At 46.0% G+C, this 121,896-nt stretch overlaps 2 protein-coding genes across 9 annotated transcripts; one reads left to right on the forward strand and one right to left on the reverse strand.

Moving 5' to 3' along the window:
* Positions 1–12,394: 12,394 nt before the first annotated feature.
* LOC309881901 (2-epi-5-epi-valiolone synthase-like) lies at positions 12,395–18,361 on the forward strand (the record flags this gene model as incomplete). Its single annotated transcript, XM_082768453.1, has 5 exons — positions 12,395–12,564; positions 14,682–15,315; positions 16,489–16,722; positions 17,364–17,616; positions 18,261–18,361. 5 exons carry the CDS (start codon positions 12,395–12,397, stop codon positions 18,359–18,361), a joined length of 1,392 nt encoding a protein of 463 aa, XP_082624579.1.
* A 4,910-nt stretch (positions 18,362–23,271) lies between these two features.
* Positions 23,272–119,568, reverse strand: MITF (melanocyte inducing transcription factor). Of its 8 annotated transcripts, none has more exons than XM_082768019.1 (10): positions 119,350–119,568; positions 64,480–64,726; positions 42,229–42,456; positions 41,039–41,122; positions 39,486–39,581; positions 35,338–35,455; positions 32,856–32,912; positions 31,690–31,765; positions 29,937–30,084; positions 23,272–27,208 (listed from the first exon to the last, which is right to left on the reverse strand). In XM_082768019.1, exons 1-10 carry the CDS (start codon positions 119,451–119,453, stop codon positions 26,807–26,809), a joined length of 1,560 nt encoding a protein of 519 aa, XP_082624145.1. In that variant the 5' UTR covers positions 119,454–119,568; the 3' UTR covers positions 23,272–26,806. The 8 variants fall into 8 exon arrangements, with proteins under 8 accessions (XP_082624145.1, XP_082624144.1, XP_082624148.1 ...); XM_082768018.1 differs by having other exon boundaries at positions 32,856–32,930; XM_082768022.1 differs by lacking the exon at positions 119,350–119,568 and adding an exon at positions 102,343–102,414 and having other exon boundaries at positions 32,856–32,930.
* Positions 119,569–121,896: the final 2,328 nt, after the last annotated feature.

The following is a 121,896-nucleotide window of genomic DNA, read 5'->3' on the forward strand; positions in this document are numbered from 1 at the left end:
CTAAACGCTATTCTATTGAGTACAGTTTATATTCACCGGCAAAGCTAAATCTCTAGGGAAGCTAGAGAGGGAATGCAATTTCTAGTAATAACAGCTCACAACAGTGAATACTATCCACTTATCCCCACAATTTCCAGCTATTTTGGACTCCTTTCTGAATTAACCTTTCATATCAAAAGGAGCAATTCTGCACACTAGAGACTCCGACACAATTTCATGCATAATTTATTCACTCAGTTCAACATTAAACGCAGAGTCCTTGACTTTGTCAAGGTGGATTCTGTTGGCAGACTTCACAAGCAGCAAAACAGGAGAAATGAGATCTGCAGCTCAACCTCTTCACCTATTCTGTCTGGTAAAAGGAGGGAAAAAAGAAAAAAGAAACCCCCAGCATGCTTACACAATGACCTGCAATCAGCAGAATCCGCTGCAAACACAGTGTTATTTTTTGCGTTGTGTTTTTGATTTTAAAATGGAAGGATCGAAATCACGGATGGGAATAATTTCCTGGTAGTTTACATTCCCTGTGGTCTCAGGCCTGCATGCATTGTTCAAAGTCCTCTGGGAATTAGAGCAAGCACTTGGTGCAGGATCAGGCCTGTTGCTAACAGCTGGTGCAGGGCAAGGCATGTTACTCAGGCACGGCACAACAGACTTCAGATTTAAGGAGTTGGTTTGGAAAGGATTTTAAATGCTGTGGCCCAGCACACATTCAAAAGGTAGCTAATGCCCACGGAAAGCACCTGCATCAGAGTCTGAACCCAAGGCTCCCCTCAACTCTGTATTTCAAAAGATGATGTCAAGATTACTGAAGTCTTTGGGCACAGAGACATATGCCATGGAGCACATGAGCTACAGCCTTTGGCAGGGGCCTCTCTTAGCTTCCGCAGTGCCTCCCCTCCCACTCAGGAAAGGTGTTTTTTCCATCATGTCCTCAGGTACCAAAAAAACCCCACTCTGTATCTGAGCTCTGCAGCTCCTCCCTGGTATTTGGCTTCCTTTGGCAGCCCAAAATCCCAGATGTTTTGCAGCTGGCTCTGATCCGGGACAAGAGACAGGGAAATTGGCCAGCCCTGCACATTAATGCAGAGGAGCTGTGAGAGGCTTCAGAAACCCTGGTCCAGGTGCACCTGTGGCCTGCTTGCACTGCTCTTCCCTAACTCACCGCCCTGAAGATCCACAGTGCTGGGTGGAGGAGCCAGAGCCACACGGGTGCCACAATGACCCCACTGCCTGAAGCACAATTTTGTGCCTTAAAATCACCAGTGTGACAAGGCAAATACTCTGCTCCCACGAGCTTGTGCTGTTGCAAGAATTTGAGGAGAAGCAGATAATCCCACTGTGCTCTTCAGCAACTCTTACCCATCTCTGCTCTAGACCAGGCTCCTTGCAGACAATGAGTGACAGAAATGTGGTTATTTTCCACCTCCTTCATGTAGTTGAGCTGCAAGAGCTCAGCTGTGCTAGCCCAGCCCATCTCCCACCTGACAGACTCATCCCCCTGCATTTCAGCATGCCCACTTGGAAACGGAGGAAGCCTACTGGGTCTCCAACCTGAGCTGGTCTGCTCGAGGAGGGAAAAGGCAGTGCACTTGTTCACAGCCTGAACTTCTTCCATGTGCTCCCATATGGCTGTCCCTGCTCCAGCTGGGCAAACCCCAGTGACCCCAGTGTGCCAGGGCACCAAATGTGTCTCTTCCTCATTTACAGTCATTGTGACCAGAGAGCCAGAGGCCCAGTAAGACAGTCCTGAGTGTCCTGATACCAGTTACAAAATATCAGTCAGGTTGAGCAACACAGATCAGAGGCCAGTGCAGAAATCCTGCCATAGAGACTCGCCCCTAGCACAGGCATCTCACCCACCAGACATGAACACCCCCATTCCCTTCAGCTCCAAGAGCTATTCCAAGCCCTGAGTACCTGCAGAACTGGGGTCAGGATGTGCCTTCACTTTGCAATCCGAGGATATAAAATCAATTGCAACATTCTGTGTTAAGGATTTAATTTTCACGTCTTTGCTCCCTTCTTTAATCTCTACACAGCATGTACTCTGTCTGCCTCTAGATATTTTAATTCAGTCACAGTAAGTCAGTTGCACAGAATGGGCACTAGAGAGCAACAGCAATTCAATTAATTTCACACTCACTGCAGGGAGCTGGGATTTTAAATGCTGCACATTGCAGGTGATCTGTAACGTTTCGTTTATTCATATACTTGGCACAGCTCTTTGTTTCTTTCTTACCAAACTTGGAGGTCATGGAAGCCAGAGTTTAGAAAGCTCCTGGCCATTTCATTTTAGAAACAAATATGGTACCTGTTAATGCAAACAAAATTACTATCAAGCTCACACTGACACTTCCAGATTGAAGATGGAATTGGATCAAATTGGTATGCATTAATAATAGAAAGATTATGCATTTAATGAACCTGGTGTGGGCACCTCCTCTTAGCATGCTGGACCTGCAGCAGTATCATGGAGATCCAGAAACCAGAATTAAACGTGAAACTCCTCTAGCTGCTGGCAACCATAAGCTTCTCTTGTTCTTGGGACAAAATCTCCGGTCAGAATGAAACAAATTTAGCTGACATGTTTGCACATCTGAAGCTGATCCCATTGCTCTGGAAGTCAAAAGCCTAGGGTCTAATTTCCTGCAATATTGCCAATGGGGCAAAACAGTGCCAGGCTGTGGGTGAACTGCAGACTTCTGCAGAGCTTTTCCAATTCTTATGAACCTTGGGAGCAATCTGTCCTTCCCAGGGCAGGCCCTGCATGGCACAGATACACCCAGCCAGCTCGTTATGTTTGGAATTAGAGACCCTAATCCAAAAACTCCCCAAGCCAAGTAAAACTCTGCCTTTGACGCATACCAACCTAAATTTAGAGCTCATGATTCCTCTGATAAAAAAGCTTCAGTATTTTAGTTAAGAAGGAAAATAGCTGTTTTGTGTGACAGAGCTGTCCCATCACACATTATCATGAACAAGAAATGACTACTGTACAAGAGTGTGTTCACATATTTGCGAGCAGACTAGGGTCACCATCCAGCATTTTGTGGGCAGGAAATATGACAGACTCTGTCTGCCCAAAACTCTTTAATCTGCTCTGCACAAGAGCTCCCAGACTCCCCTTCCAAGTGACTTTACCTCCAAAGTGTCTGCTATTGGTCCCACTCGCATGCTTATCTTTTTGCCATCTGAAGAATAATCAAATGCTTCTTGGCTGTTCACTCCGAGATACGGCACTTCTGCACATGCAAAGATTTTGCCATCATCTGGCAATTCTTCTGCGATAGCAAGGATACTGTAACCTTTAAGCTTGCCAATTAATAAAATCTTCCTGGCTCTGATCATATGAATAAACATCTTAAAAATTTGGCCTGTTAAAAGACAAGAATGAAAATTTAAAAATAAAACTGTAAGAAAGGCTGTACTTTGTTCACAATGAAAATTAGATGTACCTTTTAAGTGATCATTAAAAAAAAAAAAATCACACCTTAAAACACTTTCTTATAAGGGTTTAACAACAGAATCTGACAAAATTTCATCTAAAATCCAGCTAAAAGACAACAGAATAGAGGGACTGGTTTGAAATGTAGAACCTTTATCATCAATGCTGCTATTGTTCAAGTGCTTGTTAAATAGTGCTTGAAATATTGCATATTTTAACATTCCCCCCATATGAAAATGGCTTTAAGATGTCTCCATATTCTTTCTGGAACCTGGTTTAAAAAAATCACTACATTACCTTGCATTTGCTCTTAGAGTCATTATCCCTAGACAGCACCATCATTTAAGAAATTTATCATCAGTGGTGTCCTTCGAACAATGTATTAGTGTAATACATTATAAGAGTACTTCACTGCGATGATATATTACTCAAAAGATGGGAACATCTGGGAAGAATGAATCTAGGAATAGATTTAGTATAATAAGCTTTATATTGGAATCCAGGGCTAAGTATTGCTACTCAAAAAGATACAGTGCTCGGCCACAGACCACCTCCATTGCTAAAGCAAGTAACCCCTACCAGGCAGCACCAAACCAAAACCAACACAGTTTCCTCCTTCCTGCAGTGAAGACAAGGATTTTGTTACTGCTCTGTAAGGGATGGGGCCAGTACCATAAATTAGAGAGACAAAGAGCACAAAGCACACACAGCCATGTGTGGCATGGGCACAAAGGCATGGGAGGGGAAGTACAAAAATTCATGCAAAATGAGAATACATGCAAGAAGATCTCATCCCACTTTTAAAAATAATTTTCCACATCTTCTGAGTATTTCCATAGCATCCATCCTATCCCCACTAAGATGGACCAGCATATGATGGACTTCATTTAGAACAATCAGATGCAATTTTATCATTTTGTTTGAGCAACTTGCCATTCAAACAGCTAGAAGTGTGCTCTTGCTGCAGCCCAGCTCCAGTTTTGGCTCCTCTAGCATCTCCTGAGTCATGGCCAGGTGCCATTTTTCTGGAAAAAGGAAGAAATTTCAACATTAGAGTAACAACCAAAATCTGAATATCTCACAGAAAAAAGAGCAACAAAGAGAAAACTCCTGGAAAAAGTATCCCCATGCATGAGCATGAAAAATCAGCCCAGAGGCATCACAAATATCACTGAATTACAATCCCAGGAGCCCCTGGATTTATAATAAGCAAAAGTAGCCTGGCCATGGCCCCCAGATCCTGAGTCCCATTTCGATACTGGCAAATGCAGCAGCCATAAGGGCTTGTCAAGAAGAGGCTGTGGGGCCAAGGATGAGTGTTCCCCACTGTTCACACACAAATCTTTCCCATTTCCAGTTGGTCCAAAGCAGGAGTCCATTTGCTGTTTCAGAGTAAACAGCTCCAGCTTCCCTGGCTGTTTTTTGTTTGGTTTTGTGTTTTTTTTTTTTTTTTTTTTTTTTTTTCCAACAACAACAACAAAAAAAGTGTTCATTGCAGAATGGGGCTAGAGATGAAAAATCTTGAATTTTCTGTAAGACAAAAATAAAAAACCTCTTTTCCTCCCAAACTGCCAAGAAAAGCATGGTACCTCCAGATGCTATTTCACAGCACCCAAGCCTGAGACAAGTCTGGCTGAAGTGAGATACTGCTTATTACAGGGGGAAATAAATAGATGACTGGAAGAAGTCCATAGCCTCCAGACAGATTAGATCACCGTATCCGAGGAAAGTAACCACCAGAAATGGCTGGTGATAGTTCTGCAGGCCAGAATTTAGAGTCATTTGAGCTTTTTTTTTCCTCTCCCTCTTCTCCCCCCACCACTCACCAGTAAAATGAGAAAGAATTCATAACCCGTGTCAGCCACACTCAGATAATCCAAGACTTAAAGAGTAGAACATTTCATATAACCTCTTTTCTGCCCCTCACAAATGCTTTAACAACTTTAATAAGATAATGTATAGCTATTATCATACAGCAAGCGTAAGTCAAACAACTATCAGCTATTATTTCAGCAACAGAACGAACGCTCAGCCTCCCCGTACTCCGCAGCCTGGAACAGTTTACACATTGTCAATTTGAGGCAGAACTGGCTTTTTCCACATATCAAAATGTACACTGATAAATGGGAATTGTTTAGCAGACCCCACATGGCTGGGTAATATACTGTAGCAAAAAAAAAAAAAAAAAAAAAAAAGAATAATGAGGGTATCAGTTGGACTTCTGAATTAATGATACCTTAAATTAGTTTAATTAATTAGTTTAGTTACCAGAGTAATTTAGTTAGCAGATTAATTAATGTTTGTTGAGCACTTGGAGATAAAAGCTGCATTTAAAGACCGTTATTATAGGGCGGATCCAGAGCTCCTGATGCAGGTTTCCTTCATCCTTTATTTATCCCAGTACCGGTTCGACCCAGGGGTTCAATCCCTGAGATTTCCAGCCAGCCCCGTATGGAGGCTGGCTTGCTCATTTTCCCAAGAATTCGGTGCAACACAGACGTTGCCACAGTTAGCACTCGTCTGGTAAAACACCTCTCAAAATGTAGAGCTAGACTGTTTGTTCACACCTCCTCTCCTCCAGGCCTTGGGTGCCCTCAGACACACACGTCCATGTGTGCACCAGTAATACATATATATATTTACACGTGTATATATATATATATATATTTAGGTGCCAGCAGCTCTCACTCCTCTGCCTTCCTCTGTCCCCCACGATGTGGCACATCCTGAGCAGGCAGGCTAGGAATGTGTCTGTGCGATCACAGGAGCAAAGCACGAGGTTACAGATGGGATCCGTACCTCTTTGAAGCTGCCATCGCATCCAGGTAAGCATCTAGCCCAACAGCAACATCAAGAGCTTTCTGTAAGTAATTCTTGAGCTGTGCGGGAACACGAGAGTCATTGAGGGCTATTTCTTGGGCTTTGAGGAGGTTCTCAGCAATGAGTCCAGCTGGCGTTTCTGAAATGGGAAAAAAAAAAAAAAAAAAAGGCAATGATTTCATAACTGTTCAAATCAGCAGAAAGTTAGACATCCCCCAAAAAATGCTTTTTTTCATGTAAAGTACGGGTTTTTCAAGGAATATGAAAACAATCATGGGATTTTTTTCAAACTGAGAAAACATAAATACTTCTAATTCATTTCTCTCTTCTGCATTCTCCCTTTTGTACCCACTGCCGATCCTTTTCTGAGAGGGAAAAAAAATATTTCAAAAACACGAGTTTTTCATTTCTGAGGCACTGAGGCAAACGTCGAACATGGAACAGCTGCACGTGAAACCGACTCCTCCAGGTTATGTTTTTCTTGGAGAACTCGTGGCACTTCTCAGACCGCCCTTGCTGAAGCACCAGCTCCTGCCAGGCCAGGGCAGCTCCAGCTTGGCAGGGAGGAGGGAGCGCCCCTGCCGCGTGCCAAGGGGGTGCCCGTGCCTGCTGTGGAACAACCTGCGGTGCTCGTGCCCAGAATAAAACTACACCTGTCCTAAGGCAGACGAACTGAAAAATATACAAATAAAAGTTTCTAGTGCCCTATCCATGATGGCGTGAAATCAAGATACTCTACAATAAATTATTTTATGTAGGTGATGTAGGAAACACCCTGGCAGGGAAGCAACCTCTTAGCCCTCTTGCCTTCAACCTTCCACAGCAGCTTGTGGCGGGCACACCACACCCTGAGCCCTGGTTTCTCAAGGCACAGACAGCTAACGATGCTTGAACCCAGCAGCATCTTTTCACACCCTAAAAGCTGATTATTCAGATAGAGAGAAACAATGATGCACAGCACAACAACAGATCAGCATTTCAAAGGCTGGGGAAACATCTCCAGGATCAAGACCAGCCTGATGTAGGGACAAAAACAATGCTGTCCATGGCTCTGAGACACCAGAAAACCAACAGCAGCATGTGGCAGCAAGGCAGCGATGGGTCCTGATGAAGTGTAGCCATACAGAGCAAGATGTGGGTCAGAAAACCTCTCTCACTCCTCAACTGCAAGAGCACATGTTCGTTATGAAAGCTGCAGCTAGGGCAGATTGGGGACACAAGGCTAGCAGGCAGTGAGTACACCGGGGTGGAGCAGGCTGCCCCAGGCAGGATTTTACTCCCCATGATTAAAAAAAAAACGCTGAAAACCAAGTGCTGAAGAGTCACAACCAAGGACATGCTTCTTCTGGAGGACTGGCCCGGGCTAGCCCAGCAGCTGTGGAGCAAAGCTCTGACCGTGTGGGGCTGCTGCTGCAGGCACCGTGTCCCTAACCCAGGATGGGTTTTGGTGGGACATGGCACAAGGCACACAGCCACCCCACAGCCTCCTGGCAGAGCCTCAGTGTGAAGCCACAGGGGACATCAGAGCATCCCCTCACGTCTGTAACCCCCACAGCCCACTGCTGTTTTAAAATGCTGCACGAAGGCAAATGCAACAGCAGATTTTAGGAACTGCTTTCAATCAGATCGTTAAAGGATCAGACTCCAAAATGGAGATAGATGCATGCCTCTGACTTCTCTCTTTTCCGTTTCTTTCCTATCTGCTCAAAATGCCACTCATCAACAGACCCCTCAGCCCAGCTACGTGTCGTGCGACAGCGCTGTGCCTTTTGGTAACGTTTCCACCACCTCCCCAACCTCTGGGGCTCACCCCGCGTGCCTGCAGGGTGCCAGATGCCAGGAGCTGCCTCTTCCATCATCCGCCCTGCCAAGCACTGGGGCTTTTTGCTAATGTAGTGGGGGAAAGAAAAAAAAAAAAAAAAAAAAGAAACATGCTTATAATCCATGTCGGATTTTAGTAATAAACACGTTGTACTCCTGGATGAGTAACAGACAAGGATGCCCTGCCACTCAGCGAGGGGGGAAGAGATACCTCCAGCTGTTTTGTAACCTGTTATAACACCCCTGCGAGCGCCAGGACTGCTACCAGAGAGAGGCAACACGCAGGGCGCGTGCCAAAATCAACTCCACGCTGGGGTTATACAATCAAGAAGCGATGTCTGTGGTTGGGTTTTTTGCCTTTTTTTTCTTTTTTTTTTTTTTTTTTACAGCCCAGATGATGTTTTGGGCCAACGGCAGAGGTCAGAATTGCCTTCCTTTATACAAGGGTCCGACAAGTCAGAGCAGAGCCCGGGGCTGCCTGCCAGTTTCGGCCAGGCGGCACTCAGGGCTCTGAGCACTAAGCTGAAGGAAAATTTATGCAACTACTTTTTTTTGTTTGTTTGTTTGTTTTTCCCCTGTTTATCTCTGGGAAAAGCCTCTCATCTTCATGGTTTTGCACAACCCTAGGAAAGCAGCTGAACCGCCCTAAGCACTAAATTATGTTGCCTGGTTGCCTCCCCATGGCTCTGTCTATGAACAGACGTGGCTTTCCCCTTCCCATCTAATTGAGCATCATCTTTTTCATGCATATAGGAAAGAAGAAAAAAATCCTGCTACTTCACATTTGGGGCCATCCTCACGTCACCTTCCAGTCTCTAGATCAATTCTGGAGCCCCAGCTTTGGCTTCCAAAGCTGCGCTCCAGGGCAGAGCACTGAAGCTGCTCCACCGACCACCTCGGGAGCCGAGCACTTTGGCAGGAGTTGCTTAGCACTAAACACCAGGAAATCTCATGAAACCTTTGGAATCAGAAGTCTAATCAAATCTTCCCAACCAGCTCCAGCTGTCCTATTTACCAAGGCCCCTCAGGCAGCCGTAACAGCTTAGCACGATGCTCACCGCTTTGTCTCAGCGTGTGAACACACCTCAGAGGTGGTGGCTTTGGGATGGAGCAGGAGGATGAGGAGGAGGGAGAGGAAGCAGCTGGTGCAGGGAGGCTGCAGGAGCAGGAGCCAAGGTGCTGAACTCTGCCTGAGCTCCAGGGGACAGCAAGGAAACCCACAGCAGCTACACATTTTCTGTAAAAAAGAGGTGGACAAGCTGAGCACCCGCAGCAGGGAGCCTCTGCAGTCACCAGCAGGGGACATGCAAGGAATTCCTTTATTTGCATGTACAACGCAGGGTGCTGTGTGGGCAGGGGTACACGCTGACAGTTGGATCCAAAGCCCGAGGCACTGAGGGGAGCCTTCTGACAGCTTCGATGGGTTTCAGATCCGGCTGCGAGAGAACAAAGTCTCCGCATTCAGAGCAGCCCAGATTCCCACGCGCAGTTGTTGATTTTAGAAAACAGCCAAAAGGGGCAGCAAGCATCTCGCTGTGTGCGCCACGCCAGGCATACGCAGCTCTCACAGCAAGCTCAGAGGCTAAGGCTGCAGAAAAAAACTCGTGTAAAACAAGCATCCCGAATTACTCACAGCCAGATACCTTCCTGGCACTGCAACGTCCTCTGTTCAGCCCATTCCTTTCTCCCAGGAGCGTTCTCCTCCCTCCACGCTGGGTTCCTGCAGACCCACCTCGTCTGCTCAGCCCCAAGCCCCTCTCCCCCCACATCCCCCCTCTGCTCCTTCCTGCCAAGCTCCCCAGCTGGACCCTGAGCCTTTTTGCTCTCTCAGGACACCCACACCCTTTGGCACACCCAGACCCAGTGCCACCCTGGCCACCACACGGTGTTGCCCATCAGCTGAAAGCCTCTCCCCAATCCCTGCTGGGGTCATCAGAGGGCAGCCGTGGTCTGCAGCCCTGCACCCAGCAGCTCTTGCCTGCAGCTTGGATTTAACCTTTCTAAGCAGCAAAAGCTTAAAAAACCATTTGCAGAGCATGGCTTCAAGCCCGGAGCGGGGAGGTTACCTGCAGGATAACGCATGTTGCCTCTTGTCCCCAACCCAGAGGATGCTGCTGCGGGGTTGCTGGCCATAGCACGGCGGTGCTCGGGTGTCTGGCGAGGGGTCCTGCTTCCCAGCACGATGCACTGTGGCACACGAGGACCGGGCAGAGCCCCAGCCCCGGGAGAGGCTGCACAGGGAGGGTGGCCCCGGGCTGGGGCTGTGCCCGTGCCAGCTGCTGCTGCTGGCCCCCACCCAGGGCGCGGGCAGCGGTGAGATCAAACAGTGTCTGATGTGAGAAATGGGGGGGAAAAAATCAAAAACGATTTTCAGTGCCTGCACTTTATGTAAGAGCAATATTCACATCCGGACCTTGGGAAGCTGCTGGCTCTCTGAGCTAATCAGCCCTTTCATAACCTCCTGCTTACATAGCATAGAAGACACGTCCCGGCTGAGCCACCAGGTGTGGAGCCCCAGGACTTTGAAGCCCAGCTTATTTAAAAGTGGTCCACGGACACGAGGTTGCCCCACACAGCACTGTGGGGTCAGGAATGCTTTCCAGGAGAGCACCAAGTGAGGGCAGCACAGCCCACGGCTGCGGCCGTGCATGTCCTGCCTGGAGAACCACAACCCGTGCCCAAGTCCATCCTGCTGGCAGGCTGCTGCTCGAGGGGTGGCAGTCTTTGGCCGGGACAAACAGATGGAGATTGGAAAGTCAGTTTGTCATCCTCTGAAATGCATTACAAGATATTCTGCTGCCCCCAAAATAGAATGGAAAGTATAAACGGAAAATAAGCAAATGTCAGCACAAAAGAGTAAAAGAAAAGCAAACAAAGTAAGTCCCAACACTCAGTAGATTGCTATTAATCAAAACAAACAAGATGAGGACCGAACTCACTGCATACCTAAGATTATTCCAGTTTGTAAGTTAGTAAACAACCAGCTGTACATGTATTAGACCTGCGGCCCCCGTGGAAAACAATGCAAATTGTGTTTGGATTGGGAGTTAAAATTTCAGATGAGTATTTGGTGAGCAGGCTAAGAGCTTTAATATGCCACCTAATCCTCCCTCCACTAGCTTTGGAGGTGACTTTGGGCAAGTTGCTCCTCTTTTGGTGACTCTGTCTCCTCCTCTGTAAGATGGGGATAACAGTCTGTCCTCCAGAAAGTGCTTTGCCATCTGGAGATGGAGCAGCAAGAGCTGGATGTTAGGCATTACTGCCATCCCAGGACAGCCTTGCGTGGCTTTAGAGGCGTTTATTCCTGTAGCTTTTTCCCAAAATGAACTCTTAGATAAATCTAGGTTCCTAGATGGGTTTGGCTGCAACTAAGCCTTGAATGCTAGCACTTGTCTCTTGTGGAACAACATTTCCCAACCTCTGCTTTTATGCCTGTTTTCAGTTATCTTGATCTTTGTTCCTGAACAAGGGCAGCTTTCAGAGAAATGGCAAAGGAGAAGGCAAGGACAGGGTAGTACCTTCAGGCCCTGCTGGCGAAACCAAAGACCTTCCCCTGTGCTTGGCGCAGAGAGCTGCGTCAAGGGAGCATTTGGTGTGGTGGGCTGAGCCCATCTGTGAGATCATAAGGAAGAGAACAGATCCTGGTACCTAGTCCACATTGCTGACTTTCAAATGGCTCCTTTGTAGGGAAACTTTGGCATTTACAGACCCATGGGAAGCTGGGCAAACTAATCAAAACTCATCTCACACCCCAGCCAAACGGCCTTTCAAGGGACAAACTCTCGCTGATTATTTTTTAAGACCTACAATAAAATCTGGAAGCAACAAAAAGAATCATTCTGTCTCTCGATGCAATGCTGGGAATGTGAGCCCAGAGCAGCCAGTGCTGAACATGTCCCCGTACTCCTGCTCCTGTTGCACTGCCATAAAGGCATCTCAGAGTCCCAGCCCAATCTCTGTGCAGCAAAGGAGGTTCCTGAGGAGCACTGAGAATCACAGAAATTGTTTTCATAACTTTAAATTTGCTGTAGGGCATCATGTTGGGTGTTAATTCATGCACTCCTATTGTACTTCCTAGGCATTATAAAACTGGCTGATTATACAAGCCCAGCCTGATGCCCGCACATGTCTCCAAACGCTCCTACCACCCCTCGCCCGCGTCCCCATTAGATAACCTCAGTTTTGTAACTGGTCTCCTCGCCACCTCCCCTTCCAACACCTGGTCACCTGGAGACTTTAAAAAGCACCTGAGCGGCAGCCAGCTCCATGAGCTCTCTTCACGAGGAGATTTTCCTTTCTGGAAACATGCCAGTGTCAGAAGAGGGCTTTGCTCCAGTGCCCCCGGCCACTATGCCCGAGGAGCCCCAACACACAGACTTCCAGCTGGTGCGAGTCAAGAGCACGTGGTGCAGGATCAAGAAAGGAGAAGCCCTTTCTGACTGTGAGGACAAGATAACTCTCTCTGAAGCCAAAATGTAAGTATAGGAGCCCCTGTTGCTTGTTTGGTGCCAGCCAAAGAGCGCGGTCACCCTGGTGGGATGTGTTTCAGACAAACCCTCTGTGAGCCACTGCAGCTGAAATCCATCACTAAGCTTACACCAGTATGGAAAGGGCTTCAAAACAAATGCCATTCTTGGCATGAATTGGCTCAGTTACTGAGGCCATTTTATCCGCCGCCGAATTTCTGTAGATGGAAAGGTTCTTTAAAGTACTGAACAACTTACGTGGGTACTCCTGAAGGCTGCGATTGTCTTCCCACTCCAATTTGTACATGAAATCTTTGTGTGCAAAAGCTCATATGGAGGCTTGCGAGAAGGCAGCTGTAGGTAACTGGGATGGGAAAAATAAACACGTCAGTGAAAGTCAGGGACAGGAGCAAAACCAAAATGCATCTCTGAAACTGTAGAAGTCACCTAAGGCTGAGGTCAGAGACTGCTTTTCCCCCAGAAATATATGCAGCTCTTTGCTGGTATTAAATCACTCCAGTCAGAGATCCTTTACTTACAGGAGGCTCCTTTCCTAGAGCATGCAGCCCCATTTGTGTTGCAGGTCTTCCTTAGTATGGCTGTATTTTACAGGTCACAATTTTTCTTGTATTTGCAAAGTTCAGATTTTAATTTCTTCAAGCCTAACCCTTTTCCCAGGCAGGTCAGAGAAGAAGGATGAGCAGCTGTGTGTGAGCATTTACCAGACAGAGCTGCAGGAGGTAGAACAGGGCTTCAGTAGACCCAAGGCAGTCTGCTGCATCTCAGTCTACAGCAGGATGAACGATGGGCCAGAGCACACCCATAAAACTCCCTGGCTGAGATATTCTTCAACAAGGGGATGCTCAGCTGCAAATTCTCTGCTATTTTCATAGAGCAGAGGGGCTGAAACGGGTGCTAGTTTTGCCACTCAAAGCCAATTCCCCCAAGTAATACTCAAAATGGTCCTGTCTCTTAAGGGTCATGTGCTAGAGATGGATGCAAATATTGTGAAGTTACAGCATTGAGGTATATGTGTGATGCATTAAAATGTACATGATGATGTTTTTAGTAATACTCTAGAAGAAACTTTTTGGAAGGTCTAAATCTACAAATCTTCACCATTTTTCTTCAACACCTAAAGTTAGGGCCAGATTTAGAGGCAATTTGGTGTCAAAGAAAGCAGAGACACGCCTATTAGACCTCTAAGGGGAAGGTCAGGCATGTGGAAAGAAATTGGGCATGTAGAGAAACCTGGTTATCCAACGAGCCATCAACTCATTCAAAAAACAAACCAAATATTCACAGAAACTTTTGATTTTTATCCAACTGCAGCTTAAGATGAGGTCTCATAAAATATACTTTGTGGTTTCATTCTTTCCTTTTTTATTCCTCCTTTTCCTTTCCATGTCCATTCCTGATTCACAACAAACTAAAACTTTTTTACTTAACTTTTCCCCGTGCTCCCTCTTCCCAGCAGCAGAAGTAATATCTAGGTTTCAGGGCGATGTTCTTCACTGTTACCAATAGATACTGCATGTTAATTTCATAGGATTTTTATCCATCCACCCGCTGGTATGGAAATCTTACTCAACTCCCAAGGCCCTTTCTGTCCCTACCTGGGTGTATTTCCTATTCCTATCATATTTATTTTGAGATAAGTTGATCCACTCTTATAGACATACAGGAGATGCTATTTTGTTTGGAGTTCTGCATATATGTGGGGGTGGGGGTAGGTAGACAGGAATAAATCAACTCTTATCACCAAATCTACAAGGGAGAGGATGATTCCTTCACGAACTCTTTGAAAAATTTGAGAATCACCTCCCCACTACCTTCTAGGAAACCAAAATTATTGGTTTGGGGTTTTCTGCTGCTTTGACAAATGGGTAAACTGGAAGGGAAATGATTTATTTCTCCAGCCCTTCTAGTTCTGTATTATCATTGCCATGCAGAAGTTCAGCCTGTTGGCTTTTCACCAAGAAGTTGGCAGCCCTGCACCTTTGCAGCACACAGGCACAGACCCCACACGTTTAAGGAGGTGGCCGGGGGTGGGGAACAAGTCCAGATGTGCAGAGTACAAAAGAGGAGGATAATGATTACAAATCGTGTTTTCTGATCCCTCCCAGAGGTGAATGCGTCTCCAAGAGTGGGATTTCCTGGACAATCGAAGCTCCCATCTATTTTTGCTACAAAGTGGTAGAAACATTCGATATTCTGGATCCCTCTAACACCACTCTCCTCTGGGGTCACATCACTGACCCCCAGCAGCTCGAGGTAGCCACTAGCGGCAAAAAGAGGCTGAGGCGCTTCATCGTCATAGACGAAGTTGTTGATGAACTTTACGGCTCCAAAGTCAGGCAGTACTTTGAAGAGAATGACGTTCAGCACAAAATCCTCGCTCTGCCGACCACTGAAGAAACGAAATCCATGGACCTGGTCTTGAACATCCTGCAAGAAGTGCAGAACTTCAGCATCGACAGGCGAACGGAGCCCATCATCGCCATCGGAGGTGGCGTCTGCCTGGACATCGTGGGACTGGCTGCGTCCCTCTACAGGAGACGCACGCCTTACATTCGCGTCCCAACCACCCTCCTCTCCTACGTTGATGCCAGCGTGGGAGCAAAGACCGGGGTGAATTTCCTCCAGTGCAAGAACAAGCTCGGGGGCTACACTCCCCCAGTAGCTAGCTTCCTGGACAGGTCCTTCATTCAGAGCATCCCTCGGCGACACATCTCCAACGGCCTCGGCGAAATTTTAAAGGTAGGAGATTTTGCTTCTGCAGTTTTTAAACGTTAAGTATTGGTAAGGTGTCCATCAGCACCCACAGCATTATGGACACGAGGGTGGGTCAGTAAGGCTGCATGAGGACTTTTAACTCTCACTGAGCCTACACATAAGTTTTTACAGCTGCCAAATTTGTCAGAATATCCCTTACACACACAGTGCCTACTGCTGACTCTGCAGAGTAAACACCACAACTCAAGGCCAGACACAGATGCACAACCATGGAAGGAAGAGAAAGATCCATAGCACACTTACATGAGCTGCTGGCAGACAATTCCAGGCTCATTATACTGGGGATTAATAATCTGCAAGATCATTTGCACCTACCTCGGGGGGTATGTCAAGTGTGGTCAATCAATCTCCTGCGAGACAAATTCTACTTCTAAAATTACCTGGGAAGTGCACGGTAAATGGTTCTGTGCTTGAAGAGCTTTTAAAACTTTTGATAAAGTAGATTTCAAGCCATTCAAGTGTATTAAATACAAGTTTATCAGTAGTTTTTTCAGTACTTGCACAGTGGGAAGTCCCCAGGATATCTGAAAGTTTCTGGCAGGCACCGGGAAACCTGCTGGCCACCGCTCCCCACTGCAGGAGGGTCTAATGCCAGAGTCAGGGGGTGAAAGATCACATACTTGTAATCATTAAACCCTTTCTGAACCCCCGTATTCTGTGTATTGCAGAACTTTCACAATTTCTCTTCCCCAAAGAGCAATTGCAAGAATTAGATGAGAGTTGACCTGGAATGGCCTGGAGGTTGTGCAGGAGCAAGGGAACTTGCCCAGCAGTGCTCCCACACAACTCTGACATTTTACCATTTCCACACCCTTTTTGCAAACATCTCCACTTACCATAGCCCAAAACGCACATGACAGCACCGTGACACATTCATAGAGAGCTGCTGAATATTCACCAAACCAGCATATCCTCCCTGTTCCCACAGTCCCGTATGCATGCTGGCAAGAACTGTGGCTACAGAAATACTAGTTCAGGTTGTACAGGTAGAACTTGCACTTGTACCAAGCACGCAGGTACTCCTGCTAGCACGCAACGCAGCACTATAGTCCACTCTATCAAAACGTTCAATTTTCAGCAGCAAATACAGGAATCACATAGTTATCTTTAATTACCTCTTCTGTTTTTTCATCCTAGATGGCACTCATGAAACACAAAGGCCTCTTTGACCTGCTCAAGAGCCACGGGAAATACCTGCTGGACACCAAGTTCCAGTCTTGCAGTGGCTCTGCTGCCCACGGCGATGCTGCACTGCAGACCACCAGGATTGCCATCGAAACCATGCTGGAAGAGCTGGCTCCCAACCTCTGGGAGGACGACCTGGACAGACTGGTGGATTTTGGTCACCTTATAAGCCCAGAACTAGAAATGGTGAGTGACAGACTTTATACTGCAATACTCTTTTTCAATAAAGAAAGAAAGAAAGAAAGAAAAGAGGTGCTCATATAGCAACATGATAACTTTGTGCACCCAATGCACCCAATCTGGTCCTGGTGGCTAAGACGCCTTCCCCTGCCCCATTTCCCCCCATCTGTGTTCCCTATTCAGGAAATTGTTGCAGCTTCGTGCTAGGCAATTACCAAAGCACAAAGGTGACCAGATTTCAGTGCAGAAAATCACCAGCTGGAAATCACCAGCTCAAACTGTAACAGTGAAAAGGCAAGGAGAGCACAGCCTGTATCACTGGGGGAAAATTGCCGCTGAGGACTGAGGGGGGAGGACCAGATCTTATGCAAAATTCAGAGCTCTCCTCTCCATCCTATTGTGCTCTTCATCAGTGATTTGAAAGGGAGGAGAATTAGATTCTAGATCCCTATGGGAGATTTTGCATGCCATTAATCATTTGTAAAAGAGACCATCCTCTGCCACCCATAAATCACAAAATGCTAAGATATGTGTACTGCTACCACTGAGCTGAATGTTAATTGTCACAAGTACTTCTAGAAAAATAATGACTAGTTTCCTATTTGGCAACCCAAACCTTTTCCCCACCCACCCTTGCTCTGTTTCAGAGGGTTTTGCCGTCGTTGATGCACGGCGAAGCCGTGAACATAGACATGGCCTTCATGACGTACGTGGCCCATGCACGGGGGCTCCTCAGCGCCGGCGAGAAGGAGCAGATCATCCAGTGCATGCGGGGCCTGGAGCTGCCCGTCTGGCACGGCGGCTGCAGCTGGGCCCTCATCAAGACGGCCCTGAGGGAGCGCCTGAAGCACAGCGGGGGGCAGCCCCGCATGCCACTGCCCACCGGCCTCGGCGTGGCAGGTATGGCAGCGAGGAGCACTGGGGACACCCCAGGGTGGGGACACATGGGTCAGCAGGCATTCTGACACAGTGACATGCTGGAGAGTGTGTCCTGAAGCTCTGGTGCTCATTACATCTCTCTTAATTTCTCAACAAACCTGCAGGGATGCAGCTTGGTTAAGGACCGAGACCCCATGCATTGCGTGACTGCCTGGTGCACATAGCAGATGTGTTCACAAACCAACAGTCTAAATGCAGTGCTGGGGCAGACAAAGCAACAGTAAAAATAAGAAAAAAATAATAATTCATTCGTTATATTTGGGAACAGTTCTTAAATAGTCCTTGGCAAAAGGGATTAGTGTGCCTAGAATGCCTAGAACTGATACTGAAAAACTACATAACTGTCCACTGTCTTGGGTGAAATATTCTTACCTATAAGACAGTAAAAACAACAAAATAATAAAACCACTAAAGCAGAAGCAATGCATGGGACCAGGTTGCCCTCTTACATCAGTATCCAGACTGTTTCCATCAAACCTCAGTCTCTACACACTCACAAGAAGTCAGGCTCTTGCAAACTGTTTGTAGGAGCTACTCTCCCCCTAGTGAATCAGCTGTGAAAAGCTTCCCTGGATGCCCAGCTAACTATGGGTCTTATTTTACAGACATTTTCAATGACACCAGCGAGGAGACCCTGGAAAGAGCATACAAGCTGTGGGTCAGGGACTGCAAGACGGCGCTGGAGGAAGGGCCGGCTGCCCTCTGAGAGCCGTGAGACCTGGCCAAGGTCCTGCCCGTGCGTGGAGCTGCTCGATATCCTAAGTGAGCGGGCAGGACTGAATTTAAACAGGATAAACACAGCAGCACCTGCGAACCCATGAAAACTCCAGAGCTGCAGGGAGCAAGCACACTGGTGTCTGACCCGGTTTACCTCTTTTGGTTGCCCTAGCTGGAAGGGAATTTGTTACAGCAGCACTGTGCTCACACAGGGACCACTCTGCAGCGAAACCATCTGCTGTACGTGTCAGTGAGCTCACGTCTCCTTAGGTGGGAGGTGAGCAGTGTTTGTTCACTCACCTGGTCCATCCATCTCCACGGTCCTGCACAGGGTTTTCCCATCGCTGCTTGTTGGACCCCTCAGGTCGACAGGCGTACGGCCGACAGACCCCAGGGAAGAAGCATCTTGGTATCACCTCATAAAATCTCCACGCTATGTAAAATATTTCAGAGGGGTATCTCCCTCGTTGGTTTTGGCATTCTGAGTACTTCTCGTTTCCTCAGTTCGTTCAAATTAGCAAGAAATAGAAACAGCTATCAGCCTTTGCTCTCAGCACATGGCGGCTGCAGGCCGCCTCAGGCCGCCCCAAGACCAGCAGATGGCCCTGCTGTGACACAGGACAGGCTCTGGCCCTTGGCAGCCCTTACAACCAATGTGCTGTCAGGCCTCATGGTACCACTGAAATCTGCAGGAGTGGTTTTACTGCACACCCCCTACAAGCTGCTGGTGTGACAAAAACGGTACAATTTGCACCAAGCGTTGCCTATGAACCAGGGTGAGCTTCAGGCTGGAGCAGCAGAAAGCCCCTGGGCTCTTCCTCAGGGTGGGCTTCCAGCAGCCTCCCCACCTCAGGGCTTCCAGGTCAGTGAGGCATCACCTCCAGCAGCCTCCGTGACACCTCTCAGGCTCCTGGCAGGCACAGGACAAGTTAGATATCAGGTGGTGACTGAAAAATGTAAAGTCAATGTTGTCCTTCTCCCTGGAGGCTGAATCAAAGGAATCACAGTCAACAAACTGCCTTTGAATTATTTACAGCATTATTTTTTGTTTTGTTGTATCATGCCGGTTGTGCTGACATGCTGGGTTCTGTTTTGCTGAAGTAATAAAAGCTATTAAAACTGGGAAACTTTAATTATTCCATTGCTAACCACAGCACGCGTGTGTGTGTACGTACATGTGCTCGAGACACTGGAGTAAAGAATAGAGACACACGACGAATCTCTTTTCCTCTTGAGCCTGGAGAACATGGGCCTAGCAGTTTGTGGAAGGCCTTCCCACCCTCCCCTAAGGCTCCCAGTGATGTTGTGTCTGTACTGCAGACTGATGGTGCAACAGAAGACAAGCAATTTTAGGAATATGGAATAGCCCCAGGTCTGCAGAGCCTAGGGACAATGCAATGTGACACCCCCGAAGGGAGGCCCCCATACCTAGGCCCCACCTAGTGCCAGTCACCCCTCGGAGCTGACCTGGGACCACAGACCAGTAGCTCTGGTGATCCTCTCCAGGCTTATGGTGACCACCGGAGTACTCTCATGAGTAGCTTTCCCCCTTTTCGGGAGCTGGAAAGGCCACTTCTCACATCAGATAACCCAGAAATGAACATGGGCTGTCCAATGGTGTCCTTCAGTGCAGGAGTCCTACCCCATCCACCTGCCTGGAGGAGGCACAAGACAAACATCTGCTTTAGTTACTTTGAACATTTTGTGAGAGATCCTTAGGGGCCCAAAGGCATTTAGCTCTCCAGTCCCATGGTAAGCCACGAGCTTAGTACAGTTCACCAGAAATGAACCCAGAAGAGTCCCAAAAGCTCACGTACTCAGAAGGAGCCCAACACCCAAGACCCTTTGATACTGGTGACCACAACCTGGCTGGCGGCCCTCTCTCAGCTGTCCCCAAAGGCAGGTCTTGTCTCCATCCTCAGGAGCTGCTGTGTGTAACAACACATCAGAGAAGCCAGAGCACAATTAAGGCTGAAAAGTGAACACATGATTATTGCTTTCTACCCTTCCTTCTGCCGTGGGTGACAGAACACAATCAACCCCTGACATGCTTGGTTGCTTAGTAGCAGCCAGCCACATTTTTAATTACAAACTAAAGTGTGCTAAAGAACATAAAACGGCTGTGTGACTGATACGTGTGTGTGGAGAAGGGCATGTGACAGCAACTAAATTGCTTCAGCGTCTGATAAAGAGAGCCTCTGCCAGGCTTGTCATTGAAACATCGAGGAAAGGAGGTAGGAAGCATTATTAATACAACACTGACTTCAAAATACACCTCATTGTTTGCAGTGCATTTTTTTTTTTTTTTTAAGTGTCTGGAATTGATTTAGTTTTCATTTATCCAGCTTTAATTCCTGCTTTTCAAATGGAACTGTTACCATTAGACCTAACATCTCTGCTTATTTTCCTATTACTTCAATGACACATCACTCCAAAGAAGGAGGCAGAAAGCCGTGTGGGACCCATCTGCATTCTCCGCAATGCAAGATCTTCACGGAGTTGTTTGGACAACATTGCTTGAGCGATGAACGAGCGAGGAATCATTTTGTTATTGGCATGTTCTGAAGCTGCTCCTGTTGAAACCGTCTGCTCTGGAAACCGCTTCTCGGCTGCGTCCAGGGCTCTGATATTTCTTAATGGCAGAGTAACCAAGCAGTTATTATTCACATCCAGTCAATAGCAGCGTTCAACGTACCCTGCGCAATGTGACAGGGACAGAGGTCGTAAGCAGACGCTGAAAGATCCTGGCTGACTGTATTTAAAGCAGCTCAGCAAACACCACCGAGCCCACCAGCAACTGCCCCATTCTTCCCCTCGCAGGAACCATCACCTCGAGCACTGCCATACAAATTGCACCCTGCATCCCGGCACAGCCACCTGCAGGCCACAGCGTTAGTTCAGATGGGGGTTTGCTGGTGCTGGGGGAGAGCTGCGGGGCTGGCAGTATAGCACAGCTTGCTGCAGGGACACCGTGACCCCCTTCAGCTGCCCTAATGGCCTGCATGCTTCCACAGCTGCAGGAAGGCATCCACTGCACGCCCCCATTACACCCCAGCCATGGTGGTTTTTATAAATATATGTAGAGACGTCAGTACTTTGATGCTTTGCATGCCGTGATTTGTCCTGCAGACCATAGTAGTCTTCTTGTTGCCTCTCACAATGCTTGGGCAGCATTTAATGCCATGGCCAGTGCTCGGCAGAAGCCTTCCTGCTGCTCTATGACCCAGGTGAGGAGGCTGTAAAAAAGGTAGATTTCCATTAAAGCTGCACCTTGAGGCCTCAGTGGAGCCCTGAGACTCAATACATGCCTGTTAAGAGTTTCCCTCAAAAAATCACTTTAAAACAGAGCTATTTTAAGTAAGGTTGTGTTTTGGACCAGAGGCAAAGACAGGGCAGTGGTATTGTGCAGCACGCATCTAACCCACAAGCCGGGATCCAGATCTGTGCATTGATTTCAATAAACCAGGGCCATTTTCCAAGCCATTCCCCTGCAATTTTAAGCAAATATATTTCAAAAGAGCTTGAGACACAGTGAGTATAATCAGCTTTCAGTGCTGAGACCACCCCGACTGAACAGCACCAGCAGGGCAGCCCCTGCAGCCACCCAGGCAGCGCAGCGAGGCTCTACCCAGCATCGGGAGCACCGAGTGGGAAGCACGATGCAGGGAGGTGGTGGCAGGGACCTGCTGCACCAAAGTACTGCTCAGCCAGCCCTGCAGCACAGCATCCCGCACCCCCACTGTTGGACTTTCCAGCAAACCAGACCCCACACAGCATTGGCAACCCCACCCATTCTTTCTCGTAGCCCACACAGGGTTTTTCAGGCTTGTCCAAAGGAGATAAAAGGCTCCCAATAAGCATCGCCACCACCTCCTTGCTGCCACAGATTGAGCAGCTTCTTACAGCTATGACCCTCTGCCAGGTTTTCTTCTTGCTCCTCTCGAGGTCCTGCAATCCAGCCACAAGGACAACGGCTGCTCCCGCGGACAGCAAGAAACGTGCTCCCAAAACGCAGCAATGAGAGCTGGCCACGGAAAGGAAAACCAAAATGCACCTGAAAAACTCAACCAGTTCAGAAACAACATCCTGGCTGCTGACAAACAGACTTGCTGCTGCAAACTAAACCATCACATCCTAACACCGTGCTGAACTGCTGCAGAAATAGCATTACAGTCTGCTGGAAACACTCACGAGCTTTAACTCAAACACCTACAAAGGGGGTGCAGGGCTTTTCTGCTTATCCCTAGCAAAGTCAGGAAGCTGCACCCGGCATTATTTCTTGTGTTGTTTTCCAATTAACATTTTAAATTGAGTTCACTTGAACTAACAAGCATTTTCTATTCCTCAATGGGTAAAAGATTTTCAAAAGAGCCAATTTCAAGACTTGTATAATTATTTTTACAGTTAACGCACTCGGGACTGCAAAGCCATGAGACAACGCACGGTCACCACCACCACCACCGCAGCGATGTTCACAGAGATGGTGAGAACTCCACGCCAGGAGCACAGCTGTCAAAGAACAGGACCCAAATAGATGCAAACAACAGCAAGACAGGAAAATACCGAGATGGGAAGACAGAACAAACCCCATCACCTCCTCGCCAGCACTGGCACAGCTCCAGGCAAGACCCAGGAGTGGCTGCAGGAACATTTGGCCCACAGAGGCTGTGGGTGACCAGGGGCTGGGCACTGGGCCTGGCTGCAGGAGGCGATGGCAGCAGGGGCAGCTCTGCTTTAGCCCCAAGTGCTGACTGCCACCAGCTCAGGAGCACGGAGACATCCACCGCCAAGCCACAGACAGGGCAGCATGGCTGGGACTTGGGATGCACACACACAAAAATAAAAACACAGTGACAAGATTCACTTACTTCGACAGAAAACGAGTGGCTGACACAGACGTATGTGAAAAACCAAATGCTTTAATCCATCTATCAAGAACAACAGTTCAAATTATTTCATCGGATACATTAATATTGATCCATAATTTACAGTGCTATGGACCATACACAAATTATTGCTGCAGTCAACAGCAGATGAATATCAACATTACAGTACCAAGCATCATAGCAAGAGGCAGTAATTAATGTCACTTTTTCAAGAAATATAGGTATTTATACTATTATCAACATCAGCTTCCCCCCCAGTGCATTTTATGTCAAACAACATAAACATAAGTGCATTATTTTGTGCTTTGTGCTTTCCTCGCGTACCTTCTTTTTGCTTTTACAGGTTGTAAGAGTTAAATATTGCTTCCTAGGCCAAAAGCAGAAAGGAAGAGCTTCGTGGTACTCTGCACGCCCCTGTCGGATGCACGGCTTTGGCAAAGTGAGAACTGGAAGGTGTCCCATAGCCACCTGGTTGGGAGGCCCCCACCAGCCCAGTGACACTGCCGTCACGGAGACAGACTGGGAAACAACAACTGCCCACCTCTCCCCACCTCATTAACCTGCCTCTAATTGCTGTCTCTGCCCCCTAAGGGATCCCCTGTAAAGCATCACAGCCACACGTTCAGTGATGCACAGAAGGGGGGAGACACCTCCTGGCACCTGAGCGGTTTGTGTCTCGCAGAGGTGCCCCTGCTGCAGCAGGGACGTTTCCACTCCAGGGGTGAGCAAACGGGGGCTGAGCTGTACGATCCCCCAGAGCAGCCCCACAGACAGAGAACACACAACCTGGCTGCTGCAGACTTTCATCAAGAAATCCAGCTCTTGATACAACAGATACAGCTCGCTTTGAGTCCCAGCTCGCTTCCCTGCAGCACGGAGCCACAACTCGGAAGTCACGGCTGCCAGCGAGTACCAGTGGTTTCACGCAAGTCTGAAAAATATTGATATAGCACAGTCTAGACTTCGATTTCTGAATGACCAGCATGGGCATCAAACCAAAAGCCTCATTTAATATATTCAGTGGTTTTCAGTTGCTACACTCACGTGTGCACACCCTGATTTTGTTGTACAATGCTCCAGAGCTGCCCCATTTACCAGGAAGGGTAACACACCCCGGCCTTACAGCTACAAGCATTTTACAGCCCTGATTTGCTTTACCTGCCACCACTAACAAACAGCACCAGCAGAAGCCCATACCTGCACGCTCGGCTTGGGGTTCACCACGGCACAGCTGCCCTGCAGAGGACGCAGCATCCCCTTGCCCCGAGCACAGCGCATCCTGCGACGGGCCAGAGCTTCACCTACCCTAGGAAAGACACGTTCCCAAAAGCTGTCCTGGGTGAGGGGGGGGAGGCATCACTATCATCTAACTCCAACTCCTCCTTGCAAAAAAAAAAAAAAAAAAAAACAAAAAAAAAAGCCACAACCCACCGGTTGCATCTGTGCCAACACAGCTCGATGCTCAAGCAAAAACGGGGGCAGAGCAACACGCGCAGACCCCAAAGGGCCTGCACAGAAAGCACGGCCCCACCAAGCCCCGTGTCTGCCAGCGTCAGGAGGACACTTCAAGGATCCTTTGGTGAGGAAACACCGGTGTGAAAGCTCAGAGTGAGCTGCAGCAAGAGCTGCAGGAACTCCCAGCACCATCCTCGGCTGCCCCATCCCTACCAATTCACATTTAATTCCTGAACACTGTAACCACCATGGCCTGCCAAACTGGCACTTCAGTCACCGTTTTGTTTGTTGCTTTTTTAAAAAAAAAAAAAAAAAATGTTATTTATTCTACATCATTTCCAGTGTAGCACAAAGGAGAATGGGAAGCTCTTGTTTTCTAGACGTAGGCACCATGCTACACTTAACATCCCACAGAACATCACCCTGCCGCTCTCCTATGTCACACTTCAGTCAGTGCTAGTCGGGGAAGACTACAGCTAGAGTTTAAGGCACTTCATTCTGAAAGAGATATGCTTGCCTGCCACTTGCAAGTCAATTGTAGGCTGCTACTGAGAAATCCATTCAATCAGTCTAGCTCCTTACACCGTATGTCACCTCCGTAAAACATCTAGGCTTGATATAATACAAGTATAACTACCGTTATTGCATAGGACTACACTTGAGTAGATAATGCACCAAACTACTTTTACAACATTGTTGCGTGTTAAAAATTAATAACATTGTTATCAAGTAACAGTTATTTGCAGATACAGTAATTTACTTTTTTTTTTGTTGTTTTTATATCAGCCTCAGTGCTGAAATAAAACACAAATTACTATGACGGGTATATTAACTACATAGTTATGTTTCCAAGCATATTACTACTTCTTTTTTTGTATCACTAAAAATAAATATGTAAGTTCAGTTTTTCTACAAGTTGTTTTATTACCTAATCTACATCTGTACTCTACCTTAAACGTGTTTAAAAACATTTTCAAAGTGAGACTGTAATATACAAAATATTCTCAAAATCTCTCTTAAAACACAGAACCCTGCATAAAAGCTTCCTTTCAAGTGTTTACAAAGAACGCAGAAAACTTCCAATGAGTTTTAAAAATGTCAAAAAAAATGTTGCAATATTAAGAGGCAAAAATCTTACAAATGAAATACAAATATATTTAAAACAAAAAGTTGAGAATAACTAAGGAATCCATGCAAATCAGAATAAACTGTACATTGCAATTTAAAAAAAATAAAGCCAATTAGATATGTACAACACGATGTGCCCAGCTGATAAAACATATCAACTTTTTTTGTCCAAAGAGTGTATACCAACCTATAGTGCTCCTTCTTGGTTTATTGTTGGCGAGCCATCATTGCATGTTACAAAACAAAACTAAAGTCTAAAAGAAAGTTGTACCATGATCAAAAGGAAAACCCAAATCAGCTCAGAGTAAAATTAAAGAGCACTCTGAGAAAGAGACTCACTTCTCCCTGCAATTTCTATTTCATTTTCAGCAACAGCATTTTATACCACAATCAACACAATCAGGATGTCTTAACACTTTTTTTTTTTTGTATTCTGAATGGAATAGAGTGGCTTGTTGTTTTTTCCCTAAACACTTGTCTATAAAGACTAAAGTTTGATGGACACTGTATCTTTAAGGCAGCACTATTAAATCAATACAATTACAAATTGGACTTGTTTTTTGGTATCTTTACATTCTTTAAATTTACATTTTGTCTCCAAGTGAATAGGTTGCATTTACAGTTCTATGACTCCCACCCCCCAGTAGAAAGACTCTTCATTTGTAATTCTATTGCTTTGAGTAGATTTGACCAGTTCAAAGTTCTTGGCGAATCCAGTTCACAGATACTGTACATATGCTGCACAATATATTTGGAGGCATTGGTAGTTTTAAAATAGAATATACAAGTTTCTTCACAAAAAAATCTTAAAAAAATCCTATATATATAATATATACACACACGCACACACACTGGGCTACTGATGAAGCACAAGAAAAAAAATCAAAAAAAATCTACAAAAGGCAAATTATTTCATCTACTGATCAAGAAACAAAGCAGTTTATGAAAGGTGTGCCAAGTATTTGCTAACAAGCATGGTCGGTGTCCTCCATGCTCACACTGCTCCGCCTGCTACTCGTTTTCGATGCTCCGGGAGACACGGAGGAAAGTAGCGGGTCAGTTACTCCTACGGGAGAGAGGGTATCGTCCATCAAGATATCTTCCAGTTTGGATCCCATTTTTGTAGGAACACTGTAAGTGCCGGTCGGTTCAGTCATGTTTCCGAGGTTGTCACTGAAGGTGATGGTACCGTCAGTGAGATCAAGGGTGGTCGTGCAAGACAGGTCTGTGTGGTGCGGCATGATGTCTTGGTTGCAGTTGTCCAGCGCGGGTTCTTGTTTGATGACCCTGTTGACCATATCAGGGGAGCAAAGGCCGGTGGATGGCACAAGGGACAGTCCATGTGCCCGAGCTTGCATCTCAAGTTCCTGTGAAGGAGGATAAAGGAGAAATTAAAAATAATAAAAAAATGAAAGCAACATTTGTCATCTTACAAGCTTGTGTATTATGACTTATAGTTCTCTTCTGTTAGATATGAAATGTTTCCTCCCTTTCCAATGGTGACAAATGTTTGCACCCTGTACATTTCTGCACTGCAGATTTTCAACCAAATAACATTCTCTTGAAGAGGTGGATGAATGCTACCAAACACAGGTCCTTCACAGTTCTCAGAACCTACCCAGACACGAAACCCAGTGCCCTGCAGAACAGACACGTTGCCCCTCAGACTCCTTTCTCAAACCAGTGCCAGGGTAGGGAAGCTTGGCGTCATGTTGGGGAAGGAAAGCATTTCAAAAACTGAAAAAAGTGAAACAGCAGAAGTGAAGACTTAGTGCTTTTCAGAAGTTATGTATGAAAGCACAGTGTGTCCATACAAGGTAGCTACTTCTTTCCGAGACACTGCAAGGGACATCGCACACCCTACAGCTCTGGTTAGGAGGAAAGTGAAGATGTCAGCCCAATCTGAGCAACACTACTCCTGCAATAAAAACATACAGGAAGGTCACAGGAAGGCTTTGGACTTCACATGCAACTAGGATTCTTTGAATCTTTAGGAAAGGCTTAAATCCCACCTTCGCGTTTAATCGCAGGCACATTTGACTGAAGGAAGATAATAAAAGAATGCACTTAAATGTCCTGTTTCAAATACAGCTGCAAGAAAGGTTTTTTGCTTCTACTTATGCATTATATTAAGCAATCACAATCACTGTTGTGATTGCACTGTTCCTGGATATTCTTATCACAGAGGTTGATTAACAGCCTCTTCCATTTCCAGGCTAAGACAACAAGCTTGCAGTGGCACATTGCGAGAGCCACAGAGAAGGTGGAAAAGAAGCACTTCCAGCAGCTAATGTGCCAAAATCAGAATACAGAGGAATTCCTTCATCAGAACCAACATAAAAAGGGAAAATATGGAGATCAGGTTATTTACTGGCAGATGTATTACCCATTATTCCAGGGTTGTTTGTTTGTGTTTTTTTCCCTCATTGAAAAGGGAACCAGAGCAGATGGGTAATGCAAAGGAAGATGAAAGATGCTTAAAAAGCAATCTGACTTCACTTTGAAATACCACTGCTTGATGTTGCTCTGCAGAAGGGCCATGCTTCTTTATCTTCTCACTCGAGCAAGCAGATTGCTCAGCGAGGTACAAAAGCTACGCTGAAGCTCATGCCAGCCTGTTCTATTTTAAATCTGTTTGCTGCCAGACTTGACTCTCAGGTATTTCAAGCTTCGTTATCTGCTCTGTGGATTAACTGGTTCAGGGCTCTCCTGTAGCCAGCCCTGCGCACAGCAACCTGCAGAAGGGCTCAGCTGATTGAGCTGCAAGTGAGCACTAACACGAGAGTATCTGTGGCTCACAGTCCAGCAGCATCGCTGTCTTTGTGTTATGTGTTCTTACACCCAGTTCTACACGTTTCTTGAATTAACCTTTTTTGGAGAGGGGTGGATATCCAGCTATCCTGGAAAACAGGGTTGATAACAAAAGCTGTACAGGCTTCTAGGATAAGGTTACCTATCCAGTTTGAGGTGGAGCCAAGGGATTTTATGAGAGAAATGAAGTTCCCACCCCAAAACTGCTGTGTAATACAGTCTATTGGGAATTTGGGTGAAGCTAAGAATGCAACAGCCCATGATGAAGACAGAAGAAGGAGGGGAAGATATATTCATGCCCCCCACTGCTCCCTCCAGTGTTGAGGAGGAAAGCTGTTCTAATCCTACAGTCTTTAAGGAACAGAGAAGAACAAATTACAGCTCCTTGGACAGAAAGCATCAACAACTACAAAAATAGCCCTACATCCATAGCTCCTGGTTGTCCTGCTTCAAAAAACTCTTGGGGCTCTCACATTCAGGCTGCAACTCTTCTCAGACTCAAAGCAGACTCAGCTTTTAACACAGCTGCCAGGAACCCAATGCTGCAGTGACAACCATACTTCCCGCTGCCCACTTTGACCTGTGAGCAATGTTTACCCCGCAAACAGAAAGCAGATGACAGACTCCTGCAGAATGACTCCTGCTGTCAGAGGAAGGCTCAGATGTGGAAGACTCCAGACTGCGTTGCCTCTCTGACAGGCAGGGCCTACATTGTCCTGACAGAATTAAGGAAACCCACAAGCAAAACAGATGTTGTTCATTGCTACTTTCAGAAACAGCTTCAGAAGAGGACACACCACTACAGCTCCAAGTCCACAAAACTCCGCAGGCACAACTAAAGCACAACAGACAGCTGAACTGAACTTGATTACTATCAACAAATAGATCATACATGAAGTCCTGGTTCTGGTCTGTCACTCAGAAAAAAAAATATTACCACATAGATCTTTTTTATAGTATGGTTTGCAACTTATGTTAGCTATCCTAGAACACAACCAGACCAGCCACAAGTGCTTTAACCGAATATTGAGGAGTTTAGGGGCCAGGGAGGAGTGGGCAGAGGAGGATTATTTTATCTGGTTATTTTTTGGTGTGATTTTATTTACTTTAACTAATGGATCCTGATAATTCTGGAAAAATTCTGCAGGCATCTCAGTACGGGTCACTATTAATTAAAACAGTGGTTCCACCTAACCCAAATCCTTATGAAGGACCTTCAGTTGCATCTGTTTGCAGCCACACACTACAACATCAAGAGCATTTGCAGGTTAAGTATCCACAAACCTGTATTCTGAGCAGCAGATGCCTGTTGGCATGTTCCAATTTCTTCTGCCTGTTCTCAAGTTCCTTTGTGCGTTGCTGTTCTCTTTGAAGCTTACGAATGTAGTCCACTGATGCTTTCAGAATAGTTCCCTTATTCCAGCGCATATCCCTTCGAAATCAACACAAAAGGAGAGGTTAAGGCTCCCGTGGGGACTTCATGCTGCAGCCAGTACCTTCAGAGCAGCAGCTGTGATTCCACCCCACGTTATCTAACAGCCAGCTAATACAATATTCCTTCCAAGCTGATGAATGCTGGAGGCTTTTGAAATGCACTAGAGGGGGCCAGAGCACTGCTATTGCAAGGCAGTGAGCATCGTCCCAGCTGAAGGAGAGAGCCCAGGCGCTGCTCAGTAGTGGTTTGGGACTCCCCACAGCCCTCTGGGCCAGAGGGATGAGCCCCAGCCTTCTGCAAGCACTGCAGAGACTGAAGACCAAGGTCTCCTTTCATTGCCTTCTGCGAGGCTGCACAAAAACCCGACAGGACACCACTCAAACCATATTACTTGCTGTCTGGGCGATGCCTGATTTCAGGCAGGTAATTAAAAGACTGCAGGGGAACTCGAATTCATAAAGGACCTTATAGGAATTGGTGTTTCTGTGGGAGGAAGACCCGAGGCCGTGCAGCTCCCAAGCAGCAACAAGCAACAGTCCTCATGGTGGCACTGTGCCACAGCGGGGTCCCAGCAGGAAGAGCAGAGCCCAGCACAGTGTGTTTGGATGCTTTACGCTTAACTCTTGCTAAAAATATAAATGCTGTGTTGCAACCGAGGTGTGACCTTCAGTGAGGGGGGTACAGGGCTCCCATATTGCCCCTCCCACATTATTCCTACAACGCACAAAAGGGTGCCTGAGTTGTCTTCTCCCCTGTGCTTTTTTTTTTTTTTTAATAAGGAGAAAGTTTAGCACAGTGTACAGACCAAAGATCCACCTGTTCCGTCGGTTGAAAATGTGCAACATTACCTTGCCTTAAAGGAAGCTAAAGAGCCTCTCTAAATAGTATGTATTAGTTAAAATAAGAAAAAGTCTGCCCCAAAGCCTCACTGGGCATTGATTCACATTTAAGTGACATTTCCAAGCTCCAGAGCAAGAGAGGGGTTCGTTGCTATTGAAGCAGCATTAGATAAATGCCAAGACAAATCCATAACACTGAAATTACCTAAAAAGAACTACAACCTGCCTTTCTGGGAAATTACCACAAACACAGCAAATGATCAGTTTAACAGACACAGACCTACAGTCTTTTTTTCTTTCATATCTCTCTTGGAGGGATGGAGAATATGACGGCTTCCCAGAGGAACTGCCCTCCACTTCTACAAAAAGAAGGGTCTGTTCTGTCTTGCCAAGCTATGACATCTAATAAATTCAAAGGATCGCTTAGCAAGACAAGCAGCTATGTAGTCAGCTGAGCAGCTGGACTAGACTATGCGTTCACATCCTGACAGCTCTCTTGCTGGTACGGCGGTCACTCACAGCATCAGCCCCAACGCTGCCAAAGCACAGGGCCCTAACAAGATGCTGAGCTGCTGCCAGGGTTCTGTGACTATTTTGTGACAAAATAACCAAATTAAGAACCTTCAAACACTTCTACTGCCACAGAAAGCCAACATCAAAAGAGAAAACTCAGGATTTTATGATTTTCTCTCCCCTAAGATTTATTTTAAAAACAACAACCACCACCCTCCCTTCCACAGACCCCTGGGCACATCATACTTACGGGTCATTTGACTTGGGTATCAAAGTGCCTAGTTCTTTTATACGATCGTTAATATTAAATCTTCTTCTTCGTTCAACTTTAGGAAAAACAGCACAGATGTTACAAGTCATATCCACTTAATTACAAAGTATAAAGCTTTTAATTAAAGATTTCTTTAAGTGCCTTTGAAATTGTTGCCTGAAGCTTAAAATCTAGTGACAATATAGTAATTTATTTTGCTCTTCTACACATAGAGGCAGAAGTTGTGTCTACGCTTTAAAAATGTGGGACTGTTGAAGTGGCAAGATCTAAAGTGAGACTCTAAAAATATGATGGCTGTGTTAGCACAGGACTCCAATAAAAATAATGAAAAGCGTTTGTCTTCCAAGGGGAAAGTATCACAAAAATTTGGAGACAAAAGTTTATTGCCCAGGAAAATCCCAAAGCAGGAGAAGGGACAAAAAGTATAGGCATGTTTATGTATTCTTTCAGATTCAACACTTAAGAGTACATAAAAATAATCGAACCTAAAGATCAACTTTCTTGCATTAGCTTTTCATGTTATTACAAAAGCTTACCGAAAAGGCTTCTGAATAGCCCAAGGCATAAAAGAGCACCTTTTTTTTCTATTAATACAAAAGACTCTTAAGTTGTCTTTTGATACTTAAGTCATGAGATGCTCATTGTTTTATTTTCCTTTTCTAAACTCAGAAATGAGTGCTCCCTTCAAACTGGAATTTATAAAATTGTCACAGTGAGGATGTGCACTGGTGTTTAAAGTCATAAGCTAACTGCCTACCTTAAATTGTAGTGCTTTTGTTCTGTTTTTAAAAAGCAAAAAATCACAAGGGGAATTTGTTGAAAGCAATTGGATGAGATGTTCCCAGTAATTTTACTGGTTAACACCACGTCTGAGTGCATACTTCCAAGAAGTCCAGATAAACAGATCATTACTTGGAATTAGACCACCCAGACCATTTCACTTTTTTGGAAAACGGTTTAAAATTGAAGAGTAGATTTAAGTACGCACTTCAGGAGTATCAGGGGCATTTGATCTATGGGCATAACATAATGAACCAGTATTACACAGAGTGGCTTATTCAGATTTAAAATGCTCACATTCCAACACTCAAGAACAACTATGATCATTATTAAAATTGGTGTAAAAAGCAAAGAACCAAACTTACTCAAGTTGTGATTGTCTTTCTTTTGCCTCTCCTTAGCCAATGCTCTTGCTTCTGACTCTGTAGGAAAAATACATGCTGTGCATGTGAATGAGGTAATTAGAATTAAAGTAATTCAAACAACATTTCAGTTTGTGAAACTTTTGTGAAGGAAGCCTGATCAGCAACTGGCAAACAAATCATTACAGCCTTTCTGTAAAGTGAGAAGGGCCTGTCGCATACACTGTGTTTACTGAAATCCAGAGCTGGTATTCAGCTTTACCCCTGTACCTGCAGAGCTTTTGTTCCCACACTTCCTATGCTGACTTCTGTGATGAGAACGTTTCCCACGGAGGCCCTGATTCAGCAAGGTATTTGAGGACAACAAATTGCTGAAATCCAACATACCTGCTCCTACGTACACATGCAGACAACATGCTTATGTACCACACAGAGGCTGAACCAGAGGAACAACATGCTTACTGCATTGCTACCTGCACAGGATGTGAAGCAGCCAGGAGTCAGCAGCTCCGCTTGCTGGAATTGAGACTATGTCCTTTTGTGGCAACATGTGCACATCACCATGGCACTCAAGGTACGACTTAAGTGACCTACTAAAAATGCTGTGTTTTCCAGCTATATTAATTGTTCCCATTATATCAAAAAAGTTTTAAAAAAATCAACACCTTTATTGGCAAATCTCAGATCACAACTGTTCTTAACTTTGGTCCACACATTTATTACTCAGACTTGAGCACATAATAGTTCAGGCAAACACATAACTAAGCTTGGGAAGAAAACCCTTCACTCAAACAATTTTATTTTCTGTATTATTTTCTTTTTATGGAATATGGATTATGTCCCATTCAAGCCACAGTAACTGGTGATGAGGGTTTGTTTCCCTTGGAGTACGGGAAGTTACCCCAGCATTACGTGCAGTGTAATAAGGCATAACCTTCGTAATACTAGGCTCCCAAAGGATCCCTCCCAAAAAAGCTTGAAAGATTATTCCATGTCTTAATAAAATCTGTGCTTAGTCTGACATTGCATTATGAAACAGATATGAGGTTTGTAAGGCCAAAAGTGATTGAAACTGCACTCCCAGCTGAGCAGGATTCCCATTAAATGCTTCAGTAACTACAGCTGACAACTCACAACTACCATCAGCATCAGATGCTAGGAAACAGACTTGATTTTTCTTAGTTCTTTATCATTTCGATATTTATAAAGTAGAAAGCAATATTTAAGTCTAGCATTTGTTAAAAACTAAACTCTCTTCAACCTAGTTCCAACAGAAATATCAAGAAATAGAGAACCAAAAGCTTTTCTACATTTCTACGTTCAGAGATTAAACTCCAGCCTCTAAATAAAACTTCTGTGACAAGAGGAAGCCTTTCCTGGAGTTCTGTCTATGATAACATACCGATATTAAAAGTCACCGTTTGTGATAGTCAAAGGCTTGGCCAGATCAACATCAAGGTGACTGCTGTTAAATTTCAGTTTAATTCCTAAACTTAGGACAAGTTAAATGCAAAACGCTTTTTCTCTTAATCTATGGTAGCAGATAACTAAATTGCTTGTTTATACACGTGAAGGTAGCACATAGATCTCAACTAAGCTAAATGTCTATTTTGACACACTGAGGACTTCTGTAAGACCACTTCATTCACTAATTTCCCCTCTTTCTGCCTTCTTTGCCCAATGTCTTACACAATCACCTAAAGTGAATCCATCAGCCTAGACACATGGCAAGTTGAGTGTTTAGCTTGCAGCCTACAGCCACTTGTAGCTTTCTGTAACTGAGGCAATGAAGCTGTCTGTAATGTAGGACCCTGAGTAGATCTCATCACCTCCCACCCTCCTCTTAACATAGTTCTACATGCTGTTGAAGTTTTTCTTTCTCTAGCAGCCACTAGTCATTTTGCACTTTGTGTATCTTCCTTTGGCGCAGAGCTCAAATTCTGCGCACTCATACAAAATGCAAATATCCACCAGCTCAGAGACGTGGCATTTCCTCCAGAGAAGCTCACTCCTGGGCTATTAAAACTGCTCTACTTAAACTAATTCCTGTCCAGAACCTGCTTTGCCACTGAGTCAGCCTGTGAGTTTTCACAACAGAAAGAAGAGAGACAAGAAATAAACTACACCTCTACCAGGTCAGCACACAGCATGACTCTCAGTTGGGCTTAAGAGCAATAATTTCTGCGTATTAATATGATTTTGTCACTGGTTCTAGAATGGATCTCCATTTGTTCATCTGCGGACACCTTTGCTTTGTGTATGTATCCCATGGACTTTGCCTTAATTTGTCACAGTGAATGGACGCATGCAAATACAGCTGTATTGCCAGCTAATACATATAAATAATAAAAAAAAAAAAAAGACTGCAAAAAGTAACAATTCATCATTTTTTTAAAAAGAAATTGTAACAGAAATTATGTCCAGTATCACCTGAATTCAAAGCAATTACACCATAGCTCTGAAGTAGTATTTTAGATGTATTTACCTGTGAGCTCCCTTTTTATATTAGGAAGATTAGCTGGACACGAGTTGCTGATGTTTAGTCCTGGAGGCGGCATGCTTTGGTTGCCATAAAGGTCAATCAAATTCCCAGACACAGGCAACTAGAAAAGACAAGGAAGGAGAAAGATCAGTTGGTTTGCCTCATGAAAAACTTTGTACAGAACAAATGAGTTATCACCTGCTAAGAAGTCTGTGCTCTTTTCCACGTGCAAACAGAGCTTGCAGTAAGGTCAGCAAAAATTATGCATATGCATGGGCATGAGGAATAAACCACCTACACTGGTTAAGTTCCATCCTCTCTTCTCAGAAAGGTGCAGACAATACTTTATTATTATTTTTTTGAAATGCAAGGAAGCACAGCTCCATTTAAGTTGAAAAAAATGAAGAAAGAAGAGGTAATGCACACTGACAAGTACTGCTGTATTGTTCCTCACAATTGCTCCGCTGAAAGCTAAGATCTGCACCCTCAGCAATTCCAAGCAAAAAATCTGAAAGTGCCTACAGAAGACTCATGGAGGATGCCCCCATTTTTCCAATAACACATGAGTTAAAGTTCTGAGCAAATCATTACAAGCTTGAAAGAGGACACTGTATTCATCAATCACATTTTTCATGTGATTTGAAGGCTAGTTACAGAGAGAACGTTTTCATGAGTTTAACTTGTTTTTCACATTGCGTAACAAAAATATGCACCGGTTGGAGGAAGACTGTTTTGACATACATGTCCTCAATTACTCATTCATTCTGTTATTCTTCTTTAGGTATGTTTAAGCAAAGAGATTCATAAGGAAATAGAGTAGTATTCCAACAAGACTTAGCAAAGCTAGCCCTTAACATCACAACGTAAATTTAAAGAAATTCCCGTGTATCCTGAGTGGATTATTTTACCTGCCTATTCTTTGTTTTCAAACTAGGTTTTGAGAAGACAGGTATAAAGTACTTTGATACCTTATCTGAGTAGCAACATTTCTTATCTTTGCTGCAAAGAAAACCAGTCCCTCCAAGACACTGATCCTGCAGAGATTAGACCATTAACTTCACACCCACGTAAATAACGCTGGGGAATACAATGGCGTGAGTCACAGCACAGGCTATTAAACTCCTACTGACAGTCCTTGCCAGACTGAGACAGGAGAAAATTTCTCTGCTACTTAGAGCTACCATAAGAAACGAAGCTGATAATGCACATCTTGAAGTGCCACCACCTAGACGCCATGCTGAGATTTGACAGGAGACTTCTGAACTGACAGAGGCCAACAAAAAAAGGAGGTCCTCTGACTTGGTCTTCAAGTGACAGAGGAAAAACAACCTCAATTCTCAGCAAATCTAGTCCTACAATTTCCTGAACACCACTTCGCTTCTGAATTTCATATAAAAATATATATTAAAAAAAAAATAAATGTTTTAGTTCCCAGCTGTCCTCCACAGAGTGTGATCCTAGTTGCAACACACCCACATTAATGTCACTGAGACCATTATCTCACTGCTCTACAAAGCCGACCCTCAGATCTTTTGGCCCCTCGACGCATCCGTGACACAGGAGCAGCAGTGGCGTCACACAACCTTCTGACTTGGACGTGCTCTTTCTATTCATGCTCCCAAGTATGGTGAGAGCACAAAGGACTTGTTTGTAGGCCTGGGACTTGAAGTTCAGAACCAGACATGTGAAATCTAACTAGGAATTTCAGAGGAAAAATAAAAAGATACCAGGAACTGGCATCTCAAATCCTGGGTAAAGCAGCTAGGTTGTAACAAAGCATGGAGAACAGTCGAGGTCACCAAGCTGCTTTCATTATTGCAAGATAAACCCTGCGTGTTACGAAAGGATTGTGGATTGGGATTCCACCTCCCTGTCCACAGATGTCAACATCATGTTGGATTTCCATGTAAGGTTCCGTAAGGAACAGTGCAGCAATCACCACAAAAGGGCAGGGGCTGCTGACTGTGCACACCGAGTCCTGCAGGAATGGCTTGCACCAGAAGAACCCACCTGAGAGCTGGGCAACAAAGCGCAAGCAATGCTGATGCATCACTAACTAAAGAAAGATGAAGGGAGGAATTTGCATATCTGATTATCTTTTTAAAATACAGAAACAAATTTTAATGTTTCCTTAAGGCTGTTCGCCGATTTTAGCTAAGACATTTAATACAGCATCTTTCAGATCATCCCCAAGAAATTAATTCACCTTAACTCTCTCTAAAAGTAAATTAAGAGCGGCTTATGCCAGGCCTGGTTTGTTTCCTTCCTTGAAACAGAAAGGTGTGTTTTTGTTCACGAGATTTCCTATCATGGAATATGATGGGCTCTAATAAAATGAGCACTCACATTCAGGCCATTCAGGATCAGTGTGTATCACCGAGGATTCTGTTTCCCAGAAGGTGCTGTGCTGCTCCCTTTACCTACAAGGGCATGCTCAGGGGCAGTCCCTGCAATAAGACTCTTCTACTGCTGGGGTTCAGCTTCCATTCTGACACCTTCCAGCACAGCAGCAAAGCTGGTTAACTTGTGACCCAGTACCAAAGTTTACAAACATGTCCATAGGCCCTGTATTGCAATGAGCCCTTTTCAATTAGGAGGTACTTAGAAACACCCCTCCGCTTGTTCTACACTCAAATCTCTGATTTTGTTTATCAATTAAGTACTGTTACCAAACGTAACAAACTGGTCCTTTCATTCTTTGTTGGTTACAGAAAAATAGCAGCCTTTGTTGTAGCCTCAGCACAGCTATTTATAGGTTGCGTCTCTTTAGAAACCATTTCCTCTCTTTATTTTTTTTTCCCAGCTCTACTTAGCTCAGTCTACAGACATCAATTCCTTATTAGTAAAATACTCTGTGTTTTCAGAGCTAAATCTCATTCCAAATGAAAAGTGTTTGTTATGGCAGGCTCGTTTTTCTCCAAACCAATTGTTGAGGAACGTGTCTTGTTTTCCATCACTTCACGACTGGTACCAGGTTAATTCAGAGGCTGAAACATGCTTCTTGCATCGAGCAGTTTAACAGTATTAGTAGACTGCTCCAAGGGCACTATCTAAGGGGGGAGGTTGGTGGGCTGTTTTCTGCAGCATGCACTGTGCCTCCAAGAGGGCTGTGGGAATCTGTGGGAGCCAGACTCGGTTACATGACATCAGACAAGTACTGTCAGCAAATGTAAACCTATGCTACAAAAATCGATGCTAAGTGGTAAGCTGTAAATTTTGGCACTAGATAAAAAAGAACGAGACGCCAGCACTGGCAGACATCTACTCAGCCAGATCTAACAGCACTTAAGCCTAAGGCAAAAAATTCACTAGAGCTACCCTCCACAAAAGATCAAAATAAGATTATGCCAGAAGTACGATTATGTTAATGCTCGCAGCAATGTGAACCAGCAAACAGAAGTGGCAACTTGGAGGTAATGCGTGCCTTCCCTTGCTCACCAACTTTCCCATCTCAGCATTCTTGTCCTTTGTCCCAGACTTCCTGGGCGCCCTTCTCCCCATTCAGTTTTAAGCTTTATTCTTTCACCTCTGGTTTGCTTTGAGGGGTTGCTTTTTTTTCCTTCCTTTTTTTCTAATTTTGTACCATCGTTGTTGTCATCTAACTTGGGACTTATCTCCATTTGCTATCAGACTAAACTAAATATACGATATTAGAGCTTCACAGTTAAATTAGAGCAGCTTTGGGCAGGGATGCTAACACTTAAATGTGGCTTACAGTTTCTTATTTGCAAATAATAAGATGGGAACCTGGGGTGCCAAAGATTCCCTCTAGGTTTCCAAAGCCGAGCTTGATGCCCATTAATATACCCATTAATATCAGTGCGTATAAGCTTACTTCTGTTAGTTCAATTCACTCCTCTGCTATAATCTTCCCACTGACTAACCTGAGTTTGAATTAAAAAAAAAGCAAAATTGTCCTATGTATTCCCTCAACCTGACTCTAGCTTGCATTTTTGAACTCACATTCTTCACTGCAATTGTATACCTTAAGATCATAGATCTTCAAAGAAAAGCTCATTATTCTCCACAGATAGTGCACTAACTGCTTAACTGCTCAGAGAAAAAAAAAAAAGTGACACTCCAGTTGCACATTCACTTGAGGAGCAGTGATAAGGCTTAATGGGGAAAGCAAAAGGAAGGGAGCATTGTACCGTGTTTGCCATCTGCAGGGCCGGGTCCATCAAGCCAAGGATTTCTTCATTGTAGCTTGATTCTAGACTAATTATGTCATCGATCACATCGTCCATCTGCAATAGTAAAGGTGAACAATAAAAAATAGAACAGTTATCAAAACCAAGAAGGAACAAAGGTCTAACAAAGCACTTCAGCAACACACTGGTTCTCTGCAGTACGGGCCAAAGCAGAGGTCTGTGCAATTCTGCCATACTCCAAATCCAATCCCCCTGACATAACTCTCCCTATCCAGCTAGGGCTGTCAGACCACAACAAAGCTTGAGGCTTCATGATCTGTTTCACACCTCCCATCAGCAGTTACCTGCCCACGGACAGCTGTTCCTCCCAGGAACAGCAGAGGATATTGGTGCCCGTACAACACGCCTCACTAAGGATGTGGAACCCTCTCCCTGGTTCTGCACCGGCCCCGCCACCTTCTCATCTCCAAACACAGGGCTCCAGCACTGCCTGCCCACCTTCCACCTCGATCATGCAGGTGTGGGACAAAAAGTGACTTACAGGCTGTAATGCCTGAGCCCTGGCATCTGCAGGGGGGAGGAGAAGACTTGCTGCTGAAAGGCTGCCCTCCCTCAACGGGGGAACCTGGTTTATTTCCTAATATTCCCTCCCAGGAAGCACCACCCAAGAGTAGCTCAGTGATGATTCTAGGTGGTGCAAACAGTTTTTGGGGCTGGGCTGGAGGGTTCCTCCATAAGTTCCTACATGGTCAGGTGGAAGACAGTCCTCCAAAGCACCGCTTAGATGCTCTGAGCTGACCTGCAGCTTGCACCTATTTCTTTTTGGATCACTATAAAAAAATAAGCTTAAGTAACGCTAATTAAAAATAATAATAATTTCAAAAAAAATGTAAAATTGATAGTGCAAAGAGTAGTTTAGGGGATTTTCGTATCAGCGCAATAAAGTATGATCAGAATGAATTACACTGGCTGAAAGTGAGGGCAAGAAAGGAAACAATAGTTACAGCCCATATCTGAAGTCTTGTTACTAAAATAAAATGCAGTCTGATCAAAATAATAATAATAAAAAATACAAATAATTTAAAAAATGACTACTGAGGACAAAATTACCATGGATGGATTAAAGCCTTCTCTCTCTACCTCCCCCTTAAGTGCAGGTGTGATCTGCGTAGAAATGGGCTCTTAGAAACTATCTCAGCAGCAACACATACATGCAGCTTGGGGGAAAAACTGCTTTAAAAACGACTTCCTGAAGTGAGATTCTAAAACACCCTTGATAATGTTCTTCTGCTATAGTGTTAGAGTTCTTGTTACAGTTCTGAAAAGGGTTAACACTTTTCTAGATGTTTTAATGCACTTGATATCAATGGTAATATGCAAGGACATGGCAGATTTGTAATGTAAGTGGGGGTTATGTTGTTTCATTTCTTAAATACATTTTACATTCAACTTGTTAAATACATTACTGGTCAAGTTTACTATTTAGCATAAGTTCAAAGAAACATTCTCATTGGAAAGGTGTTCAGTGCTCCAACTCCTGTGTCATCCAGTACCTGCATGCATGATGCTCGTGAGTGTGTATTCAGAGCCGGGCACTCACTCTCAACCCTGCTTTGCTCTTCAAATTTATAAAATCCCTGCAGAAATAAAAAGGAAAAAAAAAAAAGCAAAGCATGGATCTGAGTTCATGGCACAGTCTCAGTCCCAAAAAGAGCACGATTGAAACAGTGTCATGCACACATGTGCCTGATGACACAGCAAAGTGAAGCTGTAAATAACTTGAGAAAAAAACTGTGGTACAAGTGAGATGATAGGATGGAACTTGGATTTTCACTTAGTTTAAAACTATGGAGCACAAGTAATTCCTCTTGCATGTGTAAAAGCCATTTTTAAATAACTGTTTTTGGAGTTGGATAAATTTTTCCTCACAGAGTGCATCTGTATTAAAATTCTGGCACAAAGGCTCAGAGGAAGGATGAGGAACAAAGGGAGCTCTATAATTCTCTCTCGTTTGCCAAGTCGCTAAAATATTGACATGATTCTTTTACTTGCTAATGTCTTTCAAATAACCTTTATTTTGCACCTCAGCACATACAACAGCCAACGAAGTTTTTGCCAGCAAAGGTTTAAGACAAGATTGTGAACGACTTCTAGGCATAGAAGCCTCAAATCTGCAGCGCAGAAACAGCAAATTGGAAACATTTTAGGATATACTAGCTCAGATAATCTGGTGTTGAAACTAAGCAAGAGACTTGCTCAAATTTTAGTCCAAATATTTCTAAAACCCTAAAATATTTAAAAAAAAAAGTCTGTTGTTTTTCAGTTATTTTTGTTATGCTCTTTGCTCTTTCTACACTGAATGGGCCATAAATAACATTATTCCAGAAAGCTACAGCTAACAAAACTGCTTTGTATTCTCCAAAGGTCAACTATTCACTGCGTGCATCAAGCAAGCAAAAAAAAAAAAAAAAATAGAAGTTTTAATAAGCATAAACTAGCTAAAATAGTTCAAAAAAGGAAATTACATGACAGAGGGTTTTTTTTTGTTTGTTTCTTGCCCTAATGTTTTATACAAATACATATTCATCAGGCAGGCAAAGAAGCATTAATTGCATTTTCTAAGTGAGCAGTTCAGAAAAGAAGATAAACGTAACATCGTAATTAGCAAATATGGTTTGAAACGGAAAGAAAGCAGAATGCAATTCTGTTTCACTGAAGAGTATGCACAACAAGCATGTATTACCTCTTTTTCACAGTTGGAGTTAAGCGTAAGCATGGCCATCGGGCTGTTGGGCGCGCTGCTTCCAGTTCCAGGCGGCATGACATGATCACCGGGCTGGTTTGGACATGGCAAGCTCAGGGCTTGGTTGGCGTGTTTATTTGCTAGAGTGGTAGAGAGGTACTGCTTTACCTGCTGCCGCTGGGCTTGCTGGATATGGTACTTGGTTGGGTTCTCAAGGTGAGTCTGCACCTGTGTGACAGGAGTTAGGAAAGGGCTTTATTGTTTTACAACGTCATTACGTGTGGCATCGATCTGAGCTATATACATTTGTGACACAGACCAGCTAAGCATTTGAGTCAAAGTTACAAACCCGTGCGGCTCCAAGGAACTCAACAGGGCTTCACTAATTCACGTTCAGTGGCAAGGAATGAGTTCCTGAGAGAATGTTCCAATAACTGACTTATTAACAGGAAAGCAACGAGTTCCACTTCTCTTCCACATGGTGAGATTTCCCACTTAAAAATCAATGCTCCAGTTTTCCAGTTCACACAGACACTCTGCAACAGGTACTTCTCTGTTCAGACCTTCAGCAACACAATGTTTAATTTTCACCAAAATATGGAGAAATAAGTGCCACAGCAGGACTCGTTTTACTTGTCAATAGCTCCTAATAAAAGCTAAATAGTATCAACCGCTATCCTCTATCAGATTTCAAGTAAGGGACAGATTTAATTATTTGTTGTTGGTTTTTCTTTCGCTTTTTAAAATATCAAATACGTTGTTAAAAAAAAAAAGTAATGTGCCATTTTTTGTCTCCAGATGATTTATAACTCAGATATATGGCCTAAGTCACCTACAAGTAAGACAGCATGTTTAAAAAATACGTTACACAAAGAAGATGCAAGAAAAGCAGCGTCTCCGGTCAGATCAATCACTGTCCTCAGCAGCAGCCATTTTTGTATTTAAGATAAACTTTCCAGCACTTAGAAATATTTTCACATATAAAATATGAAAAAAGCATGCCAAGCTATTCTCTTTCACTCTAAATAAGCACGAGAAGAAAAGCCTTTTGTGTTTTTAATGGAAAAAACATCACCATATCTTGGAAACGCCATCACCTTTCTTTGATCACTAATATCTTGATCAAAAGGTAGAAAACAAACAAGTAAAATAATACTCTGAAAAGTTTGTTGGTTTTGAACAGTTCTAGCAAAGTGACTTCTATTACCATTACAACTGACCGTGCACGTTCCCCACTCATTTCTGTGGAAGAAATTAAAGCAAACTAGATAAAAGAGGAAAAGGATTTTCCGTCCACTGTAAGCCTTCTTAGCAAGAGCTTTTAAAATAAGTCTGCAAATAACTCACCTGATAATGATTATACTCAAGCATTTCCAGCATAATACTTATAGGTTGTGAGAGAAGTGACTGCAATATCCTTTGCTTTATGCTACTCCAGTCTGAGCGATTCACATATGGAAGCACCATAAACAAGCTGCCCCAAACCAGCAGCAGAAACTGGAACGCCACTGCTCAGACTTATAGTAACCTCCGCTAATTAGCTACGCATGTAGAGAAACAAACAGTTCACACAGGGGCTGTGCAAGTTTAGCCCTAAGTATTGGTATTTTTTCCCTGGCTTTGACGTCATGCTTTTTCATAAACATAAAAGGACCTTTTAAGTGATGGCCTATCAAAGTCAGATTGACAGTTTGCTCAAGGCTAACTCGCTATTCATCTTTCGTTCCAGTCATACTGATAGACAATGGTATTTTTCTTTAGCAGTAAGGTTAAAAGTTTTTAAGTACGGAGGAAGAAATAACTGAACGAATGCCCTATGAGCCCAACGCACATCCACCAGCCGTGGGGCGCTGGATGAGCCCACGGAGCTATGCAGCCCTGGCGCAGCAGGGAGCCACAGCAGCCCATGGCCCTGCCCTCGGCACCCGCTGCTCCGGGCACCAGCTGCACCCAGGACCTGCAGCTCCACAGGGAGGTTTTCGGGATTTCAAGGAGCTGTGCTGCTTCTTCAGCCTCCTTTGTGCCCATTCAGTCTGTCCCAGCTTTCAGCAGCAAGGCTTCCAGTGTAGGAAGGGTTGACAACAGGCTAAAGCACACTGCAAATATACCTCTGTCCACCCAACACCATTACTGCACGCAGTCCCTACACCTCCCAGGCCTTTCTTATCCTTGCTACTCAATTGCTTGACGGAAGTGTTGTGCTGAAGCACATGCATCTGAAGTTGCTCTACTTGTGCTGTTTTCCAAAGTCTGCTGCACAGAGAAACATACTTCAGATAGGGTGTTAAGACAGCTTAACCTGATTTGTTGCACCAAGTCCCAACACAGTCCGGCAGCCTGCTACGCTAAGTGCAGCGCTTGCTTTGCGAGTCCCAAGCAGTGTTATTGATTTTCATATCACCGGTGGTAAGAGTTCTGCTACCCAGATAAACCTATTTTTCACTTAAATTTTCATCTTCCAAGTAGATGAAGTTATCATTAAATAAGTTCACTTTTGTAACCCTTATCTTAGAGTACATTATTTTAAAAACAAGCCTTACTCATCTTACAGTATTCGCACAGTCCTTTTCCTTCCCCAGCATCAAAAACCACTTGTGCTCCCTCAGCCAGAACGAGGGACAGAACTAAGCCTCCTCCCTGCATCAACCACATCAACCACAGATCCATGCTCCCAGGAGAGGGACAAGCAAAATTCCAGGATCCACATCTCCACTGGCACAAAACTGCTCCCCAGGCTTGCTGCACAAGTGCTCTGCACTGTGCCTGCGTACAGGTCCCTGCTTCACCCAGCACATACACGCACGCCTTGGCCTCTTCCTTCTCACTGCTAAGGTCAGGCATCAAGACTTCTGTATTAGAAATGGCTAAAGAGTAAATCAGCAGTAACAAAGCTTACAATGAAAGGCAAAGCTGGGATCCTGCACACTGCCTGATGGAACAGATCCGTGCTGATGTATTTGTCTGCCGTTTGCCTGTAAGGACTCCCGGCCCTATTGTCTGAACCTGCAGGCTGATGATACGAGAGCTTGCAAAATGTGCAAGTATCATCACAATTTACAGAGGTACTAATACCCCAAACTGACTCCATGACACAGAAAGTTTTGAAACACATGCTGCTGCCTACATGACATCAGAATCTTGTTGGCTAAACAAACACTAGAAAACAAAACATCCTACTGCTATTTTTTTTGTCTTATTTTGCTACTCCATAATACTTTTTTTTTTTTTAATAGGCTGTGCCGGCCTTTGTTGCAGGGAAGGCAAGAAAAAAGATGTGAAATTCAGTTTTAGAAAGAACACAGCTCCTTTTAAATTCCAGCAGACATTAGGGTATCATTTACTAATAGCATGACAAATAAAATCCTGTGTCTAAGTAGACAGAAGAAGAGCAACAAGAGCGTGAAAATGCAGCGTTTTTACTTCAGCTGGAACGTATTTGGCAGGCAACTGGCAATTCTGACAGGACTTTTTGTCAGAAACTAGGAAGTAAGGATGGGCATTTAGCTTCTGTGTTAGGCTTTTACTGCCTAACAGCCCTGCAGAGCCCTCTCAAGAATTGCATCAACCTTTCCTACCTCTGCCTCCGAAGTTATTTCAGTTCTCTTATATCAGATTTCTACCAATTACAGAAGTGTAACTATTCTCTGATCTTTTTAACCTTACTGACAAGCGTGTTCTCTTTGGCACAGGGCAACAGACTTCACCAAGAGTCCAGAGGCTATTTTCTGCTATTTGGGGGTGAAGGGAATTCCTCCTCTTCACAGGGAACATAACTGCTAGACAGACAGCACTGAAGATTTACATGCAGCAGAACTGCAAAGACAAATTGTAACCTAGCTGGTTTAATTCCTAACACACCACACAGTCACCACAGTCACTTTGGTTCAGAAACAAAGACACAGTCTTGTGGAAGTATTTTGAACAAACTTTTTTTTTTTTAATCTTGTTATACACTGGTAACAACTGGCTCTTAGGAAATGCATTTGCTGTCAGGTGTCTGGACTTCAAATTAGCAGCAGAGAAGACTATTGCTTTTACAGAGAAAACTATCAGAAGAACTGTGGTCATTTTCTGCTAGTTGTACGCAGTTCTCCAGGGCCATGTCACCTTCTCACACAAGTCCAGTAGTGAACTGCAGAACATAGAACTGCCTTTTCTGTCATTAAATTGCTCTGAAATGATGCAAAGGGGAGATTTGGTGAGAGAACATTTCCTCTCAGTCTGTAGCTGATCCAACGTACTTCTGTGTTTGACTAAAAGAATTAATGATTAATCTCAGAACGAGGGGGCCTGTAACAGTGGTATTTCAGCTTCTCACAGCAGTGCCACAAAGCCAGCAGATCCCACAGGATGGAAGGCATCTCCACATGGTTCAGGCAGATATCACACCTCCACCACTCCTAGTGGTGGGGCACACACCGAGCTGTGCCTGCACCGAGGCCCAGCAGCACAACGCCCCGTGCTTCCCTCCTAGGCCATGGTCAGGCCTAGTTCTTCAAGCAGGAGCTAGCGTATGGCGAGAGCACAGGCCCTGCTGGTCAGAACAGCTTCCCCTGGTTTCCTCCTCCAATTTGATAGGAATGTATCCTCCAAGAGGATACAGCACCCACTTCTGAGGAAAAAGCGGATTATTAACCCTCCAAACAAGGAGTTGGCCAGCAAAGCTAAAGAGGCCCCAGTCCTCAACTGTGGTGGTACATCTGCAAGAGTCTCCTGATAACCTATCATGATGCCGACAGCTCTGGAACCCCACAGGCAGGGAAGGAGCACATTTGAGTTGCCTGAATCACACAGAAGATTATTCTCATCAAAAAACACCACTGAACCTTTCTGTGAAAGCACAGCCAAAACACTTAATGCTTCATTTATGCAGAGACAGGCTTGGGCACAGGAACATACCGAAGATTTAGAGAGGACAGCTAACCAAAGTGGGAGGAAGAATTTTTCCCCTCACCCCCACATTTTTTTTTTTTTTAATTATTTTTTTTTTTTTAATTAAAAAGACCATTTGTTTCAAGTAAACTGCCTTAGGACTTACAGTTTATAATTACAAATAAAATACTTTTCGGTCAGTTTTCTCAGTTCAATAGAACTTTTTGTTGCTTAGACAGCTAAATGTCATGGGATTTTTAAGAAAGGTTAAAATTCTGCGTCGTTTAACAATTAATGGTACCCAATGAAAAATTATATAAAACCACATCCAGTGCCATGTTTTGCAAGAGCTACTTTGCTGGCTTCAGTTAGGTTCCCTGCACCAGAAAGCCAGCTCAGTATGCTAGCCCAGGCCTTCACAGCTAGTCTTGTTTTTAAAGCTGCTTCAACCCATCACTTTCAGGGATTAGCAGCAAGTTGTTTTCTAGGTCCTTGAATGAAGTCAAAAACCTGTACAAACAGGTGTTTATCATTTCACATGGAGTAAAGTCTGAGAACAACTAAAAGGAAAGACAATCAATTACTGCCTCTTATATCAAGATGACTGCATTTTACTGTCAAAGCACATATACATTGTTAACTTGATTTTGAGCAGCTGGCAAATTAGTCTTAAACATAAATAACCATTCAAGAGGGATTCTTGTAGTGTGAGTTATCATTATTACCCAGCCTTAAAAGCCTTTATTCTCCCTAGGCTTTCTAATCCAAATTCAATATTCTGCAAACAGTATTCATCACAGACCGACCTATTATGCCTAGAAATCCGAAACACCACATATAATTCCAATAATTCCAATTATTTCATTAAAATATTGATCATGGGTTTCACTGCAATGCCAGGAAGAACCCTCACAGTATCCCAATCAGAGAAATTTAAATATCCAGGAAGACAATGGTTTAACTCATTCTCAAAGACATTTTCCCACATGCAGCATTCAAACGTTAAGCACTGACATCACATTTTTCCCCTTAAGGACATCTGTGGTCTGAAGTAGCTTCACATTATAAGTTCAGTGCTCTTGCTTTCTGAAACCTTTTCAGTCCTCCAGGATGAAACAATTACCTCACTTGAAATATAATCAAAAAGAAGTTGATTGGGTTGCAGTACGTATCATTCCCAAGGGTAACTGGGAATTCAGAAACAGATATACCTATTTCATAACTTCTCTGGCTGTTGTTCTCCCCTTCTCTCCATCTTTGCTAGAGCATATTTGCTCCCTCTCTTTTAGTCCATAATCCAGGGGCAGTGACTAGAACAACACTGACCAGAAAGCCCAGGAAGAAAGCTGAAAAGTTACTTTTACTGACTGGGGAATGATGTGCAAAGAAGAATTTATTTCAGTATTTTATCTTAGGACATAGCCAAAGCAAGGAAATTACATCTGTTAACACTTAATAAAACTCTCTGGTTACTTACTTCATCCAAAACACCCTCTGAACATGAAAATCAAGGCAGGTACAAGAACGCCATTTAAGAGTCAGCAGTATGATTGCAGTCTAAATGGTTCCAACAGTCATCTTCAAACACAGTTATGAAAATGAAAAGGCGCATTGTACAGAAAGAACATCGTTTACACAACTGAGAATTGTTTTGCCCATCACCAAAAACTCCTCTGTGTAACGTGACATTTTCCTTCAAGGGAAAGTCACGGAAGCGGACAAAAAAAAGAACAAAGTTTTTGTGATTGGTATTTAAAAATTGTGCTTTAGCTACAAGAGCACATGATCAGAGTATCTAAAGAAATTAAGGAGAGGTTAACCAATTTGCTTAAGATGACAGGAATTGGTGTAATTTACAGGTTAGTGGCATACTGGCTACCATTCTGTAAGTGTGGTTTTCAGACAGAATCTCATCCTTTGAACTGCTACGGTTTTCTGTTAGGAAATGAACATTTCAGCTGATTACTTTGACATACATGCCATAATTTCTCATTTTTTTTTATAGTTACTGGGTAGGTACCAGAAACCTTTTCAACATTTCAGGCCAGACAAGTAATTAACTCCATGAAATGCCAGACACAAATCTTTGCTACGATTTCACCTATACCAGTCATAAATATTTTATGACTGGCAGACAACAGTACTGGCCACAAAACTGCATCTGACCAGCAAGCTTGAATTACTGCCAAGGTAGAAAACTTGATTCAAGCACCTCAAATATACATCCTCCTTTCTCATCTGCACTAGAGGCCTTGAGACTGCTCACATTAGGGCATGACAGAGAAGACTCTCCCATACAGGAACTGTCAATGACAGACATAAAGCTGCTCCATAAGATCTCTCGTAAGACCTGGCAGAGACACGTCAGCTCCAGAGGAAGCAGAATTGCAGGATCAGACATCTCAGTTGCCCCAAGGCCTGTACTGATGGTCTGAAACCACCTCTGTTCCCAGCTTCTCCTTGGAAAGCCTTTCATAGCCAAAGCGCTATCATCCATGCTTCCTATAGCAGCACCAACTTAAGATTTATCCAGACCACTCTAACACACTTCGCTATTGACTTGAAAGAGTCACTTCAGATTGGTAAAAGTATTTGTCCAACCTTATCTTCCTCCCAAGGCTGCCAAGCACGGCATTAGCTAGTGCCAGCTTTGACCTGCAGTCACATATTTAGAGCCTGAGCAAGCCTATCAGTTACATTTCACAGGAGTTACCAATTCCACCACCCTTCCAGCCCTCAGTAACCCCTGCTAGACCTGCACAACAGAAAATTTCCCTTCCAGGTCCCTGGTTCGCTGCACCTCTGCTGTAAAACCTGGTGGCTTCGAACGCCTTCATTCTACAGTATTTCTGATGGCAAGAAAGAAACGCAGAACAGCAACACACATTCTCAGGAGGGCCTTCACAGGTCAGCTTACGACTTAAAGCACATCAACTTTCACATGTACAAAGGGTTTAGAGATTTGGGATGGCTTTCTAGAGCCCACAGCTGGGAGAGCATGTACTTAGCTGTGCAAAAGGAGGAACGTGTATGTCCTCAAGTCCCGCAGGGCTCTGAGGCAGTTTCCACAGGTGAGGAGAGGCACCGTTCTCCAGGCCCTGGTTTGCTAGGGTCACTCACTGTCAGTCAGTTGCCAAACATGACAGATTTTAATCCAGTAAATCTGCTTTGTCCCTGCATGGGCTTGTCTTCACATGTATCATGCAACACTGACTTTTCACAGGTGGAATTTAAGCTAAAACCGGCCATTTTGCTCAAACCGTAGATGAAAGCAAACAAACCAAACCAAACAAACATTTTCATAATGTTTCAAACTCCCTACCCTCAACACCGGTGTTGTCACTACAAGGTTTGTGAAAGCTTGCTCGATTTTATAGCACATGAGATGAAGTTTGAGCCCAGATAACTGCTGGTGTAGAGGAACACTATCTTCAGCACTTGGGGGCCAAGCAAGGACTAAGGCTGATTTCAGATCTTTCAAATTCTCAGCTCTAGCTTGTAAGAAAGAAGTGGTATTCAGAATAGTGCCCCTGGGCCATCCAAGTATTTACTTACAAAATTTCAACATTCAGCCAGGGAATGCAAGATAGGAAGAGATTTAAAGATGGCACTAGATCAAAATATATTGAACAGCCAAAAGCCACAAACAGAACCATACTTGTGTCCTTCCCTTTTTTGAACATAATTTATTTGTAAGTGCAAATACAACTCCTAGATTATTATATTCAAGAGGAAAAAACCTACTTTGGAGAGGCACACTGCGCACCAACAGGACATCCACACTTGTTGCATACATATTTTAAAAATGATGCAGGTGAAATACTGCTACACTCTTTGTTCACATAATCCATGGGGACTGTGAGACTGGCAGCATGCTCCCTCGGTCCCTGACAAAGCACATACCAAGACATGCCTCTGCTCATAAGTGAAGTCTGAAAAGAGAAAACACGAACGCCAAACCCAACGAACACCACAGTGCATGCTGTGTTTGGCCTGTACCACTAACTGGAAGACCTTTCTACCATAACTTTTAAAGGAATGCCCAAAAATAAAAGTCATAATTTTGAAAGGACCATTTATTTTAATGAGTCACTTAGCACTACACTAGCTACAGCACAAAGGACGCTTGTTTAAGTACGTGCCTGTTTGGAGGCTATCTGCTTTATGACGGACACGTAGCGCCATGAGAAAAAATTAGCAACAGAATGAAGATTTTGTTAATTCAAAACAGTTTTATCCATTAAAATGCCCTGAGCTTCTAAATGTCACAGTTAAAAAAAAAAAATTAGAGACGCTTTGCTGGGCTCTATAATATTTTGCCTACAGCCCATGGTGTCTCATGTCAGCCCCAATAGGGAAGGTCTGGAGAAGCAGAACAAAGCAGTCCAGATGCACCCGTTTTATCCACACTGCTAATATGATCATTAGAAACAGCCTAAAATAATACTACACTGCTGAGTTCTTTTAAGTGAAGGAAATGCAAGCTGGCTTACCACCGAACTGCTTGATTTTTATCCTTCTGTTCAACGAGCTGTGATGTTATTTATGACTGTATTAAAACCTACTGAGTTGTAGTAAGGCAGTTTCAGTACCTCGCAGCGTTCGATCATCGTGCTCGCTAATGTAAGACAACCCAAGTCACCTTCATGCAAACTCAACCGGCTACGATCTGAAGCATTCTGCTAAATACCAGAATTGGGATTTTGTTTTTGGTACTTTGGCAAGCCACAAAGGTGCGTACAGCCCTTACACAGAGGCAAGCCTCTGCCCTGGAGGAGAATTAACCCAGCCAGCCGAATTGATGCCACAGAGCATCAAAACTGAGAACTGTGCTGTCAGCATTACTGCTGACAGGTGATGGTTTTTCCTAGCAAGCAGAGTGCTTATGTCCCTGACACTTCCATTAAGCAACATTACATATTTTATTTCCTGACATCTCACTCACAAAGAAGGTGTTAGAGCAGACATCACAGTAGCCACAAGAGATTAAAGGTAGCAGCAGTAAGAAATTAAGTATGTTTATTGCACTCATCTTAAACCACAAGGAAATTTAGTGTTTTAGTTGTTTCTTGGCTACAGGAATGCTGCCCTAACACTTTTGTAACACCAAGATGTATTTAAGGCAAAGAGCCATAATGTTGTGTGACCTCACCTTTACACCCCATGATCTTATTCCCGTAACAGCCAGATGGTGGCTATCCTCTGGCTCCCAGGAGGAAAAAAAAAAAAAAGGCAAAAGCGCACACAAGCTTATCGTAGGCTCATCTGTTAAAGAAGGATGGCAACGTTTCAGCCCTTTAAAGATCTCAAGCCCTACATACACCAAGATACAGCATCACGATCTATTTTATACCGACAAAAACAACATCCAGCCGCTCGGCCAGTGCTGTAACCTTCGGTACACCTGCCCCTCCGTGTCTCGCAGAGATGAGCTGTTGAAAACCCTTCTCCTCATGTTATTTCACATACGGCAGGCAAATAATCAGTTACACTGAAACGAGAAGCACCTGTCCACCTAAATGACCCTTGACAGGCCAGAGGATGGAGCATTTGCAGCACCATCACCTGAACTGGGGCAAGCTTTCGACACAAATTCAGTCAGCTGTGGTTGGCTCTGCTCAGCCAGCCGCAACCAAAAAATGCGGTCAGGATCATTACTTCCAACAGATGTTGCAAGCAATTTTTTTTATTTTATTATTATTATTTTTAAATCAGGAATACTTAAAAGAGAGGCTGTGAAAAATATGCTATATGAAAAGCTGACCTAATCTTCTCTTTTCCAGCACAAACCCATGCCCTGGTCGCAGCAGCCTTTTCAGCACTGACTCTGTACAAGAGCAAGGGCCTGCGAGCTCTCGATGCTCTGCTGGGTGCAGTCCTACTGACACAGCAGGGTTAGGACTCTCCCGACGGGACCTTGAATCACATTTTGTGGTGTGGCAGCACACTAATTCCACCTTCTGAAACATTTTACAGAAAGCTCTTTTCAAGGGTTTCATCTGAACTTCAAAAAAGCACAAGTCAACAGCTCACCAGGAGAGGCACTTCACGAGACACAAAGCCGGGTGTGTGTTATCATCCCCATTCTCCAAAGGTTAGCTGCAGATCAGTATTGCCAAGAAATTCAGAAGTATTGGTTTTGTCAGAAGATCAAAACGTCTCTTGCGAGAGACATTTAGGGCCTCCAGGCCTGGTCTCAGAAGAATCCTATTTTAAACCACACTGGTGTAACCCTTCAATTGCTGCTACAAGAACAGAACTAGGTTCCCAAGGGGAAACAGGCACAGCACTTTCCAGCACAGCCTTATTTATGGGGAAAATACACACAAAGCCTCTTGCTGCTGGAAAGCAGGCAATGCTGCATGTGTATCACGACATACCTGTCACCACTGATTGATAGCGTACACAAAGTTTCAGCTTCCTAAGAGAGTATGGAAGCATAACCCAGCTCCAGGCAAGCTGAGTCTGGACAATTAGATGGAGGTAGAGATTAGATGTGGAATAACTAGATCCTAACTCAATCTCCCCGCCTTCCTTACCCCTTTTTATACCTCAAGCATAATCCCATTTTAGCAAATCATTATTTTACAGGATGGAATGAACAGCTTGAGATCTTAATGCTTTGAAAATGCAAACAGGCACACACTGAACTGCGTTGGATTTTAAAGGGAAGTTTGAATGGAGGAAATAAAGCAAGGGAGCTGGAGGCAGCAGACCTAGTGACAGCCAGCATCGAGGCTCCCTGGCTCGGTGTGTGCCCACCAGCAGTGTGCTGCAGGACACGGGGCGCCACCAGGGACTGGCTGCGGACACCACGTACACTCCAGGCCACCGCTGCCAGCTCCATGGTGGCTGCAGAGCAGCTTCTCGTTTAATTTCCTCTGACACGAATGTAATTAGTACTCATCAACAGCACTCTGCGAAAATAAACTCACTTGTAGTAAGTGGGGACAACGGGGAATTGACTTCCAAAGCACGTTGCTGCTCCACACTGCTGGCCACCAGGGCTGCAAGGAACACTCTCAGCCACCTCTACTGCAAACAGTCCATGTAACACAGAACTGAACCCTCCAAAAACGGGTGTAAATAAGGAATAGGTTGAATAACAGCCTGTTTTGCTTCTGCCTTACCCCACCTGGTGGCCTACTGCTTATGTACAGCTGGAAGCAATAGTTAATTGAGGCGCGTTATCGGGAATTGCAGCACTAGAGAAATAAACGTGGCACTAGATGAGCTGCGGTGCCCTAACAGTTCTCTGCTGCTGTTCCCTGGGTGCCGTGGCAGTCACACTCCTCACTGCATCCCAGGTGGAGCATCTCGACACCGTGCACTCACACCACGCGGAGCCACCGGGACCGGCACCATCACCACAGCCCCGCGAGCTGGTCCTGGCGGCCTCAACCGAAGCGGATAAGTGGAATTAATACCAATTCCTGGAGAAGGTGGAAACTCAGAAAGACTTTCTAAGGATAAAGGGAGCAGCCTAACTCAGGGAGAAGCCTTGGCTGGAAGCTGTCCCCTCGTTCCTTACATTAAATGCTGCAGAGTGCGGTGTAAGGCAGCTCTGAGCAGCAATGCACATGGGAAGCATCGCTTCGCACAGAGCACCCACTTAATTTAATAAGAAGCACTCCAGAGCAGAAGGCACCACTTTTCTTCCCTCAAAAAGCCAATATACATTAGAAAAGCATAAATTCTTTTGAAAAGCCACAGTAGCATGATTAAATACTATTTTTCCTTTTACACAACAAACCTTACAGGGCTGCACCCTTAAGGAATATATGAACTTTCATGTGAAAGGAGCCCATTAACTGCTGAACAATGAATGGTGCCTGTGGTCCAAGACTCATTTCCTTTTAGAAAGCAGAAAGGACGGAGAGCTTACGACTGCTGCACACAACTGCTGACTCATTCAAGGTCACTTTACTTCTTCCTTGAACAAACTGTTTCTTTGAGACCCAGCCTATCGTGGTATTTAAGACTGTAGTTTCAAGAGGCAGTCAGGGAACACAATTTTGTTAGGCTGTGCCAAATATGCAGGACCCGATATTATTTCAAATTTAAGTCCGATTTTTTTTTTTTCCTTAAAGTACTATTCAGAAATGAAAATCCATTTTGGCAGGGTGGGGAGAGGGGATTAAGCTTCACAGAGGTCACTTTAAACAAGCCTACAAGTACTTCCAAAGCCCTTAAAAGTAGATTTTATACAGATTTGTGTCATGTCAGCATGGCTATCAAATAGATTTCAAGAGACATAATTTCCATAAAACAGTCAGTAGTACTAGGTTAGTTCTAGAAATAGTACTAGATTATGTAAATAAAGACTTTCAATTATTGAGTTACGCTAGAGATGACTGGCGTGTTTTTTAAACTTAAGTCTCACTTCTAAGAATTGCTGTTTAACAAGACAAGAACGAACTTCAAAGCCCTTTCTGAAAGGACAGCAGAGCACCACGGCTTCAGCAACACAGCCCCAGATTGCACGGGGCTGCAGCAGCAGTAAGAGAAGCTCTGCCCCACTGGCTTTGAAAAGAGGCTTTCCACTTGCTACCTGCTCATCTCTTCCTCTAAAAATCAGCCATGAAGTCTGTAAAGTTTTGATGGTTTCAGCTAGGAATTTCCAGGTGACTTTTCGGAAGAAAGCCTGAAACAGAACCTTTGATTTATCCGCTGTGATGCACAAGCTTCCTAACAAATTCCTAGCTCACTTCTGATTCGGAGTCAGAATAATTTCTGCTTTTTCCACCACAAGTGCACTGAGCACAGCAGTCAACTTCAAGGCCTTTAACTAGGAAACAAAAAATGTCAGTGTTCGATAGGGAGGAAAAAAAAACACTCTCAAAATCACGGTGAGGATTTTCTAGAGCTTGCAGCAATGACTCCAAGTCCTTTAAAGATGCTTGGGTGCCCAGCACCATCTGAGACCCCAAGCCCTCCTAGCAAGGCCACACAGCTCCTTCCCAATAGCCTATGATGCTTTTTGGGGAGCAGATCTGCCTCTCCCCGTGTTCAGAAGGAAGAGAGAGATAGATACGAATACATTGCCCTGGGACAGAAAAAAAATACTCTTTAAAACACGGCTTTTTTGTTTGTGTTTTTTAAACACAAGAAGCATTTCTGCTCGTTTCAGTGTGTTTGTTTTTGGATACATTGCAGATTCCAATTTTGATTTTATTTATTTAAAGCATTCCAGCTGCACTTGCTGAACAAGTTTACTACTTCCACTCGCTGCCAGTAGCAGGTTTACTTTCAAGAGAGAGCCTGCCTTCCACGGACTTTCTAGCAGCAATTTGTTTCCACATGTAGGAACCGTTGTGTAGGGCGCACAACCGGTTAACGGCTTAAAGACACCTCTGGGACATGAGATGGTGGAAACCAAATACAATATAAACAAGACAATTAGAATCATGTGTGAAAATCAGTTTCTATCACTTGACTGTTAGCCAACGGAGAAGGGAACGGTCTGGAAAGGCAGCTTCAGCAGCAACTGAGAGCTTTCCCAAGAAACAGACACTCTTGGAAACCGTAATGCCATCTGCTGAGAGATTATGATAGTGCAATGCAAGGAATGACAGCCCTGAATTAGTTCTCCAGTGCTTACAGTATTTCATCTGCTAGCTTAACTACTGTAATATCATGTTGAAAGGCATGCTGCTTCTGGTCATGTTCAAAAATAAAAAGAAATTGTTTAAATGGGATAAGTTATCCAAGGGTTTTCAAAGAACTACCTGAGACATCACAGCCTACTGATAATCAGCAAGTCAAGGACACTAAATCACAGAGATCCATAACTGAAGTGTTGTTCCAGTATGCTGAAAGGATACGAGCAGGATGTGGGACACACATATTCATTTGGCCGGGACATTCTAACTTTGCAAAAACACTGGGAATTAAATAGCTCTTTTTGATCTATTATGTTTTTAAAGTTTCTCTATTTTGTGCTCCGTATCTTTACAAGCTTGAAAATTTGTACATAATTCTAATTCAACTACAAAAATATATCACCAAGTCTCAGAATTACAAATAGGGTAAGTGTGAAACTGGAATCCAATGGAAGTGCCAGCAACAGCCTGCAGGACCGAGCTGTTACCCCAATATCCCACCAGCACTCTCCATGGAAATGTTTGGAGGCAGCAAGGTATTTTTGTAGTTGGTAGCAGAGTTGCTGTGAATTTAAGATTGGCAGGATAATGATTCCACAAAGACCACCAGATGGATTATTTCATTTCCCGATCTGCCAAGCATCTAAAATCAGGCCCTGTTTTGCTGGGTCACAACAAAACTTAATAGAACATGAGGAACAAGAACCAGCCATTGGGATGCAAAAGGGATGCATGCGTGACAAGCCAGGAGGATGTTTTTCCTTATTTGCACTAAACCAAGTCTGCCCCTGAAGGTACTGATGAATTACAAGAGGTTCAGAAAGCCTTCTGAAGGATTCAAGATCAGGCACGCCCCAGATTCAAGATCTAAGCAGAACGCTAGCACAGTCTGCTTTTCCTCTAGCCCACAAGTTTCAGGAGTGTTGCAATCTGAGCCTGTCATTAATTATTAAAGGAAGATTTAGAGAATTAAATTATTATTACTGTAAGTCAGACAGACAGAACTAACCAGATCCACTGGCTAGCAACTGATGGTGTATGAAATCCTAAGTGGATGCTGCCGCGCAGAACTGTTCTTCCAGAGAAGTGCAAAGGCAGCAGCCTGGTGATCCAATTCTAGCCTGACCCTCTCATTTCAGTTCTGAGGAATGCCTCTCCTATGTGTAAAGAAAGGGAAAAATATTTTTCCATAATATTTTACCTGAAGAATGCTGCATGAATGTCTTCCTACGGAAACAAAAACCAAATGTGTTCCAGCCTCAGCTCAGGGACAATTTTCACTGCAAGCAGTACAGAGCTGCATTACTAAAATGGATCCTTTTGGTCAAAGAACAAGGCATGGGGCTGGCACCTATCTGTGAGGGATAAAGAGTTAAAACAGCTACCACTTCCTCAACCAGCCCACTACTATTGTGAGCGCAGTGTTCAGCTGAATTCCATCAGGCCACGCTGTCTTAACACAACCTGACACGTTCCTCTTCAAGATCTCGGAATTTTTTTCTCCTCTCTGCTTTTCAGCAGCATACACTAGAAAATAAATACACCCCAAAAGCCAAATGGTAATCCAAGCACAAAATAATATTTAATTATATAGTGGGGGGACTGAGTAACTTTTTTTTTTTTTTTTTTTTTTTTTTAAAGTAAAAGACTCGCCAGGTCCTTCACAGACAACACAATACTGGTTTTTGTTTCAAGTTCATAACTTGGCTCTTAAAGTAGTTGATAATGAACCAGCAGGCATTATTTTAAATCAACCAGTTTTATTAAATGAGCCAGAAAGGAAAGAGGCAGGGCTAATTACCAGCATTCCTTGATGAATTACCTAGCGGTGTGTGGTAAATCTCTGGGCGTCTTTGTCTTTATCCCCAAATTTATCCCTTACTTATTTCTCAAGAGGTTAAAGGACACGGGGCTAATTAAGGCACCAATCCAATGACAGACAGAATCATTCAAGGTAAGGCTGGTTTTTACTCTTTCAAGCTTTTGCATCTCTGCCTGGTACTTCTTAATCTAATTTATTTTTTTTTTTCCCCCCCTTAATATAACTGCTGGGGAGGGGGAGGAAAAGCGCTAATCTTGTCACGGTCAGGCAGGTTGAAATTGCCATGCAGTGCTGGGCAAAATGCTGCATATTTGTAATTTAGCCAATAAGAAATTCCTTAAGCCTCTCCTGAATGGCAGGAATGTCTCTAGCTTGTCACTTCGAATTCAGTCACTGCACAGGTTCAGCGTCTCGCAGAATAATGCTGCCAAACTAGCTGAAGAACTGAAATATTTGCGAGTGTACATAATGCCTAAAGATTACTTTAAGCAGATCTGAGTTTTCACATTTCAACATTCAACGTCTGTCAAAGCTGTCGACAGAGGCCTCCCCAGACCTCCACATGACTCCCCCCGGCCTTCAGCACCGTGGGGGGGCTCCGGGCCCTGCTGCAGAGGCAACCAGCACAACCCCAGGGACCAGCACTGCCCCTTTCTGTGTTCTTGGCTCAACCAGTGCAGGGTGGTAAGGTGGTTTTATTTTAAGCTGACTTGGGCTGAAACAGGATTTGATACAACCTAGGCAACGCACACACTGACACCCATAGGAAAAGGAGACGGGGGATGAAGGGTGAAAGCAGGCTTTGCACTAGCAGTCAAGCAGTCAGACACTTGTGCACAGAAGTACATTGCCCCCTCGAATTCCATGCATGTTTAACGTCCAATAACCTCTGCGTTGAGCAAGAGTTTACATTTTACCTCTAGCACTCACCACAGACATCAGCACCAGTTCTCATTCTGGAGGAGCTTACAACCCACTAAGCAAGCAAAAGAATGAAGGCCCAAGAGATATCTTACTTACGTGAAGGCTTAGGACAGGCTTTAGAGGTTCTGTGGTTAAAAGCAAGTTTCTCCTTCTGAAGAATTTGCTGTGGGCTGAAGTTACACTCACCGACTCTGTGTTGTATCTGCAGTTCAGCAAGACCTGGTCTGGCAAATCACTTCTCTGAGTTACAACTGCAAATACATGCCAGGCTGGCTTAACAGACTGGCACACACCGCTAGCTGCTATTGTCAGGTTCGATTAAATTAACTTTTGATCAGATAAGCATTTCCACAAACACACATTTACTGTAACAGATGCTACCACACGTTTATCTCGACATCCCGTTGTTCCTGTTCTACAGAACTGTAGGACAGATAGATTGATCTCCCATACAATGAAGTCTCGTGGTAATTATTACACCAGGAATACTATTTCTAACTGCACAGCCTTCCCTGGTGAGCAGAAGGACTACATTAACACCACAGGTCGCTCTTTGTAACAGAACACACTGGAAAAGGTCTGGGAGGAGGCATTTTTTGATACTTGTCCATAGTCATTAACATCACTCAGAGGCATGCTTGGCATTTCAAAACCAAAGAAATACAGGGTATCTGATGCAAAGAGCTTATCGTGGGGGCACATTTAAAACCTGAATGAACAATGACACGAAGGTTAAAGCAAGAGGCCAGCCGGGCCTCCTGCATTGTCCCAGACAGCCTGGCTGCGCTTCTGTTGACTCAGGAAAAGCTGCTGGAAGGAGAAAGATAAGTGTGAGCTACAGCAGTGCCGGGGTGGCAGCAAGATGGGTGTAATGGACCCACTCTGGGATCAGTGGCGATCAGCCTGCAACGCTGCCATAGGATGGGCAAAGAAGAATAAAGCACGAATGGAAATGCAGTGAACACTAGTTGGTTCTGGACTTTGAAAAGCAGATATTTCAGCTTGTTCAGGGCCCCAGGCAGAAGAGAACCTGGGATGGATGTCTGCTGCCCACTGGTGTTTTCAATCCTGCCTGTCCTGGTGATGCTTTCAAAGGAATTACTCTGCAGTTCTGCAGGCTGAGGATGCTCACAGACATCAGGGTCAGCAGACACAGTAGGACTACAGGTGTAAAAATGATTCTGTGATATCAAGAAGACATTAACAGATGAACTTTGAAACAGCTGTGGGAAAACTTTTTAACAGACTGGCCTCCCTCCAAACCTAGGGTGGATTCTCTTGATTTCTGATAGCCAAGGATTTCACCACCTGAAACAAACTGAGCTCTGCAAGGATTAACAGCAGCACTGTTCTGCAGATGAATGACCTGGGAGCAGGACTAGCCTCTCATCACTCCTCACAGGTGAGGGGCAGAGGCCTGATGCCCAACCTCCTCCAGCACTGGGCTGACCCCACTTACAGAAATGTGGGGATCTGCTCCCAGAGGCCAGCCCTGCCACAGCCAGCACTGAGAGCTGCAGAGGTGCCTCTGCTCCAGCAGGAAAGGAATCCTACCGGACAGGAGGATAAACAACAGCAACAACTTCTTGCTATCAAGGACACAAAATTATCATACACCTGTATGGAAGAAACTATTTTATAAAGAAAACCACTGAAGATATTTTAAGAAGAATTCTTTACAAAAGAAGTTCATTTATTAAATAGAAAGTATGGACTGACTGTGTACATTGGGCTCCTGATCAAACATCAACACATTTTAAAGTTACTTTCTACTATTTCTGAGGCAGAGCAAGAAGTTGAAGCAGAGCAGAAGCAAAGAACCTCCTGTGACACCCCCACGTAACACTAACCCTAACCAGCAGCAGGAGATGGGTGAGAAGATGCTTAAAGACAAACTAGCCCTTATGTCTGCGAAACTAACATCAGTGGAGCAGAATGACAACTGAAACCCCTAATAAACCCTCCTGCTATTAGATGAGGAGAGATACTGCTTGATATGCATCAGCCCCATTCCTAGTCCATCACAAAATTAGGCTTCACTAAGCAACACTACATTTTAATTCCAACAGGTCATTTCCTACCTTGTCAAGCTACATTACTTGCCATAGAAATGATGCAATAAGAAGTCATTACTCAAGAAAATAAAATCCTATTTATTCATATACCCTTGAATGTAATGGCCACGTTATGTAACTTGGAAATTCCTATGCAATGTGACATGGATTAATATGTATTACTCTTTCTGTACTGTTTCTAAATGACATTTTAAACATCTTGAACACAAATACAAAATGCAAACTCATCAACAGTTTCAGCTGCTTTCTAAGCTAGTCATTCCAAACTACTATCCTCAGACACTCAACTACTATTCCCCTAATATCGTGAGATACGGGACACAGCAAGCCACACAGTTAATTACATAATCCAAAGAGTGAACCAAATCAACAGGTTGCTTTTTCTTTCCTCTCTTTTTTTTTTAAAATGTGATTTTAAATTCTATAAAAATCATCAAAACTAACAACAAAGCAGCTGCCACTTTTGGTCTTATTTGTGTAGTAACATTCAAAAAGCTTTTTTAAAGAAAATTGCCTTGCAGATTAACATTTCTCAAAGTGTAAAAATCCCCTTTTTGTCCACCTCATTCTTTAAGGTCACTAAATCCAGACCATCTGGGTAATAAAGTTACCACGTGTAGTTCCCTATTCACCTAATTAAAACTTCTGTACATCTCGTATGGATAATTTGTCTATAGCTAAAACCAACTGAAGTGTAAAAAGCAGCTCCGGGGAAATGATGTCACTAGAAGCAGGTTACTGCTGGCAGAGCTGGCTGTCAGCATATCGGCACCAGGAAGATCCCAATTTACTGTTAAACACATCTTTTGAGCCAAGCAACCTGTTTCATAATAATAATAAGCCATATGGACTTTCCAGTAAAATCCTATTCACACTGAAACATCAATAGTAAATATTTTAATGTTAAAAAACCACATAACTTCGAGCCTGGTATTTAGCACTTTTTTTGTACAGAGTTGGTCCAGTCTGGTATCACTATGGATAAAAGCACGAATCTTTAGCTGCTTCCACTAAAAACATAAGCCGCAAAAGGGAGCAAACCAGTCTCTCTTCTCTCAAGCCGAGCAAGAGACCAAGAGGACTGGGTTTTGCTAGTTTTGGCTGTTACTTATGTAAAGGCAGATAACGAGGAGTCAGACGCCGTTTTGCGTGTTTCCGCAGCCATTACCTACAACACACGACTCCGTTGCCAAAAAGCCCTTGCTGCCAGCTATTAATTTTCATTTACAAGCCAGGTAAGGATGCACTCACACAGTTTTTTGCTCTGTGGGGTCAAACATTCTGCCCAGTTCTGGGGACAGATGCTTCCTCTGTGGTCCCAAAGGACAAAAATTCCCGTTTGAGTCCTTCACGTGAAGTTGCTAGCAATGCTCCCGCAAGTTACGGATCTGCAGGAATTCCTGTGAGAAGCCAGTTCCTAGGCACTGCACTTGTAATAACAGAGCATCACCTTTCAACACAGCATCTTCTGTAACCTGTCTCCTAGAAATAAAGGGCTGCTTTCCCTTCTCTCTCACGTATGGAGGTACTTGTAAAAAGGACACTACAGAAAACTGCTAATGCTTCAAGAGATCACACATCCTCCTTGATAGTATGGTATCATCAGAAAATAAAAGCTTTCCTGTAAGTTTACGAACAGATATAAAAAAAAAACAACACTACAGTTTATGTCAGAAAGTATTAGGATGAAAGGATAGAAAAATCTAACACATGCTTGGTTAACCAAGTGCACTACAAACAGAAAACTACTTTCTGTCTTCTACACATCTGCTAGATCCAAATTGTAACTACAGTGTCATAATTTGGAAATACATCTAACAAATTCAGGATGGACAAGCATTAGGATAAAATTGCTTTTCCCAGTCAATTTCTGCTCCTACACTGTAGACCACACTTGAGTATATTCTAGTATCCCCATCGAGTATTAATTTTGGCACTGTTCACACAATACCATAATGCAGGTTCAATAAATAGAAGGACCCTACATTTCCCCCATAAAACAGTCATGCTGAAACTGTCTTGAAATACTGCATCTGCAAGCCTATTTAAAGGCTAAATCTTGGAATACTTCTCATCGATATGAAGCAGTGATGGGCAAAGTACAAGAATGCATTGTAAGCAAGTTCAGTTAACTTCTCTGGCAAGAATACACTTACTAACAGAAAGCAATTGCCAAATATCCAACTGCAATAAAAAGATCTAGCACTAATGGAGAGCAAATAAATCACTTCTCAAAACTTACAAAAACTTTACTCTAACGAAATATGTCTATTTTTACATCACTTTTCCCATTATTTTGCTAACACATTTTCACGTTACTTTATGTGGACTTACCCTGTGCATGAAATTCTTTTTTCTTCTAGTTGAAGAAGTTTTTCCCTGAGTAATTAGCAAGCTACATCCCCTTTGACAGAGAGATACTAACAAGCTCCTACAGTTTCCAGTAAGACAAGGAATCCAGAGCTACTAATAGCAAACAAGTCATTTAAGCAAAAAAGGATTACAAAGGCTTGTTGCAAGAGCCTGGAAACTCACCCATATTTCAGATTAAGGCTTTCTGAGGAGCTCTTTTGTAATGAGTTTTGACTCAAATTTTTTATTTCATTTTAAAAAATGCATATTTTATTGATTTAAATATGTATTAATCATTTTTTCTTCGGACAAACTCTAAGTGCCAGAAAGACCGGACAATGATTTCCAATGGGAAAACTAGAGAAATGGTGGTTTTATAACAAAACTTCCCTCGAGATCTCAAAGTATAAAGAAAAAAAAATCACAAACTAAGAAGGATTTCTACTCTCTGGTACAAGGACACCAGAATAAGCTGCGAATCAAGCCACAGCGCAGCTTCTTTGCGAGACTTCATTCCCAAAAGTACCTGTCACCCCATCCCTAGGGCACATGAAGTCTATTTCAATGAGAGCTACGACACGGAGCAGCGGAGCCGCCGACCTACCTTGAGGACCTCCATGGGTACCTGCGTGGCGGGGGGCAGGCTGGCGGGGACGCTGACGTTGATGGCAGGTGTCTGGCTGACGGGAACTCTCTGCTGCATGAACTGGGCTGCTTGCTGCTTCTGCTGCTGCTCCCGACGCTCCTGCTCCTGCATCTGCTCACGCATGAGCTGCTGCCGTAGCAGGATTCGTGAGGTCATGCTGGAGGAGCTTAAGGGAGGCTTGGAAGCGCCAGGATGCTCGGAATTGCTGTGGGAAGAGCAGAGAGAGACAGCTCAGCTTCTACCAGCGCCTTCATCGCTCAGGGTTTGCAGAACGGTTCTGGGGCAGGGAGCAGAATCCGCAGGGCTCCGCGGCACCACACAATGGGGAGCTCGGAGCCGACCCACCGCAGGGACTTAGCAGCGCGTTAGGCTGCCTTAACTTCGTGGGGACTGAACATTTCCAAATGCCGATACCCAGCTGTAAAAAGTGATTTACTACTTATACAGCCACCATCCACGAGAAAAACAAATGCCTTTATAGGTAGCAGCAGGCACTCATATCCCTTTTTTTTTTTTTTTTTTATAAGTATGGAAAGGATGAATCATGCCTAATGATAGGTATAGGTAATATGCCAGGTCTAATCACCTACCTCAAAATAAAGAGAGAAAGAAATTCTACCTCTTCCATGAAAGCACAATACAATAAAGTACAGTTATTTCCTGCAAAATACTACCTCGGGGTTGGATTTGCTGATGGTGACATTCTTCATAGCTAGAAACCAGACCCCAAAAGCAGCAGCTCCCACCTGAGGCCTACACCAGCATCTCCTGGGTGGGGCGAGATGGAGGAACAGGCAGCACAGTCACCCTTACCAAAGCCTATTGTGCTGCCCAGGTGAACACACTACGCACCTTCACCTGCTAAGAGCCCTCAACAGACCAAACATCCCAGCAGGTAACACAGGAAAAACCCAGGAGCGTGCCATAAACCGCAGGGACACCTCCTGAAAGACCCCATCATTTTATTCACCCCCAGGAGTAAAACCCCATTTGTAAGACATTTGTGTAGCATCCTTAAGATGGAGCAATCCAGGGAGGTAAATACCAAGCTACACAGCCTTCGAGGGAAGGAAGTTAGCAGCAGCTAGGAACCCAGGACTCCGTGCATCCGCATGAGAAGATGCCACAGCGGGTGTAAGTGATGGCACTTGGTTTCTGATCCTAACCAACGACGGACACCCCAGGCAGGGCCATGCAGAAGCAAAGGCCACGCCAGGCTAGAGGAGAACACGGGATGCCTGGGGAAGCCGGCAGCAGCTGCCCCACTCCAGGAGAGAGCTGCCTGTGAGCCCCCTGCCTCTGCTCCCTGCATCTCAGTGCGGTGCTGGGCAGCTTGCGAGCCAGCGCCCCTCCAGCACTAGCCCCTGGAGGCTGCGGGCATTGAAAGCCACATCTCCTGGGCACGCTTGGAAGCCTGTGAGATTTGTTTAGGACCAACGTTGTGTTCATAGGGGAAATGAAAAAGAAGAGCCCACGCTTACTTGCACAAGAGATCAAGAGAGCTCGCCTTCTGGGGGCAGGGAAGGAGCGCTGGGAGGAGACAGCCTTGCTATTTAAGACCTGTCAGGTTGAAACATTCACAGAGACACTGATCCTTTTGATAAAACAAGAGAAAACCTTTGTGGTGAAACTAATGCAGCTGCGGAATAATCGCACTAATTAGCTGCTCAAGACAAGTCATTGACTGTGATACTTGTAAAAACACCACCCTCCCAATTAACGGCAGCGGAGCATTCTCACATCTCAGCCCAGCAGCCCGTTTCCTGGCTGCAGCCGCGTTTGAAGGCACAGCTGAACCACTCACAAAGTCGCCCTCCAGTTTGGAAACGTGTATTTGCATGGCTAGGGTAGTTACAGGTCTCCAAAAAGGTCTTCAAACCCTCTTGGTCATGTAGTCCCAACCACTAAAAAAAATACTGAGCATGTACCCCCGATAGAGAGAACAGCACCTCCTGTGCTCCTGCATAGCCAACAGGAAAAAAAATTGAATGAAAAGCGGGAAGGAGTCCTGCAGATTTGCTTTCTTGCCCTTTCCTCATCCCAGCTCATGCTGCCCAGAAATGCTAAGAGAGCCAACGTTCCTCCAGCATTGCATCGAATCAAACTCTTCCTGGTCTTCTGGGCTACGCTGACCTTTTAGGATGCTCTCAGCAGCGAAGGCACCCAAGTTCTGAATGAAGGAATCATTGGGAACAACGTGCTGTCAAACTGCAGCTACTGCCAGCAATGTGTTCGAGTTTAAATAATACCTGCATCTGCCAGAAACACAGCCTGGAGGCTGCTACACAGTACCTGCCTGCCAAGAGGCTCATTTCACAAGCACCACGAGTGGAACTGGATGAACAAAACCGCTCCAACTCTCAGCTGTCCCGTGGCCGTCACCTGGGGACCGGGCAGCTCTCACGTCAGGGCTGAAGCAGCACTTCTTCCATCCACTGTAACTCGCCGAGAGCAGCACAGATGAAAAGTAGAAGCAGAAAACCAGAAAGCTCCCCTTAGTGTTTCATTCTCTAAGGCTGTCCCATGCAACAGCCAGCCTCCGAGCCCTGCTCCAGCCACACACCGCACTGCGCAACGCCCCGAGACGGAGCAGAGGGTGCTGTGGGCTCCACCACCACATGCTCACCCGAAAGCAAATAGAAAAAACTGTTTCAGAAACTCACTTTTACATCAAAAAAATTACAAACTTGTATCAAACGCTTAGTCAATAGTGTACGGCAGAGTTGCACTTTGGAAGCAGCCTGAGCTTTAAGCGTGGTGCAGGTGAGACACCGCAGCGCGGTGCGGAGCCCGGGCACGTGGCCGCTGAGCTCTCCGACGAGGCCTGACTCAGCCGGGCATTGCGCAGGCAGCCCCAGAACCCACACATGCAACTGATACTCGACGCGACTGAGATACTTCCTGCAAACATGGTTATGGATATCAGTTAATTGCAATAAATGAAACCGACTCATCCCCTTAATTGAGGGATGATTAAACCAGTTATCCATTAGCAGTCTAATAAGCACAGTGTAATACAGACTGAGAGTTATTAGCTATGAATGTCATATGCCGATTCAATTAATCATTAAGCGATAGCATTCTATTAAATACATTTAAATTACACATCCTTTGTTCAGATGCCTGGGAAACGTTAGTTACCGTATGCACACACGGTAATGCAGACGGCTGTTGCATAACATAAAGCAACTGGTCGGATTAGAACCAAGTTTTATTTCGTTGCTTTCAACTCAAGCGATTACAGACCCCACACGGTTTGGGATCATCCCGCCTGCCTAGATGGGTACTGAAGGTTTGATTTCAGTCTCCTTGGACAAAAAGCCAAACTAGTCAAAAGTTAAGTCCATTTTGTTTTCAGTTTCTTACAAACTGATTCAACACCTTCTCCGGTATACGTGCATTACTTGCCTGGTTTACACAGATTTTCATTACCCACGTATTTGTTAAAAACAGTTCCAAATTATTGTTTTTAATTCCAACATAATGTTTTTAGACAAACTACAAGTGAAAAGCACAGACCCACAACTCGAACCCAAAGCTCTTCCAAACACTTCTTCATTGAAAACCACACACAAAACAAACCAACCAACACCTGCTCGCCCATCACTCTTCTGTTCTCTGGCAACAGCCACGGGATACTTTGCTTCAGACAGGATCTGACCAATGCCCACCTGAAACGTTTCAGCTAGGCGTGTGCGCAGCTGACCTACGTGTCAGAGGGTGATGCTCAGCAGAAGACACTCTGAAGATGCCATCAAGAAACACGTCCAGGAGAGCTGACATTTTGGTAATGACTTCTCATTTCTGGTTCTGTGAACAGCCCAACAATAGCCTGTGCCCCACATTTGCCTGCTGCACGTGGAAGTTGTAGCTAAAACAATACACATCTTTTCCACACCCTGTAATCTTCACCCAGCAAAGGGGCTTTTCAGGGCTTCTTCATTTATTTTGGTTTGTCTGAACTAGAATTTGATTGAGTTTAGCATTAAAAAAAGGTTTAGCAAAAGGCTTAGGGGAGGGAGTCCCTGTCAGTAAGATATGAAGCCCCTGGTTTTGGTTGAAATGCCCAAAGGCAGAATTCGATAAGACTGTGCCTGATATAAAATAAAAGCAGCCTGCAGAGTTTGACCTGCCTCTGCCCTTCAGACCCCACACACAGCCCCAGGTTCCTTGGACACAGGTGAACAAGAATCAAGTAAAATACACCAAAAAACGCCTCTCAGTTAGCCATCAGTCCTTTTTACTTACAAGTTCTCCAGCCACTCCACATGTAGTCTTGCCTAGAGGGGAGTGCAGTAGCAGCACAGATTTCACAAGACTGGAAAGTGGAATGAAAAAAAAAAAAAAAAAGAAAAAAAAAAAAAAAAACAAGCTCTCAAAAAACACTTGCTTTGGCAAGCCCTCCTGCCCTGCTGTATGCAGAGCAATGGCACACGAGAGGGAGGTTATTGTTCGCTGTCCATGCCAACTGTTTAGTAGGGGGTTAGCCTGCAGAGAAATCAGCCAAGAGAAGCAGAAGCTGTAGTGCCTCCAGAAATCCATGGAGCTGCACCAGACCTTGGAGGTCTGAGGTAAGAAATGGGATTTAAATGCTTGTATTTAATGCCTTACCCTTACTTCATTCATCATCATTTATGGAGATAAGCAAGGCATCCACACTGAAATAGCTGATACTAGCATAAGAACATCACTCCTGATCTTGAAAGCAAGTAGATGAAAGGTTGCAAACAACTCAAACACCCGGCCTGACCTACAGAAGGCAATAGCAAATGAGACACCCGCACAGCTCCCCTGACACTCCTCCTGCTCAATGAGTGCTATCATTTCTCTCAAAACTGAATTTATTTGTAGAGATTCCAGTTGCAGTCTCTGTACCAAGCAGTAAAAACTCCAGACACTTTTTGTTGCCAGCACTATTAGTGTTAGCAGCATCTAAGCTGCCAGTCTGCATTGCTGTTTGCCACAGGGATGAGCAACAGAAACAGGAAGGATACCAAAAGAGAAGACAAAAGAAAAATAAATATTAGAGGGAGCTGATGACAACAAAAAGAAAAAGGTTTTCTCCCTTATCTTCAGCCATTGAGAGGGACATGAAAACTACCCCAGCATTTTCCCAGCAGCACTTTGTACTTCATTCCTAAAATTTAATAATTGATTGTGGGTTACAGCGACACTCCGCTCAGCGAGCCAATTGGCTGGCACTGAACTGGCATATCAATGTTAAAAAAAAAAAAAAAAAAATTGGCACCCCTTGATGTCCTTTGTTGTCAAGGACAGAGCAGTAAGGCCAGCAATTACATAAATGGTGCAGGACCTTTATCAGCCTCCACAGTAAAGCAACGACTGTTTCCTCTTCAATAAAGGTTTCCGCATTTGAAAGCTACACATTCAAAGAAACACACTGCCTGCTGTGGCACCTGCTCCACCACCATCCAGGCAAACATTTTCCTCTCCCTCCAGTGCTTTCTTCCTCCGATGCATGCGGTCAACGATGTCCCCTATCCAGGAGCAAATGGCTGAGCTACAAACAGAATTGAGTTCAGTAGATACACCTTTCTTTAAATAAATAACAACCAGCACTCACAGTGACAGTGTAAACCTCTAAGATTTTTTCTTTTTAAGTAGCTGTACACAATTTAGTAGTTTTCCATTTTTCTTCCCGTCTTTAAAACACACCGCACAAGCTGCTGAACATAATGCTTTTTGAACTTAATGAAAACCTCTCTCATGACCCAGGAGCAGTCAGTAAATAATTATTAAGCTCTGGAGGTGGCTTTTGCATGAGTGTTGACTTAATAAAATGCCATAAGTTGATCTGCTTGAATGCCCGTTTACTTGGGGACACAGCTTTCAGTATAGCTTGGGAAGCTCGGCCACCACCGGACTAAGCAACACGGTGAAACTGAAGAGGTTCAGTATTAAAGCTGCAAAGGTCACATCTTACAATTCTTTACTACCGTTTCTGTTGAAGGGGAGATGAATAGTTACAAACCTACACCACCCTCAAAAGACTTCTATATATACACTATAGCTAAAATAATCACTAAAATGCACCAGATCTGTTTGTGCCTAAGCTGAACCAAGAAATAGCAGGGGAAGGAGAAATCCCTAACGAAGGGGGAGCCACGAGAAGCTCCACAAGAGAAGAGCATCTTCCAGGTGCTCCTGGGGTGTGCACACAGCGACACAGCACACGGCTGCTGTCAGACACGCGAGTTTGGTCTCGTTACCTTTGCCCGCAGAGCTCTTACCCCACTGCAATCCCCCACTAGCTCAAATGTTTGTGCTTGCCGTGAACTTTCAGAAGGCAATACGCATAGATATTATTTAACAACGACACATAAAAACACAGAGGGAGGGCTTGGCTAGCCTTCCCCTCCTGCACAGCAGGGGCAGGCAGCTCCCCAGACCACCGCCTCCATGCTGAGGCGCTCGCTCGAGGCATCACTTACAGGCAGCAGCTGGCCAAGGAGCGCGGCATGGCCCTCTGAACACTACTAACAGCCTCCATCCTTGCTCCCCCCACACTTTTGTCCGAGGGTTTTTGCAAGGTGCCTGGGTGGAAGCCGGGCCTGGCAGGGCCGTGTCTCCGGATAAGGCCCTGGCAACTCCAATCCCCGGGAGCAGCGTGGGCAGCAGTGCCCAGCGCCCGCTGGTGCTGCAGACCTGTGCAATCCAGCACCTACTGCCGAGCAGGGGCTAGGGCCTTGAAGCCTCACGACAACCCTAAAGTACTGATTGAGATTGCCCTGGGACAGGAATGGGTATGACCTGACAAAGCAGCAGAAGGAAGAGCCCAGCTTGTGTTGTCCCTCTCACGCCCCACCCCACAAGAGGAGATATGCGCCGGTGTTGAAAGCACTCGGCCCATTCTTTAATTAAACGGGGAGTGAGCAGGCCACTAATGCCATCAGAGGGGCGGACAGAGCTGTCTGTAGCAGTACAGCTTTCTCAGGATCTTTATCACCAAGAGGATGAAGGGAACGGATGGGTGAAAGACAACCTGCTTTCTGGGAAGTAGAGAACCCCTGTGCTTTCAAAGTTCCCCTCAGTGAAACTCTGCCAAGGAATCACTGTACACACCTCACAGTACCTGGATGTGTACCTGTGACTGCAGAGGCTGGACACACTCTACCGTGTCCCAGCTCTGCTCAAACAGGGAGAACCCCTGCTCAGCAGAAAGTCAGCAAGCAGGGGAGATACCTGTGCACACAAATACCTCGAGCTTCCAAAAACATTCCCCAACGGGTTAGAGGAATTTAAAGCTTAGCATTACTAAGCCCTGGTTTCGTGCTCTTCCTCAAACTTACAAAGCCATCACAAACTTGGTGAATATATTACAGGGGAAATAGAAAAAGGAGCATGAGGCAAATATGCCTTTTGCCTGATAGGGTGAATAGTTGCCTTGTTAAGGACTTTTTGAGCCATTTCAGATGCCACTTTCCTGTTATCGGTACTTACCCCTCTAAAGAACTCTGCACACATTTGCAAAACATTCTACAACAGAAAGGCAGATAGCTAGAACAACCAAACGGTGATAAAATAAAAAGCGAGGAGATAACACTCCATTAATAACCTTTGTAGTTCTTGATTTTGTAATACAGAATTCACCTTCTTTTATCTGAGTAAATAGAGAAGATAACGCTGTCGCCAAGAGGGAAGATGAAGTACATCACCATGCTGTTTGACACTTTGTACCTACGTAGTCCCAAAATCTGACTTCACATCCCTTTCTCATTGTATCTTGATTTAGACAGTGACGTATCTATCACACTACGCAGTCAGCTCACAAGTTTATTCACAAAGGCAGCCAGCCCTGCAGAAAACAAAGCTCAAATGTGTTGTGCTCACAGCTTCTACCCCTCATTCATCTGCTCCAAAACTCGCTGAGCTAAAAAGCCACCACACTTCTAAGGGTTTGCAGGAACCCAGCCATTCCCAATCTGAATCCCTCTGCTCATCCTTGATTTTCTGCTCACTGACTCCGCGTGTCACGACGCTATTTAGTTCTTTCCAAAGAACACAAGGCAGCTCGAAATCTCATCTCACACAGATGACATCCTTGTTCTGGTATGCTCGGCAAACAGGATCTTAAGAAGAAAAAGAGAAAGTGTTTATGAAAGATTTGCTTTAAATGATTAAGAGCCCCAAACAGTCATAATGAAAACCACAAAGTGAACTTCTAGAGCTCAATACGTGAAGCCTCTGTGTTATCAGTGCGTATGACTTGCTCAGTACAGTGAATACGAAATACGAAGGAAAAAAACAGCCCCTAAGATGTTACTGAGAGCTCTAACACTAAAATCATGTTGGACAGGTACTATGCAAACTCTCACTTCTATCTGTAGCCACCGGGCTAGCTGGTCATTACAGGACCTGATCAGGGAGTGTGTTTGGCAACTCTTTCTAACAAAACTCTTGGCTGCATAAACTAATTCCTCAGTTCCACATATTTTAAACAAACTTCAGTTTTAGTCTTCAAGCATTACTTATAGTTCTTCTACATTTTTGGCTGTTTGTAGAAGAATTAGTGGGGCAAAATGATTATGTAACTGTAAAGGCTGAACTACCGAGGGGGAAAAAGCCTTTCATTCAGCAACAGTTGCTTCACTTACCATTTGGGTATTTACACTGCAACTGCAATTTGCAATCGCAGGACAGATGTACCGCTCTTGCTGCGTTGGGTATTCACAGCACAGACAGCAAGGTGGGAAAAGCTCCAGCTGTCCGTGTAAGAAAGCAGCAGTGATGTTTACAAACTTGCTAATTGAGGCCAAGCAAAATGACAGTCATTCGCTGGAAACATTGCCAAACCGCAAACAACTACTGCGGAGATGGCCTTCAACTCCCCTGCTCAGGCCACTGAATACAACCTGCAAAATCCCTGCCTTGGAGTAACCTCAAACAAAGGCTCCTGGAGAAAGCAAATGCCAGCAGTCCATCGGCTAACACTGCAACGCTACCAGGGGACCCAGCAGCATCCCCAGCACAGCCACATCCAGCACATGGTCCCCTGCCCCATGGTGCCTCTCCTCCTGCAACAGACTGGCCCAAAGTCTGCTTGGCAGAGCACCCCTCAGGCAGTGACCAGCAGCAAATGTGCAGGGAGCAGGATGGGAACAAGGCAAGCCTGTCAGGCAGCTTCCCCGAACAAGCTCCCAAACCCCAACTACTCCCAGCTCAGGGATTTCCCAAAATGGGAATGGTTTCTGCGTGCTTACAACCCTCAAGTGTGTGCCGTGGGTCATGTCAGCCTCACCTCCGGTTTTGTTCCGCAGCTGGCACAAGACATGGAAGTGAGGACTACAAGACCTCTTCATCTGCTAGCTGCTGGAAATGCTATTTTAAGTTCATGCCATCTATATGACCTGCAGCCCTTAAATCAATACCACAGATTTTTGTGAATGGTTGGACTTGGGGGAAATTGGCATCTCCAGGGTCTTCTCTAGCAATTCTGCCATTCTATACTTTAAAAAAAAAAAAAAATTACAACTGCACCTCATTTCTAGTCAGAAACTGTTTATGAATTCCAAGGAGAGCAAAAGAGGAAAATAACTACTTGCAGTCAGGTTAAAATGTAAATGAAACAAATACCAAACCAAAAACATGATACAGAATAAACACCCATTCAAAATAAGAACATGCAAGCAACGTTTATACTTCCTGATTTTACAAAGCATCAAGATATATAGAAAAGATCCTCCTTGATCTATTCATAACTCCTGAAAACCTCATAAATAGAGGCTGCTGATACACTGCCTTAATTTCATTTGGGATCACCTTTCTGTTACGCATCTGCCTTATGTTGCACCTAAAATGCATCAGAAGGGACACCAGGGCAAATTCGGTGCAAACAAATCCATTCTTGAAAAGCAACCCAGCTGCTGCAGCTCTAGAGAAAGCCTGCATTAACACCACTCTGCAGGCACCACGCTCTGCTGTTCTGTGACAACTGAGACGTGCTGTCCACGTAAGCTGCTCAGACAGCCCCGTCCCGTGAATACTACGTCCCACTCTTCAAAATGCATTACAGCTATTGATTGCTTTTTGAAAAAAGCTGCCAAGGCAAAGTTATACACAAGCCTTTTGTTAGATCTTCATCTCTTCTGCACTACCAGAAGCAGAGCGCTTGAACGGCTCGTTCTATTCACAGCTACAGCAATGTTTGTTGTGCAACTACTGCAAACTCCTGAATCATGTAAACAGGGGCAAGAGCCAGAAAATGCTTCACTGGACTTAAAAGTTCACATCTGCCTTAGTTACTAGGACAAAAAAAAAAATGAAGGCAAGCACTTCATTTATAAGCAATAAATCATGCAAAGACCACAGTTAATCATGACTTCTTGCAACATGGATTTCTTTCATCTGGTTTACTTAGCACTCATGACCTTGGCAAAGTACCTGTGGAAGCACCCACCGATGCTGGGGAGCAGCAATCCCCACCTTCTGTTATTTCAGGCCACAGCAGACGACAACACAACACTACGTTAGTCAGCCAGGTTTATAAATCTGCAAAGTCACCTGGAAATGCTGCACAGTTCCAGACCTGCTGCAGCCCGGCAGCCGACAGAGCGCTGCTGTCCCTAAAAAGCCTCACGGTGACGGCTCGCAGCCCAGACCTGGTGGCAGCTGCACCGTTTTGCAAAACAAATGCTTGGCAAAGCTGCGGCTGCTGACAGCAAGATGACCCCCTCCAGTTTCTTTAACTTCTTGTTTCAGAAAGTTTGGTACTAGAAACCATCCCCTTACTTCAACTTTGTGGTTTGGATGAAAACTTGACCTTCTCTTCACCCACCTGCCTTCTGGTCCTGATCCTTTTCCAGCATTAAGAACCCTTAACGTGCCCAATATGCTAGAACTATGAGAAACAAGGGGAGGGAGGGAATACCCAGGTGCTTGGCATCACAATTTCACAGAAATCTCAAAAAGCCACCACTGCCAGCAATGACAAGTTCTGCAGCTGGTACCAAGAGGTCCTGTGACAGGAGACATTATGTTTGGATAAGGATGGGACACCATAAATTAAAAAATATATATAAGGAAAAAAGTTGTCTTCACTATCTACAGAAGAAAATCTGCATTAGATCATAATAGCCTGTTTTGGCCATACAACCATTTGCTCAATTTAACTGAAAATTTAGTAGTTGCCCAATGTTGAGCTGCCAATCTGTGCTTAATACATGGGGGATATTTTTCCCATCCTTTAGTGGCTGCTGCAAAGTCACATTCAGGAACTACAATTGGTTTTCCAAGTACTCGGGGAAAAAATATTTATCTATTTTTAGCAACCTCTAGAACAAACAAGATGATTTGTTGTTCTTGTTTTGTCTTTAAAAGCAGACAACAATGCAAGCATGAACGGTCAAAACATTTTATCTACAGCTTACTGCAGTTTAAGATTGCACACATCAGGAAGAGTCAAAAGATATTTAGATTAAAAGCATTACCTTTACATATCGTTATACTTCTATGTCTCTTCTCTTTGTCTTTGCAGAGTTATAACCTGGCTGTACAAATCCTAATCTTAATAGAAGTACACATATTTGGTTTTGCCTAGAACTGATTACAGGCTAATTAAAATGTAAGTAAATCTAATATTAGCCTCTACACATGCCAGGGTATATAAACGTGCTCGCAGAAAATGGCTATCAGCTTGCAGAATGCCAAAGGCATTCGATTAACACTCACGCCATTTAAGTGTTCCCAATGCTATTTGCCATTTAGCAAAAACCCACAGAATCCCTGCCTGGCCTACGGAAAGCCATCTCCTGCAGGGTTTCTTCTTTTCCTCGCTCCCAGCCATCTCACTTCATACACTAGATGGAGCTTCGTCCCCTGCTTCCCCCAGCCTGCTGGCTGATGCTGTGCTCCTCACAGGATGGATAAAGAGGAGTGAAGAGGCAGAGGGTGAAACACCCACCTCACCCCACGTAAACAAAGCGCAGGCAATTGCTTCAGGAACACCGCGATACCAAGGGGGTGTCTGGGCTCTAACAGCACCCTCCCAGGTCCTGCTCTCCCCTCCCCACTTTGGGCACTGATTTGTCATTTTGCAGAGCAACAAGTATTTAGTAACTGCAAACCCCAAACCATGCTGCAGCTCCTACCAGCCTGCACCGTGGCCATGAGGCACTACCTTGAGTTCATGCCAGCACATTAAAATTACCTTGTTTTTCTCCCCTATAAAGAGGCAGCATTAACTCATTACCAGATTACACACCTGAGTTGCTCACTGGCTTTCGTGAATCTCTCTTTCTACTCCCACTTACTTGCTTTCAACGTTAGCTCTTCAATCCAGCAACCTCAATTGTCTGCACCGAATGCCCCTGCTGAGGCTCCGGACCTGGATCCGTTGACACTTCTGGGAAACGTCGCCGATCAAAGTAAAATTCCCCCTGACTTACAACTGATGCATTTGGTCTTTATTGTTTCAGAAAACAGTTCAGGAGAAACAGCTCATCCCGTGCAAACCACACTGACATGTTCAAGTAGGAACAACCAGCAGAACAAAGCTGGCCTGACTTCTGGGGAGCTGCCAAGGCTCCATTAGGATTTTTCAAAGCACAACATGTTGTGGTCCATCATTAGGATTTCAGGGAGGAGTTTTTCAACTCACAGAATTGTGGAATAGTTTGGACTGGGAGGGACCTCAAAGCTCACCCATTTCCTCCCCTGCCATGGGCAGGGACACTTCCCACCAGCCCAGGCTGCCCAAAGCCCCATCCAGCCCGGCCTTAGGCACTGCCAGGGATGGGGCAAACACAGCTTCCCTTGGCAACCTGTTCCCGAGCCTCACCACCCTCTGAGTAAAGAATTTCTTCTTAATATCTAATCTAAACCTACCCTCGCTTAGTTTAAAGCCATTCCCCTTGCCCCATCACCACACCCCTGACCAAGAGCCCCTCCCCAGCTGTCCTGTAGCCCCCTTTAGGCACTGGAAGGCCACTATAAGGCCTCCCCAGAGCCTTCTCTTCTCCAGGCTGAAGGACCCCAGCTCCAATCCAGGTGAAAGAACCATTCCTAATGTCCTAAAAGGCCAGTATGGTAACGTTAGGGTAAGCAGCAGCAGCTTCAGGCTGAACCAGACAAGGTCACACCAAAGAGGACAGAGAAACATTGGTGTCAGTGGTACGGGACACCTGGGGTAGGACCTCATGCCTGGGGGCACCTGTGCTCAAGAACATGGGACTGAAACTGAAGCAATGAGAGACACAGAGCCCGCTTCAGAGCGGGAAGCTAAAGAAAAGTTTGGCTTTTTAATCTCACAAAATGGAGGTTGACAGGGATGAGTGTTGCTGTCTATAAATATCACGGAGAAACAAACACCCAGAAAAGAACAACCCTGGCATTTCACCAAGTGATATAAACCAGCTATGAGTAAGATTAAATTAGTACCAACAGTTATATTCTGAGAAGTCCAGTCCCCAAACAGTTTCCAGCTGGAGGACTGGCAAAGGAACAACGTGCATCTTTGCAAAGCCCCACTGCCTAATCGAAGCAGGTCACTGCGGAGCGAAGCAGGCAGTAATGAACTAAGGGCCCAAAAGATGCCCTCCAGCCAAGGGCTCCAATGGGACAGACACACAACAACACAAACTAAACTCTTTGGGAGAGAAGTAGTGCTGGAATCTAGTGCTGTATTAAACCATTATCCTTGTATTTAGCAGCATGGCCAAACACTGTCTGTCTGGAAGGGGAGCATGACAACATGAGAAGGTTTCTTACCAGGTCCTACCAAAACAAAAGATGCTCCTCTAGAGCTACCAGCTCGTTCAGACCCTAATAAAATACTCCCCTTACCATCTGGCTTGCTGGACCAGCTGGAAAGCAAGTGTCAGCAGCACTTGTGCTGCAATTTCTTGGAACCGCCTCTCGCCCCCACCTTTGGGAGCGTCGTTGCCCAGATCCTCTCCTCCATTAGCCCAGCTGAGTGAGCCAGAGTTCAGAAGTGTTGAACTGGAGCAGTAAATAATACCTCAAAAATGTGACCCCTCCTTTTTGTCTAATGTGGAAATAACTGGAGAGCCTATGTCACTGCTTTGCAAAGCAGTGCCTGCAGTTAGCTGACTCCACCTTTTGGGGCTGGCTCTTACACTATTCCCCAGATTTCTGTACCGAACCACACGGAGACCAAGGGGCGAAATGCTTCCTTAACTTGGCACAGCTGCACGTTCAATGGAGAAAGCCACAGGATAAGACTAACTTCAAGTACTCACGACAGCAAAAGGTCCGCAAACAGGCTCCAAATAATGGTCAATTTTGATCATGCAAAGATTCCTCAAAGCCGGTGTTTTTTAAATATGCAAAATCTCCCAGCGAGTGGTGCAAGTCGCTGACATCCCAGTGCAAAGAGAAAGCTACAGTTAGAAAAGTGTGGGAGCAGGTGATGGAAATGAGAAGCTGTTATTCATTAACGTCGGAACGATTCTGCCTCAGCCCTGATTTTCTGTCAACCACACCACATTACTCAGCTCAACTGGCCTGCCGAGGCAGCCTCAGAAAGCTTGCCCTAAAACAAATGTTCGTGTAGGTCGCAGGTTTTTGGCAAAGACCTGCTTCTTTATTCAGAAAATAAAGAAAACAATAAAAGCACACCGGCCATACTTCCTTCTCCTGGAGGGCCTCCCCGGGTTTCCACACAACGCCTTCCTGACCAGGCCGGGGGCGCCTCTAGCAGCCCAGGCCACACAGCCAAAACCAGTCAGTCACTTGAAACATATACGTATTTTTTCCAAGATGTTTATGACACGCCTATAACTCACAGCAGATTTTGAACTCTCAGTCCCTCCTAGGAAGTTTGCTTTGCAAGGAAAACTAACTCCATTTTGCCCTCAGGAGCCCCACCACCACCCCTTCGTCTGCCCACCACTTTCTGCTGTCCCAGAGCTCTGACGCTTTAACAGGTCCACCTGCCCGTCCTATCCCAGGGAAAAAAACAATAACCCAAAGATTTGGGGGCCCCATCCCCACAGCACAAATCCAGAAATAACATTCTGCAGCAAGAGCACGTGGAGCAGACAGAAGGCATGCAGAGAAGGAGCATTAATCCAGAGCGGATCTAGCAGGACACCTTTCAAAGACAAGACAGCAGCTGAAGGGTCCAACACCCACACATCCCAGACAAATCTGCGATCAGCCACGATGCCTTTCAACACATCGATTCTGAGCAGAGCCTCTTAAGGGACTTCCTTAGGAACACACAGCCCGGGCAGTAAAGACAGGAGTTGAAACTACATCGCTAAATCCCACTACCATCCATCCATCCCCTGCAGCCAGCAGTCATGTGTCTTTAATCATCCTATGTAGCACTGACAAGCAGCACGTTATGTAACTGAAGGTAAACCTGCCAGATTCTTGCAACACCCACTCACAAGTTCAGCAGAAGAATCCTTTCAGTCCATTACACCGGCACAAAACCCCAAACCCTCGGCATCTTGTTAGCGTTCAACGTCCTGGGCTCCTTATCCAGAATTTCCAGTGAAGTTCAGAAGTGGAGCAGAATGAACACCTTCACTGGCCACGTTATTTCCAGTCTGGGAACAATGAGCTTCAGCCTCCAGTGCCCTTTTAATATAGTCTAATTTATTCTGGAGGGGAAAAAAAAAAGCGCAGCATCCAAAACCGAAGTACGCAACCTGAAAAACATCCTCCTGTCTAGCAGAGCAAGCACTTTCTAAAGACAATTACATTAGTTCATGCTGCTAAAATTGTTTTTTAAAAAACTTTTGGGAGAAAGCAGAAAGGATTCTACAAGATACACAATGTTAAATTGGAAATGTTATGTTGCAGAAAAAAAATGAAGGTGATCAATGCACTCACTATTATGTTCTAAAGATTAAATCCATAGACAAGTTGTTTGAAACTGAAGTCTTTAGTACTTGAATGCTTACATATGAGGTTTAAAAATCAAACAAGCATTTAACACTACCACAAAGAGCCAGCACATTAAATCTTTACAGACTGGGATTCAAACATTCCCCTGAAAAAAGAGCAAAAAGGCCTGAGGCAAAAAGCAGGTTCCAACGTCCAGCCCAGCACTTAGCTCTGCAGAACTGGCAACAGGTAAATTGGATACTGCAAATTAAAGGCAGAATAACGCGCTTCACAGACAAAAGGCTGTTTTTTTGTGTTCTTTTTTTTTTTTTTTTCCTCCCCAAAATGGATCAAAACCTTTGGTCCTGCAGTAGCCCAGAAAAGGATTACAAATGAAACACTGGCAAGCACTAGCGAGGGAGGCACTGAAGCCTGACCCCAGCTGCAGCCCAATCAACACAACCAGGCTACGGCTATCACTTCAGGTAAGTTGTATCCTTCCTTGCTTAAGGAAAACCTCAATATAATGCCATTAAAAAGGGCAATAAAAAGCTACCGTAATTCCAGTGACAGGTCATAGTTTGAGAGGTTGAAAAGCTCCTTCCCTGCCCATGTGCAAGTACCAAAGTGTAACCAGTAGGAACAACTCCCGTCTGGTCTGACTGACCTCATTGAGAAGTCCAGGGCACTTCCAAGGAAGCTTGATGAATATGAGCAGAGAGTCATGTCCACAAAATTAAACCAGGCCAAAAAAATACCCTAGACAACTCATCGACCTCCGAGAACTCTTACAGCATTCCTTTAAAGGAATCACTTTTGCATTGCATTGTTCAACAGCAGCATCATTTTATAACCCACTAGAGTACTACCCTTCAAGAAGCGACATGCAAGAGCTTTTCTGTAATGTTATCCATCACCTCTAGAGAAGCAAACAAAAATTGATACTGGCAGGTAACTGCTGCTTTCTAAATTGTTCATTCAAGAACAAATGCAATGACACTCTTTGGAGCTTCTGAATCACATTTGCAGATGCAAGGCGGAACCCACCCGGCACACATTTCTGTACTGGGTAGCATTTCATGTGCATAAAAGCGTTATCAGTCAACACACTTCAAGACACAATGGCCAAATTGTATATTTTCCCCATTGTAATTAAAAAAGGTGATTGTAACTGTTTCTAATGGTGTTGGGGACCTTCAGATGCATGGGAAGAAGACAAGGAAATTAAAAAAAAAAAAAAAAAAAAAAAAAGAGTACCTACAGAAAATGGATCTAAAATTGAATTTCTGGCATAGCAATAAAACAACATGCTGCTTGGAAACATCCTCCCACTCCTATTTAACATAATGGGGGAATGACTTGCTGCCAAAATAAACTTCAAAAATTTGTTTGCCATAGAGGAAAACCAAGCAGACTCAAGTTCTACACGCAGAACCCAAGATCAAGAGTGTGAAGGTTTCTCCGTACCTTTTAGTCGCAGGTCATTTCAAACTTTTATGTCTACATACTTCATTGTGCTTCCAAAACCTTTTATTTACAAGAAAAAAAATAAAAAAGGAGGAAAAAAGACTAAAAAAAGCCTTCTAAAAACATAAAACCCTGTTAAATGCCCTGTATAAACATATCACCAAGTGTAACATTTTCCCTATTCTATTAGTCCACTCCCAAAATACTGGCATCTGAAAGCAAAATATTATTTCATGTAGCAAAGAGAGAAGGTATGTTTTTTGAAAAAATATTTGTAGAACAATGCAGGAAAAAAAGATATTTACAATTTTAATAAAAATAACGCATACATTTCTTAAATGACAATCTATACTCTTAAATGGCAGTTGCTGACCATTAACAACCATAAATAAAGATAAGACCTTTTATTCAATTATCATGCCAAATTTCAAGTTTCTGTAGGCAGCCTGATAAAGCAGCTCAATTATTCCTCCCCTGCTTATCTGTTATCTAAAAACCACAGACAATATCATTTCAGACACTAGAAAAATATTTGGAACTTCCTATGCTGTTGCTCAGCCATCCCAACAGACCTCCATGCCCAAAAAGGGGTTTTCATTCTCTATCCCTGCTTTCCTTTTAGGTCTTTTACATTTTTCTATTTATTTATTTATTTTTTTTTTTAAGTCAGTATCTTCAACAAACGGGTATCTAACAAACAGCAATCTCTGGAATTTCTTTGAGAAAGTTTGTCACTTATTCAAGATGTAATTCTCATGATCTTTGTCCTAGTAACCTTAGCATTTAAAGTCAAATTGCAAGATCACGCTTTTAACTGGTGAAGGATTTTAATATATTTGTTAAACAGCAAACTTCCACTGAGCATTTAATTACAACACTAAACTCAGGCATACTTTCAGCGCATCGTATCCAAGTAACTGGGGACTTGGTCCCAAACCCAAGCCATCAACAGGCTTATTTCATTTCACTTCTTACACTGTTTTCCACTGAAAACTCCCCTGCCCTCACTACGCCTGAGAAAAGTGCACTGAAACAGCAATCGCAAGGCAAAGGAAATCTGCAACACAGGCAGCATCAGCTGCGTTTGTACATCTGATTTACATGTGGATATGTATCAGCTCACAGCGTTTTTAATAGCATGAACCATGGAACCAAACTGGCTGCACATTAAAGCACATGGAAAGGCTGCGTGTGTGCCTGTTCAACTCCTGCACAGAAGAAACAAAGGAGCAAGGAACCATTTACCAACACATGTGGGTTGGTTTTGTGTTGGTTTGGTGTTTTTACATCAGATCATTTTGAAATTTTATTCCTACCTGGGCCAGGGTAGAAATCAAACACATTGCTCTGTACAACACCGCCAACGCTCAGAAAAGAGAAAGGAGCAGAAACTTACCGCAGGAATTCATCCTTTTACTTTGTGATCCAGCAAGGCAAGAGCTCGCAGGGAGCAGCTGTGCTCCTGGTGGCCGCAGAACCAAAAGGTCTGCACAGAAAGGTGGCAGCGAGCAGCGGCTGCCCCAAACCAACTGCACTGCTACTGCTGCATCTGCCTGCCTGCCCTAGGACTTCTGCAAACGAAAACAGATGAGTAACTACTGCTGCTCTAGCAAACTTCCAAGCCCATGGTCACTAATAATAGCTTTGTTCCTTTTATTACTAAACAAAACCAAAAAAAAAAAGTTGAAATGCTTGTGAAGAACACGCTCGCCCGAAGGTTTTCCTGCACGCCTCTGGTGCCACCTCCCACGCGAGTGCAGGCACCGGTCTTGGGGCTGTGTGTGAACATGGTGAGGAGCCATTGTGGGCTCTTGGGAAGGGCAGCCCTTCCCAAAATGTTGTTAAATGGTCAGATTTTGTGCTTTATAAACTCCATTGTAGATGCTGAGGAAGAGTTTAATAATGGGGGAAAAAAATCTAAACAGATTCCCATCGTCACACAAACCTGAACCCCAGCACAGACACGGGGGGAGCAGGCAGTGTGCAGGGACACGCGAGGAAGAAGAGGGAGATGATATGAAGCTGCTACCATGGAGTGAGAGCAGTGGAACAAAAAAAAAAAAAAACCCTTCCCTTGCACAAGCCCTGAACTGATTCACCAATAACAAGAAAAAAAAAAAAAAAAAAAAAAAGGAAAAACCACCACACACAAAAAAAAAAAAAAAAAACTTGCCAAAAATTCAGATTTTCTGCGTAGAATGAGAAATCAGTCACGGGAACTGCTCAGTGCAACAAAAGCAACCGGCTGCGAGTCCCCCTGCCATCAGGGAGCCCACCGTGCCTTTTGCTGCACCCCCTTGGCACAGGACCCGCAGAGGCAGGGGCTCAGCCTCACTGGTGGGGCCAGGCTCAGACCCAGCCGCCACAGCACCACTGGGGCCGGGGTCTCTGTCAGCCCAGCTAACGTTGTTGAAAGTGACTCGGTGCCACTGAGTGTCCAAAGCACCATGCCCGAGCTTTTTCACCCTGTTCCCATCCTGGAGCTCCCCGGGTTTTTTAACGGATTAATTTCTGTTTCTGCCACCAGGCTGATGGCCGCTGAATAATCCTGAGCATCACAATGAAGGATTTCTACAGGAAGCAACTAAGCCAGCAAAAAGCATCCTCTTGTTCTTCTGAGGGCTTTTTTTTTTTTTTTTTTTTTTTTTCTTTTTTAGGTTATTTGAACAATGCCACCATGAAAGAGCTAACAATAATGACTGTTACAAAATAGGAAGTTGGATTGTTAGGCAAGCTTTGCCTGCATAACTCCAGCAGCCCAGAGAGGATATGACAGGCACGTCTAAGACAAAGGACTGGACCCAGTGACCTCAGGCATCTCTTTCAGGACTCGGATTTTTGCAACTGAGTTACTTAAGAGTCAAAGCCTGCTTGTTTGCTTTCGCTCATTTATGAGATGCGCTGTTCCTGTAACTCTGGCTGAGGCACCAAAGCACACACGTTCCCAAAAAAGCAGACCAGTAAGTGTGTACGTGGAAAGCAAACACCTTGAGGAGGCTGTGATGAGAAGCTTACCTGGAAATAAGTTGCAAAATGGAAAAGCACAAGCGTGGTATTTCATCTTTTTACATACCAGAGGCAAATGCAGCAGGACACATAAATCCGGAGTTACCAGTTGTTAAGCCTGCATAGTTTTTGCAAATCTCCACAAAAATAAATTAAAAAGCAGTTAGAAGTGGTCTTTAAATAGCACCAGCATTATTTTAGCTGCAAGTTTCAAAGATGAAGAATTCCCAGGAGGCTCCTAGAGCATCTCTGGGACCAGGGGCAGGGGCACACTTTGAACCAGGTCATTGATCAGGGAGGGCAGACAGCAGCCGCCCCAGCACTGTGATAACCCTACTGAAACTACAAAAATCAGGTCTAAGTGCTGGTCTGAGAAACACTGATAGAGATACCAGCAGCACAAGTGGCCGAGCAGCTGCAGTACGGGAACCTGCGAGTGAATCACTGCGAGGGATGACGCCTCCGTTACTCACTGCGGACATGGAGTTATCGGGGTACGACTGGCTTCTATGAAAAACGGAACAGCCAAAGAGGACGACTGACACGTCCATCAAAAACCCAACGTGTGCGGGAAGGGAAGAGGAAGGCTGCAGGAGGAGCAGGAGCCAGGCTGGGAGGAAGGTGCCGGGGTGGCCCCGTGCCCAGCTCCTGCCGGGGGTGGGCTGGGGGCTGCTGGCACCACAGCCAGGGACCCGACAGCTCCTTCTGCCAGGCTGGAGACACACAACCAGCAACATCCACCTCAACAGCCTGACCTTTAGGCGAGGCAGCCCGTGCCCTTTTACCCATTTTCTACAATAAATACCGCTGGGACCTTTTCTGCACACATTCGCTGTTTGTGCTACTGAAAATAAGCAAGAGAACAGCGCTGGCGCTCTCAGCCGGCCTTTAGGTGAGATTAGCGAGCTATTCAAGCCCGTTTATGAGGAATTTTAAGTGTTCTCCTTCATGCCAAACAAGAGCTCGTCAAGCAGGGGATTTTTTTTTTTTTTTTTTTTTTAAGTGCCATTTAATCCAGAAATGGAAGACAAATTTTAAACATATTTTGGAAGCAAGAATTCAGCTTATTACAAAAACAACCTACTGGAGCATAAGCAAGAATACACTCGGAGAGAAATTCTACATCAAAAGAGGCAATATAACACGACTGGCTGAGGGTGCCAGAGCACGCTGCAGCAGCAGGCAGCTCGGTGGCTGAACACCTGGGGACGCCCACAACCAAATCTCAGCCCCAAAAATCAAGCAAGCACTTTGCCACTGGTTCTCCAGAAGCAGATCACCGCCCAGACAGGTAGCCCAGGGTACGGCTTTTGTCCCAGCAGCTCACTGTTTAGCCCCAGCTGCACCTCTTCATAAGCTGTCAGGAAAAGCAAGGTAACAAGAGAAAGCTTTTAATTTCAGCAGGGTGATTTACATGAGGTCTGAAGGGAGAATCCCGTACAGCTATGCTGGGTCTGCCTGGGATGGAGTTCACCTTCCCTGCAGCACCCTGCAGTGCTGTGAGATGCAGATTTTTGAAGTGCAGTGCAGTAGTGCAGCAAACGCAGTACGTTTTTGGGAACTGTCACCCACCGCAACCATTGCACGGGTGGTGTGGGTTTGTCAAAACGGGTTGAAATAAATTATTTTCATAAACACACCGACTGGGGCAGAAAATGTCATGGTGAACAAAGCAAACAAACCAAATCAGGTGAGGCAGCCGGGACCTGGCTGCAGCTTCAGGCTCTGACCTGCTGCTCGCACACGGAGCGGGCTGGTTGGAGATTAGGGCCGAGAAGCAAGAACTCATTAGCTCTTCTTCAGGGTTCATGATTCAAATCTGACAAAACACACACTTCAGTGTTTCCAAGCTTAAAGAAAATTCCAGCAGGGTCATGGAAGATGCTATTTATAGCTGCCTTAATCTCTGCGCACTCCAACAGAGCTTAAGTGCACACACATATTTTGTTAGCACTTGAAGAAAAAAAAATCTTTGTTGCTGAAAACGTAATCAGCCACAGGTTCTAAAAACGCAACTGAGTTTTTCCTCACAATATTGCAGTTCAGGCAGGAGCAGCAACGAAAACCAGCCTGTAGCTTTTCCAGGCAGAAAACTGTTACCGGAAAAAACAGGTCCTGGAAAATATTCAGCGACAAAATTGAGAAACGGGAACGTGAGAAGTTGCACGGCGATTAATTTCATCTGCAGGAATTGATCCCTCCTCACCCTGACCCCACCGATGGATAGGACAGGCTGCTCCGGAGGCTGTCAGATGCAGGCGAGGTGCCCCGAGAGCTCCCAAATGTGCTCAGGTGCAAAGATGCACGGCCGTGGCCAAGCTGCCTTCCTCGGGTGCACACAGAGCAGAGCACAACGCCCTCGGGCAGTAAATATTGATCCTGGCACCTGCTTGGTCTGTGCCAGGATCACAGGGAGGGATGGGCCAGCTCCGTGCCAGTGCTGCTCGGTGCACGGTGCCTCACCGAGCCTGCCAGGAGCGGCTCTGTGGCCAAAAAGGAGGAACCACACGGTGTGGGGAAAGCCGGACAGCCTGCCGGGCTCTAAAGGTAGCGGTCAGCATGCAAAACCACATATGGTGGATGATTAATACAACCCTCAGGGCACCCATATTGGGATCAATACCGCCTGCTGCTGCCACAAATGACCCTCGGGAGCTGAGCAGTGCTCGACGGCTGCCTGGGGCCTCGTCCAAGATCCCTCCAGGATGCCGAGCCAAGGGGCTGGGCCAGGTGACCTTCAGGGGCCCCTTCACCCTGAACTATTTTGTGATTCCACACTTGGTCCAGAAACACTGCCCTTAGTCTTTGCCTCTTAAATTACCAACCGTATGCTTAAAAGCATGGGAAAATGTCTTATTGATCCAAGTTAGCAAAGTTTCAGCCACGGCATGTGGGATGCACAACCAGGTAGCACAGGGAGAGATGCAGACACCCACGCTTATAACAAGGCCTTGGGTATCCCGTTCTTCATTACTCCTTGTAACTAAGTTGTCTGTACGCTACAGAACAGGCTATTCAGAAGCTGAATGATCCTGCTGCCCAAGCCCTTTCAATGGCATTAAATAGAGATGTCACGTAAGCTTTTAACAACGTTGACAGATACTAACATGAGGTTAGCCAAGCCAGCTAGTAAGAAAGCACCGACCCCGCACATGTGCTCTGTCCTCATCAAGCATGCCCAGCTTGGGGACACCAAGCTCCCAAAATGCCTTCTTAAAAAAGCTAACAGACGAAACCTGCCTGTAAGGGAACGGCTGCTGAACCCCCTCCCACCCGAAACAAAGTTTTGGTGCGTCAGCCCCCAGCACTTTTGCTCTAACGCAGCACCACGCACACACGGTTCTCTAGCATCCCGCTGTTCTGCATCAGCGCCAGTACCCACAACCGTTTCATTACCTTCAAGCAAATTTAAGAAAAAATTACAGGTTTCATTAGGCAGAATCCGTCAGAATCTCCTTGCTCATTTTCTATAAGTGCTACAAGTCCTCGAGCAGGCATAACTCACAGCCGGCAGGCATTTCTCTTAAGGTATGCCTCAAGGAAACTTGATGTACATCCAAACTTCTGCAAGCTTGCTCCTTTCTGTTGGATGCATCTTTCATTTTCCCTAAGAGTGCAAATCATGTTCTGGAAAGGCTGCAGCATGCCAGGGAGGTTTAAAATAGAAAGGGCTGCAGCTAGCGATCCTGCACACACAACCAGAGCGAGCAGCAGCGCCGGGGAGCAGGAGCAGTGGAGTGGTCAAAGCCTGGCGGTGAGCTGCCAGCGGCTCCCTAAAATGCAAGCAGAGGAACGGGAACAGCAATCCAGCAGTCTGGATCAACATAATGCGAATGAAATGAGTTGTGACAAATTCACAGCACAATGCAAACCCTCAGGCTCTCGGGTTGCTAAATTTAGGATCTCAGCGCAGGAGGGGAGGGAGAAGAGCTGCAAAAAGTGCTTCAGTAAGGTAGCAGTTAGAGTCAGTTGCAAAAAATCTGTGTAATTTTGACCTTGCTGTACAAGGAGCACATCTGCAGCTGGTAGCTAGGCCGTGTACAACTGCTGCTTCTGCATCAACGGGGAACAGCACAGCCGTGTCCTCCCGGGGTAACAGGGCTCCGAGGAGGATGCAAACAAAGCCCAGGGAGCAGAGCTGTGCCCAGAGGCTGCTGCTCGTAGGCACCGAGCGGTGCAGCGCGTGAACTTTAGAGTCCACTTAAAAATATTTCACGTCCGAGTTATGAAAGCACCCCGGGCAGAGCCGCGTCCAAACCTCACGTAATAATGTCAGGTTTATTTCTGTCCGTGACTCCAGCTATATTTGTGCTTCTTGTAGCACTTTAAAGGAACCAAGCACACACACACGGACTGGCCGGGGCAGAGGGCGGCTTGCGCTGTCTGTTTCGGAGAGCAACCTCGGTGCATCCCCAAGTTCCTAAGCAATTTCAGGTCAACAGGCAGACAGACATTAAGAAATGTTTAAGTCACTGTTTCCATGGGTTTAAAAATAAGCGGTATTTCATACTTTTTAGAACAAATCAGTGAGCCTCGTTTAGAAAACTTAAAGAAAAGAAAAAACCTTCATCTGCAAGGTGACTAAGCCCTCAGCTATGTAATTACCCGGCAGTGGCAGAGCCACTTGAGCACAGCACCCATCTGGCCGTGTCATTCAAGCCACTTGTGTCTTGACAGCAAGGCTTCTCAAAACCTCTGAGGACAACACTCGGGGTCTCTCTGGTTACTGCTCAGCACATCAAACAGTGACTGTGGGGAGATGCCAGCGTCCTGGCACTTGCCTCTGATTTCAGCTGCACTGCTGCTGGCTAAATGCAAAGATCAAATACTATTTTAAACACGGAGACAAAGTCAACCAGGCTTAGGACAGAGACAACAAACAGCATCCAAGTTCTGGGAGATGAAGAAGGGACGAGCAATTTAGCTGCCTGATCTCTACTCAGAGCTCGCTGCCATACCAAACACCTCACTTCCAGCATCCTTCTTGCAAACTACGCACACTTTAAAATAAAAGCTCATTCACTACTGCATTGCCAAGGCAGAAACAAGGTGGAACTTCTTGCTGAGAGCAGAAGAGATCGCTCCCAAAGGCCAGCTGTCCCCAAGCCACGTAATGCCTTCTAGCAGCAGCAGCAGAGCCCAAGAGTACTCAGTACCACTCCTTCACCTTCCCTAAATATAAAAGGGGCGACGACAGATGGCTGTGGGATGCAGCCACAAAGTGCTTCTTAGGAGCAGCTGATGAACAAATCCAGTCACCTGAAGCAGCAGCAGTTGTATTCTTGCAATAACAACGAGTGATGCTCTTGCAGCCAGGATAATCACAGGATGTGAGCAACTCCAGAGGTTACAGGGAGACAACTTCATGAGACCAACTGAAACACTTCGGGGAGGGGGCAGAGGAGAAAAAGAAAACCTTTAGCAAACAAATTCCTCATCTGGCCTGCAGGTACTCACATCCAGCAATGCCCAGGTGGCCACCGAGCTCCAAAATCATCCTCCTGCATTTTGGTATTTCTCACGGCAGACAGAAACGGAGCAAGAGGAAAGAAAGGACAGCGAGCAAAGCTATTTCTCTATCGGGAAGTCATCAGTTTTTTTTACATGACTAAAAGAAAAATACTATAAGGAAACACTTGCTTACTGGTAGCTCAGATCTATACCACCATTAGGCGCACTGCTGTTCCAACAGCATGCCAACAGATGGATCAGCATTAGCACCACGGAGATTTTTCACATGCCGCTGGCTGTATAAACCAAGACAAAATGCCGCTATTGTGGAACAACCAAGCTTTCATTATAACTAATAAATGTAACCATGAAGACATCATTTGATGCTTTTTCATTACAGGCTACAGAAGCCCAGATCTTCGATGCAAATACAGCATTGCTTAAATTTGATTACTGTGGGGCGGGGTGGGGGACGGCAACAGGAAAGAGTGAGTCATTTACTCAGAGACAAGACAAATCCTGAAGCAATCAAGCCCTCGCTTCCAATTCAGTTGACAAGTTTTCTTTAATTGCATGATGGAACACGGTTAAATGAAGTGACCACATGGGAACACCTCTCTCTTCCAGGACAGGAGCTCAGCAAGCCTTCAACAGCAGCCGCGTCAAGCAGTACAGCCCTCACGTTGAATTTAGTTATCCTACTGCTAGGCACAACAGCAAGCAAGCCCTAGTAAACGAGGCACGTGTAAACCATGGTGAGATGTTAGCTACAAGCACGCATCACAGCTGGTTTGGGCTGTGGCCACAGGGGTAGTCTGATAAAGAATAAAAAGCAAAGTGGCAGAGGTCAGAACCATTCCTCACCCCCTCACAGAATCAAAGCCAGCTCGTGGCCTGCTGCAAACGTGTGCTCCCTCATCCCAGACTGGGCAGTTTGCAAAATCCTGACAGTTTCCTCCCAGTTCACAGAAGGACTACCAAGAATTGAGAAAGTAAGAACGAGAAACCCCAAAGGCCACTGGTTTTGTTCTGCTTCAGGAAAGGTCAAAGCCACAAGTGGTGGTTTACAACGAACCTGAATCACGGCCTGCAGAAGGGCGAGTTCACTCCCAGGGCAAGGGACCCGTGTAAGGGACCACGGCCACTTCTGGGCCCCTTCTGTGGGCAGACAGACAGACAGCAGCTTCCTTCCCCAGCGCCGTACAGAGGAGCAGCAGCCTGTCCTTTAGGTTACTGCTGCAGCTCTCCAGGCCCACGGCTCCAGCACCAGGCGCTGAGCGGTCCCAATCAGATGAAACCACTCCAAAATGTGCTGAGGACGTGGCTCTGCTCCTGCCTGCTGCCGACCCACACTACCTGAGGGTTAGCAGCTCCTCGTTCTGCTTCTGCTTCCACATCAGCAGAGCAGGAACAACGAGGAGGGCGCTTTTAAATTAGCAAACACAGCCACTGTTGTCCGAGCACAAACAACGGGCCCTGTTCTGAAGACACTGGAAAGAGGCCAACCGGCTGGATGTGTAAACCAAGCAGGGCTCTGCCGAGGGTACGAAGCCTGCCGTAAGGGACACGGCAAGCTGGAGGAGCTCCGGCATCAAGAAACCCCCAGGCCCTCCCCAAACTGCTCTCTGCCCCCTGCCAGCACCAGCAGCACCACCCCGGACACCTGCAGAAGCCGCTGGGCTCAGGTTCCTCACCAGGAGGCACGATAATGACAGGAGGTAACACAGAGAGAGCTGCTCTCTAATTTGCAGCCTGAGAGATTTGCCTCTGCAGATTTTCCTCAGCCGTACCCAGATGTGAACCGAAACTGGTTAAGTAAGAGCACAGCTCGCCCCGATGAGGCAGAGTTTCTAATGAGGGACTTCCCGAGAAAATAACGCTCAGACTTTCTGAGTAATAATTATTCATAGATGTTATAAATAAACACAGCTCCTAATATTTTTAATTAGATAACTTCTCGGTGGAAACTATGTTCTCCCAAAGTATTTACATTGCAAAAAGAAACCACGCGTTTCTTACAGTGATGGAGGAGGTGCAGAGAGGGGCCTAGGTCAAACTGGACGTGCTGCAGACCTCTTGTTACAGCTTCCAGACTCTGTCAAAAGTTGGTGAAGGTCAAAAATACTCATTCATTCTATTAAATGCATTTGAGAGAAATGAATTAAGTGTTCACGTGGGTGAAGGTTTTGTGAACCTGCCTTCAGCTACCGGTGCATGTGAAAGCATTGTGCAAGCCAGCTGCTCATTGGCTCCCTGCTATGAATCCAGACAGCAGCAATAAAATCCAGCATATTCAATTTTGCTCCGTTTCATGGAGCAGCAGTGGATATTTTACTCACTGCTCAGGTAGCAGTGCTCTCTCCCGACCTGCAAACAGCTCATTTCTGAAAGTCACAAAGCTTAAGTTGTCTATATACCTTATTTCCCTCTGTGTTACCATACTGTGGGCTTTGTGCACATCCACTCATACATACCCCACACCTCCAGCTGCCACGTGCTGGCTGCTACATCACTTGTTTGTGCTGCCACGGGACCTGGGAACGGCCAACATCAACCTGCACCTCATACAGACAGCCTGACACGAGCAGCAAATGCAACTGCCCATGTCCTGGAGAATTTCTTAATGAAAATGGACAAGGCAAGGGGCATGAGAGGAGGCAGGAGCGTGCCCAGAGACAGCCAGCAGCCCTTCCTACAGATGCCAAAGGTGTCTTTCTTTTTTAATAATGATATAAAAAAGTCACTCAAGCCCTTCACACCATTCATTTCTTCCTCCCTTTGAAGGAAGGAGGAATACTCAGCTACACCTTTCCCATACTAAAATCAGCAGTAAATTCATTCTGATGCAACAAGACCGACAGGCAGCAGCTTTCACCCTTAACAGCTTTGTAGCCGGCAATCTTCCCTCTGTTCCTCCCCCAGCCCTACTCCACACAACCTTTCCCTTCCTTTTCTATCAGTGGAACACATTTTGCATAACACTGCTGCAACAAGCCCTGTGGCAGCATCTCAGGAGCTGCTCAACTTCACCTGCCAGCTTGCCCCCTTGCTGAAGTCCTTGAAGGAAAGAACAGAAGAGGTGCAGATGGGAAAGTCGTGCTAGGAAGACTGAGGAGATGCTCTCAAGAGAAATGAGAGCCCAGAGAACTGAAGGGACGGGACAGAAGGAGGCAGTGACAGAAAGCAAGGCGGGCGCAGCGCTAAGGACAGCCACCTGCTGTGCAAGCGCCACGCCGGGACTCACCCAGGTCTCGCTCCTCTCCCCAGCTCAGCAGCGGATCAGAGGGAAATGCTGCACATCAGGAAACAGGGGTGGAGCTGGCAGAACATTTCCTGGGCAATCACGGCAGCAATAGGTGGCCTGTTTGTCCACCCAGTGCAAATTGCAGGAACATCAACGCTGCCCAAACGCAGCAGGCGAGGACACGGAGCTGCTCCATCGGCCCCATGCTGCCGGGCTGCACGAGGGTAGCAGGGACCTGGCCCCACCATAGCAAGAGCCAGAGCAGGAGGCACCCAGGGAGGATCATCAGGGACTGACACAGCACAGAAACACATCTTGGGTGCCATTGAGGCAGCCCGAGGAACGTGGCACCAGCACGCTGCCAGCCCCTCGATTTACAGGGCAGCTCGTTAATAAGGCCGTTTTAATAATGCTTGTGAGGCTGAGGATCATGAAGCAGTGCTCTGTTGGACAGGTGGATGACAGGCACAGCTTCAGGAGGAGCAGATGTGCTGTAACAGGGGGTGAGTTTGGAAGTCTGATCTCAGAAGTGATTAGAGGAGAAGGCAAAAGGCACGGCTACAACCAGGGCAGCAGGCATGGAGCCCTGCAGGGTGAAGGAGCAGGTAGAGGAGGCAAGGGACAGGGCGTGCAGTGGGACTGCTGGGGTCTGAGGGACTGAGGATGGATGTGACAGGGTAAGTGATAAGTTCTCGAGGCTAAGGATATATCTGACGTACCTAATTACTCTGCAATCAGGAGCCAGTGGCACAAACAGCAAGAAGAGGGACTGAAGACAGAGCAAGGAGGTTAAGTGGGAAACTCACCTTGGCATCAGATCCCATCCAGCTCCTGCTGCCTGCTCTACAAACCCCCAGCCAACGTCCCTGCGAGGCCGGACTGCCTGGTGGTTCCCTGACTCTTCACTTCCTACGTAACAATAGCCAGATACCCCACTGCCTTCCTTCCCTCATGTACCCGACCAACACCTTCACATCCTGTGCTATTCATCGTTCTCATCCTCTTTTCATCCTCATAGCAGAGCTATTACTTACAACGCTCCTAATCACGTTTAATTGGGGTATGTTACAGGCAGGAGATCCATAATCTTCAAAGCATCTTCCAAACAAACTCCGGCAGCAGAGATTTCCCCCTCTGCTCCAGGCATTTGGCAAAAGCACAGCAGCAGGCATTACACCGAGTGGCCTTTGTGTCCCACTCCCTGAGTCACAGCCCTGCGCATCAAAGATGGATTTCATGCCTATCTGGGATGAATGAGCTTTCCTAAATGTTTGTGACATGCTGGGGAAGACAGCAGCAAGGGGAACGTCTGACTCACCGAGGATTTGCTAATCTATAGCTGATCTCCGTAAGTTATTACATTGGCATCGCGTTTCACAAAAACACGCAGATTTTCAACACTTATCTCAGCCCTACAGCACGCAGCGCTCCGTGATTACGGGTTACCGCAGCTACTGCAGGGAGAAAATCACGCACGGGAACCTTCCAGAGGAGCCAAAAATACCAAGTCAGAAATACGAGAAAAGCTGTCCTTAAACAATAACACTCATTGGTTGCGGGCTTGCTCCAAACTCTTGTTATAACCCCTACTCTCTTCGACGAGGTGGAGGCAGCAGCACTGGCTCAGCAAACTCAAAACTTACCAGAATTTTATGAATTTTTTTTAAAACCACCAAAATTGTTCTCAGGTTTCCAGCAGGACCACGTCGGCTTCTCCCATCTCATGTATCCCCAGAAGTATTTGGCACCCAGGAGGAGACGACGCCTCTACTAGAGCTGAGCAGATAAACAGCCTTGCTCAGCTGCCTGAATCACTGCTTTAAATTATGCACAAGAACATGGAAAATCCCAAAGGCTTGCCTTCGCCTCCAATATTCCTGCTCCCCGTTTCAGTGGGGAAGCCCTACAGACCGTCAGGGGCCGGCTCTGCTCCCGGTTACAAGCACAGCAGGCTCCTGGTCCCAGCTCTGATGGGATCGCAAAAGTCCCAAAGCCATTTGGAAGGTTTCAAGCTGAGTTTTCAACTGCTAAAAAGCACAAATCTCAGGGAAACCCTTGGAGGGGAGAGGGCAGGGAGGCAGGAAGGAGACTGGCCTGACTGCAGCTGGTGATCCTAGCATACCAGATGCCAGACGAAGAGGAGGAGAACTGCCACTCCAGGTCACACCAGGTCCACCAGCCTGCACAACAGCTACTACCAAGGACCCTGAAAGAAATTCCCCAAGCCAAGCAGCAGAGAAGCGTTTCTTCCCACTACTCACAGAGCCAGGATACATTTTAGGGCCCCAGGCACAGATCTCCATCACAGAGCAGCTTCTCTCTTGCTTCAGAGTTATCATTTATTCCACATGCATCCAGCTCTACCGAGCCCCCAGCACCAATGCAGCTGCAGTGACTGTACAGGAGCATTACACCACATGCAATGCATTTTTCCCAGGAGTAAAGCAATTCACATCATTCCACCTTTTTTTTCCTAACACAGAAATGGTACTTGCAAAACTCCTCAAGTTTTATTACAAAAATATTTTACAGTGCATCTCAAATCCAAGTTATTTTTTTTTTTGATTTACAGAAGCTGTCCTATCACTTGATCACTACCTGAACTCTTCTTATACAAACACTTAAAGAAATTCACACTTCAAAAAAAAAAAAAAAAAAGAAAAGAAAAAATCCTCTAAGCACTTACGGCTGTGCTGTCTTCATAAGAAAAACACCACAATCTGATAATACAATCTAAGCCATGCACAAAACCCCAAACCCACACCACCAGCACCCTGCAGTGCTGTCCCTGGACGGGTCACTGGGTGAAAGCAGGGGGAAGCAGAGTACCCCACAGCACCACGGCGGGTGCAGAGCCCCCACCTTCCCTGGTCACGGCCACATCCGAGGGCACCCCGAGAGGAGGCCACGGCAAACCAAGCTACACACAGCCACCACACCTCCTCCTCTCATTCACCAGCCCACTTCAGGCCCCGTAAAAATAGAGGTAAGGTTCCTCACAGGTGCTCACCAGCAGCGAGTTTCCTCTAAAGATGCCCAGGTTGGAGCAGGAGGCGCTGAGCAGCACCGCTCTGACCAAGAGCAGCCAGCAGTTACTCTGCCCAGCAGCTGGTAATGAGCGACTCCATCCTCATTACCTCTGGTTAATAACCACAGCTTCACACCCTGTAAAAGTGGTGCTGCTTAGCAAACGAGGAAAGGCAACCTTCAATTAATGCCTCCTTTCTTGTTTCAGGACAGTCTTGGGAGCTTACCAGGAAAAAATTCTGCTTAATTCACTTTTGAGAGCATTTTATTTTAGTGGGAAACTTCAGAATTCAGCTTAATTCAAATAAAGTCAAGATTGGGCTTCTGGTGCTCTGTGACCTTAGTAAGGAGCCTGCCTGTAGTGCTGGGACATCGCCTCCCTCCCCACCAGGTAAATCCTGCACCGGGAAACAGCTGCAGGAGAGCTGGATGGCTGGGCATGAGCTGCAAATTGGAAATAAGCAGATTAATCTGTTATTCTCCCTCTTGCCAGCAAGCGTTGCTGTTTACCATGGCAAAGCAAGAATGAAAAAAAAAAAAAAAGAATAAAAAACTCTTGCTAAACTTCCTTATTGTGCTTGCATCCAATTCCTTCTATGCAGAATTCTGATTCATCGCTTGAAACTCGGTGCAGCTTCAGAGCAGCATGCTCCTGATACCCTCTGAAAGCTTCCCGATCCGTTTCTGCAAAAAAACCTGAGCATGCAGACGATCTTCTGCAGTGCAGATAAGCACATTGCAAATGCCCGAGGAGAAAATTTGTGTGGGGAGATAACTGCAGAAACTATTCTTAGTAGCGCAGCTCTGCATCTGTTAAAGTAACTCTGCTGGCACCGCGCTGAGAATTCATCTTCACTAACACGTGCTCTGTGTTGTGAAAAAGTGACTATTTTAAATTCTGGTTTATGTAACCTGAAACAGCTCTGAGAGCTCAGGCAGGTACTTTCAGTGTGTCTTGTATTGACTTGACTGCCTCCCCAGCCCGAGGTACGAGCACAGCCCCATGAAGAGCAGGCTGCCCCCATACAGCAGGAGCAGAGCCTGGAGCAGTGCTCCCCAGCACAGGGCCCAGAAGCAACATCCCACCTTGTGTGGGGGCACCCAAACCTGAAAGAAGCACAGCAGGAGGCACAGCCTTAAAGAACATGTTTTTTTGCTGGCTCAAACACTGTCACTTAGTATTGGGAGCTGCTGTTTAATGAAACGTTTAAGCTGTCCTTACTCTTCAATATCGAGTTCCATGTTCTGATCCCTCTTGCAGGCAACACCAGACTCACATAAGAGCAGCGAAACCTTTCAGATACCTGGAGAGGAAAGTAACGCAGTGCAAGCCTCACATACGGGGCATTGAATGAGATGGGAAACTTGGTCTCAATTTCCTAAGCTACAGAGTGAAACTCTAGAGCCTCACTTCCATATTTTAGTTGACAGCGTTATTGTTTAGCTTCACTACTTCTTTTAACTGCATTATTTCAACCTGAAAAAACAACTTTTGGTAGGGTAAAAAGCTGATTATTGACTCCCTCCCTCCCCATTCTAACATCAGCAGGTTTTTGAAGGTGTTGTATTTTTGTGAACTATGCCAAGCTGGGCAGCATCTCACTCTGATGCATCTCCAGTGCCTCCCAAGCCAGCCACAGTGGCCCAGAGCACTCTTCCTAACCTAACTTTCTTATGGCTGTGCCTCCATCGCACTGCACAGAACTGGACCCCTGGATGTAGTTAGAAATAATTGCTGCAAATAAAGTGTTGGCAGATGGAACAAGAACAGTCACACAGCACTAGGCTGAGTCCTAGTGCGAAAAGGGACCGGCAAACAGAGCAAACCACCTCTGAACCTGTAGCTAAAGCTCTGAGCAGCTGAAAGCAGCACAGCTTTCTGACACCAGCTGAAGAGCAGCACTCCCAGGGCTTCCCGCAGCACTTCATTTCTAAGTGACCACATGCAAGTGTTATCACACCTGGGAATAATTGCAACCTTTACTTGTTGTGCAACTGCAGAGAGCTGTCAAAGCCTCAGATTTTGAGGAAAGGAAAAAAAAAAAAACTGCAAGTTACAGGGCCTGGCTGCAGCACAGCAGTTTCCCAGTCAGTTGAACAGCCAGGACAGCTCCAGCCTCCGACACTCACAACTGGTTTACTCACAGTCTCATCCTTCTGCTTCCCACAAGCCATGTTCTGGTACTCATTTTTTAAAGACATTTCCCCTCTTTAACATTTTTTTTTTTAAGTCTCTGTTTAAAAGCTGATGGTCCACACGGGGCCATGCAGTAGTCGTGAAGTCCTTTTCCTGCTAAGCCATCTTCGCAGCACCCGTCCGAAATACCCTTCAGTAACCCGTACATGTCAACAAGCTTTGTTACAGCCCAGAATGTTTGTTATAACAGTTATTTCACAAGCCTCTGGTGGGACTGTAAATTCTGGCAGTGTCAAATACATTTCCTTTTATTACAAAACCCGTTTTGAAGCCATCAGAAAGCTCATTTGTTAACTAACACTTCTATATTTAGATTACTTGGATTACAGATTTATTTTTTCTCCCTGACACTGCAGAAATGGAAAAAAAAAAAATAGGCAGGAGCATTACCACAGGCTCCCAGGCAATTTTTCAAATAATGGAAAAGGTTTAAGTCCCTGGAGAACGGGCCTGTTCCTCTGGATTTAAAGAAAAGTCCTGAACCACGACTTCCAGCTAAAACACTGCTCCTTACCTCGCCCCCCATCACATGGGAGAGCTGCCACTTGCCAAGCTTACCTGGGACTGGGACTTATAGTCTGCCTCAGGTCCCAAAGGGTCAAGGTGTTGCAGGGGCAGGGGCTGGAAATCAAAGGTGCTAAAAACCCGCAAACATCTCCCCAGTAAAGCAGTGCCTAGCAGGACCAGACCAGGCTTCATTATGCATTCTGAGTACACCCACGGCTGGTTCATTACAGTAATACCACAGTGGATCTAAACTTTCATTTTCAGAGAGAAGCTTAAACAAATGGGACATCATTTGTTTATTTTTCTGTTAGTCCAGCTGTCCTACTCCTAAGCTGTCAACAGAGTTTAAGCTCTTGCAGCCTGAGCAGGACTCACACACACAGGGTGCTAACAGCGAAGCCACTGCGGACGTGGCCAGGAGAGGACCACTCACCTTCTGACTCCCTCTTCTTCCCTGCTGAAAGCAAAACCACCACCTGCTCACCCCTCAGCCAAACCGAGAAGAGCAGAAGGTGCTTACAAAACACCTTCTCCCCCCCAGAGCAGCCTTTTAGCAGTACCGGGCTAAGGCACTTTAACACGAATGCTCAAGTACATAATAAAATGGGCTCCGAGTCAAAGCACAGCCAACAGCTGATGAAGCAGAGATTTCAGTTACAAACAATACCTGTAGAGACCGAAGAAGCCTGCTGTATATGCAAAGGGGAACAGGGCCTGGCCTGACAGAGATCCCAATAACCATGACTGACAGGCTAATGACTGACTCCCCATGTAAAGCACGGCATCGTGCAGCTCTACCGGGCACTCAGAGCCTCTGACTCCTTTGATTGAGCTCTGTCATCTCAGGTTAGCCTTCCTCAGCTCTGGACTAACTGACTCATTTGTCTACTCGGATAAATGATAGCCAAGCTTTTGATTTCTTGACTAAAACCTGCTCTGCAGCTGGAACTGATCTCAAGGCCTACCCAAACAGCTTGGTACAGATAAACCGGGGGAGGATTGCATATTAGTTCCCAGCTCTGTGGGTACTTTTTTTTTTTTGGTGGTGGGGGGGCATTGTTCCAATAGTTTCTTAAAATTATGGCAGCAGAACAGAATGTGAAGCTGGGTGGCATGTAGCTGCCAACACGTCAAGCGTTCGCAATGATTCATTAGCCCAGGCTTTGATGAGTAGTGCCTGGGCTTGAAATGACTCGAGAATGAAGGAACGAGGCACCAAACCTGCCAGAGCTCAGCTGATGGGTACCCACAGTCCAGGTGCTGCAGTAAGTAGACAAATGGCCCACCATCAGCAGCCCATCTCCAGTGGGATGGACACAAGCCTGCCTCCTGCCTCTGCTCGGCTCCCCGGGTACCCAGTCCTTGGCAAGGGGATGTGGCAGCCCTGCTCCAGTCCCTTTGGTGTCTGTTTTGTCCCTGAAGCTGCCCGACCCTTTCTGATCCTCCTAATGCCATCTAGAACAAACAGATTCAGAAGTCAGCTGGTTGCTTAAATTCACTTCTTTCCACTAACCTGTATTATTAAGTTACACGTATTTCATTTTATCTCAACACAGACAAGTATCTGGCCAAATGAGGAGAGGTTTTTTGCATCCTGAAGTCACACACATGAACTGCTGGGAGTCAGAACAAACTCAGTGAACAGCCACGGGCTAAGTACAACTCGAATGTTTCAGGGTTTGCACTCAATCACAGTTTAACTTCTGTCTGTGCTTTTTTCCAAGTGAAAACATTCCCATAATTTCACATATTTGAATTCTAACCTATTTGTCTGTTTTTCCTATTAAACCTTTTTCCAGGCTTCCATCCTCCCTTTAGTCAGAGGCCTTTTAGAAGTTTTTCTCAGATATGAAGTATAATTCAGTCTGTTACAGCCATTTCCAGATGGTCTCTAATGAGATGAATTTATTCACTTGCCATGAGTTTTCCAGTAGGGAAGAAATAAATGGAAGCAAGAGGAGATTCCTAAAGCAAGCAGCTCAGGAAGTATGCTCCTTCATTGCTTCTAATGAAATAGATAATTGGACCTAATTCACAGATACCAAGCACTCCCAGTGACTTCACCCTTGTCTCTAACCCAAGCAGCTTTTTCATGGAAAGAGGGCCACGCCACCAGCAGGTATTCAGACTGCTGGCACACCTCGCTGCAACCTGCTGCCCGAAAACCCAGGCGTTAACATATGCAGGGCTTGGAGCAGGCAGCGCTGTTTTTATGACACATCATCTTTTCTGAGTTATCATTTTCCCTGCATCGCAAGGTATTTGGCAGAACAGCCAGAAGCCTGACTTAGGCAGAAGAATTACAGAAGAGAGCTCAGCCTTGCTATCAGCGTGACCTTTTCCTCCGCAGAACCCTCTCCCTGGTGTGTGGCGCGGCACAAACAACTGATGCGATTACTTTGGAGCCTCTCCTCTTCTTTGGAAGGAGCTCCCTTAGGGCACCATCAGGCAGTCTGTGCGTGGGGACAGCCTGGAAGGTCAGGAGGCAGATCTCCAGGTTCGTGGCTACGACCAGAAGCCCCACTAAAGCCACTATTTTCCTGTTTTCGTTACGGCAGGTTTCTGTCACTTCTCCAAACGCGCTGCTTCCTCGTCCTGTCACATCTTAGCTGAGGCTCTGCATCTGTCCTCAGCTCTGCTGCCATCAATCTCTGGGCCACAGCGAATTGCCACCGACTGCCCAGCGAGACAGGGCCGGGATCCAGAACCACAGGCTCCTGAAATTTGAGAAGAAATGTTGCAAGCCAGTCGCTGGCTTCAGCAAAGCCAGGAGGATTTAATTCACAGCTTTTGTTAATCTGAAGAGGTCTGGGCAGCATCGGAGATCTGTCTGCAGGCTTTTTATACACGATGTTGGATGCAGGAAGTAAACAGGGAGGGATCTGCAGTGCACAGGGGTCAGACCCTTGCAAACCACCCCCCCCAGGAGCACCACTTCACCACGGAGGACCTCCTGGAGCAGCCTCCTCTCCTGGGAGTGGGACTCCGAGGTGGAAACCACATGATCCAAATGGACTGGGAGCAACTTTAAACGTAAAGGCTGCTGAGAAAGAGATCTAGGAATTGGAGATCTAGGAATTGGAGAGGCAGAAAGGCAGCTGTCAGGTACCTGCACAGGATGCTGATGGGTGTTTTGACGGGAGCAAGGCAGCCGATGAGCTAGGGTCCTTCCTGTCGCCCTGGCAGCACAGCTTCAACATTTCCTCCTGCAGTCAGCTCTTTCTCCTGCCTTATTCTGTGCAGATGTGCTGCAAAGAAGCTTACCTCCTCGCTCCGTGCTCCCATTGCAGCCAGGCAGCAGCACCCGATGCTGGGCCCGGCGTAGGGCTCCCAAGTGTTACAGGGGAATAAATCACAACATGCAAAACAAAGCTGTTTATAGAGGACTTTGTTGTTGGAGCTTCCCAGATACACTGCTGGAAAAAGAACATCACATTGCATAATAATTTCCCTGACGTGTGCCAACTACAGAAGAATCTTCTTGAACCAGGGCAGCCCTGAAGTACCCCGTACCGAAGCCCGGGGTATACATATGAAGCTACTGGGGAGAAACAAGGTTTATATCCTGATTAATTGTTCTGGATGAAAATATGGGCTCTGACATAATGTAACAGCTATTTTGGCACAACTTTTGAGGAGCATGAGTAAGCAGCCTCTCCTAATTGATGTGCAGATCCTGGAGTGGGTAGTAACTGCATAATAGCTTCATGTTGTCTTCTGAAAGCTAACACAGATGTGAACCCTGTTAAACTAGTCCGCAGTCACCAGCACTGGCTACACGCTGAGAGAACTTAATCCTGTTGCATCCATTACCTACATTTGCTGCCTCCCATGGAAAATGAAACTGTCCCCTATGGAAAATTAATTAACACAGGATGGCTCGGCCATTACAGCTGCAATCAGTGCAAGGGATTCCGGGTCTGGATGGTGGCAGGAGGACAAAAACACTTTGGTTTACCAGGAGGACAAAAACACCTTGGTTTACCAGCAGCTGAGCAGCGAGAGCAGCCACGTGTGCTGTCAGATCACAGCAAACATGTGCTGAGACACCTTAGCTTAGCCTGTGGTTAAAGATGTTTGTGTTAACATGCATTACATCATATTTGCCATGAAGCAGGACTTTGTACATAGATAACTAGTGCAGTATAGCTGACATCAGTAAATTATTACACGGAATTAACTAAGCTATGCATGAGCTGTAAGATGATTAGCTCAGTGAATCAGTGTATTTGGGATGCGATTCCTAAAGAACAAGCACGAAGCTCGAGAGGAAAGCCCTGTCAGGTTATGAGAGTACTGGCATTACTCCTCAAGAGATTCAGTACATTAAAAATCAATCATAAGAAGTCAAACTGAACTCGTTCCTTTCACTGAACGTAAGCACGACACACTCCACGCTTCCTACTGGAACACTGGTTTCAAGACAGCGAAGTTCAGCCACGTACAATCCAGCCACAGGCCAGCCACCATACCATCACAAATCCCTCCTGCCTTGTTTTTTATAGGATGAGCAGTATGATTTACGTCCCACCTAACTCAAGATAACCGCAGGCTGCTGTGGAGGAGGAGCCCTACGCTCCCATGCTCTTCGTCCTCAACCCTCTGGGTTGGGTCTTCCCACTGTGACCACAGCACAAGTCAGTGCTCTACGCTGAAGGGATTTCATTTTTCTTTAGAGCATGTGGGGACCTTTCCCAGTGAATCAGGGAAAGGTGCTGTAACTGGTAACTCCTTCAGCAGGGCAGGAGCAGGACCGTGCCTCGAGGCAGCCGCCGCAGGACGTTAGGTGCAGCCCCAACCACACCCGTGGTGCACAGTCCTGCTGGCGGTCAGGAGATGAACTTTTACCCCAAATTACTGCTTGGAAGTAAAGAAGGTAAATAACAGATAACAAGATGTTGTTTTTTTCCTCTCCTTAAATCACTCAAATGTTAAAAAAGACAAAGGCTTGGGTCCCCCATACCTGTGCTATACAGGAGCTGGCTGGGGGAACGCTGAGCCTCCAGCGTCTCTACCTCTGAAATCCAGCGGAGTACACAACAGCAAAGACTACACGACTACATGTGGACAGTATTGCTTTGCAAATGCCTTTGTGTCCATGTTCTGAACTGGCACTCTCACGTAGCCCTATACCCAGTTTAAAAAAGATGCCCAAGCAGCACTTTGTGCACACAACATTCACGAGGAGCAGGGAAAACCTGCCTCTGATCCCTGCGGCCACCCAAAACCTCTGGGCAGCAGGAACTAGTGCAGTTTCCCAGGGTATTTGGAGCCTGTACTTTCTATTCAGAGGCACCTGAAGCAGCAGCACCCATCAGGGAAGCTCTGCACAAGGCCGTTTTGCTCCGTTGTGTGTTAGGGCTGCAGCCTGAGCACGGTGCTGGCAGCAGCAGCCGCCTGCTGTCAGTGCCTGCTCTCCCAGCTTCTCTCCACCGCATCCCACATACGTGCCAATAGCATGATGGAAGTGCTGGGGCCCAAGAAAACGAGTCAGCCTGGACAAATCAAGATGTTATCAGCGCAGTCCTGGAAAGCACAGGGCCGTGGGACTTACCGCACATCCAGCAGAGCACGGGCCAGCTCTCGCTCTGAATCTTTCTGGGGAAAATTCAAACTGCCTGCCTTGGAGAGAAGCAGCAGCAGGCAGCTCTCCTCCAACAGTGGGGCTACTTAACAGCCCTTAGCCAGGAGAGTTGGGTGCATGCAACAAGAGAAATCCCAACCCCATTACTAAATCCCCATTTAATTCAGAGCACTCCCCAACTACCCAAATGCAGAGGTGAAGCAGTGCCTTCAAGACACTTCTCATTGAGACCTTGGCATCTTGCACAGCCCCCTCTCAACTGCACATAATCCAATTTCTGCACTATCCTGTTTCAATTTCTCGCTCCTGAACGTCTTTCATGTTTTAATTCAAATGACATGAGATTTGCTGCACCGAACGAGCACCTTTTGAACTCCCGAATAAAATGGAGGTTAATTACTAAACCAGATTTTTAAGCGAGAGCAAAACTCTATTAACGCCTAGAGCGATGCTAAAGCTGACAACTTAATTGAAGTGCAGCCCCGCGGAGTTAAACTGCCCCGGCAGCTCCACTCCAGCAGCAGCTCTCGTGGTGCAAACAGCCTCCCGGGATCCCACGCTGCCCCAGATCCCACTGGTTTACCTGATTTGTTCTGCCTGCCAGGGGTTTTCTCCAGCAGGTCCCCGAGCCACCCGAAGGAGCAGAGCGAGGCCTGGAGGAACTGCAGAAACCCCAGGAGCCTGTGGCCACAGGAATGGTGCACTCGTGCCTTCGCATTAATGCATCCAGGCATTCCCCAGCACTCAGCCTTGCTGCAGCCGTGTCGCTGCCTCCTGACACTTCAGACAGCCGAGCCCAGGTCCCACCAGCCCTGTTTGCTCCCAGACCCCGCAGCAAAACGCTGCGGTGGGGCTCGGGGCTGGCCTCGTGAGCAGGCGCCCCAAGCTCCGCCATGCCGCCTCTCAGCTGCCTTGTGCCCAGCACCAGGGCAGGCCCACGGGAGCTGCGGGGCAAAACAAGCTCTGGCTGCACAGCTGGAGGCAAAAAACCTGCCTACACACGGCATTAATGTCCTGCCTGAGGCTGCCTACAGCTAAGCCTCACAGCACCCCTGGGAGCACAGGTATCGCTGCGTTGTGTCTACCACCCGAAGCCACCCTCGTTCACACGAGAAAAGGCCAAAACAGCCACAAAAACACCAACATCTCCTCTATCAACTTCACATCAGAAGGATGGGTGTCTGCACTGGGCCTCAGGTTTCCCTGGAGCTTCTGGTGGCACAAGGGCACTGAGCCTCTCCCCCAGAAAGCACTGCCCGGGGAAAACACCCGTAACTTTCTGCCCATTTCTCAATAGTTTCTGGAAATGAAGAAGGAACAAAAAGCGGAGCAGTAAACACGGTTTATTTTCCATGCTTGATGTTCTGCCACTGCCAGTCCACTGCAGTTACCAAAACATGTCAGAGCTTGACAACGGGGAGGAACGAGCAGTGCCCCTGAGAGCACCCAGAGGAGGCCGTGCCGCCAGCTCCCGCTCACTGCCACGTCTAACGCCAGCACACCGAGCAGAACTGTGGTGGCACGGCACAGAACCGGGCTCTTACTTGCTGTTGGCAGCCTCCTGAAAGATTTGCACTCCACTGCTGCACTTCTTTTACCCTGGAAGGCACCTCTGAAGTACTCCAATACATTTTTCTTTTTCAATGAAGGACATTCTCTAATATCTCCTGCTTGGTGGTCCTTGGAGCTGCCAAAAGAAATTCGCAGAGCACCAAAATGCAGCCCTAGAAACCTGCACGTTGCATCCAGTGCAGGAGCAGTGCTGAGCAAAGCTCAGGTACCCAATTCCACGTGGGATTTGCCAAGTGTAGGTTGCACACTCTCCTCATGAGCACAGAAGCTGTTACACAGAGGCCCCGTGTGTGCAGCACGCTGGGAACAGATTCTAGATTTATCTCCTTGGCGTGAAACGGCCAAAGTTCACGTTTACTATTTTCCCAGCAATTTTGACTTCAGCGTATGAATTCACAACAGACAAGTCAGTGCTGGCGCATCAAAGAACTGGAATATTTTAGTCAACAGCCCCGTGGAATTATTACCCATGCTAAGCAGCTCCGATAACATCGCCGGTGGTGAACGTTTGTCAGCTGCTTTGCAGCACACCACCCAGGCACCGTGCAGCACCCCGCATCTCTGCATCAAAGCTGAAACACTCACTAAATGGAGCACCACGTCGTAGGGGGCTTTGCAGCTTGGCCACAAGGAAGAACAACACAGGGAAATCTGGTCTGTGTCAAACAAGGTTGAACTGAAGCAGGGAAGAAAGCCTGGCAGCCTCCGAGGCGAGGCAGACAAGGGCGATGAGGCCTCAATGATTGTGTACAGCCACTGGGAAAAAAGGTGTGAGAACTCCTGGAAATAAGCCTGCTGTAAATTTTCAGAACCCTTCCACTAGGCCCGATACGAGACTCGCAGTGGATAGCTCTGATGCAGAAAGCCCCAGCCAGACACAGCTCCTTCGCCAGAGCTGCACAAGAACTCGCTGTCACCACAGCAAGTGTGCAGGGAACCCTTTTAATGGCTTAGGCACATGCAAACCTGACTACTTTGCTCTTAAATGCCTACAATTTTCCAGTGCTGAGAACATCACCTCTTTCCTTCATCTCACTCAAAGTAAAATACAATAAGATGAGCCAACAGCATCAGGACATCAGGAACTAAACGGGCAGTTAACACTTGGGGAAAGAAGTCCCACTGATAGTGCTCTTCCCATGTTAAGGAGCCTGCACCTAAGTTTAGACAGCTCTATATCGCTTGTCAAAGTCAATGCATTTACCTTTTCCTAGTGGGATTTTATTTTTTTTAACCTTCTCTTTCCTAAGTAGTATTTCACTGGAAATATAATGTATTAAAGTCAGTGTCAGGCTGCGAGGCACTCCAGATTTAACAGCCTGCCATGTGCTGAACACTCTTCTTTCAGTCCACCAGCATGTTTAAGCTATTTGGTGAAACTTCGGCACAAAGCCTTCAGCAGCACAGCTCTCACTCCTAGGGTTTGCTGGGTCAGGGACAGCACTGCCTGCTGCTGTCACCACCGGGCTGCAACAGGCTTAAACCCATGCGTGCAGAACTGACTGCCTCCTGTAGGATTCTGAAATCAAGAATACATTGAAGTGTTTTGCTGAACTTCAAGTATAATCAAGGAAAGACTTGAAGCATAGGCTTTAGCATGTGTTTAAGTAATTTCTCCTTCAAAGAAGTGCAGACACGAGCCCTGAATGCCTTCCTTAACTTGCAACACCCACCGCACAGAGGATTCAAAGCGCACGAGAGAAAAAAAAGCTTACAGTGGGCATTTGCTCAGGGAGAATGCTTTTGAGAGAGACTGTACATCACTTAATGTTTTGTTTACTTTTAGGATTCCAAACAAGCTCAAATTGCTTCAAAAATTCTAGGTCATAAACCATCACTTACTGAACTCCCTGAATTTTAACTCAAATTCTCATCTTAATCAAACAAGACGGCAAGAAACAGAAAAGAGCCTGTTACCACAAACTTAGATAAAATCTGGTTAAATTATCCAGATGGTTTTCATTCCACAGAAAATACTAAACCAGCAGTTTGCAGAGCGTAGCATTCTCTAAATGCACAAAATACAGAGAAAACAATGCACAAGTGGAAAGTGCAAACGCTGAGCCAGTTACATTTTTGTTCCAGCAGAAATGCAACGCGGTCAGTACAATCTTGCAGCTCTACAGCACCTGTCCTTCTGCTACAAAGGGTGCTCTGCCATCTGCAAAAGCTCCTACTGACGTGCCCACAGTTCCTAATTTCACTGCTTATTTTTCCCATGCTGTACAGAGAAGGGAGGAATTGCATTTCCATCGCAGAGTCCCCAAAGCCAAGCATTCCTCATAGCCCTGTGTGAAGCCAGACAGCACCCACTGGATGTCTTCTGTTCTCGGGATGAGTCTGCACGCCAGCAGCCAGATTTAGTCTATCAGAAGCCCTTAAATACAGGGAAGACTGCCTTGGAATAAATATTGGTTACAGCATTTTAAGAGCTGTGAAAGTCCTTGCCACAACAAGGTAAATAAACCCACTGAAAAAAGACAACGAGGACAGATCCTGCAATTTGCTGCACTGTTATTTTATAAACCTGGTATTCCTTGGTGCAAAGGGGTTACGTTATGGATGGGAAACACGCATCAGGTAATTGTATGAATGACAGCACCTGCAATGACTCAAACCAATCACAGCAGAATCAGAAAACTGACCAGAAAGATCAGCACCAGCCGAGCCATGGAGAAAAGCTCTGTCCCACGGAGATCCTGCACCTCGGCACAACTCCTGCAAGCTCCTTCGTTAGAAAAGCGAAGTGAGAGGTAATTAAGTCTCCTCCACAAAAGACAACTCCTTCGGCAAGACGGCAATTAGTGTCTGCTCCAAGGCACCTCTCCCGAAGCACAGGAGCTGCGAAGGCAGGGTGGCTCGCCACAGCTGACAGCTTTGGGGAAGGCTGAAAGGGTGCAGGGAACCCCTCCGGGGCCTTGCAGACATCCTGCAGCAGGCCCCTGCGGCCAGCGCCGTCTCTCTGCACCCTGACATCTCTGCCCACAGCAGCGCTGAGCTGCAGGGCAGCTCCGGTACTCCTCACATCCACCTTCTTCACCAACATACACCCTTCAGAGAGGCTTTCTGAACACCATTTCCATTAAAATCCTTTCCCCCCGCAGCAGTGCCTGGTTCCCATAATGCTACAGATGCTTTGTGTCCCTCCAGCTGCCCGTGCCACAGATGTCCCTGCCGCTCAGGTGCCACGCAGCTCCCTGCATTTCACGCTGTGACCCCAATTGCAGGGATTTGGACAAGTGCCTCTGAGAAACAGATGGAGCTGAAAAGGATCTAATTTGCGAGAGCGTCCTCCCTGCTTCCTGGTAGAGCCGTCTCACTACGGAAAAAATATCTGCTGGAGCAGGATGAGAACAACTCCAGGTGAATGCTCACTCCCCTGTGCTACCAGGCCACTCCTGCCCCTGACAGTTCAAGGAATATTACACAAGGCAAAATGAAATAGCTTCTGCAGCAAAGACACCTCAGAAAGCCCGTGGTTTATTGGTTTGGACCCTTCCAAGGGGTGGTTGACACTTTCAACCCCATATTTTGGGTCAGACAGACATAGGAATGGAACCCAAATGGGAGCAGGGAGATGCTGTACCAATTGCTCTTCCGCAGAGCAGAACTGTCCGACACCAAGAAAGGTTTAGCAGCGGCTCCCCTGGAACAAACTAACAAGTCTTCAAGGGACAATATTAAACACGACCAGCTTTGGTGCCCACAGTACATAGCCTTCTGCCCCTCACTGGCTGCCTCAGGCAATATTCAGGAGCCTTTGGGCAGCCCCATCTCATGGGACACGTCCCTGCCCGCAGCAGGGGGCTGGGCTGGATGACCTCTAAAGGTCCCTTCCAACCCAAACCATTCTCTACAGCCACATCTTGCCCCTGCGCTCTGTGAGGAACCTAGACACCTACCTCACTTTTTTTTATTTTTTCCCCCTTTCCTTAATTCCACTAGGCAGCAGAAGACACAAGAATGAGGTGATGCAACGCCAAACCAAAGTTCCCCTTCTGAATATAGCCCTAGGTGCCCAACAGGATGTGACAGGTGGACAAGCAGGCGAGCAGAACAGGAGGATGAGGTCACAAAATAAGCAGTTGCAGAGTATACTATTAATCTTAAATTCCAAACCCATTATGCACCAGGCTAACAAACAAAGGAGCAGCTTAACAGATTTACAGGCTGCCTTCTCAAAGGGCGGAATAATTATTTATCAGATAGCCAGCCTCGTCTTACAACAGCAATAAATAAAGAAGTAATCCCCACAACTCTTAACTACGGCCATGTCTCCGCCAGGCAGACCGACATCTGGGACGTGCCTCTGGCTGGGCTGAGCTTGGGTAAGACTGTAAATATTTGGTACAAATAAAATAAAGCTTGCTAGATGGAGCAGAAGCCCAGACACGGTAGTTAATGGCATCCCAGGGGACCCACAGTGTGGGCCCCGCACTGCCCTGTGCTCATCTCGGCCCAGCTTCAAGCGAGCAGCCCAGAGCTGGATTTTGCCTTTGGTTTTCTGTGAGGTTCCCTCCCCTCCAGTATGCTGACAGACCCCGGTATCATTCTGATTTCACCCTCTGAGGTTGTAGCTGTTATTTATTTAGGGTGAAGTCCACCAACACCATAAGGAAGGGTTTGTTTTGTCCCTTCACCCTCTGTATTCCTGGTTTGGCTCCACAACTGCATATTATCAGGCAGGGCCACATTTTGGAAATGCTTTTCCTGGGTAAGTCTAGTTGTATAATACACACTCCCCTTCTTGATTTAGAAAAATCTCAAAGAACCTCGAAAAGAAACAGCAAATACACACACAGCAGGCTTAGCCAGGCTCTCCCAAGCCTTTCAGTGATTCCCTTTCATCTCCTCAGCACTCCCACAGCCTCCCAGCCCGGAGCTCCAGGAGCACAGCCCCCTCATGCCCGTACTCCTCACCTCACGCCATCTGGCAGCTTCCACAGCCTGCTCCCATCTTCTCGCCCTGCCACAGCTCACGGTTGATTCAGCTCCATCCCAAGCCTTCTAGCTGTCTCTTTCTCCTCCAGAAAGTCTCAGTGATTCCTATTTTGTGTGTGTGTTTACATGTCAGGACAGGATGGCTGGGAGTAAGCTTAGTAAAGGTCGTTAATCATTCCTTTCTCCCTTCTCTGCAGCATCCTTCATTCAGGACATTCCAGTGGTTCCCACTTCTCGTTGCTCCTCTGGTTTCCCTGATCCCCGAGCCCCTGCCCTGCCAAGTTTCTGCCCTCCATGGGGCAGTTTGTGTTGTGACGTAGGGTGCAGAGAAGCAGCGGTGTCCCCGCATCCCAGCCACACTTCGAAGCCACGTTAGGCATCTTTCATTGGCCTAACGCTTGAAGACACAGCAAACTTGGCAAGCTCCCAGCGTCGAAAATATCTCAGAGCTGATTAACGTCTTCCCATACACCCAAAACACTAATTTTCCCCATGTAGAATCCTTTTCTCTCCAAATTTATCCCAAGTAAATTCTTTCATCTAACAACAGGCCAAAGCAGGCAGCTAATTTTCGCATCCACACCAGCAAAGCCTGTCGGTGTGGCGTTTGCAGACAAACCCTGCAGCTCACGTTGCTGTCCTGTCTCTCCTCTTCCCTCTGTACAGCCAGTCCCACAGCACGGCCTCAGAAGGCCAGACCTCCCAGCACACTCCACATGAGCCACACAAACCAAGTGATGCACAGCAGCCACTAAAAGCGGCAGATTTAGACAGATCTCGGTTCATTTTGTAACAAAATAGAGCCGGTACGTACCTGTGGGACTAGATCAGGGTTTTTTAGGAAGTGTTTACGAAGGATGACTGCAGTTCTTCCAGGAGATTGCCACATGGTCTCCAACACGACTGTTTTCCTTAGCTGAAATATCCCCATGTAATAGCAACTGCAGGATCAGCCCCCAGCTGCCTGAAGCTGAGCCTCTCACAGCCCAGGTAAGAGGAGAAAAACCCAGACATGGCTTCTGAATGCTCTTTTCTCCGAGTAACACAGCACTCACAAAACCAACTCCATGTGCCTGTAGATAGACATCTCCTCAAATTGTAGGAGAACAATCTTCATGGGAACAGATTTAAAAAAAAAAACTTGTTTACTGCTAAAGGCTGCTAATTACAATATTAAAATACGAGCCCGAACCCTGCATTAAACTCGCATTCTGTTTTACATAGCAGCACACGTAACAATCATCACAGCGAGCAGCTCTGCTGGCTCACGCTGGAAGCTGTAATTATATCTGGCTGCGACACATTTTTGCCCTTCAACCTGCCAGTCCAGTCCACACAGCAGCTGCTAGCAGCAGGTCAGGGCGGGGGGAACCGACAGGATTTCTACAGAGCCACTTACCACCGAGGGAAAAAGGATAAACCGCCAGCCCCCGGCGTGCACGTCCAGCAGAAAGCTGCTAACACAAACGTTGCAGCAGCCCTTGCAGCAGGGATGCTACCAGAAAAACCAAGCATGATCCCAACATGTTGTTAGGGGTTAAAGGACCAGCTAGCAGTTGCATTCAAAGCCTTCCTTATCGATTTTCACTATTTTTTGACTTGCACCTGCGCTACTACACCCTCCCAGAAGAAAATTCTCTTTGAATTTCCTATTTTCTGGTGCAGCCCAGCAACATCAGTAACTAGGGCCCATGTTCTTGAAATTCTGGTCAAGGATACCAGGACAGAGTGTTTTCAAAAGGCACCTGAAGACTTTTAGTGCCCATGCACCGCAGGCAGACCCTTGGCACGTCCAGCTACACCCAACAGCTCCCTGGAAGGCAGGCTGTGGGTCTGCAGGCAGCACTGCACTGCTTGGATCCCCCAGCTACACATCTCAACCTCGATGCTCAAGCCAGCATCAGCTTCCAACAGCTGTTGCAGATGTTATTACGAAGACAGACCAACGTGCCTTTTCCCATGCTGTTTTTCCTCAGTATGAAAGGAAGTGTGAAATGCTATGCAAAGCAGTAGTTGTCCTGTTACTGTTTGGCTGCTGGCAAGTTCAGGGTTGATGTGATAGCGATGCAGTAGTTAACTGTACAGCAAAATCTGCCACGCTGGGCTGCTTAATCACATTCCCTTTGTTCCAGCAAAAGTTATATGAAAAGAGTGAATTTTATCAAAGCAAAATATTACAGTAACGCCTTTCAAAAACTTTTAGAATCTAAAATAGAAAGAGACAGACAATAATGGCCAGGAGCCCGACCAGCTTAATGAAAGTTGGACTCTCATTTTGTTCTCAGAACTGAAATGGCAGACTGTGCTCTGAAGACAATTAGCAGCCGACATGCAATTTCAATTTTTAGCAGAAAAGTAAACAGAAAATTACTCCCACTTCATATTTTTTTTTTTTTTTTTTTAAGTCTTAAAGTATCTTACCCTGGAAAGCGAACAAAGAAACAGGAGGACAGCACAGCTGAGGTCTGCGCAGGTTCCTCCTGCACCCTCATTTTCAAACAGCTGTACAGATTTCTTCCTGTTAAACTTCTAATCATAGGGCATGGTGAAAGGCAACATTTCTTCATTAAATAATGCTTCCAAAAGTCTCTTTCTCTCTCGTTTCCCAATCCTCTTCTAGATTGTAACCCAACAGTACAGCAGGAATTAGTCAGTCTGCCAGACACAGTGCTGGAAGAGGCCTCTGAGACTACCACTGAGTGAGAAATAAAAACATACACAGCACACAATAAGCTCACAATGATTTTGTGATGACAACTACAAGGTTCACAGCACCCTAAGAAGTTCTGGTCCAGAAGCTTGTGAAAGTACCTCTGCTACAAGTGGGAAAATGAGCAGCAACAGAGGCAGCTCTGCTATCATCAGGCCTGCACCAGTTCACATCCAGCCAGCTAAGAGATCATTACGGAAAAATATATTGATTTGAGTTAAAACCTGCTTCCTGTAACTCAGCCTCAGTCAGCTCGGGAAGCTTCCTGCTCCCCGAAAAGCCACGATTTATTTCACGTGCAATGTGTGTGCTTACACACAGCTACTGCAGCCCCATAAAAAGCAGGTGAATGGGTACGATAAAAGGTGCAAAGTCAGTGAGGCAGCTCCGTCTCCAAATGCCTGCGCACTGTACGATTACCTTGGCAGCTAAATACAAATCTCCTGAGAAAAGCAGGCTAGGGAAGCAAAAAGGTAAATCAAAACAAACGCCAAACAGAACTCCACAGGCTGGTTTTGTTGCCATGCTAAATAGCAAAGGCCTACTGCAAATATGAGAGGAGTTTCTCAAAGAGAAAAGGTCACAAGAACCTTTCACAAGGAAAAACGCTGTTACAAGGCTCGGTACCAGCTCCTGATACAAAAGAAGTACGGAGACAGTAAGTTGCACAAACCCAGTATGTTTATACAACAGCCACTCAATTACAGCCTTTCCTCTTACATCTGTTTTCAAAAATAATAAAAAAAAAAAAAAATACAAAAACGTGTGGCTCGGTTTCCTTCTGGTGAAGTTGAGTTTGAGGTGCAGAACAAACACGGGATTATTGACTCACTCACAAAAACGTTACCGATGAAATTTCAGAGCCAAACTTTGGGCTCAGCTCTCCTCCCACTGCCTTCAGCTCAGCCTTCACCATCGACTCCAGCCAGTCCTGGCCTACGGAGCACTGTGCACACAGACAGCGTTACCTTTTACTTTAAAATATGTCATGTTCCTCGTAACAGACGGAAAAATTTTTCAGGAACTTTTTAAATCTGTTCCTCCAAGATCCACTTTTATTTTTTTAAGCACGCTGAGACGCGGTTCCTGGATGCAGGCACATGTGACCTGTTCTAAATAAAGGATATTTTCCACTTCTTGCACAACTGGAACAGATATAAGCAGTAGCTTGAACAAACTGCATTGCAGAACCCAACCAGAATATAAAACACTTGAACGAGATCCATAAATAGCAGTAGTATGAAAAGCCTACCTCCAGTACAGCACAAACTCAACGCCGAGAAGCCTAATGCAATCAAGTTCCAATTTAATCACACCGCAAAGTTCATTTACAGAATTAAATTTGATCATCTGCAGACTAAGGCAGATGTCCTGTTTGGCTCTGGAGCTAAGTGCACATCTCAAAAATGTGTGCCTCTGGGTAAATCAGTGTTTCCTCCACAACGTTGTGCATCAGAAGGGAAGTTTTGACTAAACCTAGTTCTCACTGTTCAGTGCAGCACCAGAAGAGAGGAGGGGAAGGCTCTGCAGAAGATCCTAACCGGACAGAGACGAGGTACTCACTGACAAGTCAAGTACAGGACTGTTATACCAGGAAGGATTTGGACACCTGGAATGAGGAGAACATGACAAACGCCACATCTCAACATCACTGCTCAGAAAGAATAAGGTTCCCCCAGAACTATCGTGCAACTTCAAAGCACTTCCCAATCATTTTTTCCACTAAAAATACCCCCACTAACTGGATTGTTCAGGTGCTTTTTAATGGGTCTGAATATAAATAAGGTGGAAAAGGGCAATAAAAAATAGCACAAACAGTAATTTAACTGCAGGTACATGATTTCACATAGAGCAAGGCAATAAATTGCAGCTGACAATTATCATCTGGCACTTACGGGGACACACACACGGCATAGGATCAGAAGCTAGAGAAAAGCATGTAAATCTAGGTGGGTTTTTTTTTGCACATCTGGGCTAGTTTCAATCACCCTGTGCTTTGGTTCAACATATTTCACACTGAGCATCTCGGGGGGTTACACTGTGCCTTCAAGGTCCTTCCCCTGCATTCGCTGAAAGGGAAGTGTACAGAACAGGGCAGGAGCTGGGTCAATAGCTTCAAACTGCACATAGTACAATAAATAGGGTAAGGTAAACAATACAGCAACCGAGACTAGGACAGCAGCAGACCAAAGCCCTTTTCTTCCAGGTACCAGTTTGATACCCAAAACACAGCTTTAATAATTCGAATGGTTTAAAGAACCCACGGTAGTATGACAGACGGAACTTACGCCCGGTGTTCTGGTGACTGTGCAGACACCACATCTGTGTTTCCTTCTGGTAATAACTGCTTATTTTCTTCAGCTGATTGTTTGAAAATAAAACTCCACCCACTTCATTGTGCACTGTTTGCACCAAAAAGAAAAATCTTATTTACATCTTGTTCGTTCCACAAGCATGTATGTATTTAAGAGCATGCACTTATAAATTAAGGCTATCGGCTTCAAAACGTGGCAGCAGAGGAATGAAGTATGAATGTGAGGAAAGGAATAAAAAAACATCCCATTGCCTTACTGGCTAGGGATATAATCCAGTTTCCTCCCACAGTGAAAAGGGACTCTGGAGAAACCAGAGCAACCAAAACATTTTCTCAGTTTTCAAAGATGTTCAACCACAGCAAATTCCAGAGAGCCCTGAAACGTATCTAGCACTTGGTACATGAAGCCCAGTTCTTGTGAGTCGGAGGGGTTTAGGAAATACGGCTGGAAACGATGCATCTTCACCCAGCATGTTCTCTTCATCCCTTGTGATTAAAGCTTTTTGCTGGGCCTACATTTTCCCTTGGCCTCTAGCATTCGGTTGTGGCTTGGCCTAACTTCGTACAGTATTTACAGCAAAAAGCTTTTATTATTGGACCCCTTGTGGCTTTGGATTGCAGACTCGAATTATGAAATACGGATGGAGTAACTGTGAAGGCACACCAAAGAGGAGGAAAATTTAGCTGGATGTCATGTTCAAAGCCCAGCAATTTGAGAGGAAGCAAATAGGAGATTTCTACCTGAAAGAGGGGCAGCCCGGGCTGTTAAACTGGGCAATAAAGAAGTTTCTTCTAGGGTCAGAGCCACCGGTGCTCTTGTGTATTTATGACTTGGGGGCTTTTTCCATCTACTCGCTATGAGTAAGCTGAAGATCCTTCTCTCTTCTTACGGTTAAAAGCCATCAGAGAAAGCCCTGAATGTTGCTAGGAAATCAGCAGCTCCCACCAGGGACAAGAGCAGATTGCTATTTAGGCTCCTCTCCTACCACCAGTGACTGCTCTGCCTGCTCCCCAGGCACTTTTCCAGAGCCAGACTGTGGAGCAGACCAGAGGAAAGCAACTTGCACGGCCACGGCCCCACCGTTACACCGCTGGAACCCGGTGCTGCTCTGTGGCGGGGCAATTACTCCTGATTTACATCCGCGAGGGAAAGCGGCGCGGCCACGCTGGACACCGCCATCGGTCGGACAGGTTTGGGGCCTGAGCCACGCCGAGGGCCTGCAGACGTCCCCACAGATTGGGATCTGCATGTCACGAAGCAAACAGGTTTGTGAGCAGCTTCTGCCACCAGCTATTGCCAAGTTCCATCAGTCTGGCTCCGGGGATGGGTTTATAGGGACCTACCGTGGCCTCTAGGTCCTTTGCTCCTGCAGCTCCCACGAGGTCAGGAAGACCCCGGGGATGCCACGGGGTGACAGACAGACGTCACTCCAGTGCTTCATTACAGAGTACCTCTATTTGCTGCCCTGCAGAAGTGAGCAGTGCAGGGCTGCATTCAGGCCCCAAAGCATCAAGTCACAGGAATTAAAAGCAGCTGGAACACAGAATCCCCAAATCACAGAACCCCATCTGCATGAGAGAACAGCAGTCAGGGCTCAGGTCACATAAAGACCTGGTACCTGTGCTCCCTGCCCGCACCACCTCAAGGAGAAGCCAGCCTGCAGATCACAGAGGAGATGAGTACACGGGAACAAGCCTTGCACACCAGTTAGAACCTGTGGCCTGCACAAACCAGGCTGTGTTACAGCTGTGCAAGGTACCAGCGACCTGCAGGACTGCCACACACCACTGAACACGTGGATACCGACCCCCAGGCTGTCCCACCTGCCTCCACCCCACCTGGAACCACTGCCAGCGAGTCCACCTCCTCCACACTCCTCTCCCTCCTCACATTACCCTGGTTTCTACCCCTCTGCCGGGGTAACAGCAGCCTCCCTGCACAGCCTGGGAGGGCAGAGGAGTTGTGCAGCTCCGAGGGGCAGCCTGGTGCACCCTGGCCGCCTGCCACCCTGCTCCCACTGCCACACGTGCCACCCCTTGGTGACACCGCAGGCTCAACCACGGGGCTGCCATGAAGACAGGCTGTGGGAGACAGCACTCACAAGCCCTTGCGACAGGGACAGCATTTGTAACACCCTGTACTACACGGCCTTTGACGTGTCTTCAGCACTTGGAGCGTGCTCAAAAATTCATCTATTTACTCCGAAGTCTCTCTGACAGGCGGCACAACCTCGGCCGGTTCCAGCACCCTTTTATTTTTTTTTTTTTTTCCCCCAACTTTGCCATTTACCTCCCCATTCATTTCCCAGCTCCACGCACGGCCGCATTGTTGGGAGCCAGCAGCCGTGACCCCGCGGGCGGGCTGCCAGCGGCCGGGCTCAGCAGCCCCGCATCGCAGCCAGGGCCTCGCGCTCGGTGCCTGCGACAGCGGCGGCGAAATGGAGGGCTGGCTGCGGGCACAGGGGGCCGAGGAAGAGGAGGAGGAGGAAGAGCAGACCTCTAAGTGGGGCTCTCATAGCAATTTTCCCCATGGCAGCAGGGTAAGGGGCTCTACTAATACGCATCCCTGTTGTAGTGATGGGGGTGGGTACCGCAAGGAAGAGTGACCGGCACGGATTTATTTCCCTTTAAAAATAAAGGTATTAACGCAACGCAATGGATACGAATAAAGCGTGGATTTGGGGTTCAAATCAGGCACTTTGGGAAGCAGCCGCCCAGCATGAAGTTTCCGATCCCGGCTCCCGCAGCCAGAACCGGGAGATGGAGGGGGAAAGGGGACCCCATTGCCGGGCAGCGGGGTGGGAGGGGGGGGCCCGGCGGTGCCTTCCTCCTCCTCCTCCTCCTCCTCCTCCCGGCCCCGCCGCCCGTGCCCTTTACATAACGCCGGGCCCGCCCCTGCCATGGCGGCGGGCAGCTTTCCTCCGGGACCGGGGATGGGACCGGGATTAGGACCGGGACCGGGATCAGGGCTAGGGGCTGGGGGCCGCCCACCCACCTGCTCTTGAGCGGCTGGCTCTTCAGCTCGTAGTACGTCTTGGGCTCCTCGTGGAACTCCTCGCCCACCTCGAAGTCCGGCACGATCCCCGACTCCGCCTGCATCGTCGCCGAGGCTGGGGAGAGGAGAAGCGAGGCGAGGAGGAGAAGCCGGGAGGGAGGCAGGCAGGGAGGTGACCGCGGCTCCGCTCCGTGCCCAGCGGCTCCGCTCCGCTCCGCTCCGAGCCGCCCCGTCCCGTCCCCGTCCCCGCCCCCGGGGCCGCCCCCGCTGTCACCGGCAGCGCCCCCCCCCCCGGTGTGATGTCACCGCGTGACGTCACGGCACTGGGCCCGCCCGTGACGTCACGCCCCCTCAGAGGACAAGATGTCGGGCGGAGAGCCCCGCAGGGGTGCAAATCCCCTCCAAGAGCTGCCCCTCAGCTTCTTTCCAGCTTTGCGTGCTTATCAAGGAGCAGGCAGCTGATGAGATTTAATGAATGGGATTAATTAAATATCAGGGAGGCGGCCGGGCCTCAGGCGGGTGCAGCGGGGGGGTTAAAGCAGTGCCTCACCCCCCAAGGTGGGCTGCAGAAGGGGGGAGCTGTGAGCAGCCCACCCATAAACAAGCACAAATCCAAGTCCCAGGGGTTTTAGGGCCGCCAGCCCCAACGCCACTGCCCCTCACAGCTCACACCCCACCACAACAGCCCCAAGGACCCCCCAGGCCCCCTGCAACGCCAGTTTGGGTGAAATAACGCCAAGGAGGAATTGTGGCGTGAGGTCCCGGATTATTCCGCAGCTGCCAAACTGCACGCAGCGCCTTCACAGCAGGAGCAGCTCACTGAATCAGAAGCTGCGACTTGGATGAGGCCCTGGAGAATGTTCTTTTGAGCCCACGTTGGCAGATGGCTGGGAGAGCTCCCCGGAGCGGTGGGCTTGCTAGCACTGCTTTGGGGAAAAAAAAAAAAAAGAAAAAAAGAAAAAAAAAAAAAGGGCAACCAACAAGCAAACAGTTAAAAACAACTTAGATAAAATCCGCTGCCAAGCTGCATTTACAGCCTGAGCGGCTGCAGCTCCGCGAGCTAGGTGGTGTTTGTGATGAGCTGCCTTCAGGAGTGGGGACATGGTATGCAGGACTCATCTGGCTGAAATGGCTTTTAGTCTGTGTCTCAGGTGTAAAAACGATACGTTCTCTTCTGCTGTTCCAAACGTACGGCTTCTGAGCTCTCAGCTCGTTTTTAATTATAGCACCAGTTCTAAAGACCCAGTATGCAAATATCTGTCCTCGGCAATGACGCTCCTCTTGAGATGTTGCTGCTTCAGTAGCGCTGGCGTGCGCAGCTCGCGGGAGGGAGGAAGCTGGGTTTCTTTCCTTCGTTCTGTGACGCTCGGAGTTATGTCTTTCATCCCTTTTCTGTGCCAATGCAAAGTTTGTGTTTGGTCTTCAGATAGGGGCGATTTCTCGTTGCGCTTCACTAATTGGGACCTTCACACTGCCCTGCTGAGTCATACGAGGCTTTCTTCTCACCACAATAGATGTCAGTTGAGTTTATAATTTTTTTAGAGTTTGTCTTTCAGACTCAAGGAACAATACTTCACTGTGCCTAAGCAGGATATTAACACATAAGCATGCCCCAAAACAAACATGATGCTTAAAGGTGAATCTGTAAAGCCAATATTGCCGTTAGATTGCCATAAAAATAAAGGAAATTAAACTCAAAATACATATTAGGTGAAATTGAAGATGAAATGGCTATTGTTGTCACGAGGTTTAGATTTCTTCCCTGCTTTCTAAAGAGATAGATTTCTGCACAGCTACGTTGACTGTTTTTCAGTCATGGATGTCAAAGTGCTTTAGGGAAGCAGGGCTCCAGGGAAATGATTACCGCATTAGCAAAGTGAAAAACAAAAGGTCATTTGTCAATCATCAAATTGGTGGCACAACTTGAACTTTATTCCAGTGTGTGCATTATGGACATAACCCTACTGAGACTCTTACCACGTAGGATTTCTGTGGCATTGTCACTCCACTAAGGCCAACGACTTACAAGCAAGTCCAAAGCGCTCCGTGCTTGGTAAAGGCAGGTTTCAGCGCAGGACAGTCCCACAACCAGAGGGAGGGAGCCCTGCGAACGCACAGCTTGGTTTCCTGGTCACCTGAAACTGGCCTTGCTTCCAAGAATGATTTAATATAAGTTATAGACAGAATAAAACAAACAAATGCATAGGTATCTTGAAGATAATGCTCCATTTGCCCACATTTTTATTCCCTCCTCTTTTTTTTTTTTTTTTTTTTTCCCAAATAGAATTGGATATTCATGTCTCTTCTTCACCCAAAGCATCATGAGGCCCCCCAAAAGCCAAGAGTTGCTTTGGATGCACCAGCTCCTGCAGCTCCCCAGTGCCGTGCTGACACACACTGTTGGGCCAGCACCGTTCAGCTGCTTTTTCATCCAATGTGTCTTAAAATATGTGTTCAGTTTCTTAGGCTAACTCTCCTACTCTCCTTTTCAGACTGAAGTCTCATCAAGTTTGCATAAAGAAGAGAGGCTCAGGAGGCTGAAGGACT

This window comes from Aythya marila (genome assembly GCF_965140915.1).
Source record: "Aythya marila genome assembly, chromosome: 10".
Lineage (NCBI taxonomy): Eukaryota > Metazoa > Chordata > Aves > Anseriformes > Anatidae > Aythya > Aythya marila.

Bases quoted from the DNA above. Each gene is read 5' to 3' on its own strand.
- MITF (XM_082768018.1), bottom strand. From the start codon at position 119,453: ATGCAGGCGGAGTCGGGGATCGTGCCGGACTTCGAGGTGGGCGAGGAG. The intron at 31,766-32,855 runs GTAAGTTTGGTT...TTTTTCCTAAAG, and splicing joins GAAAGACAATCACAACTTGA to TTGAACGAAGAAGAAGATTT. The intron at 30,085-31,689 runs GTAAGTATGATG...TTGATTTCGAAG, and splicing joins ATACCCAAGTCAAATGACCC to GGATATGCGCTGGAATAAGG.